This window comes from Vespa velutina, chromosome 7 (genome assembly GCF_912470025.1).
Source record: "Vespa velutina chromosome 7, iVesVel2.1, whole genome shotgun sequence".
In the NCBI taxonomy this organism is placed as follows: Eukaryota; Metazoa; Arthropoda; class Insecta; order Hymenoptera; family Vespidae; genus Vespa; species Vespa velutina.
Window position 1 is genome coordinate 88,452 of NC_062194.1, and position 144,179 is coordinate 232,630.

Consider the following 144,179-nt stretch of genomic DNA (forward strand, 5'->3'; position numbering starts at 1 on the left):
TACTGAACGATCGTCGATTTCGAGAAAAATGGAGAGATTAAAGTATGTAAATATGTCAATGGACGATTGACTTGTTAAACGAATCGCTTACTAATGTATCTATAAGTGGAATAGTTCATAGAGCCCTTTCGCTCTGTCAAAGTTTATATCAGGAAGGATTATTATCGCAATAACGTACGTTTCTTTTTCTGGTGCGGCAAGCGCGAAATTGAAAGGCGTTGAAAGTTCGCCCAGCGTGCGGTTCCACGCGTGTTCCACGCGCGGTACCTCTCTCGTGGTATCTCTCTCGTTCTCTGAGAGAAGCGGATACTGTACACTGGGTCTGTCGACGAGTTACCGAGAGAACCATGTTCGTGAGTTCGTTCAGCCGTGGCGTCGCCGTGTTGTGCAGTTTTGTGCACGAACACGAATGCTGCGCAGGAAGGCTGAATCGGCTGAAATGGAAGGCGAGAGCTAAACGAAGGAAGGACAAGGAGAGAGCGCGAATGGGAGTCGATATATCTCGGTCGTACGATAGAGCCCCACCTCGAAGGCACCTTCACCGTGCCACGAACGTGTCTCCGCTCCTGTTCCTTCTCCATGAAGGGAAAATCTCGAGCGTCGCTTTTGCCAAGCTATGAGTATCGTCAAACGGCGCGGTGACGATTCCAGAGATTCGAAACCACCTACTCTCGATTTCAACCACCTTGCTGAAGCTTACCACCACCTCCTCGACACATTTCTTTTCTCTCTCTCTCTCTCTCTCTCTCTCTCTCTCTCTCTCTCGCTTGCTATGCGTGCACGGCTGTCTCTTTCTCCCCGTTAGCTTCCTTTCCCTCCCTCCCGCCCTCCGTCTCTCTCTCTCTCTCTCTCTCTCTCTCGCACAGACAGCTAGTAGAGCTCCACCATCTGAAAAGGAGGTGAACGTGCTCGAGAGTGTACCATTGGGCAAGGAATTGGGGCAGGAGCCAATCGTAAGGAGCCCGAGGTGGAGCGATAGGTTTTAAATAGGTGTGCAAAAGGCAAGCGTAACGAGGTGTACCGAGGTTGTGGATAGGGGATCCATAGGAGAATACATCTCTCCTTGGGAAAATTAAATTTGGAATCGACCGATTTGGGTAGGTTCTAGCGCAAGACAACTTGCTAGGTTCACGCTCTCGCCTAGAGTGCTTTGCCTCTACACTTACGACCGATCTTACCTTTCTCCGTATCTATCATTCGTTTCTCCGATCTTCGTAAGATAGAGCCTTTTGGAAAAAACGAATTAGCAACGTTCGCAACTTGGAGATAAACTGGCTTTAGAGGAGAAAAAGAGAAAGAAAACTTCTTCGTTAAGATACGACGATTCTCGAGGAGAGCGACCGCTTTTGATATAAGAGCGAGCGGCACGAGGCACAAAGTTTATAACTGACGTCTCAGTCGGCTCTGAGCCAGTGCCTCAGCGAGTACGCTTCGGAAGGAAAGTCTCCGTTCATCGGGGATTTGCTCCGAGAGCAAAAGTAGAAGCCGCGCGCGAGCGCGCGCGTGAGTCGACTTGGTTCACCGACCGTCGTATTATTGTCGCCAAGTGGAAGAAAAGGGAATAAAGAGGAAGAGAATCAATCGGTGGAAGGAGGAGAAGTAAAAAGAGAAGAGATACGAGAATTATTTGGAGAACTTCAGTTATGGGCTTCCGTCGAGACTTACGCACGGCCCTAAGACTAGCGGCTTTTCTAGCCTGTCTCAGTCCAATGGCCACGGTACGCATCTCGCAGTCCAGCGCAAATAGGAAGAACGGTGAGTCATCTTCTTCCGATCAGCTCCTTCTTATCAGCGCTTTTCTTCTATGCGCCTCGCACGAGTTTTTTTTTCTTGCTCCCCATCGCTTTGTCCTCGCTTCCCGAGAATTTGCTTCTTCCATTTATATTCTTCTCGGTTCTCCGTCAAGATTCCTATCTTTGGATTACACTTGCAGCATTTCTCTTTCTTTCTCTCGTCTCCTTCGACTATCGCGTAATCTCTTTTCTTCCTCTCATTTTTCACCTCGTGCCTTTTCCTATCGGCCGAGACCGGTTCAGTTTCGCGAGCGTCTTTGGCACGTCAAGTGCCGCGTGCACGAATAATCCAGTGAAGTGTGTCAAACGTGCGGAAGAAGACAAGGACGACGTTGAACGGTGCAATTCCGTGATGTGCGAGGAAACAGCTCGTAGAGAGAGAGAGAGAGGTTCACGGCGGAAAATTTATCCTGAACGTTTTCTCTGGATATTGTCGTGGAAGTATCTTCGATGTTTTTTCCTCGATTCTTTCGATGAGTCTTCGTTCGATGATTTTTCTCAATCTCAAGTTTACCGCGTTATTAAAAATATCGTTGCGCAAAAAGCAAAAAGAAAAGAAAAAGGAAAAGAAGGAGAGAAAGAAAACAAACAATAAGGGAAACATCGATAAGTTTTTTCTCAAGACGTCGCTCATAAATTTCCAAAGAAGCGTTTTGATATTTTCTCCGGCTTTTGGACTCTCTCTCTCTCTCTCTCTCTCTCTCTCTCTCTCTCTCTCTCTCCCTCTCTCTCCCTCTCTTGCTTTCTCATCCGCCTCGTAATACGATAGTCGAGAATTTTGTTATAACGGTATTTGGAGCTCTATGACCGAACCGATCGTAAGCGAAACCGTCGTCCTTTCCGCGTATAAATTCACGCGTTGGAAATTTCTCTAAAAAAAAATTAACGGGAAGCGATAATAGGACGTGACGATGAATAACGGTTTTCGTAGAATCGACGTAGCCGACTCGTCTGGCGTCTCTAGATAAATCAAAACGGCATCGTCACGTGTCTATCGATTAGTGGTCCTACGGAATAAAATCGGACGTCATTCAAATTGCTTCGGGATATTTAAACGTAATTTGACTTTATACAGAAGATTATGGATTATTTAAACCTTACAATTAATCATCCCAAATGAAAAGAAAAAAACTTTATCTCTACGTTTTGTATCAATCGACCGATGAACAACGAATATACGTATGGTAGAATATTGAGGACGCTCGAAGGATATATAATAAGGCGCGTTCTAAAATTGATTAATTCTAAGAGTAATACTTTCGATTCTTGGGGGGGAACTGTACCGTAACGGTAACCTACAGAAACACGCGCGTATCGCTCCTATTGTACATTTCTTTTTCTCGCAAATAAATGGCAAATAATGGTAAATAAATTTCTAATTCCATTGGCTATATCTAATTCCCGATAAAAGGAACTTTAAGCGATAAAATAATAAGAAGCTTTATAGACGATCGAACGGCTATGGAAATAATTGCTATATAATTATAGCAAGCGCGACTAATTGCCATACGTGTGGCAATCATTTTTATAATCTATGGTCGTTGTGCCTTGACTCGCTCGCGCCATTTCACCTGTTGAACGATTCTCCTGCTTTAACAATTCCACAAAGATTTATTTGTTATCGCGATCGTATAAATTTCGAAATTTCGACTTGCGACGATAATTCCCCTCACCCCCCACCCCCCTCCTCTCGCTCTCTCTCTCTCTCTCTCTCTCTCGATTTGTTTCCACATCTTATTCGCGTTCAAGTCCAACGAGTATAAGTTTTACGAAGAACTCGGTGTAATAAAAGAGTTTAATCGAGCATTCGATCGTAAATTTTGTCCATTCTTCGTCATTTTTTCATTTCTTTTCTCTTCGTTTCCTTCGTCTTCGTTCGGCAAAGCATTCGAAATTAGTGAAAGCAAAGCAGTCGAGACAGTCACGATTGTTCCTCACCTTCGAGCATAACGAGCATTTCTCGAGCATTCGAAACTTAGCGTACGACGAGATCGAGAGTAAATTCAAATCGAATAAAATCTCGTAAAATCTTTTCACTTCCTTCTATCTGTTCCTCCACGAATGAAGATTATTCGACCGTTATAACACGTTAAGGCGTCCGGTTAATGGAATTTCAACGATCGGCTATACGGGTTCGCGTGCGCGCGCACGTGCACACACATAGTTAAGGACAAAGAAAACAGACAGGAGGCGAAACTATCTATGGAAAATGAACTGCATTCGTGGCCTAGTTAGAGGTAATAGTAAGTATCGATGAAGTGACATTGCGTACGTGGTCAATTTCTTTCGTGATTTTCATTACCCGTTAGAGCGGAGTAATAATAATAGTAATTGCTTCGCAAAACTGATCCTTCGATCTTAACGTTTTTTGCCTTGGTATTGTTTTTAATTCCTCTTGAGATTCGAAACTACGATTAATCGAAATGCTTTTAAGATCGAATTAATGAGATCGTGAGGAAGGTAAAACGAGTTCGTTTTCAAATCGAATTAGTTTCGTCGAATTTTACTTTAAACGTTTGGTAGTGAAAGATTTTTAATGACTTATACGTAGTGCTGTTCACTATCTCGGCATAAGTCATTGGCATTGCCAGATAGATATGGTATTTCCAGTGGAGTAGGACAGACGCGACGGCATGCCAATGGATATAACAGTTCCCTATAAACGGGATAAGCTAGTCAGTCGTTCGCCTACATGCAATCGCGATCACCGGTTCAACGATTCTTCCGTTCTAGATCGTTCTATCTCCTTATCTTTTTGCATTGTACATCAAGTACTATCCTTGCTTTCGTCTATGGGACACCTTTCACGGTCGTCGATCATTGTCTCTTCCTCCCTATATCTACCGTTCGTTTCTATTGTGTGACTAACAGAAAACCAGTCAGTCAAATCTCTCTCGTCCTTAACGGTTCTTTCCGCGAGAAAAATATGACACGGGAAAAATGTGACGTAGACGTCAAGCGTGTTCCATGGCTATTTACAGGCTTCTAACGTATCTAACGCATAAGATGAGATTTTATTCATTACGTATTTACGTATTTTTACGATAATGGATATTTGTTTGCTCGTACCATCGAGCAACGCTTAAACGTTCGATTGAACTTAGACTTAAGTATTATTGATTTAATCTCGAATAAGAATTCCTAAAAGGCAGGTATCGACTCGGCAGGTATTGAGAAAATTCCACTCATTCCGCGTCGTATGGAATCACCTGAAATTGCTACTTTTATAGGCACGTGGGAAAATCACGTTTATAGTCTAGCTACAAAGCTGCAGAACCGCATTCTGTCTCGCTCGCATACAAGTATTTTAGTACCTTGGCGAGTACCTTAATCAAATCGACGCTATACTTTCTCCCTAATCGAGAATTGTAACGAAAAATAAAAGATATCGTTATATCAAATATAGCTCCAATAATAATAGAAGGGAAGAAGTTCTTCGCTTTTTAATCTGGATTTTCGTTAAACGGATTATTAAATGAGGATTGAAAATTTCAAAATCAGGATGTACCGATGACTTTGATGATTTTTAACGTGCGCGCGTCGCCTATGTGCGTTGCCGACTTTCTCTTTAGATTTCAACATCTTCTGATATAATTAAACGTAAAACGAAGCAAAGGAAGAGTCATCTTACGTTTCGTGCGAAAGATATTACTATTTATGGGGACAGTATGGAAGTTACGATCGAACTTTTTCCTTAGACAGCTATAGAATTCTTTCCTTTCGTTTTATTAGGATTATCGACGAGCGGCCTTAGTCGCTGTTGTCTGGATAAATTTGTGCCGCGATTGGCTAAAAGATTAGAAGATGGATCATGATGGTAGTAGCACGATGGTAGTTAACGGCCGAAGGACGACTACCGGCTTATTTGCGCACGGTAGAAATTCTCATAAGTCAAGCGTCATTTCAATTTCTATTTTTGAAAGTCAACCACGGAGTTCAAGGGTTAAACGAAATTACATGAAGCTTGTCTCTCTCTCTCTCTCTCTCTCGCACGCGGAAATGGGACTTCACCTATAGAAACCGGATGGTTGCTATCATCGTAGTAAAAGCAAGGAGTATCCGGATGTGACTGTCGGTGAACTTGAAGACCACTTTTTTCTTTTTCCTTCTTTCCTTCTCTTTCCCTCTCGACTTATTTCTCTTCCCTCCTTTTAGAAGCTTCCCCCAGCAAATTAGAGAGCAGGAGAAGAGATAGGAAAACATAGAAATCGTGGTTAATCGACCGATCGATTTTTTTACCGACTTCGGTCACCTCTCATTTTATTCTTTTTTTAGTCTTCTTTTCTAGTAGACTAGTACCACGATCGGACTACTTATCTGGACTAAACACTCTGTATTCGTGATCAACCAACGATCCAGCTTCTCTTTAGAGACTATGTCTTCGTGATGTGCTCAACATCGTTGGATCGTAATCACGGTGAAACCACCAAGAGCGAAGCGCCAGCGGCTACGTCACGCATCCTCTCTCTCTCTCTCTCTCTCTCTCTCTCATCCACCTCTAAGTTCGAGCCTTCGACGAAGAAATCGATTCTAATGGATTTCAAATTGCACCGATTGATTTCACAGACGCATCGAATTGTTGATTCTCCTCCGTTCTCGATATACCAAAGTACAAAGTCGAGACACTTTCATCTCGGAATAGTTTCTTACAAGAGTCGAGAAGAAAAATGCAGACGGTAAATTGACTGGAATATAAGTAGATATAACTATCTTGCGGTAATTTAATCTTATGTCCGAGTCAAACGACTCGAGTGAATTCCAACGACATTAGGAACGGACAAACATTCGCTCGAGAGGAAACCGCATGAAATATGCATCGAGGGAGAGAGAGAGAGAGAGAGAGAGAGAGAGAGAGAGAGAGAGAGAAAGGAAATAGCACTCGAGTATTTTTGCCGACAAAGATAGGCATAGCTCCGCCGGAAATATCGTTGCTAAATGCATTGGAAATTGCATCAAAATTCTCCCCTTTGGCGTTGCACTTCCGCTCGTTTTTATTCAGGAACGCACCATTCAGGTTTCTTTCTTCGAAATATTTCTTCGGATTTGTCCGTTATTATAATAGGAGGAAATAACCGTTAAATGTTACGTCGATAGCTATTGATCCAAATGAATAGATATCATCTCCCTTTTATCGATCTTGGTCGAACGTATTGCCGGCCGAATGTTGACAACGAGGAATCGAACTTTGCGATCGATCGATAATTATTCGTTTCACGGACACTCGAGTTCCTTTTAAAGGGTCCCTTTTAAGAACTCGTTTCTACGTTCGACCGTATTCGAGACCATATCTTCTCGTAACGAACGATTCATCGATTCCTTTAACGATCGGTACCAAAGATAGTGACTTACGTTAAAGAGACGTTAATGATTCATCAAAGCCCATTATTATATCAATGGGGACGTATTAAAGAGCACGTGTATTATAGCTTGACTTTGTTCGACGCACATGATTTCGTGCGAGATTTAATCGAACGACGGCGAACGATTTGATCTTAACGATGGAGGCGTTCAAAGTTATTACGCGCGTCTAGGAAAGATTAGAATGGTGAGGAGGGCGGAGAGAGAGAGAGAGAGAGAGAGAGAGAGGGTCTTTCATTTTATCGAGGATCTTTCAATCTAATTTTCAAGAGGAAATTTTCTTTTCAATTCGTCTTCTTCTTTTTCTACTTCCACGTCGAGCACTGGACCATGCGGTATATTGTATTCTCTCATGACATCCAATTTCTAATAATAATAGTAATAGTTGACGCATGTATAAAGTTTGATTTTCGTTCGTTAACTCTGCAGCAAAACAACTGTACCTGGTCGAGGTACAGTTGAAGTTCGCATTGTGCCATTAATCGTAGAAAGTTCGATTGCTTGAAAAAAGAAAAAAAGAAAAAAAGAAAAAAAGAAAAAAAAGGCATCCCCGATCTTTTGCTTTCCGACGTTTCGTAACATCCCTTTCTCGTAAACAGCCAAGTCTATGTAGCCAATTGTCCGAAGAAAGAAACGGAAAGAATAATTGCCAAGCATCGCGAAAGTATAAGAAACGGTGAAAAAACGAGGAATTGGAAAGAATTGAGATGCTTCGGGAGAAATATGATGTGTTCTTTTGTTAACGAAATAGATACATTATAGATATCTAAACTCGAAGAAACGAGCTAGCTCTATCTTTTCGGAGAAAGTTACTTTTGCGTAGGCGGAAAGATTAGTGTAACGCTTTTTAGTATCGATCGATCGATCGATCGATCGATCGATGCCACTCGTGAGGAACGTCAAATCGATCGAACGTTTCGCATGGCTAACTAACTGATTTCACCCGAAACATTCTATTTCCTTTGGCGAACGTAAACGTGAAAAACTTAAAAATTCTTCGATTCTTATCCTTTGATGTAAAAATGTTTAATTACTTTACACGATGGATACTATGATAAATTTCAAATTAGTAATTAAGGTTAGAAAATACATAATATGATTAGAAAATTATTTTAAAATTCTTAAATTTTTTGTCAAATTAGCAGCGTATAAACGAGTACTTTCTTGAGACATTAGAAAACGAATTAAAGAGAGAGAAAGAGAAATCCTTGGGTTTCTTCGTTGTTGCGACGCGACGTCTTTCCAGGCGTTCCCTTTCCATCGAGCCGAAGGTCTTCTCGCTCATTGCGTTTTTAATAACTTTAAGACGATATTTCAAAGTTTAGTACGTGCAAGAAAGAAGAAGTAAGTGTTCTCGGACTTTCGCACTTTCCCCTTCCGTTCCTTAAGACGTGCGCTCGAGTACGTCGGCTGTAGTCACGAGAACGAGCTACGCGCCGTTCGTAATCAATCCTGAAAGGTGTTCCCTACTTTGCGCCGTTATAAACCAGTGCTAATTTTAATCGTCTATTCCTGTAAGTAATTCTATTCGATACTTGACATACCTTCGCGACGACGTTTATGAGAGGGAAAGTTTTCCGTAAGTCTCGCGCCTTATTTCATATAGTACACGATTCTCAGAGATTTCTTTTTTCCTTTATTTTTATTAACGTCGTATCAATCGAAGAGATATCACCTTGGAAAATAATTCAAATCTAAGAGAGCGAAATGAGATCACTTCCGGCGGAAGAGTATCTACTACTAAAGGTACTTTACTATGTGGCATGCATCCGGTTAGCGATTGCTATTCCATTGCTGAAAGCAGTTTTGTTCTAGCTCGTTCGCTCTCTCTCTCTCTCTCTCGCCCCTTTCTCATGGCGAACCGCAAGAAGAAAGGCGTGTCTCGACCGAGACCGAACATCGATTCTTTCGAGGGCGTTGAAGCCGACGCTTGGTGATCCGAAGCGAGTGGGATTCTTACTCTTTCTATGACGGACTACGTGACTATCAGAGAAGCCTAATAAACTCATGATCTCGATGTTTATTTTTGTTCAAAGTTCATATTTTAAGGATCGTTGCGACATCTCGGCTCGGCCCAATAGATAATATCGTAACATGTCTATACTTTATGAATTTGGTTGCGAAGGTGCATCTTTGGTACTAAGAGGAACTACACCCAAAGGGATATTTTCAAGTTAATTAATTTAACTAAACATTCTATCGTTTAAACGTTCGCAATTAAGATGACTGCTTATGGTCGGGGTAAGTTACGACTGGTCCCGACTAGTCCAAAGCGTCAGCGAGTCCTGTAAATGGAAAAGAAAGATCACCTTGAGTTTTCATCTCTCTCTCTCTCTCTCTCTCTCTCTCTCTTCCTCTGTTCGGTTCGGCTGAAGGAAAAGCGAAAGGTACTTGATATCGAACAGCGTGTAGGTTCGTACGACGTCGCTCTTATAAAATGGCAAGAACAAAGTGGTAAGAAAAGTCCGAGAGTCGGCGAGCTCCGGCCATGAGAAATGTCTGGAAAATCTTTACTCTCCGTCAACCCCGACGATCGCGACCGAATTCAGGAGGATCGTTAAGAGGAGAGTCGTTGTGATAGTACCGTTTGAATTTCTAAAATATCCTTCCTCGCAAGTAAGCGTTTCCTTCTCTCCACCGAGGCACTTCCTGGATTTCTCAATTAGAATCCCTCGGTAGTGTGGAACAAATGTCACATGATAGAGTAAAGTACTGACTAATAATACATGCTTTTCTTGTTTTTTTTTTTTTTTTTTTTCTTTTTTCAAGCGATTTCACGTAACTTTGATCCAGAATGTTTAAAAAATGAATTACAGTGTTTCCTACCTTTTTACTAATCTCTTTTTGTTTACTAAATAAATATGTAGACGTGCGTATAATAAAAGGGGGAAAAAAGAAGAAAAAAGGTTGAACCATGTAAATATTGCTGCCTACATATGTACATAGAAGTGAGAAAGTTGAGATTACACGCATAAATATAAGAATTATTTTAAATACGCATTTTAATTAGCAATCAGAGCGGACGAACGATGGAGCCAGGACTCTGGGAAAATACAACGATCCGCCGTTATAAGTCCGCTACTTGCCTCACTTCCTGCGTTTAATAGGATACCGCTCGACAGTTGCTCCACTGTATGTAGGGAGGAATATAATAAATGCCTTGTGCGATTTCGCGATTTCACTGTGTCGTACTAGGTACGCCATACTATATATCCATGGTCTATCTTTTACTCGTGTGACGATTCTTGGTGACAATTCTTATGTCATTTTCTTTCTCCCCATCTCTCTCTCTCTCTCTCTCTCTCTCTCTCTCTCTCTCTCTCTCTCCTTTCCCTGTCGTCATTAACGAGGCGACAGAGTACAATTTTCGTACCGGCGACATTTCACCGGCGGTTGGACAATAAGCTCGGAAAGAAGTTTAATCTGATGAAGAAAATTGCCGTCCACGGTAATCGTTACTTAACGTTTGAACGTCGTTACGCTCACGTTCTTCCCCTCGTGAACGGCGTGCTAATCCCTCACGTCGTGCGAATTGAAATAACCTGGATCGTGTATTAGGAAATCGGTCGTAGAGAAGTGAAGGCTCGTCTGCCGCGCTTTCCTTGTGTATTGTTTCAAGATGATTGCCGGCCCGGAAACTCCAAAACGAATTATATAGCGCGAGACAGAAAAATCCTTCGTCCGCTTTTTTTGCTCGTGCGAATCCATGCACGTCGACCAGACACTTTTTTCTCTTTTCATTCATAAAATATATCTAAGACACACTTTGTCTTAGATTCAGTTACAATTCTCATTACGATTACAATTCCTCTGTGATATTTCGTGAATGTAGTTTCTATCGAAACTAAATCTAATTTGAAAGAAGAAAGTAAGATTTCCATCTCGGTAAGTATTAAAGCGAAATAAATACGAGTTTTAAAAGGATTTTTTGGAGGTTTTACACGGACGATATCAGTCTTACCCACCCACACAAATACTATTCACGGAACGTCAAATCGGTTCTTCACTGGATTTTAAGTCAATGAATTATATAGACGATTTGTATTAGATAAATTTTCATTTAAAATGAATTCTTCTCTTCCTTTACGAAACGTACTTTCAATGCCGTTCACAGGCAGAGCCCGTTATCAAAGACTTTAATCGATGGACCATCATAATATTATAATTCAAAGAGAATAATCCAAAGTGTAATCCATACAGAAAGGAAAACCTAGCCAGCTCGGGAGCACCATTAACCGTAGGAGCCACTCGCGCATTATTTAGTAGTTGTCTCTTGCGGTCGAGGGCGACGGGAGCGAACGAACGAACGAACATAAAGCGCCGATGAAAGTGCTGACCTACCTCCTTTTCCATTGTTTTATCATCCATCCTTCTTCTTTTTCTCTTTATCTTCGTTTGTTCTCGCCTTTGTTTTCATCTACCTCTTCCTCCGTATCCTTCCCCCCCTCCCCCGTCTCTCACTCACTCTCTCTCTTTCTCTCTCTCTCCCAAACGCCCTCTTTCTCTTTGTCAGCACACCCACCGTACGAGCGATATGTCAAAGTGCAATAGCGACGAGCGACCCGATCATTTAGATCAGATATTGAGCTGATGATACGAGGATCAGATTTAATCAATGAAGCGACAAGATTTGTCGATCGGGACGATCCTAAGATTCCTTTGAATCGGACTGATAGATCGATAACGATTGTATCGTTTGCGAATGTCATCCTTGATCGGTTTTATACCAAATATTTTCGGTCGATTAAAAACAGGCGTCACTATAAAATTATGTTTGATGAACGGTAAACAACAACGTTTCCCTCGATAGAAATAAAATCTTTGTCCGATTCGACGTAAGCATAATAGGAATTTGTTTCTCTTTTCCTTTTTTTCTTTTCTTTGCAAAAAATAAGATTTTATGCCCGTTGGGAGTATTTACTACGGCTGATCTTCTCCCGTTCTGAATTCCTCGACTACCGAATAGACGTAAAGAAAATGCGCATACGTATAGCTATGTATGTACTTCTATTGCGTTAGATTTAATACGACAACGATAGAAAAGGCGTACCACTCCTTGGTCCAGAATCCGGTATCTCGATAAAGCACGACGGAAGAAAATAAATGAGGTTTTCCTTAAAAAAAACATTACGTACATAAGAAACTTGTGCGCTGATCGGATCGAATCGTTTTGGAGAATAGCGAAGGAGATAAAAATCTTACGCCCACGCTTTTAAGATTGCGCCTTCGTTTATCTCGATTAATCTAACGAGCTCGGGATATGGGGAAAAGCAACGCTCGTGGCGATCTGTACGTCGGCCATTCTAAAGTGCGCATATAGCGCAATAGACTTACCATTCCTTATGTCCATTTCCAATGGTATAAGACGCTATTGGTAAGAGACGATTGCTCTTACGGAAAGATTAATCGAGGCGACGTGTCGTTCTGTCGACGAACGATACTATTATTGGGAGGGTGTCTCGTTCCACCTCTTTCCGATTCTTTCTATTATAAATTTTGATTCTAATAATATGAAAAAAAAAAAAAAAAAAAAAAAAAAAACCGGCTGTTGGTACAATTAATTAGCGTTAGTAGGCGAGAGACGAGTAATTGTGAAAAAGTCAGGTACCGACCGAGAGTATCGTTTACAAGAGAGAGAGAGAGAGAGAGAGAGAGAGGACCCTCTTACTATACTTCGTCGTTGACCAGTCCTATTATCGTTCTTCTTTTTCGACTATTCGTTAATTAATGTATCTTTGAGTATACAAATTAATAATTTATAAGTGCTTTACGGTCTAAGGAGAGAGAAAAAATAAGATAAAACGCAATTGGAACGAATCAAATCCTATCGATGGTCGTAAATATTTCCTTTTCCTTCGACTTTCTCCAGAAACATAGATTAGGATGATGATTATGTAATGTTTCACCTTTCTACCTAATGATTTTCGAGACCTTCAAGATTCGTTGACTCGTTAACTCATTTTGCTCATTTGCTTTCTCAAACTTTATTCGCACTTCCTATTAATAGACTCGAATAGACTCGGATAGAGACTCGGTGTGATAATTAATAGTTGGAGCACACCAGGGTCTCTCTCTCTCTCTCTCTCTCTCTCTCTCGCTACTTTATCCACTCGTTACGTTATCCACGCGTACTTTCTATAATTACTATTGCACGGCTATTAAAATTAATAACGTTCAAGCAGCTAAAACATCGACTCTGTCATAATCATCACGTATCACTAGACCGTATTGTTTCGTTTCGCTCGACTTTTATACCAGACATACCAATTTTCCCGTTTTACAGGTTGACCGTATTCGATTATCCCGACGATTTCGCGATATCCCACTGTATCGGGCAAGTTCCATCGTAATCTCTCCTAAGGACGTAAGAAATCAATGTACCTGTTAACTCTTCCGGGCGTTCGATCGATCAACCGATAATAATTATTCGACGTGGAGTTGAATTTAAAAGTAGACAAGTACGGTGCCTTCGGCCGGGTCGCGTTAACAAGCCGCGATGTTTGGATTATTATGTCTACATCTCGTACGGGTTTAATGACGTGACGTTTGACAAGCCGGAACGTAAGGCTTGTTCTCGGCGCTATAGCTTAATACAATGGTACCAGAAACGAAACGGAAATGGTTCGTAAGAATTTCACTGACAAGACATACTTCGACACGAGAATTGCGTTAGCCCGAAAGAAAGTTGGAAACTAATTTCAACTGGGCGTGAAGAATGGGCTAGTTCAAAGTCTACCATATAATAGTAATCGATCCTTTGATTATTTCGATACGCACGCATAGACAGGCGCGCAGCTACGCACGAGTACGTATCGACGGGAGATCGAGCGTTCACTTTCGTGATAATTTAACGCCTAATGATTTCGATTAAAAGTCCATCTTATTAATAATCGAACCAGCTGGCATTAGGCATTGTTAGATACTTGAAATTTATGTCTGGTTCGCGCGTGCCAGCACGATAGTATAATCCCGCTGACCGGACGATCGTGATTTGCAAGATGCGCCTTCTATTTCAGATTTCTAATATCTCGAGATAGGTATCGAATAATTCGATTCTGTATTAAACGGGATAGTTGATACCTAATAAGACAAAAGTGAAACGACGAGGGGAAAGTTTTGTGCGTGTGACCGAAACAAGATAATCTCGTGTGCAGTGCTAATTAAAATCGCGTACTCGCAATAGAATTTTCTTCCTTCGTTCGTTCCTTGCATTGACCTCGAACGTTTCTTTTTATCGTTCGTAAAACTGGAAACTTCGCGAGTAAAGGTACAGGTCAAGGAACAACAATATGTCTATATCGACGCTCGATAAAGAATATAGATCGATCTATGATCGATTGGATCTCGTAGAAATTTGACGTAATCGTTTTCTATGGTGATGATGAAATCGACCGACCGGTCGATAGGTATGCTTTTCACCGACGTGAAATCCTTCCTGTTATTTTCGATTGAAAATAACAGGAGAAAAAAAAAACCTTGTATAGTACGTGAAAACAGATTATTAACATAAGATGCTACCGATATGCTTTTTCGTCGTAACACGTGGGCCTCCAGAAGACCGTGAAACGTTGGCCACGAACAACTTTCCCGTAAGACGATTTGACTGGAAAGTTTTATTCCAAACGGTTAAATTAGATGGCAGAAATATTTCAAATTCTCTTATTCTCTTTTTACGCGTCTTCTCGTCGACCACACGAAAACATTTATATATTTTTAATTCTTTCTTTATTTACTAACCGTCTATGTTTTGCGCTTTACACGAAACGAAATTATTTTATTAAGGCCGTCCGAGATATAATAAAAATGTTTTACGAGATAAATGCGAAAGCGTCTTCTCGAAAGTCTTTTTATTTTCTTTCGTTTTCTTTTTGTTCTTTTTTTTTCTTTTTTTTTTTTTATCGAAATGCTCGCTCATTGAGCGATCATTAAATAAATCCACTAATGATTAAACTTTGTTATTCTTTGTTATTTCTAATATGCTTCGTTGAATGGCCTAATCTGTAGTCGATATTTTTAAAAGACTTTGCATGAGAAAACTATTGGACCGAGATTGTTCTAGCCATCGAAGTCCTAACTATTAACGAAGTATTAGCGCAAATTCATTCTGGCATTACGACTACGACGCCGACGACGACGACGACGACGGCGAAGGCTAGTAATCGCTAGTCTAATCGGTTTCGTTTCGTATTCCGTAAGAGATCCCGAATGCGAATTTAGTATGCGAACGGACGCGATCTCCTTTTGTCGTCGTGCGGTACGTTATGTTGATGCAGAATAAAAGACGGTAATTTTGGTGAAAGGCCGCACGTGCCTTCTCGTTAGTCGCGTGTCCGTATGGCCGTTTAACTTAATGCGAACGACCCTTATTATTGATATTAAGATTAAACTCGAGTCTTTGACTCGGAAATCGAGCATACGCTTTCTAACGTCGACTACGAACGAATTCTATTATAGGCGTAATATACCTGTAGGTGGCAACGTTATTACATAATTTCAATTGATTTATTAGCTTTCGATAATGAACAACGAAGATAAACAAGAGAATTGAAACTCCGTAGTCAATGATAAAGAATTGAGATTGGAAGATCACATTGGAAATCGTAATATCGAAGCATGGCGAAGACGGGCCCGATTATTGTCACGATCATTTAATTAATCGTGTCATCATGTAACGTTACGTTCTTTCAACAATAATAATAAGCTTCGCGTCTCTCGATAAGCTTTGGATTCTCGCTACGCGGGAAGGATAGTAGAACGGTCAATTAAAACGTCAAGGACATCGTTAACGTTCATTGAGGAAACGTAAAAACGGCACATTTGTATGCAAGAGTAAGAATGGAAGAGAAACGTCTTCCACGATCACGTCGATTTTAATCTTCTTTTCTCTCGTTGTCGGTAAGTTGTCGTCCTATTTCAAGTAATTGAGTGCAACGACGTCTCACGCATGGTTAAGCGATTCCATCGAATTTTTATAATTTCAATTGTCAATTAGCTGACAATTTACCCTACGAATCGTCTTTATTAGTTTATTTAGTTTCACCCTGTCGTCGTTAACAATAACCATTATGATTAATAACATTTTCTTATCGAATCCAGATCAAAGATCAACATATATAATGAAATTCATTTCTGATTTATCTCGAAACGGATCGTAAACGAGGCCTCGGAGAAAGCGTTTGCCATCGAGCGGTACGTTATTTTTTGTTTCCATCTAAAACGGAAGAGAGCCATGCATCTTGATCTTGGACGATCGAGCGTGTGTGCACTTGACATTGATAGTAATACCGGTAGACCTCGCTCATACCGGGCGAAACTAGTTTGGCCAGCTTTTAAACTCATGCCGCGACCGGCCGAATTGATTTGATCGCTCGCCTAAAGAAAAAGTGGGCGATACCGTTTGAATCTCTCGGAGCGCATTTTCGGAAGGACAGTTTCTCTTCGAACGAAAAGATCGACGAACAATGTTTCTCGTGCTTGATTAAACGGATGATAATGTTCGAAAATAGGAACGAATCTAAAAATTTGAAATTTTTACCGGTCCTTAACTCAGACAAGAACCATTTTAATTGGCTTGAGACTCGAATAGAGATTGTGGATATATTCGTGCGCGATAGTATCATATCTATATTATATTTTTATAAAAGGAAAAAAATGCCCCTATTGTCCGAATCGTAAATAACGATATTAATAATACGAACAACGATATTGATTTTCAAATAAAATGACGACATTTTTCTTGTCGTTTAAAAGGAAGATAACGTTCGTCGGTATTTTAACATATCGAAGGAAGCGGATCAACCGCTTATCAGATATTCAAAAACAGGTGTTAACGTAAAGAACGTTTAGAGCAAAAGGCGATGACCAAAAGGTATTTCTCCATCTCTTTTCTCGCATCGAGTCGGAATATTCGTTCGAAGACGAATTTTACCTTTACCACTCTGCCATCTTTCCATAACTATGAAGCCGTAGACTCGATCATCGATCATCGATGGTCGATGGACTCCGTACTTTCGTTCAATTAACTCTGTCTCCTCTACAATCGCTGTAGTTTTCTTTCGCACATCCCCTATCCAGATTCGGTCAATCATCCTTTTTAAGTATATCCCCTTAAGTACTTATTATACGTACGCACGTACGCATCTAAACGTACATGCACATGTACGATCCTATTAGATGTGTATTATATCCGGAAGGCGAGCAAAACCACCGTCGTCGTGGCCAGCGGCACGATCGGATTTCATTTGGCGATAAATCAATCGGTCGGCTAGATCGATTTCGTTCGCATCGGCGTTCAATGCGTGTGCCACTCGAGTGATGCAGAAAGCGTGACATAGTTTTTGATGACTCGTGAGACGCGTTCCCGGTCCTCGCAAATAGAGAGAGAGAGAGAGAGAGAGAGAGAGAGAGAGAGATCGGCTTCGAGCGGCTCGACTCCATAACGGAAATAAGAACGCGCGTCCTTCTTTGGAATCCAAATGGTAGATCATTGTAGATACAGCACGCGAGTATAAGATAGTTAAGATTGTTCTTCTTCGATATGTCCACACGATTCCATGGAGACTAACTTTTTCTTTTTTCATTTACGAAATTAGGAATTATTCAAATGAACTAATTCTCATCGACCGATTTCATTCTTATCGACGGATCTCGTTTTACCTTCTATTAAAATAAGAACCTACATTATATTTTGTTGTTGTTTCTCTCTTTCGTCAAATACATTATTCATGCCGTTTCACGGTCCTTGGAGCGATAAACATTTTTAGATGTAACACGCGTTCAGCTATGACGTTTCCCATATCTACGTATAAAATAATACGATCTTGTAAAAAACTTTCTTTCCTATATGCACTTTGGCGTAAATATTTACGTTACTATGGAAGCTCGTTTTCTTTATTTGACGAGCGCTCGCGACGTTGGCCATTTCCTCGATTTAACGAGAGAAAAAAAGAGTTATTGTCAAAATCGTATAACTATAGACTGTAGCTTTCCAATCATCTAGGGATCGATTTCGCATGACCTAAAATATGGAAGAGAATATTTATTTTTATCTTGGATCGAATGTTCTGTTACTTCTACGACCTACGTGATTACAGCGTTGGCTTACTTTTCTATCTCTTCGTTTGATCCGTCAAGTATATACCTGCGTATACCTCGTAATAACGTTTCCTAAACGCTTACCTATTGATAGATCTATAGATAATATAATGTAGAGAGTAGATTGATATTTGTTCATTTTCATCCTCAAATCTTTTTCCCAGGAAAAATGTAGCATATTCAAAGGGAGAGAGCGAATACGAATACGAGCGAAGCTATTTACGATGGAAGAAATTACTTAAAGCTATACATCATCGAATAAGAGTTTATTTTGGAGCTGTTGAAACGTTCGAACGAAATGAGATTTTACACTTAAAATTCGATTATACGGATAGAAAAGTTAGCGGAGAAAGAAAGAGCGGTCTGTAATCAGAATAATTTTACGAGCCGAGCGTCCTTTTTTCTTCTTTTTCTATCTGAACGCTTCGTTAAAATGAAAGATTCGCAAGAATGAAAATAGACGTTGGTCTCAATGGAACGTCCACTTGCGAACGATCTGTTAAAAGTAAAAGGCACGACGTGCAAAAAGAAAAAGGAAAAAAAAAACTAATTTCAAGTAAAATCGAAAGGAGCAGAGCGCGGCGGTAATGAACCGTGCAAAATTGACCGTGTAATGTTAAAAGGAGATATTATTATTGAGAAATTCATTTGACTGCTAAAAAGAATTCTTCTCGCGGCGGTTTAAACTTTAGCGATTAACATATCCCCCATGAGAATCCAGGAAAATCCAATGAAGCTTCATAGCCCGATATTAAGTATAGAGCGTTCTCGCTTTCGATCGATTTCCATTATTTCCGATAATTTTTACAGAGCTATAGCTTTAGGAAAGTTACTTGGACTGTAAAACAAAAGAAAGTGAAAAATCAAAGGGGATAATGGACGATATTAATTTTCCATTATTGCTCGATACTTTCTCGGCTTGATAATTGATCGATCGAGCTTGAAATCACGGCAAGCGTTAGATTTTCGAAAGCACGACGATTTAGATTGGCAACAAGTGGACCCGAGACGATTGTAAAAACGTCCAGTCGGAAGAATCTACGTTTATCGTACAATTAAATAAGATATTCAATCGCTTCTTTTATCTATAATCCATCTATATTCTATGCATGCATACTCATACAGTACTATGTGAAAGCATATTTCTACTGCAGTATGCTGCATTTGCAAATCAAGATACCGACGTCAAGTTTAAATTTCTACGATGACTAATTTCATATATTTAACAGAATTATCTTGAAAGTTAAACCGACATTGCACGATCATATGCGCGCTCGCGTCCAAGACCACAAGACAATTTCTATATACGCGATACGACTCTAGCGATTTAGAAAGAGTATAAAAAGCTGATTGTCCGGCAAAAGCTTCTTCGCCGCTTCTCTTTACGAGCAGTTAATCACGATGCGACGCGCCGCACGAGCTTCGATCTTTCGATCTTTCGAGAGAGAGAGAGAGAGAGAGAGAGAGAAAGACTTTTACTCGAAAATTTATCGAGCGAGAGCGAACCAAACGTCGAAACATTCTGTCCAGCTTGTTAAGGGCAAAGATATCTTATTACAACGTGATATATCGTAGACATGCTAGCGATAGTAATAATTAGAAAGTATCGACGTAATAGGTTGAGTTTCGGAATCAAACTTAAACGACAAGAAATATCCACTTTGGCAGTCGTTATAAATATTAATGAAAAATAGAAAAATAATGAAGAAATGCCGAGAGGATGAAAGATACCGATTATCAGTTTCGTTTATCAAACAAGAACGATCATCCTGACGTAGGCGATGGAATAATATTAATCTACGAAAATAGGTATTCCTTTTCAAACGATTCTTGTCCGTACATAAATCGAAGAGTTTCGATGCCCTAAGAGAGCGAGAATGGAAATGCCCGAAGGTGGCGTTTATAATTTTCATTTTTCTCATTGAATTTTACAGAAAAAGATCGAGCAAATATTACGAAGTCAACGAAAATATACGTATTATTTATCAAGAGTAAATAATATCGCGATTAAGAAGGGAGATAAACATTTCTCTCTTGATTATATTCGCTCGAGCGAATCGTTTAACGTGCTTTGTCGATCGTGAAATCGCATCAATCATTATCAATAACCGTAACGAAGATCGGAAATGTAGATCGGAGCGAAGGAGGACAGATCATGGATTTTCTTGCGTCCATCGAGGATCGAGCGAGCACGATCGCGCCGTACTTTGTCGATAACGGGCCATACTTTGTCCGATTGGGTCGGTACGAATACTTCGATAACGAAACTTATCTTACTTATCGAAGGAAATAAGGTGATAAGGATATTGTTCGTGCTCATTTGCAAACGTCCTATCTACACGACATACAGAATTTCTCCAACTTATTTGCATAAATCGTGAACGACGGTGCGATTAACGTCTTCGAAGAAACTTTGTAGGAATGGTAAAGTAAATTTTCAAAAGTTCGCGACCGGCGTAAGCGGCAATAATCTTTTTATTAGATTCACAACTACAAATATCTACTATGGTCGGTTTTAGAAGTAACAAAGAACTTTACGAGTACTTTCTTCAGAATATTATCGAGTTTGCACTTTCCATTTCTCCGGCGGAAAGACTTTACAACGAGGTACCTTTCTCCGATCAATCGTAATGTCCGCAACTATAGATTACATTTTAATTTAATCCTAATTTAGAGTTTAAGCGCGAAGACAAAAACATCAAGGACTTTTATTTTTGCGAAATAGCATATACTTCGGACGCGGTACGCGCGGTGTAACGGAACATTTTTAACGTGCATCGATTGACGATAGAACGACGTATCATTATGCCCATTAGGTGTGCGATCGAACCATTTACGTCTCGCCATTACGATCGCGCTTACAGAGAGAGAGAGAAACACGCGCGTCTATACGATCAAGCAGACTTGTATAAGAGTAGAGTTTGCACGAGTGGCTTTACACAAGAAGAGAGCAACGACTTTGCTTCGAGTCGTGTTCCGTAAGATGAGACGAGGACAAGGGCAAGGCCAAGTCCACGTGCTCTCCAATCATCGTTGCGCTTTCCAACTTACGAGCTGCCTCTCTTTCTCTCTCTTCCTCTTCTTTCACACTCTTCTTCTTTGCTCGAACGACTCGACTGTACCAATTGAAGGACTTGTTGTTTTTCCCTACTTTACTTATATTTTATTCCCTAATTCCGCTGCCTTTTTTTCTTCTTCTTTCACGACAAATTTATCAATCGGTCGACATTATCGAACTTACGGACAGATCGAAAGAGACTTTTGCTACGTATGTGTGTGTAAAAAGTAAATATCTTCTTTAAAAATTGTTATGAACCTATCGAATCACGAATCACGAATCACGTAGAAACGATTTGAAACGTCGCAAATGGATAGAAGGTGCATATGTAATTAAATACAGGGCGACTGCTTCATAATCGTGTAATCAATGTCACTACTTAATTATTAACCATTACAAGCTAAATTACTCCCGTACGGACTTTCGCTTCGTAATTATTACGCGACACATCTCATGTGGCATTCTTTGAAACGTGTACGTACATACATGCATATAGATAGTTACTCGCACGGATGAAAAGTTGCAGTTGAAGTACTCACAAAGTATCTTACCTAGGCGAGTTAATCATACTTTAAGCGAAACGAGGTAAAGAAGAAGAGAGAGAGAGAGAGAGAGAGAGAGAGAGAGAGGGAGAGCGAGAGAAGTATTTTTCAAAACACAGCGACGGCAAATGCGTCTACTTTCTCGAGCGTTGATTGATTGTAACTCAACTAAAATGCTAGAATAATAACAGCTCTCTCGTGCTACCGGTCGTAACGGTAAACAAGCTTGGAATATGGTGACGTGAATATCATAATGTACTATTCCACGGTCTAGATGCGCCATTTCCATTGAATTACCAATGAAATATTGTAGAACGAAGGAGGACGCGATCTATGTTAATCGCATCTAATTAATATCTTTATCTTATTGTTAATTATTTTAGCTAGGCTTTTTAAATCGATTTATCTTGTATCTACTTATAACTAAAAAAGAAGAGAAAATTATCAATAATTATCAATGTTCACGAAACGTAATATACGAATAGATATGTACATATCTATTTAGCATGATGGCTTTCACATCCGATTCTTGGGAAAAACAAATGTTGCTCTTTTCTAAGATACGATCGAAACCGTGAGGAGTCGATGAACTTCAACGTTCGTTGCTGTCTTCATTGTCGTGCGTCGCAAGAAAAAAGAACACGAAACCCACGATCATTGCTAACGCGACATTAAGCGTATTTTATAGCTCCAACTCGATGTTTATCGTGTCGTCTCTCTCTCTCTCTCTCTCTCTCCCTCTCTCTCGCCGTGTTTCGCCCGACCTTTAGCTTGAACTTTCATGCCTCGAAAGAATCTTGTAGGAGAACTCGTAAGTCCCGGCAAAGTCTCACGGTAAATAACAGTGTCGATGAGAGCGTATAGACACGGACCGACTCGCAGAAGCGCTCCTAGAATACTCCCTTTTTCTCCTCGAACCGTGAATAATCCGGCGAGTATGCAAATTGCGACTAATCCGATAAAGGAGCACCGATACGGTTGTTTGCTGCTTCGGTGGGCCTGAGAAAAGGAAGGGTTCCACAAAGTTCTCCTTCTTGCATGCACCTAGTGCACGATCGATTGCGCTCGTTAAAAGGTATCGTCGATGGTCATCCTTAGATTCGAATATCGGATTCGGAACGATATAATGAAAAATCGATCGAAAGAAAGAAGAAATATATTAAATTAATTAATTGGTTAGAAGGTCTATCTAAGTGATTCTATGATAATAAAATGTAAGTAATAGAGAATTAACGATAAAAAGGGATAATATTTGAGGCATGCATTCGGACGGTTATTTCGACATTTTCGGCATTGCGAACGACCGAAAGGAAATAAGATTCGAGTCGTTGATATAGCGAAATAAATACATTGTTACGCGATCTCATCGAAGGGATCTTCTTTTAATTTTTCTCGCGTTAAAATGGCCCGATTATAGACGAAATCTATAAAATCACTTAATCACCGAGAAATTTGACACGAGATAACGTAATTATTTAAAAATTAAATCGTTCGGTATAGATATCAATTATCCGTATTTTTTCTTTAACGCTGATATCAACGACGGGTACATTGATAGTAACGCGTCAGTGCAATAAAATCGAATCACGTAAAGTCACGTTTCTTTAAATATAAAGGTACATTTAAATAAAGGTAAATGTTTGCTTTAAGAGAAATATTTCATGTTCTTGACGTTAGTCTTTGCTCGTCGAAAACCCATCTACACGGCAGTAATATCTACTCGGCAAAAAAAAGATTATCGCTTCAATTGGAAAATACGTCCGATTGCATATATATATATATATATATATATATATATATATATATATAATGCATAATAGTTACGTGTGGTATGTACCAATTTCAAACGTTCCTGCGAATCTACGTGATATATATTTTACTTATATAAATCATATTTCCGCCTACTAATACTTGCATACGATTTTATGGGAGATTTTCATATCGCATTTCGAAAAATTTAAATGATTTTTCAGGATAATTTTTCGAACGACATCGATTACAATAACGTAACAACATCGTACAATAACGGCGCGCGATATGATATTTATTTATAAATAGGGAAAGAAATGAGAGAAAGAAAGAAAAAGAAAAAGAAAGAAGACGAATGATCGAAAAAAAGAGAAAAGGAAGAAAGAAGAACGAGATAAAGTTAAAATCTTGCCGTTTGTATGAGCGATCATTGTTTACGTTTGTTTGCACGATCATTGAAGTTACAAATTTAAATACGATTGTGCAACTTGTATTACCGACGATGTGCATTAAGAAGTCATTTTGTGGCCATATATTCCTATATAAATAATTATACCAATGAAGCTTAATATAATACTCTCTCTCTCTCTCTCTCTCTCTCTCTCTCTAATATATATTATGATCCATTAAAAGTGCTTATTAATCCATTAAATTCATTATGCGAATGCATTGAAATGAATTATATCATAACGATATTACGTTATATCTTGAAGAAATTCTTCACCGCTCGACGGTGAATAATTTCGATTCTATCCGATGATTCTGATTTATATACGACGATAGAAGGATCCGTGTAAAACAGTTTTTGAAACGTTGCCGGATCAAATATCGCAGCCGCATTCTTCCTTCTTAGAATACGAACTTCGTATACGTTCTTAAGAAATGAAGATCTTAAAGAATGAAGAGTACTGTACGAATTCTTTTCGCTTGATCGAATGTTATATGATATAAAAAGACAAAAACAAGAGTTTTCTCGTGGATCTACCGATACTACGTACGTAGATATACGCACGTAAAGACGTTCGACGTAATAAAGTAGAATAATCGCATGCGCTTCCTGCGTACGAGATAGCCGACAAACATTCGCATTTCCAATACTCGATCGGTGGAAACCTAGAATAAATGGAGGTTGGTTATAGAATGCGCCGGTTGGTTAGTAAACGACATCGATTACGACATCCGATCGAGTCTCCTGTATGTCAGAGAGTAGAGATATACTATTATATATAATGCATAATCCAAAGCGACGTTTATGTATTAGCGTTGGCAATAAGGAGAAACCTGAAATTCCTAGAGCGTGTCTCGTTTTATTACGGCTCAGACGTATAAGTTTCACCCTAAGGTCCGTTTACGAAAATGCAAAACATAATTACCGCGTAACGAGATACAATTATACGTATCCGCGTCTAAACTCGCTCGACTCGAGTTAAAATCGAAAAAATGAAAAGCCAACGTCCGGTCGTAATTACGATATGACGACATACCGATAACAATTACATCCCTTTTCTTCTACGATCTATTACGTGGATCGATCGAAAAGACTTTTCGAGTGCGTATGATACACAGGTGCACCCATGAAACCCTAAATCGTTTTGTGTCCATTCGAAAGCTTTACGAAGAATCATGCTTTCGAAATCCGTCAATTGATTTTTAATTTTCTCTTTCACAGAAGAAACGTTGGATCAATCGGCGTCCTCGTCCTTTTGGAGTCCCACCATAAAATCGCAAAATATTTTCCCAACGGACACGTCGGATTTCTTTTCTTCCGGTAGTGGATTGCTTAACGGGAATCCTACAGCGAACGTTTTCCGAAGCGGATTCGGTGGAATAGATAATCTAGGGAGTCGTGGTATTACGGTAAGACCACCGAGAACGAGACCTCTCGATTACAGCGAGAGATCCACCGCGGAATTACGTAAAAATCCTTCTCTTTCCTCTCCGGACGAGTGCGCTCGTGCCTGTCGCGAGAACGAGCCACCGAGGATATGCTACTACCATTTCACCCTCGAATACTATACCGTACTTGGCGCGTAAGTATAAACTTTTGTTCCGTTAAATATATGTATATATATATATATATATATATATATGTCTACGATACATATCAGAGAGAGAGAGAGAGAGAGAGAGAGCTTTCATGTATCCGGCATTGTATCTATCTGCCGGTTGAAGGGTAAAACCGTCTATCAATTTACAGGGCCTGCCAAATATGCACGCCGAACGCGACGAACGTTGTCTGGAGCGAGTGTCAGTGCGTTCTTGCCGACGGCGTTGAACGTAGTATCTTAACCGCCAACAGAATGGTACCAGGACCTAGTATACAAGTTTGTCAGGGTGACAAAGTGGTAGTCGACGTCGAGAATCACATGGAAGGTATGGAAGTTACTATCCATTGGCATGGTGTCTTTCAGAAGGGCTCACAGTATTACGACGGCGTACCATTTGTGACCCAATGTCCTATACAAGAGGGTAGTACGTTTAGGTAATGTGTAGTATAATATTGACATATAGATTGTATTTATTCGTGTCAAATACTAAACGATTGTCTTACGGTTGTAAAGGTACCAATGGATCGCTGGCAACGAGGGCACACATTTCTGGCATGCCCATACCGGACTACAAAAGATGGACGGACTTTACGGAAGTATAGTCATTCGACAGCCTCCCAGTAAAGATCCCAACAGCAATCTCTACGATTACGATTTGACCACTCACGTTTTATTAATGAGCGATTGGTTTCATGAAAATGCGGCCGAACGATTCCCAGGGCGTCTAGCCGTTAATACCGGTCAGGCACCTGAAAGTGTTCTCATCAATGGAAAGGGACAATTTCGCGTGAGCAGACTTTTCTTTTCTTTCTTCTTTGTCTTCTTCCTTTCACGTCTTACTAATTTTAATCGTAGGATCCAAATACCGGTTTCATGACCAACACGCCGCTCGAAGTTTTCACGATAACGCCTGGACGCCGTTATCGTTTCCGACTTATCAATTCCTACGGATCCGTTTGTCCGGCACAAATCACGTTCGAGGGTCACTCGTTGACCGTCATCGCTACCGATGGAGAACCCGTTCATCCCGTTACAGTGAACACCATCATATCCTTTTCCGGTAAGTATCGCTTTAATAATATGCTTTCGTTAGGTATCATTAATGAACTCGTCGTTTTCCATTGACATAGGCGAACGTTATGACTTTGTGATAAATGCTGACCAAACGGTCGGAGCATACTGGATACAAGTGCGATCGCTCGGTGAATGCGGTATACCGCGTGCCCAACAGCTGGCTATATTGCGTTACGCGCGTGGCCCTTACCAACCTACTACTACGCCACCCACGTACGATTATGGTCTTCCGCAGGGTGTCGTGAGTACAATCTTATATCCTAGATATTGGATTTTTAATCACCCCCCATCACTTTTACTTCCTCACTTTTATCCTGTCGAAAAGAAAAACTCTCTCAGAGAACGATATCCTTTATACGATCGCGAATCGAAATCAATTTGATTTAAATGACGATAATCGTCGAAATGATTATTTTTCTATGGGGAAATGCGATTCCAGGTATTGAATCCACTCGATGCCATTTGCAATCGTCCAAGGGAAGACGCGATTTGTGTGAGTCAATTGAAGAATGCTCGTCACGTCGACGAAGGAATTCTTCAACAACGCCCAGACGTAAAGATATTCTTGCCATTCCGTTTTCTCTTTTACAGACCGGAAGAGGTCTTTCAACCTCAAACCTACAATCGTTTCTTAGGTAAAAATGGCCGTCTCGCCATTATCATGGAGATTAGCATCCAAGTACATTCTTTATAATTATCCCTATGGATTATTTGATTTACGCTTTCAGTCGCGCCGACCGGGGATCACGTAATTTCCCTCGTCGACGAGATCTCCTTTACGTTTCCACCAGCGCCGCTGCTTTCGCAGATCGACGATATCCCACCTGAACAATTCTGCAACGGGGATAATAGGCCGGCCGATTGCGGTGCAAACTGCATGTGCACGCATCAAGTTGACATACCGTACAACGCGATCGTCGAAGTCGTACTCGTAGACGAGGGTACGTTACAACTTATTTCGTTAATAAATGGACAATTAATGGAACGGCAATGTAACTTTTCTTTACAGTACAACAACCGAATTTGTCGCATCCGTTCCATCTCCACGGATACGCTTTCAACGTGATCGGTATCGGACGTTCGCCCGATAAAAACGTGAAGAAGATCAACTTGAAGCACGCTTTGGATCTCGACAAGAGAGGATTGCTTCACAGACAATTTAATCTGCCGCCGGCCAAGGATACGATAGCTGTTCCGAACAACGGCTACGTTATTTTCAGATTCCGTGCTGACAATCCAGGTCAGCACACCATTTTTTCTCTTTCTCCGTTGCATCTTTCAATTTGTTCTCTTCTTTTTTTTTTTTTCTTTTTTTTTTTTTTTACTTCTTCTAATACTCTTCGATCGATACCATTTACATTTTATTTACAGGATATTGGCTCTTCCATTGTCATTTCCTCTTCCACATATTGATCGGTATGGACCTGATTTTACACGTAGGCACGCACGCGGATCTTCCACCGGTACCGCCTAATTTCCCCGTTTGCGGTAATCATTTGCCGCCTATAACACCGCCAGTACAGATAGACAGCATATATCATTGAACGTTCGGCAATAGGAAAAACACTAAAGTTGAAAAGGTCCAAAGCGTAAGCGATATTTGTAGTATATTTCTGTAAAGTACGTTTCTCTCTCTTCTTTTTCTTTTTCCTTTCTTTTTCTCCTATTTGTTTAATTTCTTTATAATCGGTGGGGTCGTTCGGTAATAGTCCAATTAGTTTAATGTTTTCGATAGATCCAAAAGACCGAATCGACCCAATCGACGATCGTACTCGATCATAATCTAATCTCGTCTTGGTCTTATAGGCTAGAAGCGTTCCGAGCTCTATATCTCGATGTTGAGTCTTGGGTGCGAAGTATTTAGATCGAGTTCCACTCTACTACGATACATTTCAAGTTTTGTAAATAATTGTAGAAATAGTCATTAAATTTTAACAAGAATTGGGAGCAAGGGTGAAGTAGTAGTGGTTTAGAGGTCAGCGTTAGGGAGGGGGAGAGAGAGAGAGAGAGAGAGAGAGAGAGAGGATACTAAATGGTTCATACGCATCGATTCTCGATCTCGCGTGAATTCTTTATTTGATAACGAACGACTCGCATAACCATCGATGGATCATAATAGCGCTTATTGATTTAGTTAGGGGAAATAAATTCGCGCTCGCACGTTTATCAACTTGCGGTATTACGTATGCGTCTTCTAGCTTGCGCCGCGACGTTGCGTCAACTGCGTTAAATAGATTCTCGATGTGCGATCCAACGAAAATAAGGAGAATTTTGTGCTATTATATGCTATTATAATCTATGCCGCGTATATGTATGCGCGAAAGATATTTTCGAATCCTACGAAACGGCAGTATTTCGATTGTCCACCCAATATTTATGTCCTTCCTGCTTTATGTTTGAAATCAAATCGCAAATACCAATTGAAACGATGGAGAAATACGCATAGAAATCTAACAAATTTAAGTTTAAGATTATTTATTCGATCGTGTTAAATTAATAAATCGATGGGTAATACACTTGGAAAGGAGCGCTTCGTCAGGCTAGCGGACACAATGCATAAGTAGTACTCACACGAGACGCACGCGTACTACCTTTTTTGTTAAACCGTGCGTCGTGTCGTCGTGCGGAAAAACGATTAATACTTATGGTGCCTTCATCTTTCTTCGTCTTTAAGAAAAGTACTCATACTGCAACGTCGCGAGATAAAAACTAACGATCTAAGTAAATACTTACGTGCCTGCGTGCGCACGTGCACGATGTAACAGATTACATTATGAATTCACTTGTAGATAAAATTCAGATCCGTCTATTAAATGTACGCTGTAATACTCAATAATATCCATAATGAATGCTCAATCATTACGAACGAGCGCGTTTTCCGTACGATGTTTATTGTTAATGTTGACACGTATTTTCCAGTCAACATCTAAGTATGTGTCATTTATTAAGCGTGAAGAAAATGTTTCTGGAATTTCTCTTACTTTTTTTTTGTCGTTTGATCGGTCTGTAAAACATACGTAGAGTAATCTTCGTTCAGATTCTCTAGGAACATTTTCTTACAATTGTTGATAAAATATGTAACTACAATAAAACGTTATATATATATATATATATATATATATATATATATATATGTATATGTATGTATATATATATATGTATGTATATATAAATCATAGAAGATATAGTTTTAATAAGGGTTTATACATTGTTGTTATTAGGTTGTATTGTCCTATTTACCATAGATATAATAGCAAGCGATATAAAAATGAATTCGTGTTAAATCATTAATACCGCATAGAGGAAACGAAAGAGAGGAACGAAATGTGACATTATGTCGATCTAATCCAAACTTTTAATAGGTGAGTATAGCAGGTACATGTATACAAGTTATTTTTCTTATTATACATTAATATGGAATTGCACGGAGTCAAACTATAAGAAGAGACTTATTCTTTGGGCAAAAAGTACGATGTGCAAATTAGTTTCTATAAAGTTTATTTTTTGATTGGCGTTTCAAGTACAAAGTATAAAATAGCTCGGAAATAATGTGTACTAATTTCTCACACACTTGTTCGTAATAATAAAAAATATCATCTAATAGTACGAAAATGATTTCTAATATAAGTAATAACAACAGTCGGCATGTATACGCAAGTAGAAACGTCTTTAATTACGTATTACATGCGTATCGATGTAAAAGTACTTATTTATTAATATGAGATTACATTGTTTTCTCTCTCTCTCTCTCTCTCTCTCTCTCTCTCTCTCTCTCTCTCTCAATATACTGTGTCTGAAAAATAAAAAATGCAATCGACGGTCGACGGTCGACGGTCGACGCTGTCGTTAGAGATGGTTCACGGTTTTATTTACAAAAGCACTCACTCGTCGCTGCTCAATTAAAGTTAATATTGCGAAAAGGTATATAAATGCTAATTGTGACTATACTTTATGACTGTTGTATAATACAGACGAAGCTTGGTACGAAAACAATAGATTTTCGTGAATGACCACTAAACTCGCATTAAGAAGAGGAAGAAGAAGAAGAAAAGAAAAGTGAAAAACGTTCGTTAAGTAAATTTTTACTTATCCTATAATTATTGTCAAATTTCTTTCGCGTCTTCAATCGCAGAGACGCGCATGTTGACACGTAAGTAAATACATAGCAGCACTATAAGAAAGAATTAGCAACTCTATATATAGAATCTAATCTATTATAAAAGTATACTAAACGTTAATATATACTTTCTTTCGGCGTTTAAATGTCCGTCTAACTTTCGGTCCCTTCTACGAAGAAGAGGAAGAAGAAAAAGAGTTCTGTCGAAAATCAATCGAAAATCGATAACAGAACGTAATCGAAACAGATCGAAGTAGTAACATTAATAGAAATAATCGAGCATTACTTTCCAGAGTAATGCGAGCCAATATTCGATGGTGGCCCTCTGTGATGATGATGATGATGATGATGTTGCTTTTGTCCAGGACCGGAATATCTGCTACCAGGACGTGAATGGACTATAGCATAATGATCGCTGTTCGTTGATATCGACCTCGTAGAATTCATCGTCGAACCGCCAGAAGCGTATCCTTGCTTGCCGTTTAACGAATATCTGCAATGTTTGTAAAAAAAAGAAAAAAAAAAAAAGAAAAAAGAAAAAACAATCGTTTAATTATTGTTGTCATACAACGAGATAATATTTCAATTGATCGATCCTTGAGGGCTTAAAGCGTTTATAGGATTAGTTTCAATGTATATCCACGCAGGAGAGACCTCTAAATGTAAACAATACTATATCCGTTGTCGTCAATCGGATCTTACAATTCGACCAGGACGGATCGTCGTCTTCGCAAATACTCGTATCTACATATAATTAGAAAGAAGCAAATCTAATAAGGTAATCGTTCGTTTCAATATTCTAATGGTTCCTTCTATTTAATATCACGACTTATTTTATAAACTAGGCAAGTTTGACATTTGAAAAAGATATTATCTTTTTCAACATTTTGTATATTTGCTATGGAACCAATGGATCGTAATGCGATTGGAAAGTGCGATGTAACATATGTCAGCGATCCGCTCTGATCTTAGGAAAAAGGAAGGATTTGCCAACCCGTCGTGTTTCCCAACGTCACGATTGATTCGCCATTACGACATCGCGTCAGACGCATTAAAGATTTAATTAAATCAAACCTCGACCCGTATTGAGAACCGTGCCAGCTACGGTAGGGATCGTAATCTTCGATCGACGGCTCCTTCTCGATGATGTCGGTTTGAGAGCAACTGCAGGTCATCGCCGAGCACAGAAATATGTTAATGATAAGCATTATGAGAAACAATATTCCCAGTGCGACCGCCAACCACAACAGCCATAACGGATGGATGGTGCCGTCTTCGTAGGACGCCTGAACCACTGTGTTGAGAAATAGCCTTTCGTTAAAATTTTTAACACGACTAAAGCGTCGATCAATTGCAAATTTTATAAATCAACTTTTTCTACCATTGATCGTTAACCGAGATAGTTCTGTTCCGACGATTTAATGTAAATTCAAGTATAGGAAGAGATGTCAGGACGAGCGTAGACTAATTTATAATTATGGAGGCAACAGTTTATAATCCGCTCGAGGTTTTAATTTTAATCCGCAAGAAGATAACTTACTAGGTTTCTCCCCTGGATCGAGAACGTAGACGCTGGTGCCGGCAAGAAGGATTCCTTCCTCGCCGACGACGTTTTGTCCGCCGATCGAGGAGCCACCCTTTGTCCCCTCGTCCTTGTCATCGTCGCACATAGGAGTTCCACAACTTCCTACAATTTTATGGCATATTAACGTAACGTAATATTCATAGTTAACGAATTTGTTTCGTTAGATACTATATGTAACGAAAGGCGGACGCGTAATAAATAAAATCATTAATGCGTGCCGTTCGACGGACGATAGGTGAATTATTTGAATGACCTAAATCGACCTAAATACGTAACGTTACAACTTGAATGGTAATCATTTGAATCAGGGTATCGCACGTTCGAGGCTCACCTCTGCACACGGCGATGTCACATTGGAAATGCACTTGTGGGCTGTCGGAAAAGCGGAACATGGAGAACAATGTAGCATCCGCCGTGCCTGCGTTTCGATCGTATATAAATTTCGTCATGACTCGTGCTTTTACGGGACACCTATGGTTGAAAAAGAAGGATAAAAAAAAAAAAAAAAAAAAAAAAGAAAAAAAACAAGAGGGGAGAAGAGAGTTTCAGGGATTTTCCTTGAATACGTACATGTAATAATTTATGCCGTTATACTCACCCTTTTTCGTCGATCAATTGAACGCTTGCATTTTTCTTGTTAAATGCAAAACAGGACTTCACCCTGATACCGTATGTTCCTGTAAAAACGAAGGCAGTACTCTTAGAAAGGAAACAATTCGAGAGAGAAGTTTTGCCAACGTCGCGTCGTCGACGTTTATTATAATTAGCCGCTGAAACGGAATACGTCGTAATAGTAAAACTTAGTAATGCTCACCATCCGGACGAGAGATTTCTGCTCTTAGGGTATAGTTGTGACCATAAATAGCTTCTTGCACTCTATGAGAACCGTCCAAGAGTCGTAAGGACACCAACGACGTTTCATTCCTTGAAGAACGTTCGAATGGAACTTTAATTAATTGTACCTCTCGCGTGCGTAGAATATAAGTATATTTAACAAAGTGTCCAAGTATGCAGTGTAAACGATTTTAAATGAAAATAAATATCTGATAATGGCGGCTCCTCGACTCACTTGGCATTTTTAAAGCCCGCCTTGCCGCACGTGATAACATAAAATTTGTCGTCGGCGAGCTCGAGAGTCTTGTGTATCCTCACCGCGATAGGGACCGATCGCTCTTCCGTATTCTGTAATGTTAACGAGCCAACGTTATTAATATAAATAACTTGGATAAATTTCCAATTTAGCTCGATTGAAACTAAATTTTTGGTCTACCCGATGAAATTTCCCAGAACAAAGAACAAAGAGAGGGAAGAGAGAAGGAAGGAAATATATATGCCACGTACAATGTGAGATTCTTACATTGTTAACGAGTACTCCACAGTAATCCGGTGCTCCTTTTGGCGCAAGTAGGTTTATACCGAGCGTGGCGTGCGTCGAGCCATTTCCGGGTACCATACACTGAGGCCTCCGATAATCCCTGGCGTGAACCGCGCCTACGAAGCTCTGGTTGAGATTCACGCGAATCGTCATATAACCGGCTTTGCACGTCGCCGTTACCGTCGGTTGAAATTCCGTGTCCAATAATTGACCGCTGACCTGCGTGCAAAAGAATATATATGATAGGTACGTACAACGAGGAAAGATTATACGCATCTTTTTCTCCTTAATTATTAGAGATCGGGACCTCTTTATCTATTATACTTGCTATACCGATATCTACGATCCATTTCTACGTACGCAAGGGCATTCCTATGTTTTTTATTCGAAAATCTTTATCGACGATTATAATTATAATCATCGATATAGATGTACTCGTCGAATCTCTCTCTCTCTCTCTCTCTCTCTTTCGCCTCGTTCGGCGAAATATATATAATAATATAAGTCTAATCGATATAACTCGAGATATTCCAAAAGAAAAAAAATATTTACAAATGATTTCAAGGAAAGAAGCAAAGCGGAAGGAACTGTAGAGAAATCAAGAGTATTAACTTTTAACTCGCGACAAAAATCATTGCCATGTCTAGTAAACTCGAGAGGTATTGCATTGAGAAAGTAGGGACATTTTCTCGTTCCAATCGGCGACTTAATGGACGAGTTAAGCTCAGAGACCGGTCTGGGCGGTAGCCAAGCGTCCCACGCTAACTTTCAATTTCGTATGCCGCGTTTGGACCACTTCTCCAAACTCCAATGATATATATTATTATGTTATATAAAAGCGTAGAAAATTTGCGCGGAGAGTCGAGTTTTGCTTCTCGATCCAATAGATCTATGGCGTGGGTGTTTTGCAAGGCCACGAGCCCTAAATGTTCCCTCCGCCGTATATCAAAGGAAGGATGCGCAATCGTAAGTTAGAAAAGAATGATGGTTTCTCTCCATAAAAGGGGGAATCTGATCCTTTGAAATCGGATCTTCTTTTCTTTCGAACACAAACGTGACACTACGTTTAAATCGTTTGGACGACGAATTGTTTTCTCTTTCTTTTTATTACGAATTATACCTATATTTAAGTCATGATGACGCGTCATTTAACGTGATCGTGATTTTAATACGACTTAATTAAATTAATTTGGCTGAGCCGCGTAATAATTACCGCGAATTCACGGTCACACTTTGTCCGCCTTAGTTAGGTCATAAAAGGAACGCAACACCGTTTGTGGATCGGCGACGTGATGTAATCAGAATTCCTGTGGAACGCGCCATGAGTGTACGCACTTAAAATAACGCTTACAGTGACGAAGAAAAAGGAGCGAGTGAGAGAGATAGAGAGAGAGAGAGAGAGAGAGAGAGAAAGGCAAACAGAAATTACGTTCGCCGACGAGAATATTTGCGCGTCTATTAGCCGTATAGTAAAAGTCTTCGAAACCAATTTTATTTCATTCTACGGGATTTCGGAAAAAGACTATATTCCTTATATATATGTATATATATATATATACATATTTTATTTCTTTCTTTTTAATAAATCTTACAGAGTAATACGTTGAGAAAATTTTCTACATTCTGATCCGTATAATTAATTATCGTTCACTTGGTTTCGATTTTTATCCAAATTTTTTCATTATATTTTACACAGCACTGATTATTGCAGACACCTTAACATGAGCAATAAAGATTGGCATCGATGATCAAAGTTGGTATAAAAAGGCAGTTGAACTATTAATTATTTTCTCGAGTATGTAGCCCGCAACAAAGAAAGAGTGAGACAGCGAAAGAAAGATATATGCGGGAAGAATTTGTCGAATCACCCCATATACGCACGTATCCTCCTTATCGTACTTTTCATCGTAGAAAGAGAAAATTTTGCCGTATCGTAAAATTCGATCGATGCCAACAAGAATTACGACGTGCGTCTAAGAAATAATTAGAAGAATGGAATGTAAAAGGAAAGGAGAGAGAGAGAGAGAGAGAGAGAGAGAGAGAGAGAGAGAGAGAGAGAGAGAAAGAGTGAGAATCTAGAGTTTGCGTTTACCGAGCGTTATCGAAATATACAATTTACGTGGTGGGTAATAATATTGTATTGAGATTTACCTCCAGTTCTCAACTTCTCCCCTATCTCTCTCTCTCTCTCTCTCTCTCTCGCCGTCTTTCTACGTGCAAGTTTGAATGCATTCCGATAGTGCACACCCAAGCGCAAGCATGCAAACCACGAGACTCGACCGCAGAAGTATATCGCTTGCAGAATGTTAGTCCTTCATTTTTCTCCCTTTCTTTTCTCTATTTCATTCTTTCTCTATTTTTTTATGCATGGAAAGGAGACAAACTTGGAGCGATTCCCGTGTTTCTACGTTCGTATACGTGTGTATGTACGTAGCAGCGCGTAAATCATAGCAAAGCCGAGATATATACTTACTATATAAACGTAAATTCTCATATCGCATACGTGAAAAAAAAGTTTCACGGATAAAATATACTTTTTCTTATTCGTCGTACTTAATACGTCGTAATTAACAAATTTTGACGATCGTATCTGTAAAACTCGTGACTTTCGAGATTCTTCAAGAAAATTTTCGATTGTTTAATTACAGTAAATTTTCGAGTCGTGCCAAGTCGTATAATCGAAGAGTTGAAACTGCAGTGTATGCAACGAATGCAGCGAAGGAGAAAAGCATTCTTTGGTCTCTCGTCTCTGGAAGAAAAATAAGATAAAGAAGAAGAAGAAAAGGAGAAGGAGAAGAGGAAGCAAGAGGTAGGAGAGCGAAGGGCCCCGAATTCTCTCGTCAGCGTTCCTTAGACTCCGTCGACAGAAAGAGTATGGAGAGGAGAGGAAGAGAGAAGAGGACCCAGTCTCCGGAATTATCCTGCGAGGAAAAAGGAACTCAAAGTCAAAACGTATGTTATTGACCCTTGCCTCGTTTGGACTCGTTGGTCTAACCACTTTCTTCCTCTTTTTATTTCCCTCCCCCCCCCCCTTTTTTTTAAAGCAACGTAAGACTCAAACCAAACGGGCCCGCGGCATTTTTGCCAGAAGAAGGCGCATCCTTCTTTTTCCTCTTCTCCCTCGTCTCCCTCTCTCTCTCTCTCTCTCTTGTTCTTCGAAGGTCCGAGCCAAGAGTACGAAGGGATTTATGAAGACATTGTTGGGAGGAGGTTCCACTATCTATTGCTTAAATACAGACGCGCGTAAGGCTGTTATCTCTATATCTCTTTTCTTTTCCTTCTCTCCTTTATTTCTTGGCAAGAAAAGTCAAGTTTTATTAATAGTACCGTCTTATTTTGACGTATTTTATGGTGCATTCTTCGTTCGCCGTTGATTCATTTACGGTGAAATTATCAGGCTATGAAAATTGCATCATTATTTATGTTTATTTATTCTTTTTAGGTAGTATGCCATTTTGTACGATTAGGTGATATTAATTTTATTAATACGGTTAAAATTACGTACCATCTCGTATAGGGTGCTTTTCTAAAAAGTGAGAATCACGAAGAGAAAAATGGATAGATGTATGCATAGATAAATAGAGAGGGGGAGAGAGAGAGAGAGAGACGATAGTTACTTTTTTACGACACGCATGAGTGCTTCGCGTTAATTAAGGGCTGATCGATTAATCAGGAACATGATGAGGTTCGTGTACTCCTCGCGTTAATGAGAACTCAATGAACGTAAGTATAGTTAATACCACGTGATGTACGAAAGTAATAAATCCTTAACGCAAGAATAATTCCACGTTATCGGATCAAAACTCGCGAGTATCCGATCGTTAATTAATGGTCTCCCTTTTATCGATACCCTGTCGTACATTATTTCCTATTTCTCTCTCGTTTCCACCTTTGCACTTTTATTACGTCGATATTTCTTCTTTCACTCCCTCTCTTTCTCTTTCTCCACCCCCCCCGTCTCTCTCTCTCTCTCTCTCTCTCTCTCTCTCTTTCTTTCGTTCTTCGATGCTCTCGAAAGCGTGTAGAGTGAAAGCAACGCGTTTGTAACTTTCCACGGTTATGGCTTATCAGATTATGGAGCGATTTTAATTCCTTCTCTCACATCCTCTCTCTCTCTCTCTCTCTCTCTCTCTCTATCTCTCTTTTTTAGAAGAAACTATGTACATCGAAGGCGACAGAATATCCAATGCATCTGGTCAAGAAAAGAAAGGAAACCTTGTAATCTCTCTATTTCTTTATATCGTTCTAAATGATGAAACAGAAATTCGATCATAGCCGAGGACAAACGACAAACTATCTTTTTCAATTATCCTATTTAAATGTATTTTTTCATCTTGGAAAACGATATAAGGCTTATAATGTCATTCTTTCGTGGAAATAGTAAGTACATTCTCCGGCAAGTGTATTTCGTGCATTCGATTATTACACTCTCTGTAATAACTATACGCATAAACAACTTTTGTGCTATTCGAACATATGCATTGCTCTCTTTCTCTCTTTATATATATATATACACACACACACATGTATATATACTCTTTGTTTTATCTTTTTGATGATACTCGTTACCGAATAAGGCAAGTAGAATTGATTCGAAATTATTACGATTAAGAGAGTGTAGTGTAGGTAGGAGTAATACTTTCTTATCGGAGCAATCAAAACGAAGAGTCGATACGTTCATACAACTTTCAAGAATTTTTAAGATAATTATTTTATGAATATCGCGTGGGAGTATTTCAAGGTGTTGGATTTTAATATGAAATTCGAGTAGGTGTTCCTTCGATTATAAAATTTTATTTGTTATTCGTTAATATTTTTAATTAGAGTTACCTAAATAAGAAGGTATAGGGGATAACAAATGTGCTTACATACATACAAGGTTGAAATTTATTATACATTCGCTGCTACTTGAATATATCGATCGTTTAATTACAATGAGATTTTAAATGACAGGATATTGTATGAATGACGTAAAAAATAAGAGACAAAAGTAAGACTATTTCAGAGTAGTATATTTATCTTTCATTGCTGGAGGAGATTCGCAAAGCAGTCGCAATCTTGGACAAACTCGAAAGGCTTCGCAGCGGTGACCCAGAAAATTAGCCCACCCATCTCGGTTGTGGTACGAAAACGAAAGTGAAAGCGAGAAATCAGAAGAGACGTCGAAAAGCAAATCGTTCTTGAAATCTTTGACTCGTTCTCTTAGTCGCAACGTTCCGAAACGAGCCACTTTCATCTCCAAGGCAATAAATAAAAGGAGTAAAAACATGTTGCGCGTCCGAGCGACTTCCTTCGAAGCTAATATTCTCTCTCTCTCTCTCTCTCTCTCTTTGTGTGTGTGTTCATTAAACTTTGATTTTCTTCCTTTTCCACCCACGACAGTTGATCCTTGAAAGCAAGCGACGTGCCAAAAATTGCATTGCTCGATTTGCTTTTATGACTCGCCGTGCCTTCTGATAAGTGCCTTCTCTCTCATTGTCAGTGGCGAAGAGTTACGCACGCGAAGAAAAGTGAAAGTGTGCGGGTAAGAAGGATGAAAAAGTAAATCAGTGGGAGAGAGATAAAGAGACACGCACACGGACGGGCGTAAAAAGAGAAATAGGAAGAAAAAGGGAGATAGTTGGAGAGAAGCAAACACCCACACGTGTATGCTCGAAGAAAGGAGCGAAGAGAAGTAAAAAGGAAGGGGCAAGGATATAAAACGATCTTATTACCATCGGAGGTCGTCCCGCTATTAAAACGGCTCTCCTCTTCTTCGTGGTCTTTCTATATCTCTTGGTCCGTCTCTCCCTTGTACTTGAGGCTTTAACTGCAAGGATAGGATCCGCGTACGCTTTCGCGTTTATGACAATGCCATTTCGTACGAGTCGGGAATTTCTAAGTGTTTCGCACAAAGACTAGCGCACGGATGTCCAAGGATATGTACGATCAATGTAGGCATATAGACGTGCGCTACGTTTTAGCACACGAACGTACGAACGTAGGAACGTCAGCTCGAAGACGTTTCACAAACTCACGCACGTGTACGGGCTCGCGAGCGCAAGCGAGCATGGAGTTATGCCCTGTACGACCATCGGCGTCGCCACGCGGGTGTCTCAACTTTTTCTTCTTTTTTCTTTTTTACCCCTTTTCATTTCCTTCTTTCATTATCCACGTATAATTCCATAGATCTCAATGGAGTTATTTTCTTTTTTCGTTGATTATAAGCTTTTTTATAAGCTTTCAAAAGGATTACTTTATTCGCAATTGGATTATCGTCGATCGAAATTATTTGCTCGAAAAAGAAATATTAATTAATTATTAAATAAAGAAAATGAACATTTCATTGGGGATCCTAGAGTTTGGATAAAATATAAGGATCAGTTATGTTGATAACGAGAAAAGGACGACGCCTATGTTTCTAGGGACGAAGCGAGGTATCAAGACGAAGTGTATACGCGTATGACGCGCAAAGAACGCCTCGACGATTTCGTTCCGACATCGCCTTCGGGAGAATCGCGGGCATAAATCATGAACTTCACCGACACGTCCGATTTGCCGATTGCCACGGGCACTTCTAGTACCTACACGAGTTCCACGAGGATCACGCGATGTCAAGTGCTTAACCTTTTCTCGAGTAAACGTCGCAAAAATCTCCGAGTTTCCTTGAATGCGATGCAACAAATTTTTCTCCTTCACGATGCGGTAGCCATCTCGGATCTACCTTTCATTCGTGATCTCGACTTTAGTCCGGAAATTATGAATGCGCGCGATCATCTAGTATCCCTTCTTGCATCGGTCAAAATTTATTTCTCATATTTATTAGAGGCTCGGGGGAGGAGAGAGAGAGAGAGAGAGAGAGAGAGAGAGAGATTATCATTGATTTTGATTATCCACGTATACGTGCGGACATATAATATCTCAAGTTTTTTGAAGCTTTTAGCCTAAGCTCGTTTCATGCACGATCGTTCTTTGTAAATAAGTCGTATAATGGAGTCGTAGCTTCTATCCGAGATATCACTTGGTCAATCATTCGGAAAGATTTATGTCTCTTTCAGGATGAAATATCAAAAGTTGTCACTCGTCGATAATTATCTCGGGTAACGATAAATATCCTCAATTAAGCTTACTTGGCGATTATCGATTTTTCAAGTCGACAGAGATTTTAATTTAACGAGGTTCTTAAATTTACAGGTAAGGGACATTGGTTCCTTGCAGATTTGGCATTTGACAATTGGAAGAGTTTTCAAAACTGTCTCGAGTTTATCGCCATAACAGGAGCTTTATTTTAAAATATAAAGATTTTTCAAAACTTTGATCGTACTATATGGTTCACCGTTCATCTATATAGATATACTCGTACCTCGATTAAATTCTCGTCGCTTTTTCTCTCTTTCAACGCACACGCCTTTTGGTACGGCAAGGTAGTATGTAGTAATGGCGTTTTTGCACGTACGATATGTTCACGGATAAACGCGCAATTTACGCGGCACGTGTTATATGCCGTTTCGTGCGTTCTATATACACCGAAAAGATCGTAACTCCTCGAGTTATATTCTTTTCCCGTATCGATCCTGACCAGAGTCGAGCGATTTTGTCGAGATACAAAAAGAGAAAAAGTGAACCCTCTCGGATCGCAATTTCCAACTTTCCATTTTTCGTCTCGACGATTCTCTGCGACGGACATTGCTGCGATATATACTCTCTCTCTGTCTCTCTCTCTCTCTCTCTCTCTCTCTCTTGTGCCAGACGGCTTTTCGCTCGAGATAAGAAAAGGACAGCCGTTAAAAGTGCGGACAGGCACGTTCGAGTTCAACAGGCGCGTCGGGGGAAATGGTTGCGTAAGAACGGCCTCTATTTGCATTCCTTCGATCGATTAATTTATCGATTCGCTACGGACGAAGAGGATAAGTTTGCCCTCCTGTGTCGATACCGAATTATCCGAACGGAATGCAAAATTCGTTCTCGATTTCTTTTCTTTTTCTCTTCTATTCTTATACACTCATTGCAGTTATCATCGAAAGCATTTCGGTCGGACCACAAGAGTAGAGTTTTTTTTTTTTTTTTTCGTAGACAATATCGATGATGTCGTTAAAACTTTCAATGATCTTATTACAAGATATCTCGATCACCGACAAAATTTGCCGGTCCACTGCGAGAGAACAATTTGTTACAGCACCAGCAGTCGCCATCATTCGTACCGTTATAATGACAATACAAACATTTCTCCATTTGCATAGAATTTCTATCGTTCCGCTGCATTCTTCGAGCATTCAACGTTAGTGGAAACACGGCCGTACACAGGCGTAGATGATGAGAGTAGTAAGTAACGCGAACAGAGCCGGTCATCATCAATTTCAGTTCGTATCGTATTTGCGTCGTTCCTAACGATTGATTTCAATTTAAACGCATGTATGTGTGTCTGTGTGTGTGTGTGTGTGTGTGTGTATAGTCCATGTGTATAGGACATATGCAAACATACGCAGCAGACGTACTCGCGTCGTATATAATATTATGGGCCATCGCAAGCCTCGCGTATAGGGAAAAAATTATCGAGGATCAATATTCCGCTTCTTCGATCGAGCAGTATCCCATTCGAACAAGGGTATTCGCTTTTATTGGCGTTTAATAACATTGGGATAACATGTGGAAAATAATGAAAGCGATAATGTCGGTGAAATCGTTTAGCTATACGTACTACGGCTAGCGTAGTAGAAACGTGCTCTTCTCGTTTCCGTTTGCTCTGACGTAGTCTTCGTAACGCTCGAAACGCCGCGTGACTCCCCGTTGCCACGTTTACTATCATCCTTGTACATTTTTACAGCGTGATTCCGTTAAATCGTTAATACGTCCATGACTGGACGGCTCGAATAAATTGGATCTCTGAGAAATCGAGAAATCTCATTAAAATGAATCGATCGTCCTAGTGAATCATATAGTTTGAGTTTGCGTCCTTCGAAGGAAATTACTTAAGATATTTGAATAAATACATTTCGCGTTCGATCGTTTATCATGGATCGTACGACGAAAAAATGGGAATATAGAAAATATATCGAAAGAGGATTTTAACTCGCGAAGGTGTAATCGATTTAGAGGTCCGCTGCGACGACTCATCGATCTCTCATCGAATATCATAACGCTCGTCATGGATCTCAGCTCGAGGCATCGCTAAATATGGCAGTGCAAGGCGGGCGGCGGTATCCTCGTAGGCAGGCGAGTCGCGTCCTTCCCTCGCGAGAGCGTAACTAAAGTACCACACTGGCCGATTATAAATTCGGTCGAAAGGAGAGTAATCTAAACTCTCGAGTATAGGATTCCATTCTGGAGGCCGGTATGCCTATCGGCTTACCGCATTTATCACGGTAAATGGCATTCTTCGGCTCAAGGATATCCACCGGACGGAGACGACGAAAAGTCCAAAAGAAATGATAACGTATTTTATGCTTCCGTGTAACGATCGGTTACATCCATTCGAGTACCGACAACGACGACGGAGCCCCCTGACTTACCACCACGAACACGAACGGTGAGAAGAGAATGAAAAGAGTCACGGGGAGCTTCGTGACTCTCTACCAATGGAAAACGAACGGGTATTATAAACCACCTCCTCGTCCCTTGAGAGAGAGAGAGAGAGAGAGAGAGAGAATACGATCGGAGTTTCGATATTACGTACGTGAGCATCGAACGAGGGCCGTACGAGACCTCGTCTCGCACTTTCGCAATCCTTTAAAGAAAAGACTTATTATCGTATGGTTAAACGTAGGCTGCTGTATGGAAGGCTGCCGAGCGTAGGTCGAACTATCCCGTGGAGTAGCGCTCGTTCTCCGAAAATGGACATGTGCGTCGATGAGAGGGAGAGAGAGAGAGAGAGAGAGAGAGAGAGAGAGAGGAGAAAAGATGGAATTTCTGACTTTCGTTTTATTCGCGGTACGCCGCACTTGGATGCGTTCCACAGAGCCACTTTGATACTTTAAGATTCTCAAATAGGTATTTCTTACTTTCCTTTATAACGATCGTAAAATTGTCTAGTACGTCTTTGATAGTATCTCACCGTGTAATCTCTTATAACCATTAACTTTTCGTTAAGACAAATGTTTCTTAACTTGTTCTTACGTTGTTCATGGAAATGGATTTAAAGTTGCTTGAACAGGAGAATGCATCCAAAGGGTGCGTCGCAAACTCTTTTCAAATGGAAAACTTCTGCGGGTCCTAATTCGAAACGACAACGTCCCTGCGTGTTGGCGAAAGATCAAAGAGATACGAGTCGCAATCAACCAGAGAAAAAGAGAGAAAGAGCGAGGCAGAAAAAAGGAGGGAGAAAAATTCCTGTGATTACGTGAGAAATGAGACATGTGAGACGTAGGAAATATTTCATGCGGGACGCGTATTCGAGGACAAGAGGTTCTTCGTGTCGTAGACGAGCGCCTAGATGCGCGTCCGCATACGACGACGGCACGCATTAATCTGAAGTCTAGTCCTTTTGTTTTTTTGTTTTCTTTTTCCTCCCTTTTACGACATCCCAAGCATCCGATAGACTCGACTCGAAAGAAAAAAAACTCGAGCAAAACGGACAATTATTTTTTTCCTCGTGAATGTTATCGTTCATAACTGTAACGTCCTATTGGAAACTTGAACCTTCTCTATACGTAGAAGCAATGAGAACGCACAGAGAAAGAAAAAAAAAAAAACACTCGGGTCTGTCTGCTTGGTAAGATCCTCGATCGCGATATCGTACGTCCGATGGAATTTGAAGAAATTTCAAGGCGAATGAAAATGTTTCTCGCATCGTTGATTAACTTTGAATTTACGTTCGCGCATAGGATCGGACGAGGCGAGATAGATATCTCCTTTCTTTTTTCTTTTTTGTTTAGATAAACTTATCAGGAATTTGCGACTCTTGCCAATTTGTTTTCTGCATTGTCCTGTTAGCGTTAACATCCTTGACGATAACAATAACTCCCCTTTTATCTTGTAGTTATCGTTAAATAGCGTTCGATCTAATTGAACCATTTTATACGAAGCGACGATATCTATCGTTTCTTATCATCTCCCTTTCCCTTTCTCTCTTTTAATCGAATCTCGAATACCAAGGAAAGTCTCTGTGACATTACACGTACCGACCCTTCGATCGCAGATTAATTTTACATGTCATCGTTCGCTCGAAGATTCTTACGCACAGCATCCGTGCTCGGTTTCATCCATCGACCTTACTTCGCTTTATCGACTCGCGATCGAAGGTCACTCGATGTAAAACGTTCGATCGTGTATACTAGTCAGAAAGTAAAAGCCTTCGACAACGAGCTAAAATATTTCACTTAATAGTATTCAACCCATTAGCATTATCTTATCACGGCTGAAAGGAGCCAAGAGACCAAGTATTTTACAAGTACCACTCTGCATACCAGTCTTGTACTCCGCTAATAAGAGAAAGAAAGAGAGCGAGAGGGGGAGAGAGAGAGAGAGAGAGAGAGAGAGAGAGAGAGAGAGAGAGAGGTGTTATTAAAATCCTCCATACTTTTTTCCGATCGAACTTAAAACATTCTAGTCACAATGTTTCACAGAACAAGGTAATTGCGAATTACTCTTTTCCACTTGTATTACGGCGCACGTTACATCATCATCGTTCCTACAGCGTTCACTCAAGGTCGAAGAACGCGACACAACTGTAAATAGTAAAGGTGTCCTCCTATTATTATTTTACAATATTATTTTACAATAATCTTGTGATAAATCACGAGGAATTTTTTATCCGTTATCTCTCTTGTCTTTGCAAGTTTGTATGTAATATTTCCATTTGAAGAAAGAGAGAGAAAAATGTCCCCATAGAATAACGCGTTTTAACGAGGTTTTCCTTTGCATACCAAAGATCGAGAGAGAGAGAGAGAGAGAGAGAGAGAGAGAGAGAGAGAGAGAGAGAGAGTGAGAAAGGCGAAACATGGAGAAGGCTAAAAGAGACAAAGAAAGAGAAGGAAGGAACAGACTATTGTGTGTGAGTGGCTCTGTTGCATTCCTTCTCGTAATAGGCAGACTCTACCACAGCCTGCACCTTCGCGTTGTACGAGAAGATATGTTTACATATACATACACATATACATACACATATACATGTATATATATATATATATATATATATATTTTGGACCCCGATGCGAAAGAAGAGAGACGAGAGAAGAGTCGCGAGACCCAGCATCCCCCCTCTCTTTCTTCCTCTCTGTCCATTCTTCTCTCTTTTACCGAACACGAATTTCCACGAATGGCGAAGCAAATGTTCGAAGCGAGATATAGACGCGACTCGCATTTTAATCCTTGCATAATTTTTCTTTATTCGCATCTCTTTCTCTTTGTTCCTTTTCGTCCTGTCATTGCAATCTGTGTTTTAGCGATCGTAAAATATCCCTTCGCATTGATCGTTCATTAATAATTTTCTTCGACCTACACGTACCTATCGTTAATCTCGCAAGATTTTTTATACTTTGGATTTCATCGCGAATACAAATAATATAGTATTACGGTTAATTAAATCACATAATTAATTGTGTAACGAGAAAGATGTTGCGTAGGAGATTCTAATCGGCACGGAGAAAAATTCTAGAAAGTTTGCGTAGTACGCGTGCGACTTAGTTTAGTACGAAAGAATAACAATCGTAGAGTATCGTAGAAAAATCGTACAGAGGACGATTAGTTTTTAACATCAACTATCGAAGAACATGTTGAATTATCTTGACATTCTTTTCTAAAATATATCATTGAAATGAAAAATTATCTAAAGAAAGATATGTACGTACATATGTGGGTATGTTCAAACTCACCTCGCTGACGCATAGCGCCACCAGGATCCAGCAGGCTGCAGTAACGATTCTGCGCGAGATCGGACGAAAACTTGTCCATTCGCGTGCTGACATTTTGGTAGCGTGCATTTGGTCGCGTTCGCGCGACTCTGTATTTCGCGACATATAGGAAAATGTAGTGTTATGTATAATGAAAATGGAGGTAGGAGAGAAGAAAGGAAAGGCTTCGATATCGCGTACGCCTTTGACGTCTTTGGGTCTTTGAGGCCGGTCTCACGTCACATTTTCCTTATTTCCCAAGAAGAGACTCATCGTATCGCGATTGTGATCGTGTCCCTTCGATCCCGTCTTCTCTTCTCTTTGATTTATTTCTCCTTGCCACGCGGTATATAGCTTTGAGCGTGTGGGTACGTGCGCGATGTGGATGCACGATGCGTGCGTGCGTGCGTGCGTGTGTGTCGTTGGGACTGGTCCTTGTCTTCGATGGAGTCAACACGAAAGACGCTGTTCCGTTCACCAAAGAGGAGGAACAAGGAGAAGAGGACTAAGAAGAAAAAGAAAAAATATGTTTTCTCTCTCTCTCTCTCTCTCTCTCTCTCTCTCTCTCTCTCTCTGCCCCTTTGCTCTACGTAAAAGCAAAGGGAGCTCGCGTGAGATAAGAAAATTCGACTCTGAACGACGACGGGCGACGAGGACGGATTCGAATGGAGTCGAGTGTTATACTGGCGATATAATGATTGTCCGTGCCTTCCGAGAGAGGTGGCCTCAGGGACGCTCAGGTGTTCGCTCAGGTGTGCTTGGTGGGGGCCAGGACGGTACCAGAGCGCGGCCGCCATTCCCTTTTCCTCCCGATACACCTCTGCTACGATCTACGCATTCGTGTCTCCGAAGCTACCTCGCCCGGTCGCACCGTTACTGCGGCTTCACCTTTTTACCACCATGTGGCAGTAGCTTGCGATCGTGCCCGAGGTAAGGTAGAAATCGTTCCTATCGTCCGACGTTTTTTAAAGATTTAAATGGAGCGGTCATTGACCTCGAACAACTCGTGCTCTATATTCTAGCAACGTCGTTGGGGTTGCTCGTGTGCCAGGGATGCGCGCCTCATAGTTGCTGCATTTTATTTGAAAGGCCTACAAAAGAATGATATTTAATGAAAGCAAGATACCGATTTTAATTCAATCTTAATTATCAAGTTTCTATACTCTATAGGGTTAATTCGATCGCTTATTTCAAAATAGCAATAGAATAGAAAAAAAAATGTTGAAAAAAAACGATCGAAGAGTTTTATAATGTCCACCGTTTTGTTGGAACGATCTAACCAATTTATCAACCAACGGCACGGTGCAAAATGTTCACTACGTAATTGCCCGTGTCAGGGTTACGTTCGCGTAACGGTAGTTTATGGTGATATTCATTGTCGCATTAATAGCTTCGAGCTTTTAAAGCCGATAAATCGAAAAGGAAGATGAAGCAACATTTTTCTTTTCTTTCTTTTTTTTTTTTTTTTTTATTTGACAGTGTTATCGTTTCATAAGACATGTGTAATTTTATCCTTATTTATAGTCTGCGGCGTCATTCAAGAAACGTGTATTTTAAACAAAGTTTTATTATTAATTAAAAAAAAAAAAAAAAGAAAAAAAGAACGATCCCCACCATTGAAATAAATGTTTTGCGAAATTCCATTAGCAAGAAGCACCGATAATAAATCTTCGCCCTTTGCAAAGAATCCTTTGATAGTTTCTCGACGACTGATAAAATACTTCCTGCTAACGATCGACGCTTTACTATTTCCTGGATTTAATGATCATTATTATAGTTCACAGGTTGAAATTAATCGCGAATCTTTGTCCAAGGATGGCTTGTCCAAGCGCAATATTAAATCCCTCTGTATAAAATAATAAATTTTATCCCACGACAACTCTGTTTGGTCCTGCGGACCAAAAAGAAATGAAATTATACGATGTGCCGGAACGAATATTAACCGACGCTCGATTTAACCATTCTTTTTGAAAAGCGAGAAAAGCTAAGGAACGCGCATAAAAATTCTTTCCACTGCCATTCTCTTTCCTCGACTCTTGGTCGCACGACGACAATCAATGTTGCTCACAAGAGTGCACGGGAGAGAGAGAGAGAGAGAGAGCGGTTCTCTTAAAAAGCGTATCATCACCTATTTCGTCGTTCGCTACTGGCACCATCGTCCTCTCTCTTTCTATTCGCTCGTCGCTCAAAAAGAAAAGGAAAAGCCTCGAAATGAAAGCGTAAAAGAGAAAAGAAGAGGAAAAGGGCAAAAAAATGATTTCACGAGGGTTAAAATGTAGGGGGTGGCAAGAGAAAACGAGAAGAAAGAGAGAGGGGGAGAGAGAGAGAGAGCGTTTCATTTACCGACGGCAAAAGTTAGCGAAGCGTGTTTGACACGCATTGGAAACCGTGCTGCTCGAGCATTCGCAAACACGGAAGCGAAGCGTTTAAACGCGAGTAGTATAGATAGAGTAATGACGTAGGAAGCAGTCCTCTTCTACGGGGAGGCTGGCTCTGAGAAAGGATAGATGTCTGGGTTGTGTCTTCGTTTTTTCGTCCGCCTTCCTTTTCCTTCCTTCGTCGTTCGTCGATGCTCCGGAAAGGGGGTAGTCGAACGGGGAGAAGAAAGACGAGGGATGTGCGAGCGCAGGCGTCGACGTATCGATTCGAAAGGCCTCTGGGCGACACCCTCGCGCGTTTCACGGTCGAACTTCACTGCTTCACCGGCAAACTAGTGAGTAGTACGCGCACGCGACGCAGGTAAGTCTCTTTCAAATCTCTTTTTGCCTAATTCTTACGAGCCGATGATCATTTACGAACTCCACATTGATCGTATTACTCCCATCGTCTGGGAGTTTGATCCATTTTTCTTTTTACGCGGTATACAAATCTCGTGTGAAATATTCGATGCTCGATACGAAATGAAATTCCTTTCTTTTTAGCTTTTTTTTTTTCGTTTTATTATTCTCTTTTCTTTTTTTTTCTTTTTTCAAATCGCGAGGCTACACAGAGAGGTGTTAGGTTCTTGTGATCGCGCATTCGTATCTGTGTCTTTGTGTTCTACAGAGAGAGAGAGAGAGAGAGAGAGAGAGAGAGAGAGAGAGAGAGAGATGTGTCAAAAGTCACAGTGCACGATAAACCCTCGAGATAGATGCTCGAGGTCGAAGCGCGCAACATTTGGGCTGCACGATCACGCAGACGTGGCGCGCATCGCTTTCACGTGATGGTTTCGTCTTTTGCGCTTCTCCGTGGGGACTAGTGCCGTTCGTTATTTCATTTCGATCTCGTCTCTACGCTCTATATTCTACTTTAACGAATTCACGATTTGAAAGGAAAGAGTAAATCCGAAATTTCGTTCAAAGGAGAAAATTGGCCCTCTTTCGTGGTCGACCGAAGAAGAGATTATTTAAGGGAGAAGATTTTACGGGAGTGGTAAGGGATGCTGAAATTTTCGAGAGTCGAATCGTCGGCGAAACTAGAGACTAGCTTTTCGAGACTCTTTCCCCCGTGAGAAATAGCCTTCGAATCATTGGATTTCAAGCATTTCTCCCCGTGTGTGCGTGTGTCCATGCACCTGTGCGCGAATATTCCATAAAATCCAGTTTTATCAGCGAGTTGCCAGCGCGTTTATTACCTCACTAGAATTCTCTAATGTTTTATCAATTTACAGTGATAGAGTAATAAACTATAGATATACTTTACAAGTTAATACATGGTTACGTAAAGGAATCCTTACGTAAGGTGTTTCTTCTTAAGTCGATTTTCGCTCGTAATGGTTGACCTTTTTAATTCCATTCCTTATTCGGCATTACTTATATTTTCGACTTTTATTATTTTTCTTTCTTCTTCTTTTTTTCTTCAATGAAAACTCCTCGAAAATAGACGACGAAAGTTTCCGAAAAAAACTTTAAACACGGCTTATATATCGTTTAATTAATTCAAATCGATGTCGTCGATGAGATTCGAATGAACTGTCTGTCGAGTGGCCGAGTGAAATTAAACGACAAATAAATGAATCGAACGAGATAGAGGCCTAGCGCAAAGCCTACCTTTCACGACGGATAATCCGACGATGTTGTTAAAGATTTGGCTTAAAGAATTTTTAGATAAAACATATTCTCGTCCAATTTCCGTCCGACGAAATGGCAGACGACTCGAAAATACTCAATTTCTTTCTCAAAGAGTATCCGTGAATCGAATTTTTACGAAGAATTAATCGAGAATTACTATATAACGCATAATCGATATCGCTCAGTTACAAATAAGCGTACATTTAGATATGCTAATTCGATACGTCTTTGTCTCTTTCAGATTTCAACTTGGAGCGTTTATTTTCTCCTTCCTCACCTCTCTTATTTCGCCCTTTCCGTTCGTATTAATCCTTACGTTGAAGTTTACTTCCATCTTTCGTGGGAATTTCGAGAGAGAGAGAGAGAGAGAGAGAGAGAGAGAGGTAGCTGGTAGCAGATTTAGATCGAGCAGCTTAGCAAAAGGGTCCAAGGGCTCCTCTCTCTAGACTTCGAGCTAGATTCGTTCGAAGACGGAACGAAACAAAACGAAGGGATCCAACGAAAAGCATTCCTGCGAGGAAAGAGTAAAATATCTTTACATTTTCGTCGAAGGAAACAAGTCAACGTAATCCATCAAAATTACCGGCCGCGGCGGTTGCGCCAAATATTGTGGTACAGCTCCATCACCCGGCAACATTTCATTCTCCAGCTTACGCCAATCCTTTACCTCCAATGTCAACTACCTGAAACGGAGGTAAGAAAACTTACGTCCTTCCTTCGTGTTCCACGATAATTTATATTTATTTCAATCTGCATGTAAGAAAAAGGAAGAAAATGTTTTCATGTCTTTATAACGTTGTCGAATATTATCCAAGCGTGTTTTAATATTTAATAACGAACGATTAATGTCTAACGGCTGTCAGTCTCTCCTAGAAATTCTTGCCGTTAAAAATAATCTTGATGTCTGCATGCAAGAGGAAGCGCTTAATGGCATTTATGCGGAAAAATCTAAATGCGAAGATCGATCCAATGATTCCATGTCATTCTCGATATTCGAATAGGTCACGTTACAAAAACGAAGGACACGACATAGACGTGCTGTCGATCTATTCCCAATCCGGAAAAGATCATTCTCACATGTGGACTAAGTTATCATTGATATATTTATCTTGAATCGAAACGCTTTTTTTTTCTTTCTCGTCTCATCGTTCCCATAAAAAGTTTCTCTCCTTCTTGCGTAATGAATTTGAATAATAACGGGCGAAATGGTAGATATCTTTCAAAGGGAAATTATTTTTTTGATCAAAGTGTTTATCCCGGAGTTAACGCGAAATGAGTTTTCTTATGATTTCTTCGTATTTAAATACAATCGTTCTTCGCTCAATTAACCGCGATATCCTTTCATTTTGCACGAATGGCCATCATGAGTATCTACAACCAAAGCGAACCACTATTTGCACGGACTACGGATCAACACGACCGTGTTGATAATTTCAAATTTTATGGAAAAAGAAAAAAAAAAATCTTTTAATGTATTTTTAATCCTCTTGACGTTACACGCGCACGCTACTCGTCTACCATCCATTTGTTTGTTTTATAAAATCACTTTATATGTAGGTATGTATGCGTTCGTGTCGTCTTAATCAATACGATTGTAACTAGAATGTTTGGAAAGAAGGATAGCGATAAATAAAATTTTCATTTGAAATTCGACAATTTCAGAGAGTCTGGCGCGTACGAGCGTCAAGTGTATCCGGGCGAAAGATTAAAAGAGATTCGGTAGGTTTTGGCTGTGGATAATCCTTAACTCCGGCCACTTTCCATACGTCGTTACCAGAGCACCGTTCCATTTTGCTGACGCGGGCATTAAGATTGAAAAACCCTTCCAGGCACGCTCGGTGCATTCATATTCGTTCACCCTATAACGAGCAATCGCTACTACGATACTTCTTAATGTCACCTCCTCTAAACGTCACTTTAACGATCCTCCAAGCTGCTCTTATTGAATACGAATTATACCGGTTCGTCTTACGTTTCTTTGCATTTCTTCATCACGAGATAACAAAATACATAATATTTCGTTTCTAAAATATTATCGTACGCGAAATCGAAAGTCCGCTATCACGTTGTATTTGAAAAGAATCCAACAGCTTGGCCTTGAAATCGCAAGATATTGGATGTTGAAAGACCCGCATGAAAGATTCGATCGAGAACGGCAAGCCATCCCATCGTTATCGGCTCGGCGTTATCCATGCAACGATAAAAAATTGTCATCGTCATCGTCCACTACCACTACCAGCACTACTACCACTACCACCATCACCATCATCATCGCTACTACTACTACTACTACTACTACTACTACTACCACCACCACCACCACCACCACCACAGCTGCACCCTGGCTGCTCGATGTGCCTTGAGCAAAGCTAAGAAAAAAAAAAAAAAAAAAGAAAAAAAAAGAAAAGAAAAAAAAAAAAAAAAAAAAAGGAAGCAATAAACGTCCGGCCATTGAAAAATTGTCGGACGGCCATGCAAAATTGTCGCTATCACGACGACCACCATAGCTTGTCTTCCAGGTTCTCGTCAGGAGATTTGAGCTCGGAGCTCGACGATGAACCGAATACGGAATCCGGGCTGGCCTCCGTGGCGCGGCAGGACTCGTCTCAGCCGTATCAGGCGGCTCCAGATCGGCCATTACAATCTCAGCCGGCACCACTCCCACCGAGTAATCAACCGCCGATTCCAGGAGCACCGCCAGCTGGACCACCTCAACCGATCGGCGGTGATCTCAGCTTAAACTTGAGACCAGGATCGAGGACTACCAGCGCACCTTCCTCGCCAGCCAAAAGCCGAGAAAGTTTGTTGCAAAGAGTTCAGAGTCTTACCGGAGCTGCCAGAGATCAGGTATGTGTTTCTCTCTTTTTGTTTTCTTCTTCTTTTTTCCCTTTTTTTTTTTTCCTTTTTCTCATTCCGAATATTTTTCGCCCTAGAGTATCGTTTCGATCGAGAAATTATCGAGAGGAGCAAGCGCGACGATGAAATAATATTTTCTTTCACGATTCTTTCCTTATAAAAAAGTTATAAAATTTCCTTACCTCCCATGAATGGGGTGTTCGATCGAATTAAAAAGCTTACCTCGTAACGACCTAGTTTTATTGAAATATCGGATAGTAAAATCCTTCGTGTAAATTGTTTTATTCGATAACGAGTCGACAAGAAGAAGGGAGAACAACGGATTAACGAGAGAATAGAATATCAAATCAATCGTGATATAGTTAAAAAAAAAAAGGAAAAAAAGGAAAAACAAAGTGTTATAGTAAGAGCGGAGAAAAAATGTTAAGTCGATGAGGAGACCTCGTTGACCCCTTCGATGTGGTACACCGACCGAAAACTGGGTCGCGACTCAGGTTAAGAACCTCCCTTATAGAGGAAGGTGCTAATAGGGCCCGTTCATTTTCTTCTTTCTCGCTCTCATACTTTTTCAACTAATGAAAGACAAAGTGTAGGTGAAAACGGAGACGTATCATTAAAACGTATTATAATATCGTCCTTAATGTTTCTCTCTCTCCTTCTGCTTTTCTTGTCTACCATCTTACCTAGTTTACATTCTAGAAATAGATAAAAATAGAGGACATTGTTAAAGCATATCGCGATAATTTTCTTTCATCCCCATAATTGTCTTTCTCGGCTGATGCGCGCGCGCGCGCGCGCTCGTGTGTGTGTGTGTGTGTGTGTGTGTCTATAGAGAGAGGGAGAGAGAGAGAGGGACGACAGAAACGAAGCATATAAACAAGCTGGTGAATTTTAGGGTGCCTCCATTCTGGGAGCAGCCGTTTCGGGTGCCACGAGAGGACCCACCTACAGCAAGGATCGATGCTTCACTCTCTTAGTGATAGACGATCAGAATACCGACTGGAGCAAATATTTTCGAGGTCGAAGGCTACACGGGGATTATGAGATACGCGTGGAGCAAGCGGAATTCCGAGAAATGTCCCTCACGGCGAACGAAGCAGGCAGTACCGTGTCTATGGCAGTTTATCGTAATGGTACTAAAGTCATCAGGTTCGAGTCCTCTTCGTCATTTAAGAACGAATGAAAATAAAATATGACGCAACTCCCTTAAACGCATCAAGATCTCTTTGCAGATCTTTCAAGCCGGATTTCGTGCTGATTCGTCAGAATTTGCGAGATGCTGATGAGGATTACAAGAACCTTCTCCTTGGTCTGATGTACGGTGGCATTCCTAGCGTTAACAATCTTACCGCGATTTACAACTTCCAGGTAACGCGAGCGCACTCTTACCAGAATAGAATTCATTTTCAATTTTCTCTTTTTCCAATGTTCTCTTACGTATCACGAATCTTCCTGTCACTTATCTTGATATTATGTCAATTTAAAGGACAAGCCATGGGTATTCGCGCATTTATTGGCTCTCCAACGTCGCTTGGGCAAAGATAATTTCCCCCTGATCGAGCAGACTTACTACCCGAATCATCGTGAAATGGTAAGTGAACGATTATTCGGTCGGTACCTTCGTTAATTCTCTCAACGTCTTTCTATCTGTCGGATAAAAAAATTTATTTTTCATATTTTCCGTTGATCGCATGGTTAATGTATAATGCGTATTATATGTATCTGTATACATTTATATACTACATATCTCGTTACAGTTCTTCGATTCATCGATCGAAACGATTTAATACTTACAAACGTAAACTGTAGTTACAAAATCGCTTTACGAAATGCAAAGTATATTAATAATATACATACGCTATATACGTTTTAATATTTTGTACTAAATTTCAAACCCACGTAAACGGGGTTCTTCTCGCCACTATCAACGAAACGAGGCAGAGTCCAAGGAAGACTCCTAAAGATCTACTCTTTCTTTTTTTTTTTTCTTTTTTCTTTTCTTTTTTTTTCTTTTTTATCTTTTTTAAATCCTATACATGTATATACGTATGTCAAGACCAGCATGTCAAGACGGTGGGTAATTTTTCTCACGAAAGAGTCGTTTTACTTTTCAAGGGAAAAGCAAAATGACCAAAATATCGATAATTTTTTCAATAGAAAAGAAAACGTGAGCGGATAAATTTAATAAATAACAATGGAAAGGCAGATTATTATAAAAGAAGATATATATCGAATGAAATGCGGATTAAAAAAAGATTTTGACTAAAATCTACGCTTAGTACGAGCAAGAAAATAACTTATAGATTTACAATATACATTACAAGCTAAGACAGAGAAAAGAAAGAGAAATTATATACAATCTATGCGCAAGAGTAATTATCGCAAGAGAAATTCTTTTACAATTTTTTTTTTTTTTTTTTCTTTTTTTTTACACTCGTTCCATTCGAAAAAAGAATCACCGCTCAGGTTCGAGCGAACGTACGTGATCGATCGATCATCCCCATCCAACAAGCTCGCACGGAGTTGGATACAAACTCTTCGCAATTAATCGAACCGGACAATCGAATTATTGATAACTTAATGAACGATAGAGCGTATGCCGAACATCGAGTGCAACGAACGATTGATAATTTTCAATCGTTTTTAAGCGATCGCGATCGCTTTTCTATCTCGAACGAGAATTTTGTTCTTGTATATCGAAAGACCGTTATATTATCGTGATAAAAGACGAAGAAAGAAAACATAAAAAACGAGTAAAGTTCGTATACGTTGTACCGATATATCACTTATATTTACTGATCATGGTCATACAAATATCGTATGAGCATGCTCGTTCTCTCTAATAAGCAACTTTATATAGGAAGTTACTTCAATAGGACTTTTGTTCCCCGTTACACTCGTTTATCGATTCGCAGATATCCATTCAATTTTCAATTTCGATTACTTCCAAGAGGAATCTCGATGTCGAATCAGGTATTAAGATTTGTCCAATTTGTCGATTTTCAAGGTTTGTCTATTCGTTCTTGTTTTCCTCTCGCGAAATAAAATGAAAAGAGGAGGGCCGGAGAGGGACGGGAAGAAAGGTGAGGAAAGAAAGAATTTCGTTAAGGTTCCTTTAATCTTTCCTGCTCGCGTTTTCGTTGATACTCCTTGATGCAATTCTTGTATGGAACCGACGGTGTCCAGGTGCAACCATTGGGACCTTTCTTGCAGACTCCATATTTTTCTTGACAATCCTGTGGACCGGGAGAGCTTTCCCACAGACAATGCTTTCCACCGGTTGATTCCAGAACCGCACCTTTGCGCCACCATGGCGTGAAGGTCGTCTATATAAATAATATGATAAATAGCGTGAGAAAATAGTGAAATGTTTTTAATCGATTAACAAAATTAAAAAGAAAAAAAGAAACATTTGACAAGTTGAAATTATTATAGGAAAGGTATACAGTATCAAGCGATATTTAGGAGCTATTGACGTCATCGTCGTTAACATTTACGCGACCGTTAATTGTGAAAGGATAAAGCAATTTTCTTTCGATAAACATTAACAGATCCTATTTTTCTATCAAAGTTCAGAATTCCAAGTGATTATCGAGAAAGAGTTGAAATTGGAGAATGACAAAGTATACGTTTGACGGGAGTGAGAGGAGCCGTGAGTTAGCCGTTCAAAACCGATTCTCCCTCCCTCTCGTCCTCTCGCTTCGCGTTTCAAAGTTCAAGCTATTCTTGTCAAAGGACTTTCCTATGATATAGATTCAGATAGGAATAGTTAGAGTTTAGTCAGTTTATCTCGAGAAAAGGTTCTATTTACTTCGCAAACGCATCCACGATGATAAAGCAGCCTGAATCCTTTTCGTTGTCCGACGGGTACTTCGGACCAGAGAATCGCGAGATCGCAAATTGATATTCTTGCTTTTCCCTCGCTCACTGTTCCGCTGACGACGTAAGTTTTGCCCACAAGTAAATGCGTTACACCGCAAAGTGAATCGTAGCCGAGCGTCCAAAGGGTATTCTCCCTCAAGGCAACTTCTGCCTTTGGAGTTGACTAAATAAAAGATAAGAAGGAAAGAAAACGTAGTAAAAGTTTTGACTAAATGACCATCTATCTATTATAGACGTTATTAGATAAAAATTTTATTCGTTTTTATCTACCGTTAGAAAAGTTTAATATTAATATTATATATAGGTATGAGTATATAATAATAGTATATCTTTTTCACGACGAATGAACCAAAATAGAAAATGATGTTAATCGAGACATGATTTCATATTCCAAGCTTCTTACGAACCTTGAAAACTCTGTTGATCTTCACTTTGTATTCCAGCCTTTCTTCGTTAACGTGAACGATCAATTTTATCCTTACGACTGCAACTGCATAGAAAGAGAGAATAAAAGTTAAAAATATATGCGTAAGCGATGCGCGTATAACTTCGCGTATATATTAATTTTTAATATATCAAAGATGAAATAATTTTATTACCGAAGTCTGCTCTGCAAAACTGTGTTTGAGGATGTACTTTCTGGCAGCTACACGCCGTTGCACTTTGCAACGTTGTTAGGTATAATAAACCTAACAGGAGGTATGTACAGTAGGACGTTCGCCACATCTGCAAGGCAAACACACAATACAAATAAAATCTTTCTCTTTCTCTCTCTCTCTCTCTCTCTCTCTCTACCTCTCGTGAAACAAGGAAAATTCACAGTAGCTCGTAAAGTTTCACGGGTTCTCGGTAAACTCGAATTTGTATATTTTATGTCTATCCATTATTTCGGTTGCTTTTGAATACGAACGTCCGGGATAACGGTGATAAATTTTTTTCTTTTTTCCTCACCGATTCGAATCCTCGTCATCCCAAAGTTGTTACCTCGAGACTAAATTGGAACTTAGACTTTCGATCGACATACGATCCGACGATTATTTCTTTTTCTTAAGTTTTTAGCGTTGACGGGAAATAATTAAAGACGTGATCGGAATTGACAAGCCAGAATTTCGTCCTGTTCGGTATTTATTAATATTACGGAAGCTGCGTTAATCCGACCTAGTTTATCGACGGCAGCTGTACCGCGATCTAAACATAGCTGTAAAACGGTAACCAAAGTCGAACACGGTCTAGAAATTCTCAGAGCTGGCCGAAAGATCCTATCGATGATGCATCTACTTATTTCTCTCTTATAGCTATAGTCGACGAACGAAAATAAACTCCGTTGGGACACCTCCTCGAAAGAATCCAGCGAAACGCATAAAGGCTCGGAAAATGTCTCTCTTTTCCTCCCGAATAAATTTTTATTTCCTATCAAGTAAATAGTCAAGCAGACGATGAATTATTCATTCCATCCACCGCTACGTCATTAAATATATTCAACGATCTCACCGTGATATATTCCGTGAAATAATGTCTATTTAAATTTACGATAACGAACTACCAACGTAAGTTGTTGAATAGATAGGCTACATACTGTCGGAACAACGAACGGTCCTTGAAAGTTTAGATGGTCCGACGTAACGCGAAAGTACTTTCATTGGAACTCGTTGGAATAAATTGAAATTACCGTTGCACCCGCATCTGCTATGCATCGACGTAAATCTTAAACAATGCTCCGCGTGCATTAAATGGAACTGCATGTATTATTAAGGTACCGAGATCAGCTCTCTTGGATATATTACTGTTCAAAGCTTGCTAACCACCGTGACGTCTCGAGCAAGCAAGAGAGAGAGAGAGAGAGAGAGAGAGAGAGAGACGCCAGCCAGACATATAAGTGCTTCTTCCGTATGCGGGAACATGTCTCGCCTCGTCTCTCTCTCTCTCTCTCTCTCTCTCTCTCGCTTACTCTGTATCTGTATACGGACACGCTGACCCGTTTTGCGCACCCAGCAATCATCGTTTAACATGCGTTTATACCAAATTTATTCCCTCTCGTCGTCGAGCTTCTCTCGCAACGACAGAACCAATAAACTTTTACGGACTCATCCGAGACATCGCACTCTTCTCTACCTCTCTCTTCTTCCTCTTCCCTAGTTTGAGAATTTATCGAACCGACCTTCGAGCACCCACCATAGACTACCAACGTGGAATTTCGTCATTTTCCCTTAGCTATTTATTCAATACCTAATTATCGTTTCACTCTATAGATATCAGAAGAATATTATTACCGTAAGAAGGTCTTATCTTCCATTCAACGTTCAATCTTCCAAGTTGAATGAAAGAGAGAGAGAGAGAGAGAGAAAGAGAGCGCGCGTTAACAAAAATAGGAATCGTCATTTCGAATAAAAGTTGGTAATATTGCGTTTGTGTTGAGCGAGTACAGGCTCTCCATGAATCAGACGTCATCGTAAACTCGTCGTCGAATCAATTGCACGTAGTGAACTAAATTGAATGCAACAATTAGATCGAATCGACATATTTCTTTCGAGAATGAAACTTTTGAAATTGCAAGGATATACGCGTAATTGTAGTTTCAAAGGTGTAACCTCGCAGCACGTTTCGCAGGCCGTAAGACTCTAAGCTTAGTTTAAAAGCGTGAAATTATGCATTCGATTATGATGTCAAGGTAAGGGATATGCTATAGCGAGTCGGTTTTAAACGAAATAAATCCATGAAACGTGCGACGAATCGCGTCGCTCTTCGATAAAGAGATGGGAACACCTTGATAAGCGATAAAGGATACAACCCGACAATGCCGACTATCTGTTATAATTATTATTGTTATTATTATTGTTGTTGGAAATATAAAATGAAAAAAGGAAGGCAATTCCCGTGAGGCGACGTCTATGACATCAGCCACCCATCGATCATTTCGACTAGCATGATGATGCACCAAGTGCGTCTCGAAAGACGAATATAAAGTGCGAATATTTTCGACGGCATCATCATCGTCATCATCTTCGACATATTCTGGCGTGCGTGGGCGTGTGTCAAACCTACCATAAATTCTTTTCGCGTACGTCAATCATCTCCCTCCTATCAGACCGTGTCGTCTTTCTTCTTCTTTTCGCGTATACATATTTTTTAAGAAGGCTGAGATAAATAGAGATATATATATATATATATATATATATATATATATATATATATAGAGAGAGAGAGAGAGAGAGAGAGAGAGAGAGAGAAGGATAGTTTCGACTAAGTACAGAGTTCCGATCAAGTAGATTGGGCAAAGTAATTTATGACCGATAATTCCTGTCCGTGACTGGAGATTTGCGATCAAGTAGATTTAAATAACCACGCAAGGCTGTACCAATTAACCTTAAACTCAGAATGGGATTATACCGAGAGACAAGGAGAGACCGATGAAAAGGAGAGAAGAGCGAGAGGAGAAGAAGGTTGTTAGGCATAAATACGCTCCGTGTATTCTCGCGTTTCACGGTAAATTTATGATAATCTTACTGCAAACGTGAGCGAGGCTGCTTGGAATATGATCATGCATATCTTCTCTAAACGTCTAGATTTTACACTCCGGAGACGATCGAGTGTTCGATATTAAGCCTGGGACTTTTGTTTGCGAATCATCAATCACAGACTCAATCAAGTTATTTTCGATCGATTAGCAATGATCTATAATTTTCTTTCGATCGAATATGCGATAATTGTTATGTTCGATCTCAAGAAGCATTTGAAAGCATTAATCTTTCGGGTTATTTTTTTCTATCGCCTATATCTAATCCCCGTAAATCGATGGATCTTGGGTAAGAGTATCGCGTTGCGATCTGCCAATCGAGCGGATTTTTGTCGTATAACGTTACAACTTTTTAAAACGCAGCGAATATCCTTTAAGATTTCCCCATTATAATAGAGTAATATTGTAGTTTTTGTAAACCGATGAGTCCAGATAAAAACTATCCGCGTGTTTATTTCATTAATTTAAAAGTATCACAATCGATTCATCCATCCCTTTGCGAGTAACAAAGTAGAATTTATTTCTTTTATTCGATATAACGCGCGCGATATCAACTTTAATCTAATTTAATAGTAAAATGATGAGGTAATCCCTCTCTATTGTCTGATGTAGAGATAAAGCGAGCGAGCGCGGAATAGGACGGAGGATGAGACAGATATCTTTGTAAAAAGGAGCTAAAAAATCGCGTACAAAGCCGTTTTAGAATGGAATCGCTAAGGTATAACGAATTTTCATAATCCATCTTCTCCGTCCGTCAGTTTCGCAAGCTGACCGAAGCATGCCACTCCGTTCTTACGTCCCGAAGATGTCGCTGCGCTCACGACTTGCTTTCCTAGTCCGAGACTTATGGCTTGCGAGAGTCCATCGAATCTGATGGATTCTTTATGATCGAAAATCGTTGCCAAAGATCCATTGTAACGTTATGGATCTCGTTCGATATAAGCTTGCCTACGCTTTTGATATTTTTATTCATACTTTCTTTCTTTCAACGAAGAATATTTTCAGCAACGTCAGTCCGACTTTAATATTATTCGTCAGCATTATGTCGACGCAATTTACGATTGTACGGGAAACATGAAAATTCTCAGCTAAGTTATCGAATCGTGTTCGTTCGGGGAAACGTCGAGGAAACGTCGAGGAAACGCCCTGTGGCGAATTCTGATCGATTATGCTTTACGACTCGACGGGAATGACTTTAATTCCTAAGAACTATTACGATAAGTTCTGTCGACGATCGAAATGAAATTTTATATTTGAACTCACGTTCGGTTGGTCGTGTGCGGTTTCGTTTGTCAGATTCGATGGGTATGCTTCCGAAATTGTAGGTTGGACTCAACTGGGATGCGATTCGTTGATCACTATATTCATCCCCGAGCAAATTAGCTCCGTCCTATTTCAATTAACATGTCCTCTCCCTTTTTCTTCTTTTTCTTTTACAGAGTTTACAGAGACCGTGTAGAGACTCTGTAGGATAGGAGAAAAGAGAAAGAGGAGAATGAGAGAACACGCGAAGGACCAATCGCGTCGTATTTATCGTTGCCCTTGTCTCGAACGTTCGAAAGATTTATGCACGCCTTGCAACCATAGGAACACCATCGATCCTTCCTTTTGGCATTGCGCCGACTGTTACTCCGCTCGTATCTCACGAAATCGTCTTTCCCTTTAACGTCTTCTAAGCAAATCGCCTCTATTCGTCGAACGCCAAACTTGGCCTGACATTAAACTTTCCTTTCTCTATTTCTTCTATTTCTTCTATTTCTTCTATTTCTTCTATTTCTTTTCGTCGCGAGATCACCGACGTCACGAGGAACTTTTCGCACAAATGTTTCACTCGATAGGCCTATTCTAACGCTTATCGCGAAATTTTCCAAGACTCGCGGATTAATTAAATAAATGGACGCGACGAGTTTCTAATTGAAGCATCATAAACACGTATGATCAAATGTCGAGATAAAAATCGACAAACGATCATTAAAAGTAAAAGTTTCGCAAAAGTATCCCGCGAAGCTACGTAAAGCGAAAGTAAATCTTTCAAAGTGCACGATAATAAGAAAGATTCACAAAGCATAATCGTAATTGCATCGCGCAGGAAGAGACAGCCCAATGGGCGTAGCAGTTATGAGGCTAGTAATTATCATCCCGCAGACTAAATAACGCGCAGAGACTCTCAAACCGTTTGCAATTCGCGACCGTGCCAAGAAAACTTTCGAGGAATATTCATCGTACATATACACGCATGCGCAAAAGTATATGCATGCGGCCTATACGATCCTTAGAGCGAATTATATCTTGTCGGTTTATATCTTGTTGATCGTCTAACACATCTTTGCGATATACAGAGAGAGGGAGAGAGAGATTCAAAGGCTTATCGATACTCGGAAAACGATTGTTTGTTAAGTCAATACTCTTTCTTTGTTAATCTTTGCTTCCGTGAAGCGGCAAACTTTATCCAATCGAGCTAAGAAGAAAGGTCAGAAACCGCAACAAGGTGGAAAACGTTAGAGGAGACGACGACGAGCCGCATAGAGATCGTTGCGAAATTGATACTATGACGTCACGATATAAGACGAATCAGTGCCATGCAGCCGTATTACGCAATAGAAATCTATGGTAAATCGTCGTGAAGGGAATTAATGGCGAACTAACTTCGGCGACGTTACGCGCCTCGTTATTTTTTCTTTAAATAAATCTCCATTATGAGATTTCTTATTAATCGACTACGATCGTAGTCGTACTCGGCGGCGTCCGTCGGAAATAATTTCAATCAACGAGAGAATAATGAACGTAGGAGTGACTCCTGTAGTAATCGTATGTTACATTTAATAAATCGTTCGATTTATAAACCATAATTTTCTTTATTTATTGCAATCGTAATCGTTATTTACGATACGCATGCAACAATATTGGAATTATTTATTATTTCCCGGGCTTATTATCTATCAGAAATCGATAATAGGAGCTTTCGTCGACAATGAAAAGTATACATTTGTTTAAATATAGGCGACTATCGGGATAGGATAAACGATGGATAGGACGATGAAATAAATAATAAATAAGATGAGCGAAATGATATTGTAGCGAGCTCGATGGAACTATCATCTTCTTCGATCTCAAAAACATATTCGATTAAAACGATTGCCGTTTTATTTATAAATCCCATTTATATACGTAGGTACCGAGAATTTCGAATTTTGCTCGTAGCGAGGACGGCAGATGCCCGGGCAAGACAGGTGTTAATTACACGTTCGATTGATAGCCATGAATTTAGTATACGAGTGATCGAACTGCAATACGCGTGTCGGCAAAGGACCATACGTATTATTCTTCATTAATGGAGTCGAAGAAAAAATTTACATCGTACATCGCTCGTAAATTGAAAGCGCTCGAAAGTGTCGTCGAACGATATAACGATATAACGGATGATACGCGAAACCTTTTACCCCAGTGTCCCATTTAATATTTAATCTCGTTTAAGAGTCTTTCGCAAGTAGTTCGCCATTTTCATGTCAATTACATATACGTTAAAGAGATCATTATTTAGATCGCATTATTATGGAAAATTAATTCCTTATTATTTTTCTCCTTTTTTTCTTTCCTTTTCGCAAAGATCGGGACACTTATTGTCGTTCGAAAGGCTTCTGATCTTCGATGCAGTTTCATAAATAATTCCCTTAATAGTCCATTACGAGGAGAAAAGAGTCTGTTGTGACGAAGCCACGAACGTCACCGATAGTTAATGTCCCTTTCACACGTTTTCAAAGCGTCCTTCGACACCGCCGTTAGGCACACTTTGGTTTCCGACGTAAACTTACGTACTTTTCGTTGGGCCTTCGTGGATACTTGGTATTTGTCCGTTTTCTTGCTATTTCTCTCTCTTTTCTCATTCTTGTCATTAGTACGACTAAACTTCAATATTGTTTGACGAGTCACTACAAGATGGACAAGATGTACAACCGTGTTAACCGTTGGCAAGGTGAAAATTATTATCGTCTAAGATAAAATTATTATCACTAACGACAAGCGCGTTTTGCAACGTATCTCGTACATACGCACACGTAGAGTACTCGGATGTTCTTCGAATGAGCGAAAACGACGTTGGTTATAGTACAGAGAAGCCTCTCTTGTTCGATAAAAAAAAAATCCATTCCTGTTACAATTTACAAAAGTATACAAATAATATGCAAGTAAGAGACAAATTTGGATGATCTACTCGAGCACACGAACCAAACGATATTAGCTCGATCGAAGGAGAACTAACCTTTAATGAAATGTCAGCGGCAAAATTTCTTCTCTATTGCACAATTTTGTCCCGAAAGATATGAAAATCGTGAAAAATGACGCGAGCGCAGGTGGGAAGCTTCTAAGACGCGCTTCAAAGCAAGACTGCCCCAGTTCCATCGTATTACCACTATTATATTCCGCAGCAGCATTCGTACATGCGTGTAACGCAGAGGCAGGCAGGCAGGCAGGCAGGCAGGCACGCAAGCAGCGAGAACTCGTCGGAATCTCTGAGCTCATATGCCATTTGCAGAGACGATCGTAGAAAATCGTCGAGCGCCGTATAAGACGGACGCGCGCGCGCGCGCGCGCGTGCCTTCCTTCCTTCCTTCCTTCCTTCCTTCCTTCCTCTCTTTTTCTCTTTCTATTCCGCCTCCTTTTACTTGTTCTTCTACGGGCCAATGAGAAGTAGTAGGAGAAGTCGTTGCACGTTGCCCATTGCAGCACATGTTGCACTTTCTCCCTGCTCTTCTTCTCCTCGATTAATCATAAAAATAATATTCAAACGAGCACGAGACTTGTATCGAAACGTAAGACAGATAACGCGCGCCGCTCGAGTCGGCTTGATCGATCTATCAAAATCGTCGATGACTCACGTTACCAGCTCGATCCTTTGGATATCTTCTAAGTAGATACTGCGCCGTGTCGATGGGTGAAAAAACATTGTCATTCGACTTGTACCTTATTTTTCTGTCAATTACATTGATCGTACGTAGAGAGATACGAACGAACGTAAGCAGATTGAAAATGCAGACGCGACCGAATGCGATCTCGCACGATTTAGCAACGCTTCATTTTCTAATCTTGCCACTTGTAAAATGCGCGAATTTAGGTCGCGCAAGCACGGCGCTATCTCGATCGGAATCGCCGACAAGTTTGAGCGACGACGGAAAGTCGTCGTAGTTACAAGAGTGCCATTCACGAAATATAATCGCGAATACGGAAGAAGATGGAGGAGGATTACGTTTACAACCGGTACGGACGAGGTTTAAAAGTTGCATAAAAAGTTGACACCTTTGCATATCCGCGTGGCGCGTTATTCCAGACGTCGTCGTCTCTCTAAAGAGCCTTCGAAGCAGTCTGTTTGTCGAATGAATTTTCATTCGAATTCCATGCTGACGATCAGTTGTGTAAACACACGGCATTTTACCTTTTAAACGAACGATTCACTTCTTTACGGTGATTATTTTGAAATGGATTTAAAAGAAGAAGGCTACTTACTATAATATCCGACGTATCATATACGTGCGCGTAAAAAAAAAAAAAATGATCTTCCTCGAGTCGCGCAAAAAGATCAAAGTCGCGCTCATCGAAGAACCCTGAAATCATCGTCGATCCCAAGAAGGATTTACTCGTTGCCGAGTAAAAAGTTATCGCGCTTTGACATTTATTTGAAATTCTTATCGGAATTGGTCTCGCTAATTGGTTGATTAAATAAGACACTACTTGATGTTAAATAAGATGACAAAATACAATAGTTCGACGCTTACGTGCCTTAAGCGCAAGAAGGAGATATAAATAAATAGCGTGCGTTGTGGAGCGACACGGAAATAGATCTCGCTCTAGACATTTTCACACGGATCGTCGAAATAAGAATAAAAGGTACACCATCGAAATAGCACGCGTGATTTCTTAGTATTAGTTCACGTCGACTCTGTTTTGCGTCTAAATATATCGAATGGAAAGAAAGTTTCGGGCTGCGACGATGGACTGGCCGAACGCTCGAATTTCACGTACGCAACGATTCACGGCCGAATTCTACATAGATCATCTCTCCCGAGACTACTATACGAGACGCGCGTCATATTTTATCACTTGGATAAAAATCATTCGAAAACGCGCTCTATATCAAAAAGGAGAAACGTGTCAGTCAAGGATGCCTCGTCGCGTCGGCGATTCATGTATGCCTCGTAAAAATAAAAGATGAGATCACTTTTGCGCGTAATGCAAATTCACTTCGCGATCGCGACGCTCGACTTATACAGATTGTAGCCGTTGATCGAGAGACTTTACTTGTATCAATATTTTATTATCGGCTGCGATTTATCTCTCGTCTCATACTTACTATCTGGCAAATCACGTACGATTACCGTCGTGGCAAGCAACTATAGGTACTATATTTCGTGGACGCGTTAACGTTTAACGAACCGATTACAAAGAGGAGACAGAGGAATTCATTTCAGGAACGTTCTTTTTCTCTTTTTTCTTTTTCACAAAGCGAAACTTTTTCTTGCGAAAGTATTTTCACGCGCTTATCACGATTCTCGTTTCGCGGTGAATGAGATTGTTGCCTGGTGAGTCACGCGTAGTAGAGCCACGTAATACATACATAGTTAGCCCGCGAAAGAACGCGGCAGACGTCGTTTTAAAGAACACGCGTGCGATGTATAAAAAGATCACCGAGAATCGTTCCACGTATGTAGTTGGTATCGCGAATGTCCCTCCCGTTCGAAGGAATTCTTTGGCGATTCGATTTCCAGGTGGATAATAATTTTAATAGGAATCGTTGATTGCTTTTATCATCATCACCATCATCATCATTATTATTATTATTATTATTATTATTATTATTATCATCGTCTTTATCGTCGTCAATACGACGAACGAACTTTAACGCGCGATTACGCCGAACTAACGCAACTAGATATGGATAAGAATTTTTCAATATCGTATAGATTCGATAACATACTTTTGTTATATACATAATAGAAAATGACCATTCCCTTAAAGGATAAATATTGAAGGAGAATATTATGTTGGAAAGGCGAATGGAAAGGGCGCGTTTGTATTCTATTCTGGCGTTGATTTTCGCGAAGTCGGACGAGCATGGACGATAATACGAATGTCAACCACACCGTGCAAATGCATGACTAGAGGACTACTACTAGTCGGTCCGTATATTGGTGATGATGTAACGGGCAAAACCGCAAAGACCACACCCCGCCACTGACGCAGCCACGTGCTATTTCGTAAGCTAGCGTATAACTTTTAGGCAAGGCCGAGCGTATAATAAGTCCGTGCCTTGCATAGGTATTACGCCTATACGTCACGTTTTTCTGTTACAAAAATCTCGTCGGAGCGAGAAAGAAAATGGTCGATTTGTTACTTTACAATAAGAACGTGATTCATTGTTTTTGAAGAAATTCATGATATTTAATATGCAGGCAAGAGTAACATGTCGTCATTCGCCTGAGTCAAATCTACCTGCGGTATGTCCTTTAATTTCCTTTTTCTTTCGCGCCTCTTATCATCGATTCGTAGCGTTAAGCAACGCGAGAACAAGAATTTATTGAAATTTCTAGTAATTATGCAAATATTATCGTAACGATATGGTTTAGCGGCTCATTTATTAGCCCGTAATTGGCGTCCTCGCGATATGCTCCTTCCTGCGAGATTTATTTTAGAAGCATACCGTTATCGAATTCTAAATAAAATCCTTAACTGTCTATATCGACACGACTGTCAGATTGATGAGGGTGTCAGGAATAAGAAGAAGTAAAATAACTCCAAGTACACCTATGTCATATTCAAATGCTACTAATTAAGTACAGCGTGCTAACTTCGTACAGCATTCCGTAACTCTCGACCGCAGACGCGTCAAATGTGCAAGAAGATGTTCTTGCGGTTGCAGCTAATTTGCATCTGTCACTTTACGGGATTCTTTCAAATCTTAGACTCTCGCCTGTTGTTGTTGCGCCTGTGCCTTTCTTCTCTCTCTCTCTCTCTCTCTCTCTCTCTCTCCCTCTCTCTCTCCCTCTCTCTCTCGTCTTTCGAAATATCGATCAAAGACGATACGCCGTTGAATAGAGAAAATGGGAAAAGATCTATGCGGTGGTACACTAAACGTGAATTAGCACGCTCGGCACGAATATCGTGAATGTCAAAAGAAACCGCAATCGGTGTGTGCTTTGTGATTTAAAGCATACAGTTCTTTCAGCTCCTCTGACCTCCTCCTCACACCGCCTACATGTTTCATTTAAAACTATCGCCTTTGATTCTATCGTTCGGGATAAAATAATTTTCTTTTCGGTAACAAACGTTAGCACGGATGATATTAAGAAATAGATTCGATCTTCGAGATTAATCATTCTTTTAACTTATCGCTTCGTTATTTTTACGTGAGATCTAACGAGGCGTAAATTCATTATTTTGGACAATTTGATGGATGATTTATATCGTAAACGGGAAATGATTGGCAGGTTCGATTCTTAATTATCGAGGAACACGCTCGCGAAGCGTAATAAATTTCTTTGGAGAATTTTCAACGCTTGTAAGAATTGTGTAAGGAGAGGTTGTTCGACGTGCCAAGTTTTGAATTTCTCCAGTGAACAAAATTATTTTCTCGATCTCAAATTACGCTTACAATGTAGGCGTCACGTTCCAAAGAGGTATGACAGTCATTGAATAAGATCTTTTGAACGTGTTTCTTGGAAGAAAATAATCATCGGGTAGACGAATATCATAGAACATACTTATCGTTTGAATGCTGCTGCAACCAATGCTGTATCTCAACAATGAACCGTTGTAACTTGTCGATTCGCGGCTCTAATCTCAGCCGGATTAGAGGACGTTGTCCGTCTTCTCCAGGTACATACTCGAGTAGTATTCCTCGAAAGGAAATAAACTTTCGTAGACACACAGAGAGAGAGGGGGGGGGAGTGGAGGGGAGAGAGAGAGAGTGAGAGAGAGAGAGAGAGAGAGAGAGAGAGGAAAGGTACATACGACGGGCGAAATATGCGAAGGTACGGCTTTACGTGCACACACCACACGAATGTACAAGCACGTACATACGTGGACACGAATATATCTGGCTCTGTGTGTTGGTGGAGGCCGGCTGGTTGGCGCCACTCGGCCCGCCACATATATCGAAGTAACGCGTAATAAATGTAATATTATACACGTCGGTGATACAGCAACGCAGCAGACGGTATAGCGGTATTGTAAAAAGATGAATTATAATATCACCTTTCGATCGAAACTCCCTCGTCGTTTATTTCGACGATCATAAGAGGGCGAGGTAGAGAGGAAGGGAGAGAGAAAGAGAGTAGCGAAAAATCGTGCATACGTGCTACGCAACGAAAGCTATAATTTTGTGAGAGACAGGAGGGGGACAGAGAGAATCAGCCGATATATAGGTACAAGGTATTCCACCTTCCACCTTTCCAAGTCGATACGACGTCGAGAGATAACGGAAACTGGAGCAGAGACTTGGATCGAGAAAAGTGATAATAACTGCGACCGGGGACGCAGAGAAAGACAAGTCGCGAGTTCTGAGTCATCGGTGCATAAAGCGGAAAATAAGAGGTTGAAGTGTCAATGGTTCGGTATGAGCTGATGATAACAACCGAGCCAGATCTTTGAAATTGGGACGAGTATCCGAGAGAAGAATCGAGAAAGATCCAATGACGGACGACAAGTTGGGGTTTGGATCGAAAATGAAAAAAGAAGAAAGAAGAAAAAAGTGTTGATTACGCGGCGGAGTGTTGATACATACGCACATATATATATATATATATATATATATATATATATATATATGCAAATGGCATGAAGCGCGAATCGAGCGCAACGTTATTTCGGATGTCGCGCGCAAACGTTGCCAAGAAAATAGTCGGCAAGACGTTCACGTGGGAGAAGCAATCGTTACGCACCTTCGCAAACGTTTCTACAACGTATCTCGCGTATACCTATGAATATATTCTCATAATCCAGAAGAACCTAATGTTAATCTTGTCGGTCGATAAATAGTAATAGAAAATTGCGACTAATGACGACTAACGTGTCGTTGGGGGAAAGAAAAAATTGTCGATCCTTTAATTTAGTGATATTTCTGCTCCTTTGAAAACTTTCCTCGCTATAAATTATCGCCAAATTGGTCTGTACTTTGCCATCACGCTCGATACCTCCTTGCTCGAACTAATAACAAGTTTTTGCCAAGTATTACGAGCGATTAGGCTGCCTTGACGTTTGCATTAATTTCAAAGATATTTAGGGCGGGCAGATTCCAAGGATACATCGTCATATAGACGAATGTCTATATTCCAAATCTTGTGTAATTATTCCTTTGTATTTCTTTCCAACGATCTAATAGATTCTTGATAATACGTACCCGCGTATTACCTCATTGTAAACGGAACGCTATTTCAAGTTCACGATTTAAATCTAATGCGCGTAAGTATGAGAAATCATGCGTGCCGTCCGATAACCAAAACGATTCGATAAGATATCGATAAAACAAAAGAAAAAACTAGACGATACGGTCTCTTTCTTTTTTTCATTTTACTATAGAACGATTCTCAAGTATTGGTAAGACCGACGTACTAATATCGAAACCCAGTTGGCAGCCGTTGAAGCTAGATCGACGCAAATCGATAATCGTCATCCGATAAACTCTGTGGTCAAGTTTATTTACCAATGATATCATCGATAATGCTCGGTGACGCGACTCCCTGGAAAATAGTCATTCTATCGTGAACGCAAAGTTAACGATCCACTAGAAAAGAAAATCCATTGAACCTTTATAAGATTGAATCGCGATCGTTTCATTTGTATATTTTAACGATACTTACGTTGAAAAAATTCAAAACACTACTAAATATTCCTTCTAATCGATATCATTGATAAATACTAGGGATAAGCTTGAAATCTTTCGGATCCGGTATAACAATACGGTATCAAAATCTTTTTACCGAGAAAAAAAATAAAAGAGATAAGGGGAGAGAGAGAGAGAGAGAGAGAGTGAGTGCGTGCGTGCGTGCGTGCGTGCGTGCGTGCGTGTGTGTCTATGTGTGTGTGTGTGAGAGAGAGAAAGAGAGAGAGAAAGAGAAGGAGATGGAGATTTGCAAGATCGTACGAGAAAACACGTTCGTAACGATCCACCATGTGGAAATCGTAACCAAGAGAGAACGATATAGATACCTTTCTCCGTGACCCCTCAACGAGTCCTTCCGCTTGCGGCTTTTTCCTCTCGTTGCTGTTTATTTGCGCGCGACCTTTCTCTCTTGGTCCCAGCTTGACCTTAAAGAGAAGCCACGCTGAATTATCCGTCGCGCACACCAAAAATACGCGAGCACAGCGTTGGTAGCGTGTATGATGACTTCCGAGAGAGTAAAAGAGACAGGGATACAGAAATTACAAATTTGAACAAAGTAAAAGGAAGATAGTAACAATCTCTTCACCACGTTTCTATTTATTTAAAATATAAAAATGGAATGAGGAGATGACAGTAAAAGAATAGAATTAAAAGAAGATTCTAAAACGTCTTAGGAGCACTTTCTCGTAAAAGTCACGCACTAAGAGAGGAACAGAAAGAGAGAGATGAATGGATAAATAAGAGGAAGATAAGAAGAAGAGAGGAGAATACTCGTAAGCGATCTTTTCACGTGTTCGATAGCACCGGCAAGCGCACTACAAGTAATGACGAACGAACGAACCTTTCGCGCGCGAGCTTCGAAAAGCAATGCAAGCACGAACGACACGAGAGACTCTCCTTCCTTCCTACGTTCTTACGTCGTTCCCGGCACGCTCGATCTCTATCTCTCTCTCTCACACACACACACACGCACATACACACACAAACACACGCTCTCATTCCCTCTCTCGTGTTCTCTCACTCTGTCTCCTTCTCGGTTCCACGGAGTAACTCCGTCTCTCTTCCTCTTGAACGTTCGCCTATAGTCATCTCGATTCCTTTCGCTGTCCCTCTCGTACCTATCAAGTATCTCGATCGGTCTTTCTCTTTCTGTCCCCCACTCTACTGACCATCCATAACTGTTCCGGTCTCTTTCCAGTCTTCTCGTCTCTCTCCCGCGCGCGCGCGCTCCCTCACGCCTTGTCGCACCTTCAGGCGCTCACCTCCTCTTTGTAATCAAAAATCCTCCTCTCTCCTTTTCTCCTTCGTAGATTGGATTATTCGTCTCTCACAGAGTTATTTGTCTTCTCTCTCTCTCTCTCTCTCTCTCTCTGTAGCCCTTTGCAACCTCCCACGCAATCTCCTTTACGGTCCTCCTTGTTCCTCATCCTCGTCTCTCCGTTATCCTCCCTCGATTTCTCTCGCTCTTTCGTCATTCTGTCGTTCGGTCTTCCTATCACGAGAGCCGACACGCGTCCGTCCAGTCGTGAATTTTTGCCTACACCTACGATAAGTACAATTTCCACACTCTTCCCTCCTCTTTTTCTTTTTACCCTTTTCTTCTTGTTCGCGGATAAGTCGGGCGAACTTTACAGCGGGATTCTTCGTCTCTTTAAATCTCGCGATCGTTCGAGTGGTCTCTTTAAAAGTCTGACTGGTTTTAAAAAGTCGGGACGCTTTTAGGGCGAGAAAGTGTAGAGGTGAAAAACAGGGAGAGAGAGAGAGAGAGCAAGAGGCGAATGTATTAGAGAAAGCGTTTTCATTAACGCGTTAACTGGTCCTCTGCTTTCGATATTCTTTCATTTCTGACAAGTACCTATGCTAAAGGTAAACTTAAAATTAGCGTCAAGTCGAAGCGCGATAAAGAGCTTTAGAGCGCTTTTATCTCTCTCTCTCTCTCTCGCTCTCTCTCTCTCTCTCTCTCTCCATTTTCTACAAGCTTTTCAAACGCGCCACGAGAATGCAGGAGAACGGGAAAATTGGGTTAAAGTAGAAAGCGCGTTATACGCGTTAATTCGTCTTTAACACGATCCTCTCTCCATCGTAGGTAGATTTCTTTATGTTTTGCGGAAAAGGTTTTTCTTCGTCGACGTCTATAAACGATCGCATTTAGTCGTTTCGTTGAACCAGTTTGATGTCATTTTTCAAACGGATTTCCTTTCTATAGCGTGCTCCATGATATTCGATTAGGAAGTAGTTCATCGTTATCACTTGACAAGCGTCGTCTATCCCCTTGTAACCTTTGCCGAGGATCATCCTATGTGGTCCGAACGTCTGTACTCGCCACGATAACGTTCTATCGTACTCGTAAGTTCTTTTAATATTTGTCGCGAATCGTTTCGAAGAACAAATATCGAACTTATTGATACTAATTAATTAATGTCGATTCGATGAGGCATACGAAATGCGAAAAATACTCGTATCGTGTACCTCGAAGGAAAGTAGCCATGGAAAGTATTTAAATTAAAGTGGATGCAGATTAGTTAAAGTCAAAAGATCGTTAAACGTCCCTAGAAATTCCTGTGCGGCGATATGTACGCACTTAAGTGTACTTTCGAGCTATCAGTGAAGAATTTCTAAACTATCTGAGGTAACGGTAAACGTTGGAAAGCATTCAAGTTTTACGCTGTTCTACCTCGTCGATTCACTAACTCAATTACCACCGGAATTAGATAAAATTTGTGACTCGTTTAGTGCAGGGACATCGTATATTTTCTTTCATTTATCTCACGTTCCAATTACACGCTGGGTCCCGTTTTGCATCTTCTTAAAAGCATTTAGAACGAGATGTCGTTTACCGATGATCGAATTTTAGAGAGAAAATAAATTATGTTCGAACGATTCTTCTTACGCTTAAACGCGCTATTTTATTACTTGACGCATAGAAAATTCATACAAGTTGTTATTATTATCGGAATAAAGTTGGCGGGGTTTGATAGTATATTATTCAACGATAAGTAACATTGAAAGGTTTTAGATAGATCCAATTAGATGGTTAATTAATATCGAGCGACGACGACGGACGATCTAATTGGAAATGATAGATATCTTCCGCGAAGGCGAACGGTATAGCAGCGCTCTCTGGAGCGCAAATGCGGACTCGAATAAAAGGCAAAACTATCGACAAATATGTTACCTACATTTTCGCCGAGATGAGGAATTGAAAAACCATAAGGGTGCGTTGAAATGTGCTCATTTTTATTATATTAAAAAAAGAACGGATGTTGTTCCCTGCGTTTCGCTATAAAACGAGTATTTTTATCATTTTTTCAGGTGAGCGCTTCGCGATTCCCCGTAGTAATGAAATTAGGACACGCCCACGGAGGTATTGGCAAGGCTCGCGCCGAAACAAATCAAGATTTCTTGGATCTCGCATCTTTGGCAGCATTGACGAATACTTATTGCACCGCGGAGCCGTACGTTGACACCAAATTCGACGTGCACGTGCAGAAAATAGGAAACAATTACAAGGCCTTCCTGTAAGTCCAAACAATTGGCAAAATAAAAGGAAAATATTTCAAAGTATCGAAGAAAGGGATAGGGAGTGAAAAAGGGGTGGGAGGGGCAAAGGATTGGCAGGGAGAAGGGCAAACTACAATACGTATTTTTTTTTATTATCTTCATTCTATTTATACATATTCGAGTGAAATGAATTTGGTCGAGCGCGAGCTCGTCCTATTAATAGGAACGAAACATCTTTGATTATTATTAAAGACGAAAAAGCATAACTGGAAATTGGAAATCGAACACGGGTTCGGCGATGTTGGAGCAAGTACCGGTGAGCGAGCGACATCGTGTCTGGATCGACAACGTGTCTCAACTTTTTGGAGGTTTGGATATTTGCGCGATCGAGCTTCTCGTTGGTAAAGATGGCCGAGAGCACATCATAGAAGTCAACGATAGCGCGCTCTCTTTGATGGGAGACTCTCAGGAAGAAGATCGTCGTCATATCGCTGATTTGGTTACCGCCAAGATGCAAGTACGTTCGATCAAAAAGAGAGAGAGAGAGAGAGAGAGAGAGAGAGAGAAATTTCAAGAGAATACATTGACACCAACTCCAATGATTACCAATGAGAAAATCTTTTCTTTCGATGATTCTTAACACAGGCTTGTTGCCGACCACCCACCAGCGTTTTAACGAAAACAGCCTCGAGAGGTTCTATGTCCGGTTCGAGCCAGGCTACGAGTCCCGTGGAAGATTCACGTACCGCACCCCCAACCGTACCTCCTCCAGCCGCACCTCTAGGATCTCACGGAAGTATGAGCTCTATGGCAAGCATAGGTAGCTTAGGTTCTACGACGGCCTTGGCAGGCGACGTTACTACTTCGGATAGTCATCATCAGCTTCAACGTCGTGATTCTCAAGGTCTTTCTATATTTATCTTTCTTATTCACTTTGTTAATATGACGTCTTGTCTTTACCTAGCTTACTTACAGCATCTCAATCGAGCACGGTCAGTAGCGCGCCATCGGTCGGTCGAAGACCAGAGGAACCACCGACGGTACCATCCAGAGTACCGCCGTTTCATCGTCAGGGTAGTCAGTCTCAGAATCAAGGAGAAGACACGGAGGATACGATGAAGAATCTTCGAAAAACCTTCGCTGGTATATTCGGTGATATGTAATTCACCGTTGAATCGGTCGACTAACGTGAAGGAAAAAATCAATGAGAACCTAATTAGGATTGCGAGTCCATGTAATTGATCCTTTTCAAGTCTGAAAAATATCGTCTTGTTTAAGGGACGTTTTGTTTTAACGATACGGTTTATAACGTCGACATTAAAGCGACTCGACGATCTTCAAAGTATTCCCTAGTCAAAGTAGTCTCGCATCGATGTGTAAATATCTATATATTTGCAGATTTTTCGTTAACTTATATCTACGCAATCCCAACGCGATTCATAGATTAGAAGAATCTTTCAAAAGTAACGCTTACCAGTAGTCGATATATTTGTTATAGAAAATCGCTATTTCTCGATTTTATGCTGATAGAGATTCGCGCATCTATGCACTCGATAATATACTTGTATTATTTTTCAAGGCAACATTGATAAAAGTGATCGAACAACGAATAATTTTTTTAACGATTTAATCCATGTCCGATACTTTTATTTAAAGTAGATCTGTCATTAGAATTGTTTTATAATTTAACTTGAGAGTCGCTTGTCGTCCAAACAAAATTTCAAGATATTGTTCAACAGTATACTTTGACATTTAATATTTTAAGCGCACAATTAGTTTGTAAGCTTTCGAAAAAAAAAAGCATTTTAACGTTACGATGCCTTTAAAACTACAATGAACAGCATATATACGTACGTATATACATGTACGTATACACACCTACCCACATACACGCACGCACGCACGCACACGCACACGCACACGCACACGCACACGCACACGCACACACACACACACACACACACACACACTCGCGAATGAGGTGCTTGGCCGTTGATGTTGAATTAGAAAAGATTTTTAGATCGGAGAACGTTGGAAGAGATTAAGATCAAATCCATTTTCTAAAAGTGTCTATTATCTTACCGTCGACGAGCAGTCTGCGAATATATAAATGTTTATGCAAATTCAAGACTCGTTATTCATTATCTTGCTCTCGATGCGACAATTAATATATCTTCGTTTATTATATCAGAATGAAATCGTTAATTCGTGTCTTCAACTTAAGTTATCACGACGAACACGAGAGTGTATTTCGACGTTGACAAAATATCGTGGCTCTTATCAAACTTATTTTTTTCTCATAAAAAATTCGCTGAAATGAAATTATTTTCATTTGTTTTATGCATTTCAACGTGCCTTTTGACAACATTAAAAAGTGTCCTTTATATTAATATTCATCAAGACGCCAACGATGTAAACGATCGACGGAAACTTCAAAATTATATCAATACGATGCTTATAATAAATCTACCATGTCCATGAGAAAAATTTCAAAAGAAATGGAAAATTTACGGACAACCATCGATTATCCAACGTAATATCATAATTAATCATTTTTGGATACCGTCCAACGAAAGGAAACATTTCTCAATTTCGTTAAAACATATGTAAAAGTTTTACGTCTAAACTCGCACAAATAAATATAAAGGAACTTAATCATTCAGTTTTCCATTAATATCTTTGAGAAAGTAAAATTTTGTAAATTCTTTGAAAAATAAATTATTCTTCTTCTCAATGATCGAAAGATCAAAAGATAAACCATAGATGAATCGTATTCAAGAATCTAATAAAACGTGAGAATAAATATTTATATAAAGTTATTTCCCGCAGGAGAGAATCAGAATGGAAGAATGGCGAGAGCGACCAACGGCACTAACAATAACAAGTCGGTGATCCCTTTCAAAATATCCTCCAGTCGTAAATATCCTTTAGAATTTCTGATCAAACATTACGTTAATTGTAAATAATTAAAAAGAAATAGATTGGAGCCACGATATTGCGCGGAGCGAATCGATATTGAGGAGGATGGTGACGATAGAGCGCCAATTAATAAAGACAAAGAATACCTCAGGGGTGCGAACGCAAGCGAGTAGATGATAACATAGAAAATTAGGAGAGACGTCTGTAACTGGTATGAAGAAAAAGAAGGAAAACAAACGTAGAGGGACTAGTATCGTATTAGGCGAATTTCTCTCGACTGAAAAATGTAGAAACGATTACTTTAAAAATAGTTTCCTGTTCGTTCGCAAAGAGCTAGACTCTGTAGCACATTCCTATGGTCGCAATTGATAGTATTTAGTTAAACGTAATGATTTTTTTTTCAATCACTTCCTTTATAACCTTTGTACGTAACTCGTCTATTCTATAAACCTTATTACATTTTACACGTATTGTCTAATACCATTATGGTTTCATATTTTTATACTATTTCTTATCTCTCGCAGATATGCGAGAAGATGCGATATTTGATGGAATCGTTTTTAAGAAATATTTATCAAAGAGAAAAAATTATCGATATACTTCCGAGTAATTTATTCGTATTGCGTTTGAAAGAGCTGACTAATTATTGTATAAGAAGCATCCAAAATTATTATTGGAAAGAGTCGTTTCCTCAGAATATTACCGTTCGATTATCATGTAGTATTGCGAGCAGTAACGATAATATCCTCGATATGAAATTCCTCTTCATTATTATTCTCATACCTTTAAACGAAGTAATAACAATACTAGCAATATATCGATAGTTTAGAAAAACCCTTTGTTGCACGAAGGTGACCGACAAACCTTCCACTAGTGAATGCGTCTTCGTTGTTGCGCCTTTTGAGCAAATTACACGTACACAAATATTATCAACAAGAATATCGTTTCGTTTGATGGTGTATCAAAAAAAAAAAAAAAAAAAAAAAAAAGAAAAGAAAAGAAAAAAAAAAAAGAAAACAAAAAACAAAAAAAACCAAAAACAAAAAAAAAAGGAACAAGAAAGCAGAGAATAATGGCGATCTCTTCTGCAAAAAGAGGAAAGTCGTTGTGAAATAAAAAAAAAAAAACGTACCTACGTGTATTTTCAATATACATATATTTCGTAGCCGTGATTAGCAAGGCACAGGTTAGAAAGGAAGAAAAAAGAAAATGTTAAAAGTTCGAGTCCGTGATTGAAGCTTCGAATTTGTCTTATAACGTTTATTCGTCGTTTTAGATAATTAGACGAAAAGAAAGACAAAGTGAAACTTAAACTGCGTATACCCTCCTCTCCTCCCATTGTCCGTACTAATCGAGCGTTCGTTTGATTCTAATCGAGGAGAAATCTTTTACGTACGGCATATCGGTTTGGCGGGTCAAGTATATCGACGGTTGCTGCCAGTTCAGTGCCTCCAACGTGTTTTATTTTTCGTTCATTTTCGACGAGAGAGAGAGAGAGAGAGAGCGAGAGAGCGAGAGAGAGAGAGAGAGAGGTGGGAGGGGAGGGAGAGAAAGAAAAGAGAGAATTACGAAAACATTGCGAAAGAGAAAGGACTGATCGTCTAGACCGTCCGCATCTTTATAAAAAGAACACCTTTTTATCGGTAAATGTATAAAAGCTTCTTTATCAACGAACCAAAGAGACAAGTAAAAGAACAAATTATTTAATCAGGGAACGTAACACCAGTATTTAATTATCGCATTAACCAAAAGAGACATTTGCATTCTAAAACGAACACAAATAAACGCTATTATCGTGCGTTAATCAAGATTGCTATCGAGAGTGCAAATCAATTAATAGAGTGACCCGGAAGATTATTGTTTGGAAAAGAAGCAGTGTTAACAACGAAAATCATCGATATCAAAGAATGAAATATAATTCTGTTGGAAAAAGAGGCAAAAGAGAAAACGTATTAAGATCCTAGGATTAATAAATTGGAAAAGGAGCCAACGAGAGTACGCATTATTGATTTAGTCTCGATTAAGCGAAAGCTCGTTAACACGATAAATACTCAAACTCTGTGTAATAGAAACTCTTTTAAAATAAAGTAAACGTTAAATTAAACGATTAAAAAAAAAAAATATGTCAAGTTATAAATCTCTAGCGTTAGACCTTGTCGACGGCGAAGTACAAAGTTGTCCGACATGCGTAACCACCTTGATTTCAATGCGTGCTAGCCACATGTATAATAATCACACACGAGAATACACACAGAATTTTGAAAAAATAATATATATATATATAAATATATATAAGTAAATATATGATTACAAAGTAATATGAAAATGATAATATAATGCTGCATAAACGTTAACGATTATTATCTTCGAATACATCTCGATGTTACTCATTCGATAATACAAAATATAATAATTGATAATCAGCCTATCGTGCCGAGGAAAGATGAGAGAAAATAAAGACCGACGTTGATTAACGTTTTAAGGGTCTAAGAAAGAAAGACACAGGTCTAATTAAAACTACATATTTATATAATATGTATATATGTATATATGTATATATATATATATACATATGTGTACATATATACATATATATATATATATATATATATAATGTATAGAGGAAGAAGAATAAGTGGTATGTGAAAGCGCAGTTGAAAATTTTGAATAAAAATGGGAAACGATCGAATGGTCAGGAAATTTCGAAAGAATCGAATATGAAAAGACGAATCTCGAACGCTTTCTTTGATGCGCGATAAGGATTATATCGTCGAAAAGAAGTATAAAGGGGGGAGGGAAAGTGATTAACATCCTAAGATTATTAAATCGGATCGATTGGATGATCGATGATCAACGAAGATCAGAACCAAGGACGGTCCAACTTCCTAGAGAATTAAGTCCTCATAATTTACATTAGATGAACGACAATATAAAACCGTGCGGCTCAACGACGATGTGCATTAGCGTGTAGGGAGAATGACTGGGATGTTATTTTTTCGTTCATCCTTTCGAAGCTTTCGTTATCGTCGAATTGCGTTCCTCAGATTTATGGACGCTGTTTTCACTCAAGGAAGGAGAAGAGAGAAAGAGGAACGATGTAAACAAAGAAAATGATAGGATATTGGATTTGGAAGGAAATAAAACAGCATCCGTAGGAGGATCGTACGCGTATATATTTTGATTTGTTTGTTTATTCCTACGCACAGGATGCGATTTGTTATCGTTATAAAGCACTAAACATTAAATGAACGCAAAGGGAAATATAGACAATGTATACTAGAAGCTAAAGAGCGTGCGACAAAGAGAAAAAATTAAAATGCGAGCTCTATTTGTCATCGTTAATTGTTAAATATTATTCGATTTTCGATTCGAGCGTTGGTCATTATAAATCTTACAATTTAATAAAATTACCTATATCCCAGATGTCAACAGGAAGAACGATAAAAGGCGTGCAGTAGAGACGAGATATATGAGAGATTGTATAAAATTATAGGTAAAAAAAAAAAAAAAAAGAAAAAAAAGAAAAAAAAAGAAGACATTTATATATATATATATATATACATAGAGTAGGAATGTGAAGTATGCGTTATTAATACATAATGGCTAGATATTCTGACTCGGTACTACGTGCTCGTTGTCGGTCGATTTTTATTTATTAATTTATTTCATTGTTCGTGGACGTTCTCCTTAAATTATCCGTCATAATTTTTCTCTCGAACGTTTATAACAAAAGATAATTAATTCATTAGAACAACGTAAAGGAAGGAAAGACGATTGCCAACGAGCACAGGATTAGCTATTATGACCTTCAATAAAGAATATCATTGCTATAATGAAATGTTTGACGAAGATTCATTTGGAAGCAATTTCTTTTGGCGGTGTCAATTTTCTTGAAATTTGTATAATTTCTCTTTGTTCTCTTCTTACATTCAAACGTTTCATTATTTACATCAATGATTTCGTCTAACATCAAGCGATCTTTCGAACACCGGTTATCGAGCATTATTACTTTCATCGATTAACTGTTAACCACGATAGAATTATGAAGTATCCCGCAAAGCGTTTCCTAATCTTTACGATTGTTACTGGAAAATGTGTTAAAGCGATAGATGAATGTCCATTGTGTTATGTAGGTACATATAATATACACATGTTGCGTTGTCATTGAATTATTATTATTATTATTACTATTATTGTACCGCTATTATCGATATTAACGAGATCGACGGCAATTGATGAAATATCGCCGTAGCAAAGTATTTTAGACATCCCCGAGTAACATTATATAAATAATCGATGTGTAATAATCGTCGTAAAAGTTTTCCAATTCACCGATTAGCCGATGCACCCGTAAAATGTGAATCGCGATTTAAATGAAAAAAAAAAGAAAAACAAAAAAAAAACAAAAAAAAAAGAAACAAATTATTATCACTATTCGATAAATGTATCGCAAGAGACAAGTAATGCAAAGGAGACGTTTATAATCCGCGATTAGACGTAATCTCGGGCACGCTGTATTGGAAATGTGCCCGACGTATAGGATCCGTTAAAGTATGATTAACGCGAAACGTGTGTATGTAGGTGTGTGTGTGTATATATATATATATATATATATATATATATATATACGTATGTATGCATATATATACATATATACACATATATATACATACATATATATATATATGTATGTATATATATATATATCCACACACGCAGAGACACACATGCATGCGTGCATACAAGCTAAACTGTAATAATAAAAAAATATCTATGCGTAAAACGATAGTAATAATGAATAGTAACCATTAACACATCCTTGAGAATTTCTTTAATTTTCATTTCTTTAATACATTCGTGAGTACACTCGAGAAAAAATTAATAGAAAATTTATTAAAACGATTGTAAACGTATTTCGAATCAAAAGAAAGTCTTGTCAAGCTCCGTGTTTAAGGAGTAATTTCGATACATTCCACCGAGGGCAGCCTCTCGACTGAAGAAAGCATTTCGAGGATAGTAGGTTGTAGGAACGGTATGAATCGTAGGCGCGTACCAACCATAATCCATGGAAGTACTCCTATAGCAGGGATGTGGAAGAGGAAGGTCATCTTGACGATATCCTTTGAATACCCCTATAAAGACGACGATCGATAGATCAGTATAAGCGCTTAGGTATATTTCTTCGTTGGAAAATCGATCGATATTAAATCGATAAATTTTACTTCCCAACAACTCGCTCGAGCTATTTGCCTATTTGCATAGTTTTCTCATAGTCGACTCGGAGACGCGTTACATACAGTTTATTTTAGTACATACGCATAACAGTCGCAGCTGCTTAATACATTTATCATCGTGCGTTCCACGTGACCGATATCGAACGATAAATTCTTTTCATGCACTTTTCGTGCGAGAAGTGTATATATATATATATATATATATATATATATATATATATATATACATATATATACGTGTTGCAAACGTTTCCTAAAGTCACTTAATACGTTTTTTCAAAGCTATTACATTTCGACAAATTTCTCTAGGTAGAAACTCTAAACTGTTAATTGACTGTAATCGATATTATAATCGTAGGGGCTATTATACGCGTATACAATTTGTCACGGACAGATCACGATTTTGAACTGGACGCTGACAATTACGATCTGCAATCGTAGGGTTCCTGAAAGAGAACGTTGGTACAATGATATTTTCCAGTATGTTCGGAAAAATGTTCGACCAGTTCGTCGTTTATCTTGAAGCCGGGCTCTACGGTGACAATTTTCATTTTGGCGAAAGCCGACATGTCGACGTAACGAAGTTCGTTGTTATTCAAAAACAAAATCGAGAGATCGTCCAAACCCTCGAAGGTGTCCTTTTCGATCGCTTCGATCGCATTCCCGTTCAACCAAAGAGAATTTAAGCTCTTCAAATATCGAAACGCTCCAACCGGAAGAGATTGGAAACGATTCTTTCCAAGATCCAACTCGTTTATCTCATTAAGCCCACGGAATACATCCGGCTGGAAGGTGGATATTTTGTTTCTCGACAAGTAAAGTAGATCGATGTGGGGTAGCCCGGCGAAGGTGCCGATCGGTATTTCCGTTATACCATTAGAATCCAAGGCGAGCGTCTCCAATTGTCTCAAACCCTTAAACGCATTTCTCTTCAGCACGATATTGTTGTTGGTGGCATAGAGCTCGTGAAGTTCGGTCAAGCCCCTCCAAACGTTCGGCCGTAAGTAGGAAACGTTATTATAATCCAAGAGCAACGTCTCCAAATAATTTAATCCAGCGAAGGCGGCATCCTCGATGTCCCGGATCGAATTGTTTCGTAAATCCAAATACGTCAATTGATCGAGGGACTCGAAATAATGCTTCGAGACGATCGATAAACCGTTGTTTCGTAAATAAAGGGCCGTCGAACTGTTGACTCGTAGAAACGCGTTCTTTCTGATATCCGTGATGGCAAGATCCTCTAGATGCAATTCCGTATCCTCGATCGTTTGAACGGCCTTTACGTCCTTAAATGCTACGCTCTCGAGTATTCCGTTCGAGAGACAAACGTGAAGATGATTGTATACCTGACAATCGATTTCTTCGTCCGCATAAGCGTACGCGAATAACGGGGAAGACGAGAGAACTCGTAAGACGAGAACGAGAAAGCACAGCATGACGTTCGTCGTGACGTTCAAACGTGAAGCTGAACTTCCACTGACCCCGTGGGAGATCGTTTTCTCTTCATATAGACACGACTTCTCTCTCGTCGCATTTGCCATTTCTCGAGATATCGCATTCTCGGCATAAATACGCCGATTGTCCGAGTTTCTCCCGCCTGAACCACGAAAGCTCGTAAAATCATTAAGATACTCGATATTCTTCCCAGCTCAGCCCTTTTTCTTACTTCGATGCGAGTAATTAATGCTTCGCATTATTGGATCAAACTTAACGCAGGATATTCGATCGTTGTCGAATAATTTCCATCCGTCATCATTTCTATCTTATTTTGAAAAAGAATTCGTTTAAACAACGACACATTGAAAAAAAAAAAAAAAGAAAAGAATAAAACAACGAGATTGAAAGAAAGAGAGAAATTCATTTTCACCAACGAGGTAAAGTTTAATAACGATAAACGCGATATTCGCAGCTAGGTTCGTACTTGGTGGATCCAATCGTTAAGGAAACTGACTCTTTACGGATAACAATGACTAATAATACACGAGGTATACGCGGTGACATACATAAAAACGCTTATTATTCGTGATAAGTCTCGAATGCGGGTGCGCACGCAGTGATCGAGTACGGCCTGCTTATTAATAGCCGAGCGTTATCGTGCACTTAACGAGAATATCTCGCGGTAGACTTTACGACTAATTGCGAAGAATAAGGAATGGCGAGAGGAATATTGACGGTAAGGGAGAGGAAGGTTCAAATCCTTCGATATTCTCGACTAACCCTAACTAATTAAGATCGATAGAGAAGGACATAAATTGATTAAAGGGCGCTAATTGATCCGCCCCTCGGAATAATTGATTCCCCTTGGAAACGGACACAACTGTTTATTCGATTTATTAAAATTATTCTTTCTTTTTCCCTTTTTCTCTCTTCCCGATTCTTCTTCGATAAATTGAACGTAATACGTGTACCAGCGGGAAGAGGTTTGAGATAAAGGCGTTCATTGGATTACCTTACGTATCGTTACGTCGGACGAAGACCGCACGCTCGAAGACGATAAATAAGCGATTTCTCGATGCGAGCCGATTTCGCTTTTAGTTCGTCTTTCAAATTCAACTTTTCTAACGATACACTCTTTCGGAGAAAAAGATAGAAGTGGTCTAAGGTCAAGGAAAGGTTATCGGTTGTGTACCGATAGTACACAAGTTTTGCACAATTGAAAGTATTGGCGCAATTTTATTGCTTATTCCATTAACAACTCCTTTCTCATGGATTTTATCGTGGCTCCTTCACATGTCGCGTCACTTCGTCATACTCACTTGGATAGATAAATCGCGTCGGGAGCTTGCACGTTCGATAAATTTCGTCGGTACGAGGACGCAATCCATCTTCCTCCGAATCTTTTTCTTCGTTGCAAGGACAAGGAATTACGGACATATCCGAAGATTTTCACATCGAAATCTAATTAACGCGATGAGATAGATAGACGTTTGGGCTCATGGAAGAGAAACGATAAACGATATATGAGCCGTGATGGAATAATCTCCATCTTTGTTTCGCTACCATAGCTACGTTATTTCGATCGCGAATTGTGTACATCGATTTAACATTTGCTTTCCCGATACGGCCCACTTTCGATAAAGGCCACTTATTACATCTTTCGCGTTGCACAAAATAAATGGGGAATAGAAAAGTCAACGGGGAATATCTCCCATGGCAATTATCGCGGCTATAGCAATAAACGTTATTTATGATAATCTACTACTACGACACTTATCTGTCCGAAAGCTTCGAATACGTTCGTATTCCCTTTTATTCAGGGTACTCGTCCGAGACTGAAAACTGTCGTCGTCGATCGGACGACGATCGTGGGAAGGAAAATTGTGAAAAAAAGTAATGGATAGGGGTCCCCTTCGAAGCTTACCGATTAGAAAGGGGTCAATGAGCTTCACCAGGTGAATGATTAGCGCGACCATCGTCCGCTTTAAATTCTCACGGCGTAGGTTCGCGCACTCGTCTATGCTCGCGTTATCGTCGCAACCACGTAACGATAAAGTTCTTCGTCGAGAACCGAAAAGCGAATTAATACGATCTCCTATAATATTTTACGAGTATAAATACGTACAATAGGAGCTTTTCCGTTTCTTTCACTATTTTCTTTACGACGTAATGGAGAGACAAATTCTCAAAGCAATTTTTGTGAGCGAAGAGAAAAATTCGAGAAGAAAAATAATGACTCGAGCATTAGTGCAGGAAGAGGAAAAAAAATTATACGTGGTGTAATTTTTGTTCTCTTCCGAGGGATCAACTACTCTCCGAATCAAGAAGCGAACGGATGATAAATATAAGCGCAACGCGTCTGTTTAATTTATTCATTTCCACGTCCACGACCACTCAGCGATACGACAGTTAGTAATGTAGGTGTGCGCGGTTAATGAAGCGATTATCATCGCCGACGTTTCCAGTTGTGGCCTGGCTACCAGAAGGGTATTACCGGTTTCTGATAACGTCTAGAACGCTGTCCAGAACGAAATGCAGGAACTAGGCACGTTGTAGAAAGTGTTTTAGTACCGAAGACCAAGTGTGTTCGAGCGTTATAATGCAACATTATTTTCATCCTATCGATCTATCTAAGAAAAAGCTTGATCGGCCGTCTACGTAAGAGGAGTGCGGGCAAACGATAAGTACTACTACCCGTTAGATAAATTTAATTGCAACGGCATTGCCTTTGGCCCTGACGAGATCATTCTCGGCATCGTTATCACGGCGTATCGTCGTTTGTTTCTTCCACGACTTCGCAGCGACAGTCTATTTTTTTCCCCTATTCAAACCGCTTGTCGAAGGAAGAATCTGTTAGAACGACGTGTCAAGATTTCTGCCAGGCTTGTCGACTTACAATTAGACGGCTATCTTTAATTACGTCGCGTGAAACTGAAATCTATCTTTCTATCGTGCGTACGAGTGCACGACACAGTGAACAGGGGACACGTCAAGGGGCGTTCTCACGTTCGTTCTATGCGTTTAATCAAATACATCGATTCCACCGACGTATCCTATCTTTCTATAATATAATTTAACTGAATTGAAAAGCCCGTCGTCTAATAATAATTTCTAATGCGAAGAGGAGAACCGATCGTTCGACATGAATTGCAAAGTGATACCGCTGAAGAATCATTCCGAGATAAGTTATCGCGTGAAATGCGTCGCCGTGGAAAACGAAAGAGTTTTTGGCGACGTCTTTGTCAGTCATCGAACGAGAAATATCGATTACTCACCGATCGGTTATCCCTTCTCTTCGATCCGCAAAACGAAAAAACGTAATTTGATCGAGCAAAGGTTCGAAGGTCCGGACTTTATGGAATTGAATAAAAAATTACCGATTAGAAGAGCCAGCGAGAGCGTTACGCCGGCGATTAAAAGACAGATACGAAGGAGCAAGTCTATAGAAGGTGTTCCGAGTACTCGACGATTCGAAATGATCGTCGACGTTAAAAACGACAACAACTTGCGGAGGAGTCCAAAGGTATCCGTTGAATATCACACGTTTCTGCGATAAATCCAAGGACTTGTCTTATCCTATGTTATTGCAGAAGTATCCAGCACCACTGGCGATACGAGATAACAAGGAGGAAGTACGGGTTTGTTCGCTCGTGGATCAGCTATTACTGGACATTTATGGTTTCCCGTCCGGTAGTCGTTCCGAGAGCGATTCCACAGCTTCTTCGTCCTTGAGACAACATCCGCAGCACCAATATTTACAAAAGGCTCGTCTCCTATTGAAAAGTAAGACTATTCAATGTGGAAGCGCACACAAACGATATTGATCCTTCGAGGGAGGAAAGCTATGATAAATGTCTTTTCATTCGTAGAGAGCGTAGACGTCATTGTTCGAAATGCTTTTTTTTCTCCCAGACGTCGTTTAGAGAGACGAGAGAGAGAGAGAGAGAGAGAGAGAGAGAGAAATAACTCGGGTCCAAAGAAAGTTTAGCTTTCGTTTGAAAATTTGCAAGACTTTCTTATTCTTAGGGAAGGCGGGGGCGGGGAGGGGTGCTAAGCAAGAAGAAAAAGGCTTCGAATTTGCGATAAATTCATGAGAGAGAGAGAGAGAGAAAATCAAAGACACCCTGAAATTAGTAAAGCCTCTTCAGGGTTCGGGAAGCTGACGAGACAAGAGGCTGTAGAAGCCAGACAGACGAGCGACCTCGTTGACTTCGAGACAAGAACGTTCCTCGACTTTAAGTGCCGTCCTGTTTTTCTTTTTTTCCTTTTTTGTTTTTTTACCGTACACTCGTTTTTTTTTTATCTATACAAGCATTTCATCTACCTTGTTAAACTTAGCTATGCGAGGAAATAAAATCATAAAGCATCAACGACGGTAAAAAATCAAGTTTAAAGAATTTCTATCTACTTCTTTCTATTTCTACGATGACGTTTATGTTCCGCCTGGTGCAAATATTTTTCTATTCGAGACAAAAGTTAAATGACATTGTTTTCAGGCAAGACCGAGTTGCATGTATTGATAAAGATCTTGTACGATCACATTAATCACACCGGTGGATTGCTCGTTCGTCAACTGCGAAGAAAGGATTATCTAACTGTTAAACGTGACAAACAGTGCGACATCATCACCGCTAATTTGCAAGCGCATAGCCCGAAAAGAAGTAAGTAAAGGCTCGATCGTGATTTACTTTCTCATATTGCGCAGCCCTCTTCTCTCGTTTATTGCCTCCCTCGATAATACAAATTATATTGTACGATCGATAAGTTCAGTTTACTCGAGAACGAAATTACTCGTTGATCGGTTAACCGTCAAACTATTATTTGTTTAGTTAATGTAACATAGAAAACGATTAACGTTCTGCCTTTTAGCGAAACAGCGTTACGAGCGTAATAACGTTGCTACGATCAACTATGGGCGGCGCATAATATAATTAATCTGCCTGTATAAAATGGTACCGTTAAAAAGGTTTCCTCAATTTTTCTGACGTAAAATCCTGATGTTTGGATAACGTTAGATAGGATTTATTGGAACTTGAACATATTATTTATATTTGAATTCGAGGCTGGAAAGCGTAGGAGTTACGACGAGTACATTCCGTTTGGAATGAATCTCGCTTAATTTGAAAGTCAAAGTTCGATGGTTACGATAGTTTGGTAGTAAGGATTTTAAATGACCGCCGTTTCTCTCTATCGCGCATGCACGCGCGAATAATTCTCGAGTAGGGCGCTTATACGCGCTCTTTTATCATTCGATAAAGCCGAATCTTAGCTGGGAATATATTTAACAATGTCGCCTAAAAGAGAACGATATCAATGGGATTTTATTCGGAAATAAAAACGTTTCGATTAAGTTTCGCAGAGCGAAGAAACTTTTTGCATCTCAGGAAGTAAATTATCTTAAAAAAAAGTAGAACAATTATTGAAATACCTACATACGAAGTCTCGTAGCGGTGGATTAATAGTCGGATAAGTATTAAGTTAAAATAAATTATTTCCTTTTAAACAGTATAGTAAATATAAATTCGCTCAGTATGCACTATGCATATAAAATGAACGGAGTGCAATGACGACGACGCCTACGCTCGTACGATCCGCTCCGGGTTCTTATTTACCTTCGAAGTACCGCGCTCCGTGGCGCCTATGATTTTCTTTTTTTATTAGAACAAATTTGTTGTAATCCATACGATTGAAAATCCATACGATTGAAAATTCAAAGACGAAATAATAACGAGTTCGTCGGTTAGACAATGAAGACTTGAACTCGCTTTCGTGCACGACGACGATGCGGTGATCAATAATTAGACTTTGCCGCTTCTACGTCGTTAAACACGCATGCCCGGCGTATACTGCGCACGGCCATAGTTCTTACGCGGTGTGCCGCCACCTAAAGTCAGTTTTAACGACGTTTCCTGTATCTACGAGAATTGCGAAATCCCCGACGATGTTTCTCCGGGAGGCTATGAACTAGAGCGAGACCTCGAATACGCAGAAATTGGAACGAACGAATAGCAATTAAATTACTTGCGATATTAATTTCATTCAGGTAGGCCCTAAGCCTCTAATTCTCTATCGTTAAAAAGAAAACAAAGAAATAAATAAAGAAAAGAGAACAAAAGCGTTCTCCTTGCGACGTACCGCTACTTATGACTAGGAGACTAGGAGTGACCCATAAAAGGAAACCGATCGATAAGTTCGTCGATCCATGATGCGAGATAAGATCTTGCGCGAGGATTAAAATTCTAAAAGAGCCTTGTAAATGAGAAATAAGAATCGATAATAAGATCTCTACGTTATATTTCCTCTGTTAAAATGGAACAGAGAGATGAGTATCGAGTATCGAAACGGTCGCAAAATAAATCAAAGAAAGTTCAAATTCCAGAGACTCTATTTCTCTCCCTGACGCATTTGTCTCGATGGCAACGGCATTTTTCGATGGAATCATCTCGGTGAGAAGGACGCATGCGCGGCAAACGAGAGTAACGAAACGAAAGGATTGAAACGACGTCAAAGACGTGCATTAGGGTTCCAGTCTAGGGTTCGAGCCTAGCCGATATGTCGAGCTCCTACGAAGTAGGCAGCGGAGCCTATCGCAGCGGAGCTCTTACCGTGAAGGAACTAGCTCGACGACTATAGACACACTTTTACATCGGGAAAGCGAACCTGCCTATCGCCGCCACCGCCGGCGTCGTAACCATCGACGGTGCTGCGCGCGCGCGCGCGCCCACACAGCACCACGACGGCTTCCACCTTTAGTCGTTCAGCTGACTCCAGTCGTATACGACTGTCGTTTATCGCGTCTTTTTTACCTCCCTTCCCCTCTCAAATTTGCGATTCGTTTCGAAGGATCCTTATCGAAGTAAAATTCAAACACATAGAATCGTTATCGTGCGAAATATTGACATATTTTAATTTCTACTTTTTCGTTGAACTTTTTCTTGTGTGAGAAGGAAGACGTCCAGAGATGAGCCAAAGCTTCGGACTCTGATTCGACGTTAATCGGAACAGAATGACGTTGGACGTTTTCTACGTCGACTACGACATTTGACAAAGTGCTCAATCCCTTTTTTCTTCGCCAAAGACAGACGGAGAGAGAGAGAGAGAGAGAGAGAGAGAGAGAGAGAGAGAGAGAGAGAGAGAGAGAGAGAGAGAGAGAGAGAGAGAGAGAGGGAGAGGGAGAGAGAGAGAGAGGGATAGAGAGGGAGAGTGAAGGAGAGAGGAAGGGGAAGGATGGTAGGATGATCAAAGTTGATAATCGTCGAGAGAAAACGTGCCTCAATATTTTTTTGCAGCCATCTCGTGAGCGTGCTCGCCGAATGAAAAAAGGAACAAACTCAGAGTTCGTTGTCGCATCGATTCTTTCGAGAAACCTTCTCACCGACACACCGTTCTCTTTATTTTTCCTAAAAGTAAACATTTTTTTCGTGTATAACGCGTTTTGTTAGCCTTCGTTAACGGCGATAGGTACAATATCGGGCACTCTCCGTACGTCAGTGCACGTTACCAGTGCGATGGAACTCGTTCGACGGGATCATACATGAGATACGGTAGAGTTTCATTTTCTCCTGGTCGAAATTAGGTCAGTCCCTAGACGTATCGACAACGCAACGATTGTCCTTTTCTTCTCGTCGCGAACGAAAAGGGAATAAGCGTTTTTGGTGAAAAATTATGCAGCTTGATCTCGTTCGCATCGAGGCTAAAAGTCGTAAAGTCGTTAATTAATTCGCTTCAAGGTGATGTTTATGTACTTGCTCGAGACGTTTACGTTTTTTCCCAACGACAGTCTGGAACGCGAGAACACGAGAACACGTTGACTATTAATAAACGAGGATCCTATCGAAAAGAATCAAGGATCCCTATGATTTATGTTCTTGTCGTAAAGCACGGCAGTGCAATTTACATGATATTAAAATGATCTCCATCTATAGACGCACATATGTATACATGTAGATGACATAGTTTCTAACAGGTGGTGCGGTCGCGCGTATATAAGCTTCAAGGAAATGTTGTCTAGCGCGAATGTGTAAATTCACGCGGACGTTTCCCTTTTCTTTTTTCTTTCTTATCCACCCCATTCTTTCTGTCTTTCTCTCTGTTGTTCTTTGTTCCTCTAGATTCGTCCAACCTAATGCGGCTATCTTTTGCTCTCCTCTACGGCCGGTGTCTAGCCGGTGTGTCTTTTCATGCCAATAATAAAAAGCCACGTGCTGCCGTTGGTCTTTCGCGGCGGAGCAAATGTTACGTAAGACGACTCGACGGTATCGTGGAAAATGCGAATGACGACAAAGCGTCCTTTCTACGGACGCGAACGTGCCATCCGAATAATCGAGATGACAAAATTAGGCGAACTAATCGTACCTATCTCTTTTTTATCGCAGTCCCATCGACCTACATGTCTATGTCTGAACTTTTCAGAGCCTTAGCGAAAGCGGAACTCCTATGGGAAAAGTTTCGAAAAGCGCTAGCGATGATTCCAAGGCGATGAATCGAAGGACGAGATATCATGAGACACGAAAACGGTTGAAGGGCAGCGCGTGCACGCGATATAATAAGAGGCAGGGCAGATGAAAAGATGAGAAAATGAAGAAGAAAGAGAGGCGTTTCTAATTGGAGAATGAGCGGTTTTTTCAACTCACTCAAAAACCTCGCGTCGGCAGCCGCGTACGCAGGAAGCTCTGCTTCGAGATATCAAGAGCTGGAAGGTGAAATAATATTCTACGAGTTATCGTTCGTTCGTTCGTTCGTTCGTTCGTTCGTTCGTTCGTTCGTTCGTTCGTTCGTTCGTTTTTCCTTTTCTTCCTTCTTCCTCCCGTCTTCTCTCTCCGCGACAATTAGCGCGATAATATTCCCGGAGAGACATTGGTACGTTATTTCAGACGTTATTTCGCGTATATTACGCGTTCGAACGAATTTCTACGAGAAGCCTTTTTCAATTAAAAAAAGAAATGAAGAAAGTGACAAGTTGTAAGTGAAAAGTTGATGGCGAATAAAATATTCCCGAACGAGTTGAAAATGCCCGTCGGTGATTTTCAACCACGGCCTTATCTGGTGGTGGCGTTGCCGCGTGAAAAAAGATAATGTATATTATCTGCGGTTGTAATACGTTTTGCCTGCCCGTTGTAATACGTTCGCGTTGACTTCTCGTCACGCCGTTAAATAAATAATGTCGTTTAATGTCGAAAACGTTTCTTCCGTATATCTGGGGCAACGTCTTCGTTGCCAACCATTTATCAATGATAATCGTCGTAAAAGGAAAAGAATTTCATATAGAATTCACATGGAAAAGATAAAAAATTGATAGGAGGAGCGTAAATTAAAGCGCGTATTAATCGGCGCGTGACGCGCCAAAGAGTCAAAGTACCCGGTTAGTTAGTAGGATGTTATTTCTTAGATTCGCAGCGCGAATACTTTCGCGTGAACTTTGACTTTCTCGATAAATGGGGATGACGTGGCCACGGACGTACGTGCGTATGGGGAAAAAGGGAAGGAGAAGAGAAAAAGAAAAAGAGGAAGCGAGGGAAGAGGGAAGATCCCTCTCTTCGTCACCCTATCCGTATTTGCATTATTTCGATTTCAGTCGAAGATACGAAGATGAGATTTAGCTTGACTCCTCAGCCAGGGGAAAGTGGATTTCAACAATGGCTGGATGCGATGAAGATGGTAGCACGTTTGCCAGGAGGCATACCAGCGGAATTTCGAAAAAGAGTAAGCACGAAGGGACGCTTAATATCTGTCATTTCGAGTCTTCCTAAATTCCGAAAACCCTTTGAGAAATTGTCTATTTTGATAAGAAAGAAATAAGAAAAGTAACAAAGAGTTCACGGCGAATCTTTGACAGCTTTGGCTGACACTGGCGGAACGTCATCTGGATCAGCGTGGTGTAGATTGGAAGCAGGCTGAAAAGGTTTGCTTCAACGAGTGGAGTAATCCCGACGACGAGGAGCTCGGTATACAAATCGTTAAGGTAAGACAACTGATAAATAAGCTAATTATTATCGTTTTCTCTAACCCAACCGGTTCTTATCTCCTTTATATTTCTTTTTCTTTTTTTTTTTTTTTTTTGTTATCTTACATTACGTTACCGAAGGAGAAGCAAACGGATGAATTTTTGTTTTTTTCTCGGCGGCCATTAGTAAACGATAACTATGCGCAGAGATTGCATAGAAGACGATCGGGGAATACTGATTACCTCTTTTCAGGATCTTCACAGAACGGGCTGCAGTTTGTTTTGCGGAGCAGCTGGACGTGACAATCAAGCCGTGCTACGTCGAGTATTGCTTGGCTTTGCGCGATGGAACAAGTCGGTCGGTTATTGTCAAGGATTGAACGTATTGGCGGCTCTTGTATTACAAGTGATGGATCGCGCTGAATCATCGGCCGTGAAAGTGATGATTTATCTAATAGAGGGTGTCCTACCGGAAGGTTATTTTGCCGACAATCTTCGCGGCTTATCCGTCGATATGGCCGTTTTTCGTGATCTTCTTCGTTCAAGAATGCCAAAATTATCGAAGCATCTAGAGATTTTGCAAAGCGACGCAAAGGATAAGGCTACTGGTAGCGTAAATTGGACGCTAAGGGCTGCGATTAAATTTTCGATTAAACTTCGATCGAGCCATTTTAATTACCGGCAAACCGTTTGTTGCAGGTAGCAGCTACGAGCCACCTCTAACGAATGTCTTCACCATGCAATGGTTCCTCACGCTCTTTTGTCATTGCTTGCCGCAAGACGCGGTACTCCGCGTTTGGGATTTAATATTTCTCGAGGGCGATCAAGTGCTCCTAAGAACGGCCCTGGCCATTTGGGAGAGTCTTTCCGAGTACGTACAGTCAGTTCTATTCACGATCCCGTAGAAATTCGTTGTCCGTTCGTTAATAACGAACCTCTGTCACCTCACCGATCTTCTTTCAGCCGTATTATGACCGTTACGTCGGCGGACGAGTTTTACAGTATCATGGGCGTTCTCACGCGAGAAATGTTGGAATTTACGGATACGAATAATCTTATAAAGGTCAGTTGCGAGACGATGTCGCACTAGCACACGGCACGCTTCCTATGCCGTATGCCCTTGAATATATGTCGATTTAATCGATCGACATTTACTTCTCTCTCTCTCTCTCTCTCTCTCTCCCTCCCCTCAACCTCCATACTTCACGACGTAACGATTATTTTCTGTAGAACATCGTCAGTTTGGGACCATTGCACGGCGTGACAGGTCTTCGAGAAAAGCATAGGTATAATATTACACCGTGGGCACGGAAATTAAGCGACGACGAGGACAGCGATACCGAGGAAGACGAAAGATTAGCCGTGGCCGCTGCCATGTTCAGTATGGCGCAGCGATTGAAGAAAGGTGAACTTTTGAGTGGTAATTGAACAATCATCAATTCTGATTATACGAAATATTATTTCCTAGCGTAATCTACGGGAGATAATCCACGATCGAGATTTTATTAGAATCAAGGTAGATTATAACTTCGTCCTCGAAGGAAAATAATCTAATGTTAAAATATTCATTCGTAGAGCACATTTCCTCGACGGTGGGAGCGATACAAGCGATGGCTCCTGGCAACGATCGGGAACGTCTCGCTTTGGACATCAGTACGTTGAAACAACAGTATGCTAAGCTTCGAGAACGACAACGGCAAGCTCATATTATACTATCCGGTAATTATCAGAAGCCCCATATCCGAATAATCGGAGCGAGCGAGCGCTCGAGCCGTCTCATTGGTAAATTTCGTACCGAAATGCGAGGCGAGGCGGGCTAAACGATCGTCCTCGCGATTCTCGAGTCGAAACGAAATATTATCGAAGAGAATCGATTCGTTGATCGATCTCGTTGTTCGAAGGGCAAGAGAGCATCGAGCAAGCAAGCACACCTCGTTAAGTTAATCCCTTGCTACTCGATTATGCTTACTGCGATGTCCTAGAAGATGTCTTATAATTAGATTTTGAATATCGAAAGAGTTCTCCGTTTGATATTATAGCGGCGTGCGCGAGACAGTCGATGGTTCCACCGCCCACTTCTCAGGCCATGAATCACCTGTTAGTCGGTAAGAATGCCCTGGTCAGTGGAAAGAATCGATCCCTCGGTTTGTCAGCTGCTACGACCCCTTCCAAGACGAGACCGGTCGTTCTTCAAGGTCCACGGGTTACGAGTAAAAAGGAGAGGCAACAGCAAGTCGTCACTTTGCATTGGAAGGACACGAAGAGGCAGCAGAAACACAAGTTTGGAGAGACAGCTGCCGGTATGGAAAAACAAAACAAAACAAAACAAAAAAAGAAAAAAAAAAAAGAGCAAAACAAAAAAAGAACAAAACGAAAAAAAACAAAAAGAAAACAAAAGAATCACTTATCTCTATCCCGCGTCAATTTACCGCGACTTTTATTTATTACGATCGTTCTCTCATTCGTTCCTTCTATTCTATCGTACGAGTCGCGCGGTTATGTAGAATCCCTTCTTATCGACCACCGCCGTCGTCTTGGCAGTTCTCGCACGGTAAAAAAGATATTTTTCTTTCGTTTTATTTTTCAACGACCTCGGATCGGAATACGTATATCGCGGTAAGTTGCATCGATAACGTTTCGATAACCTTCACGAGCCCTTGCCATTGGATAGTCTGCCTTATCGATCGATCTTTTTCTATTCGTCGTAGAGGCTACGAAATGCAACGAGAAGTTGCCGGCCGAATCGAAGCCGAAGCCGGAGACGGCGGACGAGGTAACGTCACCGAGAAGCGGGCTCAACGACAGTGACAGCGACAGCACGTCGACCGAGCTCTGCGACGAGGTCGATCGATGCAGCGACGTCGACAGCGAGGAGCTAACGTCAGCGTCTGACAATTATTACGTCATGGCGAGCGAAGAGGAGAAAAGCGGGAGGGTCGAGGGTTCTTCGACCTCGGCCAATTCGCCCGTTCGTGACGCGACGGCTCCTTCCCGTGGCGTCATAGCGGGAGATAGTCCCGATTTAGGTGATACCTCCTCGTCGATAGCCAAAATCACCGATCAAATAAGAAGATTATCGGCCGAGGATGACAATAATACGATGGTTCCTCAAGCGCTTTTAAAGGGCGATATCAAGAAAGAAGACGATTGCGTTAAGAGAGGAGCGTCGCTCGAGGCTTCGCTAGAAACGATGATACCTTCGAAGTGTTCAAACGGAATCGACGAGAAGAGGGAATCTTTAGGTTCCTTTTTAAACGACGATCGGGATTATTTTCAATTTAATTACGGCGAATCAAAGGCTAGCTATATTCCGACGAATAAGGACGAGGAATCCGTTGGAGGGAACGGCGACGGCGACGGCGACGGCGACGACGAAGTTGGAGGGACGACGAACTCGGATCTCGGATCTCGAACGAAAGTTCACGATTACGATGGCAGATACGCTGCCGCTCCGTCCGACGATTTCATTTCCAAGGATATATCTTACGACAAGATGGAGGACAAGATGGAGGACAAGAGGGAGAAACGTTTCGAATTGACCTTGAATTCTTACAAGACCAAGGAAGGATCCTTGGACAGTTATAAAAGCACAGATCTTAAATCGTCGAATACAATCGAGACAGAAGATCTAAAGATTTCGCGGGATTCTTACAGATCTATACGTAGTCCCTCGGTAGAGACGGATTTTAAAGTTTCCTTGCTTTCTTATAAATCGTTGAAATCGTCGATCGACACGAAAGATAAAGCTTTGGATACGTGCGAGTCGTTAAAATCACCAAATAGAATGGATCAACGGGCCGACGCGTCTCTTCGTTCTTACGAAACATTAAATTCACCCGAGACGAGTAAAAGACGATTTGGCATATCTTTGGATTCTTATAAATCTTTAAGATCGTCGGATGCGACGAACGAGAAACTTTACGAGACAACCTCTTTGGACTCTTACGGATCTTTTAAATCGTCGAACTTGAACGAGAAACGCCTCGAAACATCTTTGGATTCCTTTAAAATAACCGTTCATAATTCGGAGACGAACGACAAAACGTTTCAGGAATCGTCGAGTATTTACAATTCTCAATTGAAATCGCCGAACGCGAAGAACGACGTAAGTTTCGAAAGCTCGGCGAGGACTTATGCGAACGTTCTCGGCCAGATTCCCAGGAGAGATATTTCGTTGGACGTTACGTCAACGGGTTCGTCGATACTGTCTGGACAAAGTTTTTACGCGTCGAAGACTTACGTCGTCGGCCATCTTCCGATAAACTCGCCGATAAACGTGGATCAAAAAGGAAATACCACGAGCCGTAGTGTTCTCCCTTACAGCACGGGCTTAATTGACGAGCCCGTAGACATCGCGACGATTCGAAATTCGGATAGGCCAGGAGACGAAAAGCTTTGGTGCTTGGAAGGCAATGTGCCTTCCACGGAGACAACGAGGAAGAAGAGTCCTAGAACGCCGGATAGCTTAGAAAAGTCGTTTAGCTCGGGCGAGACGATGGGTCCGGATTCTAAGGCCTCGAGTATGACCGTCAGTCCAAGGACGCCGATTAAATCGATCTCCCGAGAGTTCTCCACGGACAAGTCAAACTGTTCCTCGATAAGCTCGGACTCGAAGACCCTCGTACTTTTGTCAACGACCGAGTCCGACCTGGCCAGAGGGAGTCCAAGATTGGAAGGGAAGAGATCGTCCTACGAAAGGTCGACGAGCCCGTCGACGCCGTTCAGCACTGACTCGCTCAAGTACAAATCAGATTCGAGCCCGAAATTAATCGTAAGCAGCTCCAGCGACTGCAGCTGCAGTCCGAGCAAAATGAAGTCTTCCGAGAGGTCCTTCAGTTCGGACCTTCGATCGCCTATAAGTGCCAATTCTATAAAATACACGTCTACGAGCTACGGGAAACGAGGTCAAGATAATATTTCGGACTCGTCCATCGATCCGAGCACGGCCGTCTCGCCGTTTTATCCGATCGCACATCCCAATCGGAAGACTCCGTCGCCTTACGGGCTTTCCAACAAACGTAGATCCAGCCGCGAAGGGGTTAGCGCGACCGATGGGATCTCGCCGGAACAAAGATTCCCCGTTTCAAAGGATTCGAGCAAGTGTTCGAACGGCGCCAATGGTACCAACTCGGACTCCGGTACCTCGAGGATATTCGAAAGCAAAGAGGAAAATGACATTTCGAGGAAGAATTCGTGCTTGAACGCGTTCGAACGCGAGAAAAGCGATCGTAGAGTTTACGAATTCGGAGCAAGCTCGATTCTTTATAGAGAGGAAAACGAGGAAGGGTCCACGGAGGATAACGGCGACGATCGCTCGTCCGAGAAAGACACGGTATCTCAGTTGCCTCGAGAACAATTGAACAAGCATTTCATGAATCTTCATTTCAGGCACAAGGACCGCTCGAAATTATTGGAAAGAAGTTCCAGCAGTCTGGATCGAAGATTCGCGGATTTGAAATCTTCGGTGTCTACGGACGAGCTCTCGGTCTCGATCGTAAAGAAAAGATCGAGTGACATATTGGAAGACATGAAGCATCTCGAGGCTAAGGCCTTCAGCGACGGACCTTCCGAGAGCATAGGCATACTCCTCGGCAAGAAGAACAGTTACATATGGGAGGATTTTAAGAATCTCGAGGCCAGACGACAGGACAATTTCAGCAATTCGGCAAGCGACTTTTCGAGACATCGTCTCGACATTGGCGAACCGTACAACGGCCTAGACAACGCTAGAAAGTCGTGCTACGTCGTGCGCCCAAAGATAAATATAGACGAGAGCATCGACAGTATCCTAAAGACGGTCTCGCGTAACAAGATTAACGGGAACGACGATGGTGGCCACGTGGATGGCCGGGACGACGAGGAGGACGAGGAGAACGACGGTAGAGAATCGAAATTGGGCGTTTGGACGAAGGTGAAGCCGAGAAAGAGGGGCGGTAACAACGGCCGGAGGAGTAGCGACAGGGCCTTGAAAATAATCCAAGAAAATTCGGCGATCCTACAAAAGATCCTGGCGTGTCAGGCGAAAAAACGTCTACCCGATCTCGAGGAAATAACGAAGGAGATTACGATCAGCCCTATAAACGAGGAAATCTCAAAGATATTCAGTCCAATATTGGAGAAGATGGGATTGAACGAGGACGAGATAAGCGAGGAATTGGCGCGAATTAATTTCAAAGATTTCGACGATATGACGGGTACGAGCATTTCCGAATTCGATGCGAAGATCAACGACGAACTATCGAAGTTATCCTTGATAGACGAGACCGAGCGCTTGGACGATCTCGACGTTGACGAGATCGTGTCCAAGGAATATTTCGATACGCGGGAGGCCCTGATAGATCGGAAGATTAACGAGGAACTGTCGAAACTATTGGCGAATTACGAGGAGGAACCGCGACTGAGCGTGGCGACGTTGGAAAAGGGCTCATCCAGTCAGAACGTAAGCGACACCGAGGGCCTCGACTTGACCAGCATCTCGACGAACGTATTTTCCTACAAATCCTCGAATGATTCTATCGAGACGAGGAGCGAGCAAGGCTCCTCTAGCCAGGAAATTCAATCGATTCAGCCGGAAAGATATCCTCAATATGCCGCCGGTCAGCCGTCTTACTCATCGTCGAGTTACGTAAGAGATTTGTCGCCTAAAAGTGACATAGACATTTACAGGGAGCTCGAAAAATTGGACAAGATATCCTCGGCACAGGTGATACCCGACACCCCGTTGGACGTTCCAACGAAAATCTTGTCACCGGTTGCGGTTGCTTACGTCGCTGATGTTTCTCCTTACACCTCGGACGTAACGATACGATATTCCCCGAAAACTATGCCAACGTTCAGGGATGCTTCCCCGTTGAATCAGGGATCCTCTTACGATTCATACAAGAGCTTCGATTTTAAAAGCAATCTGTCCCCAAGGAGGATACCCAGTAATCCGTACACACCGCGTCCCTACGACAATGCGCTTGATTCGAATTTCGAGTACTTTGATCGTGAGCCTACCGTCTCGACGAATTCCCTCTACGCCGACGTACACCCGAAGAGTCCTATTTTAACGAAGGAATCCTTGGAATTTCGAGTGAGATACGACGACAACGAGTCACCGACGTTAAATATCACCGACGTTCTACCGACCGAGCCCAAACAAATGGCTATGGAGAAAAGTGTTTTGTATTTCGGCGATCAAACTAACGACCCCAACAAGTCCACCACCGGCAACGAATCGAGAGCCGTTCCTGCCAGTTCCTTTATCGATTATTCCAACGAAACTAGCAACGTCTTACGTCGCAGCTACGAGCCGGCATCCTCGCCTATGGGAAATTATATTCGCGACAAGAATACCAATTACGACAGAGTGATACCTGGCATGGTAGAAAGCGAATCGAACGTTGGAACCTATTTGCGAGATTATCATCCTGCTCTTTCTCCAAATCGGCGATTCGATCAACCCTTCCCACCGGCCATTGACTATCTCGCTTCGAAGCTATCACCCGGCATCGCCGACGAAACCAAACGACCTGTCTCTCATCCTGACTTTCCGGAGAAGATGACGATCGGCGGCCAATACACCGAGTCGCTACCTATCAGAGGCTCCAGTTGTTACAAAAAATCCTCTTTGAGTTTGGCCAATATAGGACGATCGAGCAAAAGCGGGGATGATAGCCTGAACGTCAGCCCAAGTCCGAAGGCTCAATTCAATCCGTTCCCGGTGAAGAATACGTCGAAGAAGCCGAAAGAGTTGGCTCTTAAATTAGGTCTCTACTCGCCAAAAAATTCGCCGAGCGGGCCCTCGAGAAGATCGTAGTGGATAGCATTGCTTGTCTCTCTCTCCGAGAAGATATGTACGTTTTATATATATTTTATATGTATATATATATATATATATATATATATATATATATATATATATATATATACATATAAAATATATTTTATTTTTCCTTCGATGATCCACGAAGGTTCAGTTACGACGAGAAAGCCTACATGCGATGGGAAAAGAAAAGAACACAAAACGATCTTGCATCATTGATGTCCAAGCGCGACGTTTTGATACACATCTTTGACGCATACACTCGCATAACTTCCTTTTTTAAATCGACAGGCAAGCCTAAATCTCTCCTATTTCTCGTTTGTTTTTGCCTGATGATATAATTGTAAGTTTGAAATATCGACTAGTATTAATTGTTAAGTTAAGCGAAGAAACAGGGAATAGCTCTGCGCCAAGTTTCTCTCGCTCCAAGTTTCAAATAAATTGAATCAATTGGAATAATGAAATGTGGCGAAAAGGCCACTTGAAAGATTAGCTTTCCGTAAGTGGTACGATAACGAGCAGTTGACGTTTGATCTTGTACCTGTAATTCCAAGTTACTATCATTCGCATTACGACGTTTAGCCCGTTGTTTCATTAACGAATTCGTTTCGACCTCTACCACTTGCGAAAGTTTTTCAAGAGAAGGAGTTAAGAACGACAAGCGCTATGAAACACTGAAATTTTCCAATAAATGCCTTTGGCTCCCTCCAATTTTGCTGATTATGCGCATATATGTATATATGTGTATACATACACATATACATGCATACATATATACATATATATTAAATTATATTATATGAAATTATATTATATATAACATTTCACGTACCGTATCGTTGAGACGTAGCAAAGATTTTAGAGAAGCACCGAGCTTCATTCCTCTTTCGCTTTCTTACACTGATACTCGTTATCACGAGCCAAGCCTGAACATTTTGTGATAAGAATCATAAGCAAGTGAAGATCTCGAGGCGATCGAGAATTCCTCGCGCAGTTAGAAACACAATTTGAAGATAAGAACGTTTCAAGAGATGACGTTTTACGATATTATTTCGCGTGCTTGATTCGTTAAATGTACAGCCGCGCAGATACAATAATTAACGTTGAACGTGAGTAAACCGCGAGCAGCATATTTACATTTGCAAAAGCTACGCGTCTCATAACCGATTAACATAATAGGCAGTAGAAGGAAGATTGTACATACGTACGAAAGGATTGTGTATATTTAGTCGAAGAATCGCAGACACACACAAACACAATATTAAAGCCTCCACGAAATCGTTTTATATAAAATAAAGGTAGTATTTTTAGATGTTTCTAATAAAGAGGATCTTCATATTAAAAGAATAAGAGAAAAAGATACGCAAGCTTAGCGCAGGATACACGCCTAGCTCTTTTTCCTAATGCAATTTATCGACTTTATAGAAATCATTACATTACCTTCATCTTCCAGGAAGATGTTGCAATTTAATTACGCGAAAAGCCTCGATTAAATTAGCGTTATCGAACATTTTTGCGATGCGATACTTTTTTGTTTCTTTCTTGCCCCTTTTTTTTTCTTCCCCCCCCCCACCCCACCCCCCCCTTTTTTTTTTACTGGTCTGTCGCCGTTTAATTTCCCAATATTAAGTAGATTCTCATTGATCGCCGTAATAAAAGATAATTGTTCCATTCATCTGTGATAGAGAATAGAGAGATGACGTATTTACCGAACGTAGGGAATTCCGTATTAAGTATCGCCAAACATGTTAATCGCTTTTTAATCGAAAGAAAAAAAAAAGAAAAAAAAAAGAAAAAAAAAGAGAGAGAAAACGAACATCGTACATTATTATCCAGAATCTTTATAGCTTGAGAAAAAAGAAAAAAGAAAAAAGAAAATAAATAAATAAAAAGAGAGAAAAAGTATCCTACAATTTTACGTCTACAACGCGGAACAATATTTCCTTTCGAATTCTTTACACCTTTCTTTTATACTTTTGCACGAATTTTTCGAAAGCGATTTTTCTACCGACCTCGGAATCTCGATTATGTTATTTACAATATAATCCTTGAAAAAGAGCGACGCCATAAAGAAAGCACAATGTTTCGAATGAACGATCGTAAGGGCGATTATTAGGAAATGCTTTAAAGTTCGAACGGGAACTTTACTTCTACTATTATCTATTATTAATTGTCATTGTACAATGCCCATCTGTTCTTGTTAGTTATCCCACTTGTTGAAGACGTAATTAAAGAATTAATAGCACGTCGGTGTACGCTTGCACGATAAAGAAAAAAATTTATTACGTTTTAGCGAGATTTTACCGAGCTAATTAGAATAAACATATGCATTCGGTAGCCGGATTAAAGTGATAAAAATTAGTTGCCGAGCCGTCTCCCGACAAACTTGTGCTCGAAATTTCCTCGTGCCGAAGTATACAGATATTATAGTATATTTATGCGTTCGAGGTAGAGATAAACGGTCCAAACAGCGACGGCTGTTGTCCGTATGTTGCGTGCTTACAAATAAATACGATAGAAGAGAGAAGAGAATAATATAATAAATGAATTAATTAATGTCCCTTTGATAATATTAGACGTTCCATATGACACGCGATTCGCTGAAAACAAAGTACCTTTGCAAGTTTGCCACTAAAAAGTATTAGGTCAGATTTGTATGTATGTAGTATATCGGTGCGTCTTGGTTGTATGTACACGTATTAAGAGCGTGAGATTAAAAAAAGAGAATAAGACCTACTACATATGTTTTGAAAATCTAGTATTACGTATTAGCTTTAAACCTTTGTCCGTGCTAATTGTGGTTGGATTTAATGAACTGGAAACAATGTTCCGAAGCCTGTGAGGAAGAGAAAGTAAAATTATACACATAAGGAGGTATTAGCACTACGGAATAGGAAGTTTAACTAGATAATAAAGTAACTAATTAGTACGTAAAACTTGTCATATGTAACGAGATATCAGTATCGGCGGTGTTACTAATTTTTCTGCTTTCTCTGAGTCGACGAGAGGATTTAATATATATTCGATCGTTGGATGGTTGACTTTGTCGCGAAGAAAATATTATACATCGTCCTCTTTTCCGATCCTCTTTCTCTCTCTCTCTCTCTCTCTCTCTCTCTCTCTCTCTCCTTCTCTTTCCTGTTCCTCTTGAAATATTAATGGTTGACAATATAAATTTGGATCGTTTGGTAAAGTTACCAAATAAAAATTGTAAAGTAAGTAGCGTTTTTGTACGAGACACAATTAGAGCGCGAGAAGCGATAGAGTATTAAAGAGAGAAATACAAAGGAGAGGGAAAGAAAAGATAGAACGGTTCGAGGTTGTAAAAGTTAAACGGAACGCTTCATAGAAATTCGATAATAACACTCTCCGAAGAGACCTACGAGATTTTAGTTTGGAGAATCGTTACTAGCCAGACGGATCACAGATTTTACTATGCGTCGTCGCTCTTCGATCGAAGAAAAACGATCGAGGTATATATGTGGTACTTACATAGTCGTCGGTGAGAGTGGTGCCATGTTACAAGACTGTATAAATTCCAAATGCATAGAATTATGAGAGACGAGGGAAGAAAAGTAAATAAATATATTGACACAGAGAATCACGTTTCGATTTTATTCTCTCGAGGAAATATATCATTTTTTCTTTCGTTCGGTTTTTTTCTTCATTCGAACGAACAAAACGATTAAACTATTTTTTTACGAAGCTCGAAAATTTGTACTTCTTATTCGCCCCCGCCACCCATTCCTAAAACGAAAAAGAAAAAAGGAAAGAAAAATTTTTGCTCGCTCTCATAGACCGACTAAATGTTTTCAAATTCAAACTTTGTGAGTTTTCGGAAGGAAAATTTGTTTACCGTAGTCGCAAGTCAAAAAGAAAATCGTCTTTTTGAAACGAGAGATTCGAGCTTATCAACTTCTGATCTCTAATCTCGATAAGATGTCGCGAACACGAAGGCGGTAAACGGAGCTCAGGCTGTCGAGCGACAACAACCCCCTTGTCCACTATTGGCACCACCACCACCACCACCACCACCACCACCACCACCACCACCACCACCACCAGCAGCAGCAGCAGCAGCAGCAGCCTTCACCGGCACAACCATCTCATCACCTACAACGGATTTACAATGAGTGAACTCGACTGGATATTCCATTTCTCTAATGCGATTATACGCGTTTGTGCGTCGTGGATTGCGGATTCGTTTTAATTGGGATTACATTTCAATTAAAACCTCATTCCTATTAGGCGTTAGGGGGCTGAAGGGACGCGTTGAATTTCGAGGAATAATTGATACGAACAACGCGTGTTATCTGGCTCGTGCGAGCATGGGACAACGTTAAAATATGCATGTTTGCCAATCAGGAGGTGTTCGGAGTTACACGTTTCTCGGTCCTCTCGGCAAATACGCGATTATGAGGCTATCTAGAACAGACGGTCGTGCAAACATGCGCGATACTACCTTTGATCCTTTCCGAATCGATCGAATCGTCCGTTCGTGATTCTGAAAATACTCATCTCATAGAATTTCGATCTTACGAATCGAACGGAACGTTTTTACGAATTGACTCTATCTGGTCGAAAGGTTACTAATCGAGTACCGATCGTTTACTTCTTTCGAAATATTACAGTCGTACGAGAACAATTCCGAATCGTCGAACCGTCGAATTTTGCAATCGCTACCAAACTCGAAATATTCAACGGTGCGTTTGGGTTTCTCTCGATTTACACGCGTCCACGAGGTTACTCGTGTGTACGTGTGTTTGTTATTATATACTCGTATACATCTACATATAGAAATTCGTATCACACATGGCATATCAAATGCACCGAATGATTGGGAACGAGTGGGAGAGAGGAAGAGTGGCCCGGTACATACAAGGTTTCAAATATTCAAGAGAAATTTGCTATCACCGTAGAAGCCTATCAAAACGCATTACCGGTGTATAATCGTTCGATATTCTCTAATTAAGCTTAATCGCTCGTTTAAACGTGTAAATCTCGCAGCACGTGATAGAGAGCACGAAAAGGTTTGCGCGTTACCGGCCGCTATAGCCAATGGCGATGACGACGATGATGATTATGACGATGACAGTGGCGCTAGTGATAGAAATTCTCTTATTGCAGGTAATTCGATGATATTACCAGATAATATTTAACAGTTAAAAGGATATCATTTGATGTTGATATTCCGGAAGAAAATCGCTTTCAGAATTGGAGATTCGATTTGCTTGATTAGAGATAGTCACTTCTGCGATGTATCTTCTCTCTCTCTCTCTCTCTCTCTCTCTCCCTTATCTATTTTTCCTTTTAGCTTTTTTTAGCGCATGAACGTATCGACGATCGATTTACGAGGGATACGAGAAAATAGGAAACATCGATATTTCAGGCGAACGAGAGTGTGTCGTAAAATCTTGACGTTATTTCAAGATATAGCCTTGCTTTTCTCTCTTTTCTTCTCTTTTGTCCTTTTAAAGAAGCCTTTAGATTCAAGGAACATCTCGGACGTATTCTGAAATTTTAAACATGCCACGAAGGTATGTGCGTTGTCAGATTCATCGAAGGTTAAAGGAAAATTGGTACTTTTATGTCATCTAATCTAGGCACTCGAAAGACCAAAAAAGAATAAAGAAGGAGAATAGTCGCCGCGGACGCGATTGTTTCGATAATGCTCATAATTAGATTATTCATTCCAAAAGCAACAGTTAAATTTACGTTCTTCTAAAAAGTGAATGCGAATCGTTGAAGCGTCTGCTTGAAATATTTAACGGGAAAGTAAATTTTGTTATACTTTTTGATCCTTTTCGCTGATATTATTGTGAATTATATTAATTCTTCTTTCTCTCTCTCTCTCTCTCTCTCTCCTCACATTTTACATACAAGTAACTTTCAGTCAGACTTCCATGATGCATTACGGAACCTAATGCAAATTTTATTAATTTAATTTCATGGCCAAATGGATTATTAATTGCACGGAATCAATATTATACGACTAACGTGTCATTTAATGGAGAATTATCGTTGGGTATGTAGCACTAATTTCCTTTTTTTATTTATTAAAAACGTATAAATCTACGAAAAGTAGGACAGTAAAAATAAATGGATAATAATTATTATTCTATACAGTATTCTATCATTTTTTAGCACGCCATTTAATATACTCTTTCTATCGTTTTGTTTTAAAAATAAATGAGTACGAAATTAGGTAAAAAGAAATGGATGAACGTAGGGTATAAGGTCAAAGAGACACTAAGAATGCAACTAATGTCCAACAACGTTTTATCGATTCAGTTTCGTTCGAACATTCCTGCATCTCTATTCCTCTCTCTCTCTCTCTCTCTCTCTCTCTCTCTCTCCCTTTCTTTGTCTCTTCATGCATACGCGCGTGCCAATGCATCGAGCCATTCTTCACATGGATCCATACTTCGGCCAGGCTAAGTAACAGGAATTATGCAATCGAATGACACAATGGTGCAACTATTATGTAACGGCAAGCAGACGACTTCCGTACAATGGAGGACGATGATGACAATGGCAGACCTTCTCTTGCCTCTATACCACTATTCTGTCTCTTCTCATGTTCCCATCCCAATTCTCTCTTTCTCTTCCTCTCTCTCTCTCTCTCTCTCTCTCTTCCTCTCTCGACAACGATGCCATGGCTCGATAGCGCTAAATTCTCTACCGCATACTAATTGTCGTATCTGTCTATACGATAAAGCATCAGCAGCCCTCCGGCGTGTGGCCACGGATAATCCCATTAAAATTCACTTTAATGAGAATCACCTGAAACGGGCCGGCGAATAAGGGCGATAAGGAAATTGCTACAATTAACGGTGAATCTCTATAATCGCGGGGTAAATCTTTTAATACGGCTCGTATATCGATACGAAAAGAGTGTAGATTGTCGAAGATTCGGAGAAAATTTAAAAGGGACATGTTTGGAACTTCAACCTTTATTGGATTATAATTATAATAACGTATAAATGGATCCATGAATTTGTGTACGATGCGAAGAAAAAGATAGAGTTTCGTCGGACAAGGGAGTTAGTTGTGAATTAGATTACTTTATTCGGTTTCCGGTTTTCCTTAAAGATTCGATACTGCACGAGTCGGAATTCGAGCAAAGTACTCGAAGGAATCAAGATCGCTTCTTCGGACATTGACAAAATTGAAGAAAAGACGCTTGTAGATTGGGTCCAAGTTTTCGACTATGGAGGACAAAGTGAATTTAATCGAAAAGGGAAAAAAGACGCGCTGGCGAATACGAGCCATGTCCCAAAGCTATTATTTCCAAGGACATATCGACGAGGAAGAGGCCAAAAAGTAGGAGGATTGATAGACTCGATACTGGTTCGAGTTTCTCCAACGATTTTATTGTCGATGCGATGAGATATGCCTATTTCACGCAATGACCTACTTTTCTAGTCTGAGGGCAACGGGCACGTCAGCGTTTTGCCAGTCAGAAATCAGAAATCATATTGGTTATTCGAGTGATATCACGGAAAGGAAATATGTGGAATCCAATTTCTCTATGCAATATCAATATCACAATTCTCCGAGTATGAACGTGTAATAAATATACATACATATTTAATGGATTTTTCTCTCTCTTCTTACTAAAATTAATTAATGCGCATTGAACGCGGTTTGTTTCAGACGTAACAATGGAGAGAGAGAGAGAGAGAGAGAGAGAGAGAGAGAGAGAGAGAGAGAGAGAGAGAGAGAGAGAGAGAGAGACGTACGAGGAGAGAGGTACGACGCGTGATCCTTTATAAGCGCATACGCCCTTCTTGTGAAACAACACGTTTCATCGATTTTTTCTTTCTTTGCAAACGAAATGATCGATCGTAAAGAGTAGGAAAAGCCGACGTTTCTACTTTAGGTAGAAACGTCGATCTTTTATTTTTCAATAACCGCATCGTCGCGGTGAGTTTGATGGCGGTATTTTGATACTTTTTCGTTCACAGAGATAAAAGGCTCGTCAAGTACGGTTATACGCGCGTTATTAGTTTTCAGAAATACATGAGGAAGGAGTACGCGGCAGGTACGGGGACGCCGGTAAACTTCAAACTCGACTCATTAGGGCGCCGAGAAACTCGTGTTTAACAAAACTTTGCGCTGCAATAAATGTTCCGGTTGTATTACACTCGCATGAAGATAGAACGACCATCGTGTTGAAATATCGTCGAAGTAGGAATAGGGAAGTATATTTTACAACAGTTCATAATAATGCTTATGATATCTTGTATAACATTGTTTCGATCTATTAGTTAGTTATAAAAATTTCATAATCGTTACTTTTGTACCTTAGAGTTATCGTATATCCCATTTTATCATCATAATTAATGATAAAAATATGTCGATTTGTCCGTAAACAAAAAATTGAAAACTTTTATCGAACGATCGAAAAACTTTTCAAAAATCAATTACGTATCTTCAAAAGTTACCTTTTTTTTTCGATATAAAAGACGGTCGGCCAGCATGTCATTATAAAAGGAGTACCAATATCGAACTTGAATACTGTGATTGCAATTGGGATAAGAGCGGCCGGTCCTTTTGCCAAAGGCACATTAGCATTGAAACATTGAAACCGTGCGGCTGCAACGATGCGGAAATGAATCTGCCGTGCTCGGAAGTATGAACGTTACGAGCCCGGAGCTTCGCGTTGTACACTGGCCATGGCGTTTTTTCTTTTTTTTTTTTTTTTTTTTTTTCTTCATTCGACCGAGTGGAATCGCTAATGGCGTAGCTATTAGTGAAAAGAAATGAACTTACGAGTAGAGAGAAAGAGAGAGAGAAAACTGCGTTAGAGGAGAAAGTTCGCGGTGAGATATTCATTCGTGAGTTGCTTAAAATAAAAAAAATATTAATATTCACATCTTTGCTGGAGAAAAAGGTAACAGAAGCTCGATGAATGGCAGCATTCACCTTGAAGAATTATTAAATTTTGCATTCGAGAAAAGGATACAGATCCTCCGATATACCGTTATGCTTTCGGTATAAATCAAGATTTTCCAAATAAGAAACATCATAAAGTAAAATATATTACGCAACTAATTTTCCTTTTACCAGTTCCAGAAAAAATGGACTAAAAACCATGTAAAAAGAGAATCCTTTTGTTTTCTTTAAACCATGTTATTTTGAAATTGTCTAAAAGAATCGTATGAAAGGAGAACTAGATATGATATTCTTTAGAGAAATGTATATAACGTAGATCGTCCCATAAGCGTTATATCAGATTTGGGATCGCTCTGTAGGAATCGTGTACTTAAAATAAAGAACGAAACGAAAAAGAACCATCTCGGATGGTTTGATATTATATTCGTTGTCGTTAGTCTTTTATTATCGATAAATATTGCTAGATGAGTTTTAACTTCCAAAGGTTAATTGAATCTGATCGTGTAAAACCGCGATGAGTTTTTCAATTGCAGGATAAACCGCGAGAACTATCGTCACGTAACTGACGCACTACAATGAGTCGTTTTCCAAACGATCTTCCGTCCGCCTTCTAGTTGGTCCTTTTAACACCTACTTCACTGATAATAAGAGGGAGCTTTTTTATGAATAATAGTTAACGATGATGAATTTTCCGTACTAACGTATGTACTTATGGCGTAAAGGAATTTTGATAGATCGATGAGTCGTTTGAACAAGAATTTTTTAATTCATCGAATGCCGGCAGATGAAAAAGAAGAGAGAGAGAGAGAGAGAGAGAGAGAGACAACGTTTAAGAACGTAGACGGATGTACAATAATTCGAATCGAAGGCTCTCGAAATAACAGAATCGAGAATAAAAACAAAAAGACGTAATATCAGCTTTTATTCATTTAACGAGAGGTTCCTTCATAAAGTGAGACATGTATCGGGCCGTGTGGGACGTCTCTTTGAGAACATATAATAATAACCAGTAGCTACACCTGCAAACCTGATTGCACCTCATCAGTCGGCAGTGATTTGTTCTTTCTTTGTGCACCGAAGCTCTCTTTTATATTCTGAATAATAGCCAATATTTACGCAGTGTTACAGTTATTATTTCAGTTTCTTGCAAATAAAATTGAACATGATTTCTCTTCTCTTTTTAAGTCTGAAATCATTTTTTAAAAGACATCCCGTTAGATATCGGATCACAGACAAGTTTGCCAGAGACAAAGTGAACTTTCTCAACAATTTCTTCTTCCATGAAAGATAGGAGAGAGAGAGAGAGAGGGGGGGGGGTGAGGGGGGGGGGGAGATACAGAAGACTGTACGAACTCTAAGAGAGCGTTCATCGAAAACAAAAGTACGTGCGTGACGCAGACCTTAAGGATACTTCTCTTGTAGCTCAAAAGCTCCAACGATATCGAAAAAGTGAATTGTAAAAAGAGATAGTAAGGAAAGAAGAGCAGAGAGAAAAAGTCACGTCTGCATCACGTGTCAACTTTTTCCACGGGATTGGAAAGTTTTCCACCCTGAAACTCGGTCGAAACTATTTATTTGAGACATTTCGAGAAGGTACATCGACACCCTCCCTTTTATAACGTAGACTAACTTCAGTCCTAAGATTACCTTTCTTTTACTACTTCGAATCAAAGTACGACGACGGATTTTACTTCCTTTCACACGCTTTAAACCTATCGCTAACTCGATCCCGTTCACGAAGCCAATAAAAATTCTCTTTATTTAAAGAAACAGTTCATATATGTTACTTATGTATATAAATCAGCAAAGGAAATATGGTATATCGCGAGAGAGGAAGAAGATTGCGTTTCGAAAGAAAGAAAACCGCATGGTCCTTTTCTCTCGAAGGAGAATGACGTGCCAATATATATCCTCGCGACTTTGGTACCGGTTTCTAAGGGAATAAATTGCGTGCCGTTTTATTTACGTCTTCGAGCAAAGAGGACACAAAGAGAGCGAGAATGCCGCAACTTCCAATGGCATTGCACGGCGGTTGCTTCGAGAGAGGAGGACGCTTCCTTCGCACAGCATTGGAAACGTCTATGGACACTTTAACTTATTTTACTTCGGCTTTTCGCTCCGCGTTCATCGCTACATTCATCGTCGCATCCATACCCTCCTACGTAACGCGCGCGTTACTTCCCACTGACCAATTTACGAACCAATACGTTGCATTTAGATTCGTGAAACCGCGCTCTTACTTCTTTTCTTTTATACTATTTCTTAGAAACTGTCGACTAAACCACGCTCTCTCTCTCTCCCTCTCTCTCTCTCTCTCTCTCTCTCTCTCTCTCTCTCTCTCTCTCTCTCTGTTATCATATGAGAAAGCCAATTAGTTATCTAAACATGTCTTATTTATAGCTCGAGATTTTCATCGACGACAAAATTTTTCTAATTCATGGAAAAGAAAAATTTCAAAGATCCTACGCCTCTGCTTCTCGTCCCGCAGGATTAGGATGCACTGAATTACTTTCACACCAGTTTTTTTTTTATCGAACATTCCATCGGCTTATTTTGCAGAATTCAACGAGAGCGGAGATGAGACGGAGCCGGTTTTCGTATAAGTAACACGGAAAGGCGCTCAATGAGAAGGCATCAAGCACGCGAGCTCTGCTTCTCTTTCTCTTTCTCTCTCTCTCTCTCTCTCTTTCTGTCCCTTCGCCCAGAATCCTTTATACTCTTTCGAGGCGAAAGGAAAAGATGGAGCCAATCGTTGCACTTTTTGTACGCTTTACCCAAAGGCTGACGCGGCTCTCGTGCAGGACTCGAACCGAGCAGGTAGAAGGAGTAAAAAGGTATGAGTTTAATTTAGAGATAGAACGTGCGCAACGTTAATGTCTCTCCATCGAATTCCTTCTGTCCGTTACAAGGAGACATTCACGATAATGAGTTCTTCTTCTTAGACATCTCGTTCAAGATCTTTTATACACGTGGCTTTCGTTCGAGCTTGTTAGTGGTTCCGATCACGTTAACTCAAGCACTTTCCACGTATCTACACTTTTTTAAGTGCCAATTTAACGACTACAAAATAAAATTCATCGAAATGAATAACCAAGGATTATTTTAATTCGTTTATTGTCATCAATTGTAAAAAGATTTTTTCTCTTGTCTAATAAAATGAAATCAAATGTAATCAAATATTTGTTCATCTGGTCTATCGATTTCTAATCAGCTTATCGTGTCTTTGCGAAACAATTGAGTTTTGCTGAATAAACTTTCCCTTCCTTGACAACTTGAATGTCAGGTAGCTAGATATCACGTACAAAGTTTGTAGCCACAATCAAGAAGATAAGGGATCATCCCCGAGAGATTCTCTCTATGTCTTTATCTCTTTGAAGAGAGAGAGCGAGAGAGAGAGAGAGAGAGAGAGAGAGAGAGAGAGACATCTCTCTTGCAAGATAATGCACGACGAAGAGACTATGAGAAGTCGCGTGACGAGGCTTGGAAGTCGGTAGGGTAGAAGGTATCATAGTACAGCGTCCACCAAGGAGACGTAAACCACGCGAGACCTCACCGTTTTCTTCGCAGAACCTTTATATTTAGATTCGGTGAACTTAGAGAGAAAGAGAGGAGAAAAAGAGAGCGAGTGAAAAAGATATAAATAAGAGTAGAAAAGGATAGAAAAGAAGAAGAGAGGATCGTAGCCATCTTTGCATGTCACTACAGTTGGCGTACGTTGGGACATCTCTAGAGAGCGAAGACACTAATTTAGAGGCGTGTCGGCGTTTAGAATGCAACGGCTCGGTCGACGTCATCATTAAGAGAAGGGGAGAAGGAAAGAGAGAGAGAGAGAGAGAGAGAGAGAGAAGGAGATTTTATCTTTCCGTGAGAGCCCACGGTGTCTCCTGTCTTCGAATGACACCGTGCGAGAGATACGGTGCTTATGTTAATGCGGAACGCGGCTGAGAGAGAGAGAGAGAGAGAGGGAGAGTGACACACAATGCTGCTCGTGGCGATACTCGTGAAACCAAGAGCCATTAATAACGGAACGAGACGAACCGAATGAATCACGCTCTTCTCTTCTCCTCACAGTCCTTCCTATTATAATGCAAACCTTTCGGAGCGGCTTAATGACGACGTAACGCTATCTTTGTGTAAAACTGCGCTTCGGAAAGGCTCGAGAGTAGAATTCCTCAACCCTTCTAATTCTATTCTTCCCTTCGGATCGTCGACATGCTCTTTCGTTTTTTTTTTCATTTATTAATTTAGAAAGAATTAGAAAAAAAAAAAAATAAATAAAAGATGCCTGCTGTTTTCGCACATTTTTTATCTTTTCTTTCTTTCATATTATTCGAATTTTTTAAACATTTTTGTAAAAAAAGAGAAAAAGAAAGAAATAAAGAGGATTGAGTAGACACAATACGGAAAAAAGAATGAGTCGGTAACGTTGTGGTTTATTTCGACGTAAAATTGTGAAGAATATTTTTCTTGATCGTTATGGTTACGGGGACGATACGATAGTCGTGTTCTCCGAGGGATCCGCGAAACGAGTCGTATAACTTTACCTCGTATTTCTTAATGGGATTAGGATCAGCATAAAATAGGTAAGAGTCGTGACGTATTTCGTAACTGGGTGCATAGATACATATATACCAGAGATACTTGCAGTTAATATTTATGCCGCGTGGGCTATCGCAAGATAAACACAACTTCCCTACGACGAGAGGGTAACTTCTGAGAAGAACTAATCTCACCACCTTATTACATGCTACTGAGACACTGAATATACATTATAATAAAACTGGAATTCTCGAGCTCCTGAATCGACAATTCCCTCTTATCCATTCTCTATGTATTATATCGCGTTTCGACGAATTTATAACAGCCCGATATGTGGAATATTATCTGCATCGATAATTCGATTTGTTCGATCGATTTGAATTATAATTATCAATTAAAATTCTATCTTTTGAAATCGAAACACACACAGACATACTCTGTACGAGCGCGATGGGAGAAAAACACGATTTTACGTTTACTCTGTTCTTTTGCGCTCGGATGTGTTTCTTTTTTTTTTTCTGCACGAGAGCAACGAGAGAAAGGAGTTTTCAAATCGACGACAACGAATATTCTCTTGATAAACGAATTTACCAATGTCAAAATGGCCGAAGTCGGTGAACTCGTTAGGTGCAACGGTTTTGGATCTATTCTAGTCAAACTAGCCAATGTCAGGCCGTCGCGGTACTCATGAATTTGCATGGACCAAACCAAATATAATCTTAGCGCACACAGACGGTTTTCTCTTTCTCTCTCTCTCTCTCTCTCTCTCTCTCTCTCTCTCTCTCTCTGTCTGTCTATCTATCCGTCTCTTTCTTTCTCCCTGGCTGGGTGTTCCTAAAAGCACTCCGCGATCCATTTTCACCTATCGTATAGCGAAATGTGAGTAACAAGTAAAAATTACTGTTACTCGTTAGAGATTAATATAGTAAGACCTTCGCGAGCAATCAACTTGTTTATATTGGCCCGTGATTCTCTACGATAGCCTTATAGTTTTTCTCTTTCAAACCTTTTAATTAGATTATAATGTTACGATTGAGGCATATATCGTGTAAAGTTGTAACTTTCGAACGATTGGACCTTTCGAATGATATGGTAACCGGTTTGGAAACTATTACTTTCACAGATCCTATAAACTTGGACAGGTGATACATATGTAGGAAGGGTTGTATACGTTCGTCGATAGTTTATGGCGAGTTTGATGAAGATTTTGTAATTACTAAGCCAGCCATGGTACTAAATTATGCGCGATTACGAAGACTGTGCACGTCTGGCGTAATGCGTATCTACTAACTCCCGTAGTTTAGGGGAATATAGTGCTCTTGTTACGTCTCAAGTAAGTTAATGCTGTTCGCCCGATGCAAGGCAGCTTCGCGACTGTTTCTAAAGCGATCGACGCCGTTTCGCGTAAACATTGTGTTTCCTTGTCGACCCGTGATTCGATCACACTCAGGATTCTAATAGCTTTGTCCATAAACCGAAGCTTAATCTCTCCTTAAACATTAATTACTTAGGAAATAGGAAGGAAACGATTAGACGATCGATCTAGCGTAAAGACTCTTGACGTCTCAATGATATCCATTCGAGGTGAATGGACGAATATGTTCGAGTACGAAGCTCGACGCTATCATCCGCTTTAAAAAATTGCCTTTAGATAAGTTAAGCGCGCAGATAACGCCTCGTACATTTATTGTACTTATAAAATCGCTTAATCCATAGCGACAATACGAAAAATAAATTTAAATTTCTCCTTTGTGAGAACATACAATTTGAATCATTTCAAATTTTCTAAAGGATTAATCAATTTTGATTTTATTTGAGATAAAGATTTTACGAGTGACTACGATCGACGATACTATAATTATACCTATGCTGATACGAGAATGCTTATACGCGTAAGATGCATTTAAACGAAGAGATCAAATCTCATCATAGTCAAATTTACTGCAAGGGCCTTTTGTCTGGATTTTGAACATCCTATTGTCTCACTTAGTTCGAATTCGTGTGTTTGCTAAGAGAGAAGCGAGCCATGGCAAGGTATGGTGACATCAATCGTTTCGGAAAAAAGAAGGAAAAGAAGAAATAAGGGATAGCTCTTCTCCTTTTATGTTTCAAAGAGAGAGAGAGAGAGAGAGAGAGAGAGAGAGGCGGTAGTCCCCGTTTCGTCTTAATCGTGGCGTTCCTTATTTCTCTCTCTCTCTCTCTCTCTCTCTCTCTCTCTCTCCGAAGACCTTCCGTTCTTGCGGTCCCTTTTTTTCTCTTTTTGGATACTCGGACACGCACGTGTGTAAGTACGCATAGTGTAGGTACGTATCCGAACTCTGCTTCGTGGGTATCCTCACGAGACGAGGCGTATTCGAGCCACGTCGTATCCTCGATACCTTAATGAAGCAAATTTGCATCCATACGCGACGCGAGTGAGCAAGTACAGAGATACAATAAAACTGATTTCTCGTCTCCTGCCGTGGATCGGGCTAAGATGGATGCGTCTGCACGGCAGCTCGCTGTTACCCGTTCACCGAGTTGCATGATAATGATTCAAGCTCAGCCTTGCGCTGCGGTGGACATCCTGTTGCAACCCTCTTCGCTCCTTCCAAATCCCGTACCGACATGGAACTATCTACTCTCTACCTTCCTGGATATTCTCTACCTTCTGCTCGTCATAATCGGAAATACCATGGCTGTACGAAGAATTTCAATGAACTCGTTTTCTTCTCCAGATACTTTCCTCATTTTTCAAACGGCTTAATCGTCAAACGTTAAATGACGAATCAAATTAGGTTAAATAATCCTTTGAAAATCCGACGACATTAATGTAGGAACAAAAATGGTTCGTATCATAAATGAATCGATATCAACAACGGGCGCAGTCTCATATGAACGTCCACTTTATATACTTTATTTTAATTTCTTTTTCCTAATATTTCAACATTTATTCATTCAAGATTATTCTCGTGCGGAGATTATAAAGAGGAAAGAATTTTTTCCACCGTCGTAGAGAGAAAACGTATGGTTGATCTGAAATCAGAGCAAGGAAAGAAGAAAAAAGAAAAAGAAAAAGAAAGAGAAGAAGAAAAAAAGGAACGTGGTGGGCGGGAAAGAGAGGGTAAATTTCAAAGATCGTAAAAGTCTTTTGATGTCGACGGAGCATATTCGGTGCAAAAGGATAGACGGCAATTGTAGCTGTTCGAAACACGGAAACAGCAGATTCACGGTCAGAGGGAGCAGGAGAATGGAACGTCAATACGGAGGCTCGTTACACGATGATATACCAATGCCAACAAAGCAGTTCTGCCTGTTGGCCGAATGCATCGACCTAACTAACATAAGCAGACTCTCTAACGGCCCAATCAGAACGTTTCAACAAAGATACTACAGCGGCTATTGTATATCTATGCCTATATCCACGCTAGGTATATCTGTGCTATATCCATTCTCCGTTTCTAGTCTACTCGATATAATTTTATATATCCCGTTATGCAATCCTCGGAGCGAAGAGAATGAGAAAATCTTTATAATCGAATTCTATCTATTTTGATGGTATCAAATTTCAATCGTTCGACTTATTATTTAACGAGCAGACATTATCCTTGAACATTATGATCCAATTAATTGAAATGAGAGAAAGAAAATGATCCTATCCGGAGGCAAATAATCACGAATATCCGAAATATTCTGATCCGATGGTGTTAAGGACAAAAATGTGTCTTACGTGAAATCGTTTATTTCAGGACAAAGATTATTTCATCTTCTCGGCGAATCGAGCCGAGGATTAATCCCTTACACGTATACACAAACGGACAGACCTATAGAACATCGAACAGAGTAAACCACTTTGGATGGGGCTTTACTAAACTACGAGGTACCTAAATTAAAACGTTGAATTAATTCGTCGATCGAACACACTTCTCTTCGGCTTTTGCACATAGACAAATTCAGCCGATCCTCGAGGCAAGCCCTCTAGCCATTGCCCATCTCGATCCCTCTGTAAGAATATGAACGTTATCTGACACAGCTAAGCTCGTTTCATAGAGAGAGAGAGAGAGAGAGAGAGAGAGAGAGAGAGAGAGAGACGTTGAACGGTGGAATGGAGGAATTGCCGATGAGAAAGAACGTTAGAGAACGGTGCAATTACAAGGGATAGGATGAGACAGAGGTGCCGGGAGGGAAGAGTAGAAGCTGCTTTCGTTCGTTCCTTCGGTGATAATACAACGACTCATGAGCGCGCGCGCATGCACATGACCGAGAAAGAGAAGAAATAAAGGATGGATCGCAATGAGGATCGTTCTCTTCGAAATATCTATATATAACGATACAATTTTGCTTTTGCCTCGAGATAGATCGATCGTACGTTTCGAATCTTTCAATATGAACGCACTGAGATATTTATTATATTCGAATTCGTCATCGATAAAAATCATATGCTACGTATTTAAGAGCAATCAAATATGCGAATGACAACGTTATTCGAATCTTTCATCGTACTCTTTGTGTTACCACGCATACGTCTAATATGATAGATATAACATTGACGTAGAAAAGGAAAAAGACCGAGAAACCTATAGTCAGTATATCTATAGGCTTTATAATATAACTACTATTAAATAGGTATATCGTAACGTATTAATTAGTAGGATTAATTTTAAGACGAAAGTTAGCGGTCTTTCGCTTTTCTTTTCTTTCTCAGTACGTAATTTAAATTCGATTTAATTTTGAAATTTACGAACTTGGTCTAATTGGTAGTATCATGAAAATTAATGGCAGAGGAGAGACCCATAAAACGAGTACTTCGGTAAGATTTGCTACCACCGGGCGTTCACGATTGAAATCTTACGCAATCCTGCTCAACAATTTCCTTCTCATGCGAAGAGCGAGCGAACGAGCGAGAGAGCCTCTAATGCGACTCTACCTCGTTTTCACCTGCGACTCGAATCGAACTTACAATTATATTATTGCCGTTGATTTAATCAACGTTAATTGATACTCAGTAAAAGCGTCGATGTCCTTTATGCCATCTCGACCATTTCTATGCTCATTTCAAGGGTAAAAATTCAATCAGAAATCAAAAGTGAGCGGTTACCGATCGAATTTGTCAATAGAGGTTCACGTTGGATGATTATTCGCGATTCATTGCTAAGCTAGGAGTTTGACGAGTTAATCTATAGATTAATTTCCGACAAAGTTTGAACCTTTCCATATTAATTGATAGCCCTTCAAAGTTTTAATGCTCCACGAACGTATTATCGGTTTTACAGGCTATAATTTGATGTAAATCAAGTATTTGCTAGAATCGATTGTTAGCGGTCGTAACGAGCCGATGTGAGTTCGTGTGATGCCCGACCGACGAATAAAATGTTAGACGAATAGGTATCTAATGAAATTCTTAACGAGCTCGGGATGTTCTCGAAATATTTACTCGGTCGAAAATTCTCATTACGTACATGAAGCCGGCATTACACGAGCAAGCATCAAGATTCCATCGAAAGATGTATTCGCTCGTTATAAATTATGCGGTTTCAACAGAATGTATCGAAAGAAGAATGCAAGAAGAAAGTTAGGAGCGCGAGATACGCATACCTAGCTCGAAGTATATAAAGCGATAAAAAGTTTATCCTTAGGAATTTTCGGGATTATTAAAGCCTCGAGAGGGAATAAAGATTAATTGTAAATAAATAAACGGCGTTACGCGAAGGCGTACGAGGGAAATTGGCGAAAAGAAATATAGGTGCTGCAGACGTTTTCCTCGTTTTCCTCGATGACGTAGCCTCGTGTTACTGGTCGAGGTAATTAAAATAAGAGCCCCTGAGTTAGCACTGAATGTTATCTTAGCGTCGCGGTTAACCTCACGGGATCCAAAGGCATTTCTACTCACCTACACGCTTACAATTGACAGGTATACCAGCCGCCTTAGGTACGTACTTACCAGAGACTCCTTCTGTGCTCACTGACACCACATCGGGCTAACTTGCGGCAGACTTTAGAGTTTAGTTAGTAGCGGAGTCCGCATCTCATGTTAGTCTGATTACTCGGAGACCCAAATGTGTGGCTTGTTGTTTCTACTCAGATAACAACCGGTGTATGGGGGTGTTAGCTTTGCGCGAAAGAGAGCGAGGGAAGGATATATAGAGAGAAGGAATACACCGGTAATTATAATGCATTTCTCTAGTGTAAACTCCAATCCAATTAACGTAGTATATATCGCGATACTTTAAATGACTCGACGACAAGTAAACGGAATGACGCGTCTTCCCCAAACTTTTTTCTCGATTCGTTCACTTAAGATTCCTTCAAAATTCTTTCAAGCGTCTTTCCTATCAAAAGAAGAATCGCAATTTAACCTATAATTTTTAATTTCAACATTTCATTTCGATTAAACTCGATAATTTCGATTTCGCATTTATCCCAAACGCATATATATATATACATATAACGATATATACATATATACATATAATTCGTTAATAACGAATACGACGATGATACGCATTCAACAGAGAGCTTTGACGTACAGGAGATTTGATTACAGTACGATATACGCTATATACAGAGAACAAGATGCGATATCAAAGAGGCGAACCATTCAACAATTATTATCTCTCCAACTATACGGTATAGTATCGTTGTCAGAAATTGCTATTTCCAAAGAAAAGAATATCAAACGCGTGATACGTATCAAGAATTGTCAATCATCATGGATATATTGTATTCTTTTTAATTGATAGATATTCATGCATAAGCTTGAAAGCAGGTGTGAAGAATGTGCGCATGCAAAGCAAAGTAAAGCGAAACAAAGGGAAGATAGCAGGTTTGCCTGCATAGGGATGTCTCGTAGTAAAGCAGATAAAATGGTATTTAATCATCGTGCAGTTTCTCTAAGATTGCCAGAAGCTCGTGCAGACGATGCCCATTGTCTGATCATTCGCGGAAGCAGCTTGCTTGGATGGAACAACGCTCTGATTCGTTGCAATCAGAGAAACCTTCGCTACTACGTTTATCCACTTGGTCGCGTCTCTATTAGTGCCACGTCAGAAAGTATGGCCAGGTGGTTCGTATCCACTGGATGTGTATCATCTACGTAAATACGTTCGATCAGGGTTGGACGAGACGTTGCGTCGTCCAAAAAAGCAATCCCAATTCTAAGGATCGAGATCTCGAAATAACGAATACCGAAGCAGAAAGTAATTTCACGGATACTTTGGAAATTGAATTTCTTCGACTTTTAACTATGGTATCGTCAGAAGCGGTACTCCGTGACATATGTACATACGTGGTGGCTACGAGGAAAAGGAAGATAAACGTTTCTTTTTTCGAAACGATAGAGACGATAAAAAGTATCTCTAATGGATAGATTCCTATCGAGTCGTACGGGAAAGCTTAATGAGTCGTTATTACTTTTGTTACTTCATAAAGGGGGCGTCGATATAAAAGGATCCGAATTGCGAGCGTAATGCCAGAAGGCTTTTCCTGAAAAAGTTTGATCGTTACGCAAGATCGTCGGGCGAAGGGAAGAGAACAGGGTACCCTGAAAGATTCAGTTTAGGTAGAAACGAACGTCGTTCGAATTCGACGATCCTACTTGTGAGAACTCGTCGAGTGCTTGATCACGTTATTTCGCCAGCCTTCTTTCAAACTCGACCTCGGGGAAAGATTCGTTAATTCGATAGTTTCGTAAGAAAGATCCTCCGATACGAAGGGAATAGTTTTAATGACGATTCAACTTCTCTCTGGCAAGATAGATTTAATAAAGATTACGAGTAATAATCTCTATATTATCGTATAAATGGACATCGAGTTAAACTTCTTTTCGTTTCCGAGTTAACAACGGGAGTCTTGGAAAAGTCTCGATCGTATAATACCAGTAAGAAACACATTCTCATAGGTCCGATAGGAATGGAGCGAGGCAGTGGTAGATTAGAGTCTTTGTCAGAGTTTATCTCATCTCTTTGAGAAGTTGAAAAGAGGATCGTTAAAACATCATAGGGGTACCTCGTTATCTTCGGTATCTTAAAAGTTCGACCGAGTGCGCTACTTTTTCTTCTTGAACCTTTGTGTAAGCTAGCTACTTTTTGTAACTCATACCAGGATAGCGTATTCTTCTTTGACTAATTAGAGTCTCATTCTTTGATCTCGAAAGGGCGACACGGCAAATGAAAGAAACTTTCCTTTTCCAAGCACTATTGCTAGCTACCGTACGAGAAGTTCTCTACTTCTTAGAAAAGATTTTCCCTTTCTCTTCGATAAGTCTTTTACTTTATTCCTACAATATATTTCAAGAACGTTCGATCGAATCCTAAATACCCTTTTAACGCGCTCTGGATTCCGTTAATAGTTTTTTCTCTTTCTTGATACGCATTGTTATTACTTCGTTCTACATAATCCTACTCAAATCTCCTGAGATTACTGTCATAAGGCAAATGCTCCTTGGTGGCGGTCTACCACAGCAGACATAAACACACCGCAATAAATTTAAATTCCAATTTCCCCAAATGTAGTCTGCAACGGAGTGTAGTATTCTCGAGGAATTTCATGCTCATTTGTTTTAGAGTGAAGTAGGTGAGCACTATCCGCTAGACATCGTAATGACAGTCTTACCTACTTTAATGTTACTACCGCGGAAATATGAAACCCTCTCGATTAAGGACGGAGATGCTCGCTTGTTCAAAGTATAAAACTTGTTAATTAAATTTTCAATGTTACTTTCTAACACCATGGATCACTCAAATGCTCCGAGGACGCATACGTTCGGCCGAATATTAAGGGAGCAAAACGAGAGTTAAGTCGTTATACTTAACAATGGGGAACATTTCACGGAGAGACGTTTTGTCTTCGATAGTGTTTTCGTAGACGCCGTCGGCTAGTTATCGGATCATCATTGTTTCTTTTTCTTTTTTTCTTTTCTTTTCTTTTTTCTTGTTTTCTTTTCTTTTTTTTTTTTTTTTTTTTTACGATCCGATATTATCATAATAGGGCAAGATGCGTAGAGCGAATAGAAGATACCTTCTATTGTGTGCCACAGAAGGAATCGAGGATGGGACGAGCGAGAAGGCAGGGCAAAAGTCCAATATTTGAAATTTATAACTCCTCGTAACTCAGTCGGTTTCTGCACCTAATACCAGCATATCTTCCCTGCTACGCTCTTTCCTTCTCTCCCCCTCCCCCCCCCCTCTCTCTCTCTCTCTCTCTCTCTCTTTTCGTGCTCTAGTTCCTCCCCGATGCATCGTCCGAAATGATTTTGTATCTTGTACGTTTCGCAACCATTACATTTTCATGCGTTTGCGTCAGAATGGTTGAATATGTAACCGATATCTTAATACATCGAGTTAATTCGCACAAGTCGTATATATCTTGTTTGATAATGTGCGTTCGATCAATGCCTACATTAATATTTAAAAAATATACTAGGACCGGTTAATGGCAGTTAAATTAATCGCGCCAGTCCTTTTCGTCCCATTAAAATAATGTATATAATTTTGTTTACAAAGAATACGTATTATTATTACATTTAATGCATCTCATCGAGATTCGTCAGTAATCCTTCATTAAACTAATTAATATATTTCAAATATTTTATATCACGTTGAATGGATCGCGTAATAATAAGCATTTTACTGCTTAGCTGTCCGTATTGAAACGCATCATTATATTATCGAAAAATTGTCATGCACGAGAATACCAGAAAAGTCAAACTTTATCGCATCAACGAATCGTAAATATCACGAACGTTTGATCGCTTCAAAATGGCAGACAATACATACGTATATCGGCATACATAGGTACTTATACGTACATAAATGCGAACACGCGCATTTCGAATAAAACGGATCGAAAGTTAGCCGCAGTAATTTTTCATTACAGGCGTATATCTACATATGCTATTATCTTTGAAACAATGCTCCGGTATAATTTCCAGTCGCACGAATATTTGATTACATTTTTCATATCTAACGCGCAACTCGTCCATTAACTTCGGTTACTTTTACGATTTTCTTTCTTCTCGAACGTGAATAATCGTAAAAAAAAAAAAAGATATACCGTATACCGTAGCGCGTGTTTACCTTTCACCCATTAATTCCGCCTGTTATAACTTTGACCCCGTGGATTATTTAAAGTCAACGGAGCAAATACACGTGCTTGGTTACCCAACATCCGTCATCGGGGTCGTTAGACATCTCATTCGTGCGTGAAAACGTTAAGTCGTATAGATCTTATTTGTACATCTAGGGGATCCTTTCCATCGGAGAGACACACGAATTGAAGGCTATACTTGCAAGTTCCAGATATTTACATATTTTAAAGCGCAAAGGACGGACACGTAAAAAGGATGCAATAGGATATTTAGAGTACGCGTATTGATTTTCTATTTGTAGGGCTGGGGTAAACAGCACATTGGGTCGATTTTCCCGGAAGGTATTATACACCAATAAATTCGTGAGATAGCATATTTCAAGGCAATCGTAGTGCCTAGTCAGAGGTACGGTAGGAGAAAATACAAGCTCATCGGAGATTCCCTGGGGCCCGGCTCCATAGGATATACATTCGCTTTCTTCCGCACTTCCGGATAAGCGAGGCTTTCGCCTTTCGTTCAAACCCCAGACGCAACCTTACCTTACCCTCTTCCGCCATCTTACTCTGTGTACTTTTAATGGCCCGTCGTAAAGTACAGGAAAATTAAACATTCATACCGGTGCAAATTCAAGAGTAACGGCTTTCGCGAAAAGGGGACCCTATTTCTTTTTTTCTTTTGCTTCTTCCTTCTTCTCTTTTCTCTTTGCCTTCCTGTGTGTGTATATATATATATATATATATATATATATATATATATATATATATATATATATATTATATAGTCGCAAGGGAATCAGTCGGTGCACTTGGCCGGTCTCTCTTTTAGATCCAACCTCTCTCTCTCTCACTCGCGTTTTTGCTTTAAGCGACCTCTCGCGACTTTCTCACTTTCCTTCTTGCATCATGCACTTACTTTTCCTTTCCCCTACGTTTTCTTTGTCTTTTTTCTATGATAGCCGGTACTTTGAGAAGCGATCAGTGGCAACCCGAAATCGGATACTTCGCAAAAAAGAGTGAAGAAAATGTCAAGTATTAGCCAATGTTTCTATGGAAAATCCTCTTTGCTTTGCCGCTAAGCAATTAGAAAGTTTCTCGGAAACATTTATTATCATTAATGCTGGAATTATCGGATGAGATTAAAGTAAGCACGGTTGGACCTTCCTACCTCCAGCCGATTTAGTAGCCGACTTTCTGGTTTGCTTATATGGGAAATCCGGGATTTGACGCATCGAAGCCGCAACAATAATATTACTTCGAACCGCTGCGCTGATTTCCATATTACGCTCGTGACATTCTCTCTTGATACATAATGTTATTGTTAACGCTTAACAGTTATCATGGAACACAGCAGATCAGGTCAGAAACGGGAGGAAATGGATGGTCAATAAGCGAGACTGTTTCGAACAATCGAATGATATCTGTACTGGAAACTAACGGGTAAGTTCACCGGAAGTTGGCATAGTCAAGTATATGCCTGGTATACCATAATATATCGAATATAGAAAATAAGCGATGTGTGCGGTTAAAAGCGCTTAAACTCTGGTGAAAATTCGCAGGTCGATTGCCGATTAAAATGTGCGATAATTCCGGAAATGCAATTTCCGTGTATCGGATGCTAGCGGAGAAATTGTAATGGTCGCGTTAACATCATATTCACAGTCATATGCGTATTTGCGTATAGTGGCTTACGATATATACCTATTAGAATACACACACACATACATATTCTTTTATATATATATATATATATATATATATATATATATATGTATATATATATATATATGTATGCTTTTATATATATTCTTTTCTTCGGGAAAGCATAAACGGGTGGCATACGTCGAGAGCCCGCTCTCTCTTTCTTTCTCTTCGTCTCGCTTCTTCTCATAATTGGAAAAAAGTGCATCGCGTTGCGACCGTATCAAAATGTAATTACGGCATGTGTAAATGAGTCTGCCGGTGGAAGTTTATTGCGTAGGCGATTAAATTCGTGCACCGGTGTTCTCGTTGCTTCGGAGAGGGAGATAAAGTCGAGGGCTCGCGCATCGTTCGCGGATAGGGGTTGAACGAACGACTCCCTCGACGACGAATCGTACGTACCACATCTACCCACCAGCCGTCGACCCCTCTTCGCGATTCTTCTCTTTTTCATTAGTCGAAGTACCATTATTATTATGATTATTTTACCAATGGTTCCAGCCGTGGTAATCATATTTTAGAGGTTTGTCGAGGTTTACGCAGAAAAAGACAAAAGATGCGTTTGATATTATCTTACGAGAAGAGAAGAAAAGTTGGCCAACTCGAACGAACCATTTTTTATAATCTTCCGATCGGATCGAGTTTAAGATTTCTCAACTTTGAAAAGTAGGATTACGCATGAGTACGATTTCCAATGGACAAAGTCGTACCATCAGGCTGCATTTTTTTCTCTCTTTTAGTTCTTTTTTCTTTTTTACTAACTCCATAGGATTAAATCGATAATTTCCGAGAGTTATCACTCGTCGGATAATTGATAATATTCGAGGTAACGTAGGTAATAGAGATAAATTTATTCCATATATATTCGGTTCGAGTTCTCTTTAAATGAATTTCAAGGAAAATTGAGAAAAGCGTTTTCTTGTATCACCTGAGAAGCGATTTAAAAAGATTGACGTACGGTTCGATGTCTTTTGAAAATAGCGAAATGACAAAGAGAAGAAATTGTCGTGCGACGAATATAAAAAATAGCGAGAGAAAGAGGCATCGTAAATGGCATTTTTACGCAGAGAACTCGGTCCTCGATACAAGTGCATTTTCGTACCGCAAATGGCACTCTTCTTTGGCAATTTGCATGCGGACAACGTGGACGATATGCTCGGCAGATAACTCACGTATTTCGCAGAAGCAGTCTATTAACTTGCGAAATTACGAAAAAATGTTAAAGGGAATAAAAGGAAAAGAAGGAGGAGTAGTAGAGGACGACGAAGGGGGAACAACGAAAGAGATGGAAGAAGAGAATGACGAGGAAATAAAATCGCTCGGAGCCACGTTGATGCGTAAGCCGTCATTATAAAGCCATTTACGATATATACGTTCGCGAGGACGCCGCGGTGCAAAAATAACTACGTCAAACACTCTCTTCCAGGTATTCATGAGCCGACTACGGCCATGCTAATGTATTCGTATTATTTGAATAAGAGCTGCGCTGACCGAGCGACTCGGCTGACGCTGCTGTTGGTGGTAGTGCTTTTCTCCCTCATTCTTTCTCGGTCGTTTCTCTTTTAAGCGACCAAGAACGCTCCTTGTGCATACACACCGTCGAGCTGCCCGCACGGCTCTTTCTCTAAACGCGACACTACCATCGTCGTCGTTGCTTTGCGCTTTAATTCCGCATTCAAAACCAACCGTTGGGGTTCGCCGTAATTATAAACTCGACGTTGGAACTGTTACTCTCTTCGATGCTGCTTCGTCCTTAAACCGCCAATGTCTGCGGGGTTGATAAGTATTAGGATAAACGAGAGAATTCGTCTTAGGCGCTTTATCTTCTAAGAGAAATTAGTCCTTTCCAATGCTCCTGCGTTACCCCTGAGCGTGCTGCATTGTGTTTCTTTCGAAAGCAGAGAGAGAGAGAGAGAGAGAGAGAGAGAGAGAGAGAGAGAGAGAGAAAGAAAAATTTGACGCGCAAAGAGAATTCGACTCCCAAAGTCACTTAATCCCTTCTTAATCGTTTCTTAAGAGAATTGGCTGTGGTTAAATGACCGAACGGTCGTCGCCTGGTCTTGTTCGACGAGCGTCTAACTTGTTACACGAGAATGTAACACGGCAATAAGGTTGACGTTGTACGGGCCATGTCGTGTGCGAGAAACGTGAAAGGATTTCGTCCCCTTGAATACCTTCGTATGTATCTACGTACCAACGTACGTACGTATACGGATGACGATGTCTCGGAATTCGTCGAAAAATAATCTGCACTTTCCATAGAAAGGAGCAACCTGTCGAGTACATGCATTTTTATCATCGCGATACCACCGTGGATTGCGACGAGCCGTACGGTAACATTATTTTTGCTTTTTCCACGATGAAAAGTTCTGCTTTGAAAGAGTAGATACTCGAACGTGGAATAAGAAGAAGACGTAGAGGAAGAGGAGGAGGAAGTAGTAAGAGCCCAAGATGCAACTGCCATCGGTGCATGATCATAAATTTTCGAGCGTTCTCAAACGAGTATCGTTGCCAACTTGAAAGTAGGTACGAAAGTAGAGCGCACCACTTGAAAAACATCAATATCTCGACGTATCGAATGACAGATACGTTCCTACCTTATATCGACGTAACTGGACGCGGTCGTGGCGGCTGGATAATGATTCGTCGAGTGGTATGTTTACTTTAAAGTACTTGCAACCCTCCTCGTTTCGCTAACGTATAGCCAGAGAATAATATTCAATATTGATTTAACGAGATACGAAGGGTCCAGAGAACGAAAAATAGATGAATCGATCGGCTTATAGATGACGTTAAAAGCGATTTGTCAACGATTTCGAATCAATACTTTTCGTCTATCGCCCTGTCCTACTTGAACGCATAATGATTATCAAAAATCGTTAAACATTGATGATAGAAAAGTTTGTCCGTTCGCAAGGACCATTGATGTTATCGCGAATTCGCTGAAATTATATAAGGACACGAATATTTCAATTCTTTCGAATTTTTCATTATTCTTACTCGCTGGAATTAATTTATTGTCAATTATATCTTGTCGTTAAGTCTAAACGAATATAACATGTTGTACAGTTTTAATGCCGATTAATAAATAAGTCAAGAAGAAAACGTTGAAGAAGAAAAAGTGATGGGATGCTACGAACGATCGATCGAACATCTCTCGGCGACAGTGTCGGCGAATTTTGAAATGCAGCTATTCGAACGATAACACGTTATACATATCCATTCGCACAGTTCATACGCGTATAAAGAATATAGTAAAGGAAGAGAACGAGAGGGATGGCCGTAGGCGCAATATCTTAGGCTGGCACGAATTCCTCGCATTACTTCGAGCTAAATTCGTTCCCGGTCTACATACGTATGTGGCATTTACGTATGCATGGAAACGGTCACTTGTAAGTCAATATGAGTTTTCGATGTACGAGCTTGCCCTCTCGGGAAATGGAATTGCGAATTGGCTGGCGTAACGCAAGGAAGTAACGCAAGGAACGTCTCTCTCTCTCTCTCTCTCTCTCTCTCTCGATACAGATCGAAGCATAATATTTCTATATTTCTATCCTGATCAAAATCGAAAAGCTTTATATCAGACAATCTCCATTTTCATAAAAGATGAATTCAATGAGATAATTTACAAGTAAGTTCTTTTATATCCAACATATTCAATGAGAAATAATTCTATATTATGAGAAAGGTCGTTAAAAAATAATTAACAGGAAAATAATGCGGAATTATTCGGAAGGAAATATTGGAAACGATGCGAACGGCAAAGGATTAAATTCGAATAGAGAGAGAGAGAGAGAGAGAGAGAGAGAGAGAGAGAGAGAGAGAGAGAGAGAGAGAGAGAGAGAGGATGACTTACTTCTTACTGTCTTAAGGCGATGAATATAAATATGCATCTTTCGTCTCATCTCTAGCGATTACTTTTTAACCTGAAATTTCATTCCCAGCTGGAAGTTATAACATTCGCATGCATAACGATCGTTCTAGCCGGTGGGTGAGCCGAACTTATAACGGACCACCGTGGAACTTTGTTACATTGAATTAGACAGCACCGTACAGATTCGCGATTAGTGCAGATGGCAGTGGTAACGCGAAACTTTACGGACTCTACGAACCTGGTACGCTGCATTGTTCCGAAAGCTAAACAATGCCGAGACAGTAATACCGTTGCGTGTTTCGTACCCACGATTTGTCCTGTTTTTTCCTCCCCCGTTAAAAGTGAAATATAATTTTTACGGTCAGATTCACGTAAAGATCTGAGAAATTAGGAAAATTAAATAATTTTAAGTCAGATCTCCTGATAAGCTAATAAACGTATCCTCGAACGAGAACCGTTGGTTCGTGCTTTCAGAAGAAATTTCACGATCCTCTTTTCCTTTTTCCCGTTTTTCCATATTTTCCGTTTTTCCGTTTTTCCGTTTTTCCTTTTTCTTCCTTCTTGCTAGGAATGCGAAACTCGAAAAAATATGCAACGAAAGTAGTTTCATTTACAAGGGTAAAGATGTAGATATGTGTGTACTTGTGAGTTAAATTCGAGACGGTAGCTTTTTAGGACATAATGGGAACATTATCACTACGTTATATACTTGTCTAACGTCGTTACGTTTATCGTCTTTTTCATTTCGTTTTTTATTCAAGGACAAACAAAAATGTATATGCAATCATTGGACCAGGTAGAAATATTAATACTTGCCTGTCTATGATCGAAGAAAAATCGTCACTTTCCTCTCGCCGGGAAATTAAAGCTGGACATCCACCGCTCGACGCACATTCGATTAGGAGTATATGCCTTTTGGCGAATTTTAGTGCCAATTAATATTAGTGATTCGGAATTATTAATCGTCAGACGGTTGAATACTGGCCAACCAAATGAATCGTGGTTAGTTGGTATGACGTACGAAAATGCTTAAAATTATCGGTTAACACATAGCGGATTGACGATATGTCGTCTGTCCGCCAGTTTTGCCTCGTTATTTTTCTATTTCCGTAGATATTATGTGACGCTCTAGAAGAATCGCTATTTAATCCGTTGTTCCCGGCTAGAATAATAATGTCTGACGTCGTTGGCGCTCGAAATAAGACATTCCTAAATAGGAAAAGAGAAATGACACGCGATAAAAGACCGCCAAGAGTTATTGGACAAAAAAAAAAAAAAAAAAAAAAAAAAAAAAAAAAAAAAAAAAAATAAGCGTCGATTTAATCGTCAATTTTCTGATTGAAACTAATTTCTAATTCGCAGGTACTCTTCCTTTTTGTTTCGTTACGTTTACGGAAGATTACGGACTGTAAACTGTCATTACTCGAAGATAATAATTTCAAAAGGATATTCGAAAATTGTTTATAAACCATTTTTCCAGCTATTGGGAGCCATCGAGAAAAAGGATGAAAATTGCATTATTTCACGAGTGGGACGTTTCATAGCCGTCGAGATCTTTGAAGACAAATGAAACTATTGAAAATATTGGGACAAATTTGAGAAAAGACGATAAAGTCCCTATTTATGGGTATTTTGGACGGATCGACACACGCTCCGTGCATCCTTGGAATAATTCTCGATACAAACGGACGAACGAGTTAAATCCAGCCTAGTGTGATTCTTCGATAAAGACGTCCTCTTCGGTCGATTTAATTTTATACATTTTTCCATCGGTCTCGTTCTATGCGCGAGCTGATATTAAATTTGGTAATAGAAGATGACGCGTCCTTCCTGCCGCGCAATGATAAGAATAATTTTTTGCCGTTTTCATTTGATATCAAAGCTCGATCAATTTTTCTATTGTTATTATTCGCCCATTCTCTTTTTATTACCAAGAATGAATAAAAAGACGCGCATGGTGAGTCGAGAATTTTGCAAGTACCTGTACTGGAGCAGACGAATCGCATCACTATGGTCCGATAATAAAAGGTGTATGATTTCAAAGATGGAACAAAAATAAATGGAAATATGGAGTCGTCCCTCCGCGCGAAGGGGGACAACGCGTGGAAAGCTGTTGTAAGGTGATACCACCCGGTTGAACTCGTGACGCTCCCTGCCGTTCCTGTTCTCGTTCTCTCACTTTTCAGCACGACAACAGGGAGGAGCAAAGAGGATAGGATTTGTTATGACGTGAAACTATTCGAAACACGATCTGAAAAGGGAAGGGTTTAATATTTTGACAAGGGTCTTCCGTCCTTTATGGATACGCATTATTGCGAGCATTTCCTGTAGCAATCGTTTTCTAAGATCATCGCCATAATCGATCCCGACGCTCTTTCAGGAGGTCTGTAACGGAGGTGTTACCTCTTTTCTTCGATCGTTCACAGTCTGTTACCCAGTAGCCGTAAGATCCTACGGAACTTTTACTCGATCTACTTTCTCACGCTTTCATTCGACTCTTCCACGATCGAGAAAAGAGGATTTCTCTCCAAGTTTTTCATTTTTTATAATTCGAGCAATTTCAATTTCCGCGACTTCCATATTTATAATCCTGGTATATTCAACGTAAATTTAGGAAAGGAAACGGATAGGATTTTAACTTTGTTACTCGCTGTTGAACTTGGCCGAGGGGATGCTTCTCGCATTTGCAATTTTAGTATCCTGCCGGTAAATGTATATGCGTACACATATACATAGTACATACGTATATTGCAGGGGCTCGGTGGTAAGACGTTCGTGTAAAAGCAAGCAGAATGTATGCGTACAAGCAATTTACTCTTGCGACGATACCAAAGCGTAGCGACTTAACAAGACACGCTGCTATTAAGCGTCGAGTCGATCTTTGCATATTTACATCGAACCCGAACTATACCTTTCGTTTAAGTAAATTTAAACATATGTCCTCGGAGTGCGTGATGTACGAGTAAAAGAGAAAGCTTCTTTTATATATATAAAATCTTATATATATATATATATATATATAAATCTTATATATATATATATATATATATATATATATATATATATATAAGATATATATATATAAAAGAAGGTATTGGTAAATTGGAAAAGTAGCAATTTGTACGGAGAGATAGAAAGCTTTTGCTTTCAAGTCGTATTAGGTACCTACCTATCTCAGGCACCAGGAGAGAGAAAAGGTGGCGAGGGTGCAGCCCGCGTGAACCAACGAACCAACTCCGGTGGACTGAGCGCGGCAGAGATCGATAACACTTTCCGCCGGAAACAAAGTTCAAGCGACCTAGCTAACAAGGGGAAATGAGGTATTATGGAATACGCAGATCGGGAAAGGATTAAGTCTGTCTTGCAAGGGAAGGCTTACCCTCGAGAATCGTCTCGCTATGGAACGTCTATGTGTCTGCCTCTCTACGTGTTGGTGTTTATACCAACGTCGTGCCATAATCCTAAAGCAATAGAGACCCACAATCCTTTTGGGAATTGCTTTTAGATGCAGATACTTTGACTTTCGACGAGTACCTCTCGCGCGGACCTTGGCTTAGCCTGCCGATTGTTTTTAGACCTAAACCTCGTTCACGGATTTACTTAGATTGCGTCACGTCGAATTGATCGAGGTACTCACGACGACGAGTGGATGCGGATTACCTAAACCTTAACTAAAGCCTACTTTCTATCATCGATTCGTTCGGGTCCGTGTTCAACTAGGAATACTAGCAACTCTCACTGTCCTAATTTCGTTAAAGCCGATGATCGAGAGCTTATGGATTCTAACTTTTTAACGATATTTACATTCGTTGTATTTCCAGTTAGTTCGAGGGATCTCGTGCCAAGGATTAGTCGTAAAAGATTATGAACTCGAAGAAGCCGCGATCGTTGAAATTAATATCGGGTCAAAGTTCACGATGGAACATTGACTATATGTGCACGAGCACAACGTGAAATTCGGAGATTACGTTGAATTTCAAGATGATTTTCTATCTCGGTTAGGGGTTAATCGCAGTCAAACAAAGTTTTCGCTTGCTTCGAGGGATATCGAAGGGAAATTTCAAATAATTGCGCGATACGAGCTGCTCCCGGACGGTCCAGGAGTAATCGCTAAGCCCTCACGGCGTTTCTCTTTCTCCCTCGTGAGAGTTAGAATAATCCTGCAGCGATGGAACTGCAAGGGCAGAAGAGGAGCTGAAGAAGTAGAATGGTAAAGAACAGCAACGCAGGAGAATGGAACGGGCCGTATATCGGATAATGAGAAAGAGAGAAAATTGAGTGGTGCGGAGGGGCGAGGGGGAGGGGGGAGAGAGAAACGAGGAGACAGAAGGAGCGAATGAAAGAGAATCGTCCAAGGATCGGTTGGTACAAAAGAGAGATCCGAACAAAAGAGAGCAGGAGGATGCGTCCGCTAGGTCGAGCCCTTCGAAACTCGCTCCAATTGAGCTTCAATAATTCGTGGCCCTGCGCCAATGCGTTTAGGAAAGAAAGGGACAGACAGACAGACAGACAGACAGACAGACAGACAGACGGAGAGAGAAAGAGAGAAATGTATTCGTAAGATCGATTCGAACTGATGGGAAAAGGGTTGAAGGAGAACTACCGATGTTGGTACCTTGAACGTGGACAAGTAAAAAGAAAGAAAATTTTACCGTGAAAGAGAGGAAAAAGGGCATTACGTGTAGTAGGCGGATATGCGAAAGGGGAGTTGAAAAGTTTACACGCTCGGACGGTGATGTATGGAGATTGCGCGTGCGTGACTTGCTTAACATCGTCCTCGGACGAACAGAGAGTTTGGCAGTTTCTGCTCTTCCTTCTTCCATCTTCCTCCTCCTTCTTCTCCTTCTTCGTCGATAATCAGCCCTTTTCTCGGCTCATTGATATACTCGTACGATCATGACTGATCTTTCATTCATCCCATTTCGTTCGGTCATCGTCCACGATGGATAGGTCCTTTCAGATTAAATTTTTCATCGTTCATTCATTGAAGTAGGTCAAATATAAATATTCGTCGTCTCTTATTTACCTTTAATTATTTATTTTGTTTCATCGAACTTTGACATTGGATATTATTTATTATTATACGTAAAGGACGTTTCACTCAGATTTTTACGGTATTTGTTAATTTTTATTATTATACTTTGAGAAAGGTATAAAAAGAATTAAAGATTAATTGTCAATTACAATTTATTTAATCGTTTCTTTGAACGATACCACCAAGATTATGTTTAAGTTTCAACACAATAAGACTCGTTACCTTCTTTAAAGGCGATGCTTCGGCGAGAAGCAGCATCGTCAGGAACGGGAAACGTAATCCGCTTTTGCGACAACGTACAATAGCCGACTACGATCTCTGTCGTTGGCAGTCGCGAATAAACCTTGACATAGCGATTAACGTAACAATGCCCTCTTTTCTGTCCTGGTCCTCTCATCTACTTTCTTCGAAGTAGTGAGAAAGGTATAAGGAAGAGAAGAAGAAGAAAAAGAGAGGGGGGGAGAGAGAGAGAGAGAGAGAGGGAGAGAGAGAGAGAAGAAGCGAGAGCAGAGTTACGAGGACCTTAAATAATTATGGTGTTTACTTAAGTACTCACCAAGGGACCGACTGCCTTTCGCTACGAGGACAAGCGGGAGCGAAGAGTTAATTGAAGGCAACAATTAATTTACGACGTTGAATTAACTTACACAAGTTTGACGGTCTGCTAACGTTAAAGGATGGAACGAAGAAAAGAAAATAAGAACGAAGAGAGTAAAGAGAAAGGATATGTCACGAGTACTACTCGTAGAAAAAATTACGATAAAGGAAAGCCCAAGAGAAACACGATCATAAAGAGATCGGAAAAAAGAACGTTCACAAATTTGTCTTTTTTCCCTGCTGACTTGACAAAAATCATAAAATTTTTAACGAAATGGACAATAATGTTCTCGTTAATTGTTCATCAACTCGAACAAAATGATTGCAAGACCGTGATTCCTAACATTTCTTTTATGAAGAGATTAAAAGAGGGCAATGATACTTAAATATTTGTACGTTAAGTACGCTTTCGGGAGGCACTTACAAACGGCGACCTATAACGTTCGGCCATATTGCCCGAACCTTTTAGCTTGTTTGTGTAAACCTGAAATAATTTATGTCGATATGACCGCTTGGTTTTCTCCAGGCATTTACCTATTTTCCAACAGCAATGGTTTATCCTCTCGTTTATCTTTTAAATGAAATGATATCAATATTTTGTCAAACACGGTGAATGACGAAAATTTATATTGGTCTTTGACATCGCAGGGAATATAAATTTTCGATTAAATACTTTATCATTTGTCCGAGATAACAAGAGAAAAAACTTTATCGATTCGAAGACTCAAATATTTTTACTACCGTCTTGTATATATACACACATATCGTACACGATATGTGTGTGTCCAGAGATAGATTCGTATTTCTTTAGCCGCTAACCCGGAAATTTTCGAGCGGCACACGTACGAATTATCGCATGTCGTGGCAAACCTTCGCGATAAGACACGACGACGCGGAACATTTTCGCCATTCGCTCCTTGGAAGAATCCCGATACTAACGCTCGATCTACTACCCTTTGCTTTTTCCACTTCATTCTTTCGTTAGAAAGCCCTACTTTTTCACACACGTTATCGCCACTTTACACACAATCGATACGGCTAGATACATTTATAACTCCAACCTGGTGCACGCATATAGATAGATATAACCAATATATTTGCATAGAAGAGAAGAAAATAAACACATCCGCACGTACATAAATAGAATCGAGAGATTCGTCGATGAAGATTGTGGAACGTTGCAACGAAAAGGTGCTTTGCATTTGTTTACATAACGATTAAGCTCGCACGAGAGACGATTTCTTTTTTTTCCCTTTGATAAACAAATTCGCCGAGTCAGTCCTCGTTCATCTTAATAAAGTAGTCGGACGTTAGGAAACACACTTTGGTGATTTTTATTGAATTTTGATTAATGAAAAACATTATAACTTTGGTTTAACTGTAGAATCATCTCTATTTGCATTAACATCGTGTTGTAAAATCGCTGTTATACAGTAAGCGCTGTCCAGTCCTCCGAATAACGAGAACAAAAAGGGACAAAAAGTACGTGGAAAATATGGTTGAGTTAAAATATTAGCAACGCACGCGAAATTTTATTCGAAAAGACAAACGTAACGCGTACGATAAATCAATTCAGGCTTCTCTGAGCAAGAACGATAAAATAAATCTGCGTTTCAAGAGTTAATGTTTCGTATGAAACGGCAACGAAATCTATCACCCTGTACTATCACCCCACTTGACATAAACTTCACGGATTGCGTCACAGTTGAGCACGATCAATACTCAGGCATCCTCGTTAGATCAAAGTATTCATGCAGAGGCTCTTAATATTCCGGCGAGAAGACGGATGCATCGACATAGCCGCCCTTCCTTCTCTCTGTCAACTCTCTCTCTCTCTCTCTCTCTCTCTCTCTCTCTCTCTCTCTCTCTCTCTGTCTATCTATCTATCTATCTATATATAAGCACCACCGATCACGTTGGTTTATCCGAACGGAAATATTGCAACGTATTAAGGTAATCACTCGGAGGAAATTGGGAGACTGATGTTGAACCGCTTACGTACGATCGAGTCACGCAATATTCATGCCCTATACACAGTATGAATAGTTAGGAACTCGACGATTGAGTATCTCGTCGATCGAGCATCGACGATTAAATGCGCTTTGCATATGTACGTGTTCTTTGCTATTTTCAACGAAAAATCAAAATCGATCGAATCAAAGAATATCTCAAGGGGAATAGAGGATCTTGATGATTAATAAAACATTAGAAATTTTTTGTCATATTTTCTTACAACTGTATACCTAATTGCATTCATTGATATTATTAAAGCAATATACGGGGAAAACGTTAACGTCGTCAGGATCAACAAAGTGAACTCGAAATAATAAACTCAAATCTCGTACCGAGATTAGCATACGAACGTAATTTGTCTTTTGAGCGCATTTTTCCAGCCATTCTTTCGCTCAAGTTTTATGCTTGGAAGCAAAAATCGGAGTACATACGTTGGCTGGTGAGCAAGCGACTGAAAAGCGGCCTAATTGCCGCGGAGAGTATTTTTCTCTCTTTCTCTCTCTCTCTCTCTACCCCACCCTCACTCTCGCTCTTTCAACGGAAGTGTATCGTAGAGCTGTTGAGGGATGAATTTTGTTCCGTAAGCGAATTATGTATTGTATATACGAGCAGGTTCTCTCGTACATATTACCTCTCGCCACATGTATGGGTACGCGTAGAAGTGGAATGACAATAATTCGACAAAATTAATTCTTCGCGAACATCAAGGCTCGTTTTATGCTTGCATTTAGTGTTCTTTTTGCGATTACAAAGATTTGAGGATTCGTGATAGATGAATTCGATTGAAGAACACTCAAATACGTTGTAAATCACAAACTAACTAGAAATTATTCATAGACAAAGTTAGACAAGAAAAAAACTTTCTCTTCTCTTCTATTGGGCAATCTCGTACATATACGTACATACATAGACGAGCATACTTTTGCAGATAACAAACAAAGAGAGAGAGAGAGAGAGAGGGAGGGAGGGAGGGAGGGGGAGAGAGTAGGGATGGGAGCAGTGATGCGCGCTAGCGCCTAACTTTTCTATTATTCTCTCCAACGAGTCCGTAGCTGTCTCGGTTACATCCCTTTCGCGCTGCTTTCCAAGTTTTTAAACAAGCTGCCTGCAATAAAGCAGCAATAGCATTATCTTCTTTTTCTCGTTTCTTTCTCTCTCTCTCTCTCTCTCTCTCTCTCTCTCTCTCTCTCTCTCTTGTCCTCGCGAATCTGCTTTTTCTCGAGGTTGTCGTTGTTGTTTCTGTTTCTGTAGTTATCGTCATGGACCTTCTCTTTTATTTTTCCATCCTTTCAAGGGATTCTTTTCCACCTCCCATTACGCAACTCCCACTCGTCGACGAAGTAAAGCAAGGGATGATTGTACGAACCCAGAGGCAGACTTGACGTTCTGCATATCAAATGGCTTCGTAAAGAATCTTGAGTTTGGCCTCGCTAGGTATTTCGCACGTAGCTACGCAATACTTTCTCAAAGAACATTCATGCCAAATGTACTTTTACTCTTTATAGTAGACGCAACCGACTGTACCAGGGTGGTTATCAATATCACGGAAAAATTGATATGTCTCTTTGGTATTCGGGACCATGATAACGATATTGGCACGTATCGAGAATGGATATACGCGAGAATCATGAAAGAGATACTTTCAATGTCGCACGACACTTCAATAGAAATTCTCTACGATAGTAAAAGAGAAAATGTCGAGCAATCGTTTTACGTTTTTAGGCTCCAAATGTTGCCTTTTGGTCATCCTTCGTTACGGCGTGGCATACGAGAAGAGTTTTTAATTGAACGACGGAGAAAAAAGGGATTCGCACGTTATACACCATCTGTACCAGTATGGATGGACTTTTATCACGTGTTTACAGCGCGTTCGTTCGCCGGAGTTTTCGTACGTGTATCTTGTTTGAAATAGGAAGATGCAATGCATGAATTCAACATGAAGACTAGAACACAGCTTACCGGCGACGCACCTGCATCGTACGTGTTCTTAAAGTCACATTTACATTGTACATTTATCGTCTGACAGTTATCCTATATTTATTTCTCTTCTTCTCTCTTCTTCTTTCATCTTTTTCTCCGTTTTTATTGCATAACACAATATTAATACGATTTTACGCTTAACCCATTATCATCGCCATTTCTTCTCTTTATTTTCATTCACCTTGTAAAGATTTTCATGACGTTCCTCTTTGAAAGTATTACGCGTACTTTTTACACGCCGGCGTTATTGTACATATCCCTTTTACGAGGTAAAATGAGAAATAGGGAACGGAAGATGTTGGATGCTAAGCTCTCTCTCTCTCTCTCTCTCTCTCTCTCTCTCTCTCACTTGGTCGAATTAAAAATAGACCAAGTTGTCGTTATATAGAAACTCCGATACGAAAGCAAGGAATGGAATATACGATTGATTTCGTGCCTAAATCAAAATTCTCATTTAATGATACGTTAATCTAGTTTCGTATAACGCCTTCTCGTTGAAATTTGATTATTATTCATGGAGCTTCGAACGTTCGGAGCTTACCGTTAAAGTTATGTTATACTAGCAACGTTGCAACTACCAAACCCGTCCGTTAGTTATCCAAACTCTTTAAAGTGCAATCGCTGGAAAATATTTCGAATGGGAATCCAATCGATAAAATCGTAAAAACATGTATCCTCATAGGTCAGCAGGTCAATACGAGTAGTCGACTACTCGATGCTTTTTACTCGCGCGCGCGCAAGTGCTTAGAGCAACGTACTCTTTGTTTTACTTTATTGTTATTTTTACGAAAAGCTTTGGTCCATTAACGAGTTGCTTGTATTTTACAAAGAAATAAATCCCAGCAAAGATATCCTTTGTTAGCGCGTATTCCGACTGGTCATTAATAATTAGAATTGTCATATTTTCAAACTCTTAGACTCTATGATTAAAGGATGTTTTATTATAGAAGCCAGACGGAGGGGAACTTTGTTCGCATATTTAATGAAAAGATGAGCCGCGCGGCTTTTTAATTTACCTCAAGAGGTCTCTTTCTTCTTCTTCCGCTTCTTCTTTTGCTTTCCTTTTTCCACCAGCGAATATCTTTATTTAATCCTTATTTAACTTAGAGGGTTTCTTCCTTTCATCCCTATCTTCTACTTACGGAGCTTCGTTATCGCGGATAATTCATTATTTTTGTCGTATTAGGACGTCGTAATCGAGCTAGAAATTCTGATCTCATCTCGTCGGAAAGTAGTGAATTGACGTATCGTCGTCTGTAACCGTACGTTATGACGAGACGAAAAAATCTGAATCAGTCTCCTGCATGCTACCTAAGCATACGTTGAACTACTTATTACCTACTGGCCTTGTAGTAAGCTTTATTTTAGATCGATCCTGAGTCTGCAAGTAAAAGCGCAAATACGTACATATCTACGAACTCGGCTAAAGAAAAGATGCATATATGCATGTTGATGCAAATCATAGACACGTATTTGCCTTCGTAAATGGGAAAAAGGCCCATACCCAGATACTGGGCTTGCGTTGGCTATATAGAATACCGTAGTAGAATCGTTGGAGCTTTCCTTGATTTACTGCAGGCATAGTCAATCAAACTATTTCCACGCATCTAAGATACGTGTAGAATTAGCTTTACCGATCTGTAAAATATTCAATCTAATAACAGTTTTCTTAATCGCTAATGGATTTTAACGATATGCGGAAGGCAGAAAAATTTTCACGTCGAATCACCTCTCTCGAGAAATTACTCTTCCGTACAATCGCAAAGACACATCATTGATTCAGCTACCATTGATAAAGTTCCATTTTACAATAAAAGAACAATTGGAAGAATGAAATTGTAGAAATAGCGATGCAAATGAGAACGTTTTACAAATCAGAAAACTTAGTTTTTACGTTAGCGCTTTTGCAGCATTATATTTAGAATATATATAAACTTTAAACTTTTGAGTTCTCTGTTCGACAAAAATGTCAGCAAGAGACATTAACCTTTTCTCGTAGGTTGACTCTGCCCGTATAAAGTCGTTTCGTAAAAATCGTCCTGCTGTAAGTTACCTACACCGGTAGACCGCGAACGGTGGTACATCATAGAATAGGGTACCTAAATATCTTTCTTTCTCTTAACGTAGTTGCCAGTGTCATGGTTGACATTTACATTCGATCGTTTAATTCATGATCATCCCACTAAGATGATGAAGAAACAAAAGACAAAAATCTATCTTTCTGCAAAAGCTATGAAAATTTGTCTCTATTCGTGTGTATATGCGTGCGTGTCTACGTCTTTTAGACAGGTTTGATAAGAAGAAAAAGAAGTGAACTATTCCGTCTCGCTATGCTATTGGAATGCGATATATAAATGTAAATGAGTGGTGCTTTCGTGGTATGTGCAATTAAGAGGTTATGAAATTCTTCGCTGTCGGAACATCTTTCTTTCTCTTTCCCTCTCTCTCTCTCTCTCTCTCTCTCTCTCTCTCTCTCTCTCTCTCTCTCTCACTTCGTCCCTTATCGACCTCCACGCTTTTCTCATTTCCTCGCTCTCTCACGTTTCACGTTCAAAAAGCACAGAAGTTATCGGACTTATGATTGATGTTCTGCTTGAGCGTATGATGAGTTTACACAATTAACGTGACCAGCATGAAAATGTACGACGTTGGATTCTCGTGGTTAAAAAAAGTTGTACAATTCTGTTCCGCTTGAGTCTTTCTTCTAGCGACGATCGAAAAGAAAGCGCGCGGAAAGGAAATTTTCAAATTATTTGAATAAATAATTATATTACATATAATATTGTATGCGCATACACAAGTGTTAAAAATCATATCAGATAACGAGTGCAAAGTACAATATTAATATATCTGACAAGTTGAATTTTTGGTA

General features: G+C 40.2%; 6 protein-coding genes across 27 annotated transcripts; 3 read left to right on the forward strand and 3 right to left on the reverse strand.

The window, feature by feature from the left end:
• Positions 1-1,061: 1,061 nt before the first annotated feature.
• On the forward strand, positions 1,062-29,561 carry LOC124950548 (laccase). Of its 2 annotated transcripts, XM_047497396.1 has the most exons (11): positions 1,062-1,097; positions 1,224-1,755; positions 25,264-25,624; positions 25,792-26,076; positions 26,156-26,429; positions 26,498-26,702; positions 26,773-26,957; positions 27,156-27,351; positions 27,445-27,657; positions 27,726-27,956; positions 28,088-29,561. In XM_047497396.1, the coding sequence occupies exons 2-11, from the start codon at positions 1,644-1,646 to the stop codon at positions 28,258-28,260; spliced, it is 2,235 nt and encodes a 744-aa protein (XP_047353352.1). In that variant the 5' UTR covers positions 1,062-1,097; positions 1,224-1,643; the 3' UTR covers positions 28,261-29,561. The 2 variants fall into 2 exon arrangements, with proteins under 2 accessions (XP_047353352.1, XP_047353351.1); XM_047497395.1 differs by lacking the exon at positions 1,062-1,097 and having other exon boundaries at positions 1,183-1,755.
• Positions 29,562-30,205: 644 nt separating this feature from the next.
• LOC124950550 lies at positions 30,206-47,361 on the reverse strand. Of its 2 annotated transcripts, none has more exons than XM_047497401.1 (9): positions 46,582-47,361; positions 33,776-34,012; positions 33,488-33,600; positions 33,233-33,342; positions 33,017-33,095; positions 32,750-32,889; positions 32,374-32,520; positions 31,914-32,127; positions 30,206-31,326 (listed from the first exon to the last, which is right to left on the reverse strand). In XM_047497401.1, exons 1-9 carry the CDS (start codon positions 46,723-46,725, stop codon positions 31,116-31,118), a joined length of 1,395 nt encoding a protein of 464 aa, XP_047353357.1. In that variant the 5' UTR covers positions 46,726-47,361; the 3' UTR covers positions 30,206-31,115. The 2 variants fall into 2 exon arrangements, with proteins under 2 accessions (XP_047353357.1, XP_047353356.1); XM_047497400.1 differs by having other exon boundaries at positions 31,908-32,127; positions 46,582-47,354.
• Positions 47,362-49,219: 1,858 nt separating this feature from the next.
• LOC124950549 (synapsin) lies at positions 49,220-79,335 on the forward strand. Of its 2 annotated transcripts, none has more exons than XM_047497398.1 (10): positions 49,220-49,338; positions 50,890-51,342; positions 52,729-53,495; positions 54,400-54,653; positions 54,737-54,872; positions 54,991-55,095; positions 75,083-75,288; positions 75,524-75,788; positions 75,917-76,175; positions 76,247-79,335. In XM_047497398.1, exons 3-10 carry the CDS (start codon positions 53,121-53,123, stop codon positions 76,432-76,434), a joined length of 1,788 nt encoding a protein of 595 aa, XP_047353354.1. In that variant the 5' UTR covers positions 49,220-49,338; positions 50,890-51,342; positions 52,729-53,120; the 3' UTR covers positions 76,435-79,335. The 2 variants fall into 2 exon arrangements, with proteins under 2 accessions (XP_047353354.1, XP_047353355.1); XM_047497399.1 differs by having other exon boundaries at positions 52,739-53,495.
• On the reverse strand, positions 55,153-103,506 carry LOC124950552 (metalloproteinase inhibitor 1). 12 transcript variants are annotated; one of them, XM_047497403.1, is made up of 7 exons: positions 65,159-65,300; positions 64,916-65,047; positions 64,717-64,829; positions 57,986-58,112; positions 57,794-57,876; positions 57,316-57,549; positions 55,153-56,830 (listed from the first exon to the last, which is right to left on the reverse strand). In XM_047497403.1, exons 2-7 carry the CDS (start codon positions 65,043-65,045, stop codon positions 56,609-56,611), a joined length of 909 nt encoding a protein of 302 aa, XP_047353359.1. In that variant the 5' UTR covers positions 65,046-65,047; positions 65,159-65,300; the 3' UTR covers positions 55,153-56,608. The 12 variants fall into 12 exon arrangements, with proteins under 12 accessions (XP_047353359.1, XP_047353368.1, XP_047353361.1 ...); XM_047497412.1 differs by lacking the exons at positions 64,717-64,829; positions 64,916-65,047; positions 65,159-65,300 and adding exons at positions 69,651-69,786; positions 72,097-72,648; XM_047497405.1 differs by lacking the exon at positions 65,159-65,300 and having other exon boundaries at positions 64,713-64,829; positions 64,954-65,047.
• LOC124950551 (insulin-like growth factor-binding protein complex acid labile subunit) lies at positions 83,188-91,017 on the reverse strand. The gene is made up of 2 exons (XM_047497402.1): positions 90,474-91,017; positions 83,188-88,634 (listed from the first exon to the last, which is right to left on the reverse strand). The coding sequence occupies exon 2, from the start codon at positions 84,963-84,965 to the stop codon at positions 83,847-83,849; it is 1,119 nt and encodes a 372-aa protein (XP_047353358.1). The 5' UTR covers positions 84,966-88,634; positions 90,474-91,017; the 3' UTR covers positions 83,188-83,846.
• LOC124950547 lies at positions 87,989-106,212 on the forward strand. Of its 8 annotated transcripts, XM_047497388.1 has the most exons (13): positions 87,989-88,384; positions 88,452-88,644; positions 89,358-89,522; positions 94,436-94,563; positions 94,697-94,822; positions 95,058-95,412; positions 95,504-95,675; positions 95,768-95,867; positions 96,035-96,224; positions 96,380-96,523; positions 96,844-97,104; positions 97,513-102,651; positions 102,719-106,212. In XM_047497388.1, exons 1-12 carry the CDS (start codon positions 88,004-88,006, stop codon positions 102,603-102,605), a joined length of 7,308 nt encoding a protein of 2,435 aa, XP_047353344.1. In that variant the 5' UTR covers positions 87,989-88,003; the 3' UTR covers positions 102,606-102,651; positions 102,719-106,212. The 8 variants fall into 8 exon arrangements, with proteins under 8 accessions (XP_047353344.1, XP_047353342.1, XP_047353347.1 ...); XM_047497386.1 differs by having other exon boundaries at positions 97,513-106,212; XM_047497391.1 differs by lacking the exons at positions 87,989-88,384; positions 88,452-88,644; positions 89,358-89,522 and adding exons at positions 91,510-92,405; positions 93,274-93,560 and having other exon boundaries at positions 97,513-106,212.
• Positions 106,213-144,179: the final 37,967 nt, after the last annotated feature.

Bases quoted from the DNA above. Each gene is read 5' to 3' on its own strand.
- LOC124950548 (XM_047497396.1), top strand. From the start codon at position 1,644: ATGGGCTTCCGTCGAGACTTACGCACGGCCCTAAGACTAGCGGCTTTT. The intron at 1,756-25,263 runs GTGAGTCATCTT...TCTCTTTCACAG, and splicing joins CAGCGCAAATAGGAAGAACG to AAGAAACGTTGGATCAATCG. The intron at 26,430-26,497 runs GTGAGCAGACTT...TTTTAATCGTAG, and splicing joins ATGGAAAGGGACAATTTCGC to GATCCAAATACCGGTTTCAT.
- LOC124950550 (XM_047497400.1), bottom strand. From the start codon at position 46,725: ATGTCGCGAAATACAGAGTCGCGCGAACGCGACCAAATGCACGCTACC. The intron at 33,343-33,487 runs GTGAGTCGAGGA...ACGTTCTTCAAG, and splicing joins GCGGGCTTTAAAAATGCCAA to GAATGAAACGTCGTTGGTGT. The intron at 33,096-33,232 runs GTGAGCATTACT...TCGTTTTTACAG, and splicing joins AGAAATCTCTCGTCCGGATG to GAACATACGGTATCAGGGTG.
- LOC124950549 (XM_047497398.1), top strand. From the start codon at position 53,121: ATGCAAAATTGTCGCTATCACGACGACCACCATAGCTTGTCTTCCAGG. The intron at 53,496-54,399 runs GTATGTGTTTCT...GGTGAATTTTAG, and splicing joins CCGGAGCTGCCAGAGATCAG to GGTGCCTCCATTCTGGGAGC. The intron at 54,873-54,990 runs GTAACGCGAGCG...GTCAATTTAAAG, and splicing joins CCGCGATTTACAACTTCCAG to GACAAGCCATGGGTATTCGC.
- LOC124950552 (XM_047497403.1), bottom strand. From the start codon at position 65,045: ATGGATTTTTTTTTTATCGAACAAGAGAGGCTTCTCTGTACTATAACC. The intron at 64,830-64,915 runs GTTAGTGATAAT...TCCATCTTGTAG, and splicing joins CGTTGCAAAACGCGCTTGTC to TGACTCGTCAAACAATATTG. The intron at 57,877-57,985 runs GTAATAAAATTA...CTTTCTATGCAG, and splicing joins GTTTTGCAGAGCAGACTTCG to TTGCAGTCGTAAGGATAAAA.
- LOC124950551 (XM_047497402.1), bottom strand. From the start codon at position 84,965: ATGGCAAATGCGACGAGAGAGAAGTCGTGTCTATATGAAGAGAAAACG.
- LOC124950547 (XM_047497386.1), top strand. From the start codon at position 88,004: ATGAATTGCAAAGTGATACCGCTGAAGAATCATTCCGAGATAAGTTAT. The intron at 88,385-88,451 runs GTATCCGTTGAA...ATGTTATTGCAG, and splicing joins ACTTGCGGAGGAGTCCAAAG to AAGTATCCAGCACCACTGGC. The intron at 96,524-96,843 runs GTAATTATCAGA...TTGATATTATAG, and splicing joins AGCTCATATTATACTATCCG to CGGCGTGCGCGAGACAGTCG.